This window comes from Plectropomus leopardus, chromosome 18, assembly GCF_026936395.1.
Source record: "Plectropomus leopardus strain MGB_pleo_1.0 chromosome 18, ASM2693639v1, whole genome shotgun sequence".
Classification (NCBI taxonomy): domain Eukaryota; kingdom Metazoa; phylum Chordata; class Actinopteri; order Perciformes; family Serranidae; genus Plectropomus; species Plectropomus leopardus.
In genome coordinates this window covers 3,224,707-3,368,885 of record NC_142193.1, presented here as the reverse complement: position 1 = coordinate 3,368,885, position 144,179 = coordinate 3,224,707, and the positions used below count along the sequence as shown (strand labels likewise).

The 144,179-nt window shown below is 39.6% G+C and overlaps 3 protein-coding genes across 3 annotated transcripts in view; all 3 read right to left on the bottom strand.

Annotated features, from left to right (window-relative positions):
• The window catches only part of LOC148186414 (secretory phospholipase A2 receptor-like), a 6,159-nt gene extending 2,160 nt beyond the window's left edge, over positions 1 to 3,999 (bottom strand). The window contains exons 1-5 of the mRNA XM_088069045.1: positions 3,969 to 3,999; positions 2,575 to 2,750; positions 849 to 1,074; positions 342 to 667; positions 141 to 242 (exon numbers count right to left, since the gene is read on the bottom strand). Of these exons, the coding sequence (XP_087925171.1) occupies positions 141 to 242; positions 342 to 667; positions 849 to 1,074; positions 2,575 to 2,750; positions 3,969 to 3,999 (861 nt within the window). The remainder of the gene's footprint in view (positions 1 to 140; positions 243 to 341; positions 668 to 848; positions 1,075 to 2,574; positions 2,751 to 3,968) is intronic.
• A 45,367-nt stretch (positions 4,000 to 49,366) lies between these two features.
• Positions 49,367 to 59,510, bottom strand: hao1 (hydroxyacid oxidase (glycolate oxidase) 1). The gene is made up of 8 exons (XM_042505561.2): positions 59,212 to 59,510; positions 55,687 to 55,838; positions 54,963 to 55,227; positions 54,632 to 54,804; positions 54,269 to 54,360; positions 50,238 to 50,396; positions 49,739 to 49,808; positions 49,367 to 49,600 (listed from the first exon to the last, which is right to left on the bottom strand). Exons 1-8 carry the CDS (start codon positions 59,346 to 59,348, stop codon positions 49,539 to 49,541), a joined length of 1,110 nt encoding a protein of 369 aa, XP_042361495.2. The 5' UTR covers positions 59,349 to 59,510; the 3' UTR covers positions 49,367 to 49,538.
• Positions 59,511 to 62,025: 2,515 nt separating this feature from the next.
• Positions 62,026 to 126,819, bottom strand: smg1 (SMG1 nonsense mediated mRNA decay associated PI3K related kinase). Its single transcript, XM_042505560.2, has 64 exons — positions 126,570 to 126,819; positions 121,270 to 121,418; positions 120,418 to 120,570; positions 119,629 to 119,765; positions 118,490 to 118,548; positions 117,209 to 117,422; positions 116,950 to 117,075; positions 116,795 to 116,867; positions 114,913 to 115,010; positions 113,826 to 113,999; positions 111,609 to 111,830; positions 110,966 to 111,067; positions 110,243 to 110,533; positions 109,870 to 110,000; positions 107,938 to 108,096; positions 106,237 to 106,355; positions 106,028 to 106,115; positions 105,825 to 105,926; positions 104,700 to 104,840; positions 104,300 to 104,526; positions 103,465 to 103,664; positions 103,152 to 103,313; positions 101,463 to 101,617; positions 101,158 to 101,291; positions 99,980 to 100,291; positions 99,615 to 99,753; positions 98,409 to 98,559; positions 97,900 to 98,020; positions 97,343 to 97,588; positions 96,838 to 96,989; positions 95,328 to 95,463; positions 94,669 to 94,813; positions 94,328 to 94,466; positions 93,455 to 93,673; positions 92,088 to 92,268; positions 90,744 to 90,905; positions 89,558 to 89,775; positions 88,454 to 88,608; positions 87,614 to 87,836; positions 86,287 to 86,533; positions 84,904 to 85,133; positions 84,535 to 84,780; positions 84,229 to 84,367; positions 83,963 to 84,072; positions 83,024 to 83,242; positions 81,664 to 81,857; positions 80,371 to 80,543; positions 78,977 to 79,256; positions 78,472 to 78,744; positions 78,063 to 78,297; positions 76,059 to 76,270; positions 75,766 to 75,922; positions 74,884 to 75,073; positions 73,362 to 73,642; positions 72,268 to 72,477; positions 71,316 to 71,453; positions 70,829 to 70,981; positions 70,545 to 70,724; positions 69,402 to 69,629; positions 67,581 to 67,792; positions 67,399 to 67,499; positions 66,255 to 66,431; positions 64,837 to 64,943; positions 62,026 to 63,296 (listed from the first exon to the last, which is right to left on the bottom strand). The coding sequence occupies exons 1-64, from the start codon at positions 126,644 to 126,646 to the stop codon at positions 63,219 to 63,221; spliced, it is 10,962 nt and encodes a 3,653-aa protein (XP_042361494.1). The 5' UTR covers positions 126,647 to 126,819; the 3' UTR covers positions 62,026 to 63,218.
• Between the last annotated feature and the right edge of the window lie 17,360 nt (positions 126,820 to 144,179).

Here is a 144,179-nt window from a genome sequence, read left to right as displayed (position 1 = left end):
TATATAAGTCAAGTCAATTTTGTTTATTCAGCCCATTATTAAATTACAGTAGATGACAAAGGGTCTTATCTTATTTTAATTTGCTTTAACGAGTCATTTGGTTGTTTTGTTCTTGCATAAAATTAGAAAAAAAGATTTACCTGCTTCAAGATGCTCTCAGTTACAGCAGGGTCATTCAGATCCAGAGAGTGGTCCTTTTTCTCAAGCCTCACTCTGAACACTTGCTTTGTCGTGATTTGTTGTTTTAGCTGCCAAAAAAAAAAAAAAAAAAAAACGAAAATATATTTAATTTAATATATGTATGTAAATATAATACAAAATATGTAGCACTCACATGGACCGTAGCAAATGAAAGCTTTCTTCAGGTAACAGTCCCGGTTTGTCCATCTCCCAGAGTATTTAAAGTCTGCCATCACACAAGCCTGAGTCCCACGAGGTTTCCCTGATCGCCAGTACCTAAATGAGGAGTTACTTCCATCTGACCACTTCCACGACTCTCTGAAGAGGCCGATCCAGGCTCGTTCTCCTGCAGGTATCAGCTCCTGTACCCTCTGGTTCTCTGTCATGTTTCTCACACTGGCTAGGTCCGTGTGGTGTTCTCTGCAATAGCTCTGGGCCTCAGTCCAGGTCATGGGGAAGTTGATGAGGACAAATGTCACGTTAGACCCTGAAAATGGAACACAGTGTAGAGAGCTGTCTTAGTGTTTATGTCTTATTTTCATCATGCCAGTCATCTTTAAATTCCTTTGAATTGCACTTATCACAGCTGTTACAAATATTGACTGATACATAGGCCCAAATAATTAAAACAAAAAGGCGAAGAGTTGCAAAGAAGGAAAACGTATCACCTCTGACGTCCGAGCAGATAGGCTTGTAGGGGTTCTGGCATCCATCTTCGTACCACAGGCTTGTGTTCCACATCCGTGTGCAGTGTTCTCCGCTTCTTTTGCTGTCCACTCCTCCGTGCCACCATCGTCTGAACTCCATCTCCCCGGGTTTGTAGAAACTTGTGTCTGACAGTGACCACCTCCATTTGTCAAGGGCCTGGTCATCATACAGCCCGATCCAGGCTTGCTGGAAATAAGATTTGATTTACATATAAAAAAATTCTCTAGCTTTTTATCAAGGCAACATTTTTACACAAACATACAGTCTAGTCCGTCAGTCTGATCCTCTATGACTTAATGATAGCATTTTACAATTGAGAGTTTCATTGGTTCACATTTTTTCAAGTCTGTTAGTGGTGGAATGTAATCAAGTTTGGTTTTTTTTTGTTTTTTTTATGTAAGTACAGTACTTAAGTGCAAATTTTTGGTACTTTTTGTGTACTAGAGTATTTCCATTTTCTGCCACTCGCTACTTCTACTCCACTACATCTCCAAGGCAAATATTTATTGATCTGCTAAGTTAATTTTCAGATTGAGATTTTTGTTTGTTTGTTCTGGTTTCAAATACTCAGTTTGGTTGTGAGAAATGTGGTTGTTGCATCTCCTCTTGCAATGTTATGCAACTTCTCCTCTGGCGATAACATTCCAAGAAGCATGGCGATGGAGGTTCAAAACATTAGCAGGCTTATATCTGTTGCAGCCTCCGCACTAGACGTCATTATTTCCATCTGAAGGCAAGGAATTTCTGGGAGGTGATAGTCCACAATTTCACAGAGGAATTGTGGATTCAAAATTTCCCAATGATCCGTAACCGAAGGGTTATGTGATGCAATAACACCACTTGTAGCGCCTGCTGCATCATGATATCATAGCTATTAATAAACTGTCTACCTGTGCAGAGTGACTCTATGACCATAATCATGCGACCTGTAAAAGCAAAAACTGTGTTTCCATTGCAGTTTTGCAAATGTGGCGTCTTCAAATCTCCTAACATAGCACCTCATGCCAGCTTATAAACATTTTTTTGTGATAAATGGCAGTTTTTTGTTGTTTTTTTTTCGAACTGGACGTGTATCCATTAGGTCTATTTTATATTCACAATCTGCACATTTTTTTTCTAGGGAATTATTACGTTAATTTCTTTAGGACATACACAAACAGGTTTTTTTTTCAGTTTTCATCACAAAAAAGTAATATACACAAACCCAAAACCCAAGTAACAAAACCCACAAATACAAAAAAAATCCAACAACACACATTATTCTATTAAATTATGAAAAATGAAAAAAAATGTGTAACAAAACTTGGTGTCACGCAACAGAGACTTCATTAATCAGTGGAAACTGATATGCGTTATTATTTAAATTGTTGGTACCTTGTACTCTCAAATCTCAAAAATCCCAGTTAGCTGTTACATATTCCTTCTAGGTGTTCCCCTGAGACTAATTCCCTTAACCACCTAGATATAAGCCATCAATGTGTACAATCTGAGGGTTACACCGACTAAACCCACCTAAAGAAACATTAAATGCTGACACACAATGATATACGTTTAGAATATTAGTACATTTTAGGGGGTAATTTGTAGTATAGTTACTGTGTAGAGTCAAATTTAAAACTTTTAAACCACCACCCGTCGCTGACAATATCACAATGACCTTGAAATGAAAGAGGCGGGTGAACTCACATAGTGTATGTTCCTAGACGCTGCCATGTTTTTCAGGGTCTCCGCGTACTCCGTGTTGCTGATAGTGGCCAGATCTGTGTGTTCCTCTCTGCAGTAACTCTGTGCGTCAGTCATGTTCTTCAGGTAATTAACAAAATGGTACTCATGCTCAGCATATGATGAGAAGGCACACAGCCCTGCGGCATCAGATATGATCAGATTTAGGGTCCAAATTGATTTTATATCTCTTCACATTGTAACATTACATTTAATTTCAGGCATGTCTTTGTCTTTATATTGAACTTAGAGCCCCCCTCCAGTAAATGTTGGCTTTTTAAAAATAATTTATTTTGGTTGTTACAGTTTTTGTGTGTGTTGATATGTCATATAAAATGTCAGAAAAGGGTCACGGATTTAAATTTATAATTTTCTTTTAATTTATTCTTCTATTCTGTCTTGATCATGTTTGATTATATTTTTAGAACTATTATTTCTGGGTTTACTGGTACTTATATTCTTTAAATTGTATTTACTGGTATGGGTTGTTATTTTTGTTTTGTAATTGTTTCTCTCTTGTTTAATTCTGCTTTAAATTTTGTCTGGCCTCAGTTTGGCCTTATTGTTTGGCTCCTATTGTTATGTTGCCTCTGCAAGAAATCCACCTTGCTTCTGCTTTGCCTTATTTGTCAAAGCAACTTTGTAAACTCTGTGTTTAAGATTTTTTTGAACCGGTACGTTCTGCATCGTGGCAGATTGTATCTGCACCTGGATGAGAGCGGCATGAATTCAGACGACAAGAGATGGCTTGGATCTGCCAAGAATGTTCTTTTTTTTTCAAGGACATGACCTTGTGCAGGTCATGGAGGTTGTATTGCCAGCAATTTTGCTGCACACCTTCATTAAACTGTGCAGGCAGTTCTTCAGTTTGACAGAAAGTGATCCATGCCAGCAGATAAAAGATTAGATACGGACAGATTCAGATAAACAGGAATAAAACATTCTCATAAAAGTGCTGTCAAAATTATTCTGCAAAGCTTTCGATTAAAGTGCATACGCTGATATGCTTTTTTAACACAGCATCAACCTCAAAATACAGTTTGTCATCGATCACATCACCGAGATGTTTGCGCTGTTGCACCAGCTCAACAGCCTGATCGTCCATCAAAATAGGCGTTTTATTTCAAAATGCTATCTGTTAAGTTTGTAAAAAATTCTAATAAAAAACAACTTTTTACTCAGTATATTTACTCCATATTTGGTGATTTTAAATGTTTGTGATATAAACCGAAGAATTAAGTTTTCATTATGTATCATATAACTGAAGTGCATCGTGTAAGTGTTCTGATGAGAGTTCTGCAGCCACAACAAGATATCAGTAAAGTAATAAAAGAATATAAAGCATTCAAAACACTTGCCTGCCACAATGAGCAGAAGAACTGTGTCCATCTTTGTCTGCTGCTCTTTGTTTATTTGAATGTGTGACTTCAGACTTGAGCTTGTTAAAATAGTTTTTGACACATCTGAACAGCACCTCAGGATCATTTGACTTCACGCAAAGTAGTACCAGGCAAACATTTGAATATAATGTAAATATTATATTAATGGGATTATGTATAGGCTAACAGGCTTTTCCTTGTTCAGGAGACACAAATATAGTGATTTAAATATATCTTTCACAGAGGACTCTGACTTCTGTGTCAGAAAACAGCCCTGCTAAGACTCAAGGATGAACAATAGACCGCTGAGTGCTAATGAACCCGCCACTTTATCAAGTCTGACTTTTTCTTGACTTGACATTTGGACAAAATAAAACATGTCTGATATTATTGTAAGTTTTTAGTCTTTGCTCATACGAATGATGAAGTTCAATGACCTGGACATGGTCAACAACTAATAGCTGGACTATCTCCAGCACCAAACAGTAATCAGTATACCAAGTAGACAGTTAATATGGTGAGGAGAAACCAGCAGGGTTGTGTTGTGTACATGTGAATGTCAGATCCACCAACCTGCACTTGTTTCAGAGATTCTCACAACCTTCTCCCACAGTAGTGCAGCTAACTAATGGAGGCTAACAAATTGAGGCTACAAAATCCAAGTTTATGCACATATTCCGTTTCTTTATGGATTGTACTGATGCTGAATACTGTCGACATATGTTACCACATGTTTGCAGATGACACAAAAATGTACATAACCATATCACCAGGGGACTATGGTCCAATACAAGCTCCATGTGATAGCATTGTACAAATCAAGGATTGGATACGCCTGTAATGGTTTGTGTTAGGACCCAATTGCAGCACACAGGGAACCAAGGACTGATGTTGCGGAAGCATGTCTTGAGGTTGAGGACAGTTAGGGTAGTGCATTTAATAGGAATCAGACAAAGCAGAAAGGTCTTGCAGGAGTGGTGAAGAACAATTTAGCAACAAGTGGCTGTGAGACTGGGATATATATGCTGGCTGAGAGTAATGAGGAACAGATGAACTACGTTTTCTTACTGAGGTAGGCATGGCTAGTGCTGACAAGCTTGAAAACCAGGGTTAATGAAAAATTGCTGACTGAGAGACGGTTGACTGGGCATGCAGAAAAGAGCAAGTGAACAAGGAGGCAGAAATGTTACAACTTTAGCTGTTAGTGCCAATTTATGCCTGGAGTAAACTGGAAAACTTTGAAAAGGCTTTAAAAAAAGAGAGCCTCTCAGCCTCTTAGTCCTAAAATTTTTGAGAATTCCTGCTTGTGGATGTGATGTCATCTCTCCAAGTCCCTTCTAGCCTCTGAGAGCACACAGAGACACACATAGTGTTAAAACTACTAAACCACTGAGACCTTTTTGTACCAACACACACAGACTCAGAGGTGCACTTGCACAAACAAATATACACAAAGACAGAATCACATCGTCTCTTGCAGCTAATCAGTGGCCTTTTCTGTGGTTTAAGCCACAGACAATGACACAAATGTAGCTTCTACACATCCAAATTATAATCAATTGCAGTATCTTCACAGACAGGAATAGACAGACACCAGTCTGCACTGATAAATGTGCAATAAGAAAAGCTTAGCTCCAGGCAGTGGCACTGAAGAAGATTTCGAGCTTGTATTTTCGTGGAAAGTTCATTTTTCTGTGCAGGAACATGAGAGAGAAGGAGGGGGGGATTGTAATAGTGAGGAGAGCAAGATGCCAAGAATAGCTATTACAGCAATTAGGAAGAGGAAACAACAAGACAGGGAGGAGGCGAGAGGGAAAGCAGGGAGAGAGAGAAGAGAGAGCTGGGAAGAGGGAGGGGAAGAGAGAAATAAACAGCAGATAGAATGATAAAAAGAGAGAGGATGCCGTGGGGAAGGAGAAATCAAACACAGAGAGCGAAGGAAAGTAAACAGTGAAGGCAAAGGGGAGAGAGAGAAGGATAGATGAGAGGAGAGAGAAGAGTTAGAAGTACTGAAGGAAAGAGACAGATATGGAGGGAAGTGAGAGACGGACTATTTTTGGAAGTGATAAAAGCAGGGGAAGAGGATCTCTGACATGACCTGAGCTCATGGGACAAATCTCCCTGGCTGAGTTCCCATGGTTATGAAGAACCTCGAAAAGGTCATGGAATTTCACAATCACAATTTCGCAGCCTGGAAAAGTCATGGAATTAGTAAAAAAAATATTGAAAGGTTTGGAGAAGCCAGGGAATTTTGTTGTGTGTAATGAATTAGTTACAGTAATCTTCTGTAGATAATCTTCCACGTGATGTAATATGATGGCAAGTTTATTTAATGCAGCTGTTGATGTAACGTGTATCGATGTGTAACATTTCATTTACATATGTTTCGTTATCTTTTTTCCAGCCCATTCTCATTCTGATGTCATTAAATACCAAAAAAAATGTTCAAAATTAATTTAAGCTCAGTAGTGAGGCTGCTCTGTAAAGAGTTTTCTAATAAATGGTAAACACAACAATTTCATATCACTGCAAATTGATTTCAGGCTTAAAAGAACTTCTGGTTATGTTCCACCAACTTTGCATTTAAACTAAACCCATTCCGAGTAGGCCCAGGGATCCTTACAATTCAACATGTTCTCATCCAAAGTCATCACATGTCCCTGGTTTGTCAGTGGACTTCTGCATCTACATTTTACACTCTCAGTATCCTTTTTTGTCTCAAATTGATATTCTGGGATGCTGCAACCTATATCAACTAAAGCACATGGTTACATTTAGGCAACAAAAGCACATGGCAACCAATGTTGGGATGTCCACTTAAGCACATTGTTAGGTTTAGGAAAAGACATCTTGGTCTGGTCTGGCTCTACATTCATATGAGAAGGGAACACAAAACTCCCAGGTGAAAGTCCAGCATTTGTTGGACCCATCCACAACCCCTCCCATCCGTCCTTCAGGGACCTTGCTCCTCCTTATATCACATCATTACCATGGGGGTGAAGGCAAAAGGTGGCTTTTGCCATCACCATCTTACACTGACATCACTGACAAAGTGGTGGGATTTCATAATTTAGTTGATTGAACAGATACAGATATTGTTGTACTCATTGTAAACATGACCATCAACCCAGCTAAAGACCTGTCATTTCCCAGCAGTGTTTAGACTGAGCAGGGAAGTCACCCTCATCACCCTGTGATTAGACTACATTACTGTATCTTGCTCCACTGCTACAAGATAATGGCTGGGTGTGATCACAGTGTTTATTTGTGCAAGTTTATGTGTCACCGTACATCGTTTAGTCCCCTGCTGACACACACACTGGGAGAACGGACAACACATCAAAGTGGATCTGTTACAGGTTTGAAGCAGGATTTAGACTAACATATGTTTAACCCTTTGAAAAATAAACAAATAGGCTTTATTTCATTTAATAAAAGGCAATGAGCAACCAAAGAGAAAATAGCACCCAAGTGAGCAAGAAAAAGGTAAAATTTACAAGAAAATTATCTGGAAAAAAAGAAAACGAAAGTAAACAAATAAAAAAAAAAAAACAAGGCAAACAATGCTTAAAATTACAGCAATTATAAAACATGATTTTAATGTAATTATGGTTATTATAAATGTAGTTTTTCCTACCCATTTTCTTTTTTTTGCTTGGTATTTTCTCTAGTTTTTTATTATTTTTAAACAAATATTTTACTACTAATCTACCTTTTTTTGTAATTTGTGGAACATTTCTTATCAAGTTGCACATTGCCATTTTCCCCATGTTTTTTTTAATGTTTTTGAGGAGGTTTGAGGGGGTTTTTTTGTTTTTTTGTTTGTTTTTTTTATAATTTCTTCATTTTGTCAATTTTCTGTTAGTTTTATTATGTAAATCTCTGTCTAATGTCATTTCAGGCCCCCACGTCCTGTCCAGTCTCTCTCCTGTGATGTGATGAGCCGCCCCGCCCCTTATGTGTTTCACCTGTGCCTGATTGTCACACCTGTGTCTTGTTAAGTTCCCCTCCCTGTATGTATATAAACTGGCTGTTCCCTTTCCTCTGAGCCAGTGTCTCTAGTAGTGAATGTTCCAGCATGATTTTCCTTGTGTTATTACTTGTCATGCCTGCAAATTTTGGACTGTTCTTTGGTTCTTTCTTTGTCTAGTCCTTTTTGGCCGTGTTTGCCTCGCTGACTATTGTTTGTATCGGACCTGTTTTTGTGATTTAACACTTTGATTGTTCCTTACCTGATCTGCCTCAGAGTCATGTGTGTGGGTCTATTGCCTGTGAGCCTGATAAGGACGTGATGACAGAAGCCGTAAGACGTGTAAAACTACTTGAGCATAATTATGCAGCAGTCCAGTTGTAGTATAGTGACAACACTTTTACTACCACTTCATGCTTTGAAACGTCCTTTCACGAGGCGTGATTTGTTTTAAAAAAAAAACACAGTCAATGAACATCTTGATAAGAAATGTCCCACAAATTGCAAGAAATTAGTGATTTAGAAAATTATATTTTAACTTGGCAAAATTGGCCTTGATTTCTTTCAGACAACCACATAAAAAAGGGAATGGCCTGAAAAAATGCATTTTTTCCTAGCTTTTTGATTTAATGTCTTGCCAAGTTGTTCATTGCCTTTTCCCTAACAAACCAATTTGCTCAGAGATTAAAATACTTGTGATTATGAATTCGATTATGAATGAATGCAGCACAAGAAAAGTGATGTTGCTCCAGATCTCAAAGGATTAAAAAAGAAAGGAAAAAAAATCCAGGGAAAAAAACAAACTAAATCCATAATCATTATTAAAAAAAATAGTACCTTTTAAGCATTTTTTAAACTTTGTTTTTCTGTTTTGTTTGTTTTGTTTTGTTGTTGATTTATTTATTTATATTTTACTTATTGTCAGATAATTTTCTTGTACTTTTTATTTATTTACTGCTATTTTTTGGTTCATTTCTTCTTCCCTCGCTCATTTCCTTCTGCCCATGTTTTTGAAAGAAATCAAGGCACATTGCTCAAGTTTCAAAGGGTTAAAAGGTAAAAACAAATTGTGGTCTCATGCTGTTAATCTCTCTAATGGCATTCTCTTCCTTTATCTCTCCATTTTCAAAAATGAAGCTATGCCGCTGTGGGTGCTGAGTACCACTTAGCAGGAAGTTGAGTCATATGATGACATGTTTACATGTTTACAGAAAATGTCGAGGAGTGACTAATTATAGCCGAGTTTTATGGTCCATGAAGGCTGAAGTATGAAGGATAAAGGATAAAACTCCAGTGCCTGTTCTTCCCCCCATCTTCCTCTAACACAATCAGTTCCTTTTCATTCTGCATTCCTCTGAGCATGTTGTGGGTAGAGTTCCTGCTGTGGCTTGCTTATTTTTCTTCAGTATATGAATACTGAATGTCAAAACATCTCCCATACTAAAGTTTTAGTGTGCATATTATTCTTCACACAAACTGCTCTCAGTGGAAGATTTATAGTTTCAAATGGCCTATCAGAATTTACTCTAAACACATAATCTATGCGTGACTGTTAGTCAACCATTCGCTTCACTTTTCTCCACCGAGTAAAGCAGTCCAAATAAACTCCAGCAGAAAGGAGTCTCAAGAAAACAGAGGCACATTTCCCACAGTTACAGCGTATCATTTTGAGCAGTCTCCAAGGTAAATCTCTGCACTATAGTTAGTTGAGGCAGAGGCAGGAAAGAAAACACTCATTGGAAAGTGCTACCAACTGTAACTGTATCATAATGTCATAGATATACCTGATTTTTTAAATTTTTCTCTCCAGTCCTTCATGGTCCTTCATGAAGGACAGGCAGGAACAACATTTGGCAGTTTGGACACTTAAGTTGGATTTAAACTTGTGTGTTAAGGGGTTGCTGTGAAGCTGCAGAAGTTACAAATGTGGCCATCAAAGCTATACGTGGCTACAGAGGTAACAATAGCCTTGTTCCAACTGCACAAAGAAAACGGCAAAATCGGCATTCACACTTGGGTCAAATGACTCTCAGGTGAATGTGGTAATTTCAGCTCCTCCAGCATGATGCAACGTAACCTTGTCACCAATAACCCTCCATCTCTTCCTAAGCAGCGCTAAAACACCGATCCATATACATAAGGGAGACTGAATAAGTAAGAGATATATAACAAGAAAAAAACACTAACAAATGTCCAAAGACCTGCGTTCCTGCTGGTGTCTACAGTTTACCTGTCCTCCTGCCTGTCCATGAAGTTGCACGGACACACCAACAAGGCAAAGCACACACACACATACAACAACTGACAAAAAGGCAGACTTGCTCTCCAGCTGTAATGTCAGAGGCAGTAGGAATACAGCCAACGGTCAAGTTGGTAGAGACTATTGAGAAGCTGATATAAAGCAAGCTGAAACAAAACTAAGAGTCTCTGCTGGCAGCTCTGTAAAGCTGCGTTTCCAGCAAGCAGTCCGTTCAGTTCAGTTCAGTACACATTTTTTTGGTGTTTTGATTGTGAAAAGTTGTGAATGGTGTAGTCAACCCCAGGCCAGACAATGGTCTAGCATAACTGATGGTATTATAAGGATTTTTATTTTCTTTAGCCGCCACCATTTTCTTTAACACTGTATCCAAAACACACCATAAGAGCTGAAAGCACACACAAATAAATAAAATCAGCCCTTACACAAGAAAAACATCATGACCATAAACCAAAAAATATATACGCAAGCATATATTCTATTACCATATACAGTGATTTACTGAGTTACTGATGTCCATTATGTTAGCAGCTATTTTTAGCATGAATGCTGCGGCAATACAAATCAATTTAGATGTATTCCCCACATGTGCACTAAAAACACAAACCCTAAACCAAAGAAAACATATTCAACAACACTGTACCTTGTTCCCATTCCAGCCGGGCACTTAATTTCACAAGAAACAGTTCAACATTAGAGTTCAAACGTTTGTTGTTGTTTTTTTTTTTTGAAGTTTTTCCTCCAGTGTCCTCAAATATTTGTGCCGTTATATTCTGTTTATGCCAAAAAGGCTATAAAATAAAGGTCCTGCAAGATCAAAACAAAAATGGGTTTACCAAAATAAGAGGTTACATACAGTATGTGACTTAACTTTGGCTTTATTTACAGAAATGATTTTACCTCAAATAAAAATACTTGGCAGAGCATCGTGTCTGTGCACTAACCTAAACTGCCTGACAAAGATTCAATGCACAAAGCTGCTATTTTTATTATCTCATCAAGATGGACTCTGACTCCAGCCTGCTCTTTTTTTGCTCTGAAACTCGGCGTGCAGCCCTGTTCTGTGGACAATAAACAGGGTACAGACTTCACTCTGTCTCACTGGTGAACAAAGAAACACAGCGAGTGCTGCTCAGTGCTGCTAGACACATGTAAAATACACAGATCTTTGTATATGTTTAAAGGGGTTACTTTCGGTTCTAAGGGTACTATACCAAAAGTTTTTTAGTTACACTGAAGTTAGCACTGTTAGGGATACCAAAAAGGTCTAGACATAAGGTCTTAAAGGGCTCTGTGTTGGTGGACCCAGCTCAGCCTGAATGCTAAGCAATATTGTCTCTGTCACTAATAATGAGTGACAGAGACGCAGGGGGTTAAAGGGTACATCAACATATGCTACCCCCTCCACACACACACACACACACACACACACACACACACACACACACACACACAGAGAGAGAGAATTTCCATTCATTGGCTCAAGGTTACAGTCTATCCTTTGTTGTTTTTAGGAGGCTCATTAATGCATGATGCCATTTGACTCCTCTTACACTCTCACACACACACACACACACACACACACACACACACACACACACACGCACGCACGCACACACAAACACACACACACACCCACACCTATCTCATCTCACACCCTCCAGTAACCTCACCTTCTGTTCATCCTCTCTGCAATGCACTGCTTGTATGGCCTCTGACCTCTGCCACACACACACACACACACACACACACTAACTAAGCCCTCCGTCACTCTGCCCTTTCCTTTCAGACGTCCCCTTGGATTTCCATTTCACATGTCCTCTCCCAGTGTGTGCTGGCTGCACTAACCCTTTATTAAGTTCTCCTTGTAAAACTTGCCTTTGTGTGATTATGCTGTTTAAAGGAAGAGGAAGTCCTTTTAAATCCAGTCAAGTCTGCAGATGATTGGTTTGATGTTACGCTGCAGGTGCCTCATTACAGTATAATGTTGGAACTGCTTTACCACCTCAACTTCAATTTCAAAAATAGAAAACATGCTGCCAATCAGTTATAGAATCAATTCCGAAAGTCATGCTTTTTCTATCTCAGACCACCTATCTTATCTTAAGTATTCTGTTTTTGCAGAGTACAAACAAATTCACGTAATATTGGTTAATTCAACATTTGTCTGTAAAATATTTGAATGCACAGTTTAAGCAATGATTTTGCATGTGCGCACCGTTTGTGAGCGAAGCCCACTGATCCTTGAGGCTAAGTGATTTAGCGGATCAAATATTTGGTGACCACAGTGTCAGTCTCAGTCCAAATTATGAGAAAATGTCTCATTTTGATCTTCAAGTGAGCCAGCAGGCCATGCTCTCAGACTGCTAATGCCCGTCAGATCATGGAAACTTGGAAATATATGTGTAATCTGAAAAGGGCAGGCACATATGTTCCTTCCTCCATTTACGTGCACCAAATACTCTGGATACATCTGCTTTAGGGTTTATTCAGGATCAGATGATTTTATGAGTCTTCATAATCACTCCTTGGACACTGAAAAAGTCTGCCTTGCCTTGGTTGCTGTATAAGCTCAGGACACCAGCGCCTTAAAGGAGAACTCCCCATATTTTACGCATCAGCATGTTGGAGGCACTACAGCATATAAAAAATGTAGCTTGAAGCCTTTTTTGCAGGAGTGTCTGACTCACATATTGATATTTGAGGATAACAGTAACGCCCACACACTACCTCCATGCAAAAAAGGTTAATGAAGACAATGTTTCAATCCTACCTGGATCTTCAGTACAAAATGTTTATACATAATGCACAACAATAGGCTGACAGGTTCTGTGGTGGCAGGTGTGGTTAACCATCTGATCCACTCAGGGTGGTAAAACAACTGGCAATCAACAATTCAATAACTAACAGAAAATACATAGAAGAGGTACACTGGGAAAGAAATATTGTAAGCAGGTTATCTGTTACAGATTTGTGCAAAACTTTTTTTTGAAATGTCAATAGAACACAACTGGGAGATTACTGCGTTTCCACTGAGAGATGTTATGCAACTTCTCCTCTTGTGATAACATTGCAAGAAGATGGATTTTCAAAACATAAGCAGATTATAAACTTTAGTTTGAAAATTAAAAAAAATAAACTGCGAGGAAAACTCACAGGTGCTTGCAAAGATTGGATGAGGTCAATACCCAAAGGTCAAGACCATTGGTGAGGGTTGAAAAGCTGAGATCTTCACCTTCACATTAAGTTCTTTCTTGATCATGAATCCAGTCCAGCATTAGTGCTGACGCTGCACTGATTACTGAAGATCTCACACTCTGTCATGAACCTCAAGACCTCAAGATGCTTTCTTGCAACTCAAACGTCAAAATGTTGGTTTAGAATAGAATATGCCGTCAGAGTGCGGGAACAGGAAACTGAAACCAACACTTCTAGATTTAGATTCTCTGTTGCCACATCTTCATGAACAGCAGAGGGACAAAACAAACATTATACTGTATGTCTGTCTACAAAACAGCAGTAAGCAGCGATAAACACTGAGCTCTAAGTTTAGCTCAGTGGGTCAGTGTTTGTAAAACTGATGTCCATCCAAACCACACAAACACGTTTTACTCACTAAGGCTAAAAATAGCAACTTCCAAAACAATAGGAACACACTGAACACACAAAATACACACCAGCGTACACGTGTACAGATGCAGCCACAAACACTCACCCTAGACAATAAGAGCACCCTGAATGCACACACACTTCCTTAAACATGTCCATCCTTGTTTAGATCCTTGCTTTGTGTGTGCGGTGCATTGTTTGGATTTTTGGAGACAGAATTCTTTATTGTCCATTGTGTTTTTTTTTCTGTGCGCACTTTCATGTGTGTGAGTAAATACATGCGCTTGTTTTTGTGCTTTCCTTTACCCATAATTCACCTCCTGACCACAACTCCTCTCCATCCTGTCTGCAACAACAGTGCTAATAACTGCTATTTGCCAGTGTAAGTAGTACACATTTGACTGTGGTGGAGACACAGTCACATTCCTTTGACTGACAATAACAAAGCTCATGCTGTTCGGGCATCACCCAGATGCTGCCTATTATAAGCCAATAATAGAGTGCAAGGAAAACGCGTTCATGGGTCAAATGTTTTGGACATGATCCTCAATAAACCTGTGGAAGATCTGCCTGAAAAACAAATCATCCAACTTGAAAGTCACCCAAGGACAACAGAAACTGATGCAGACCTGAGACCTGAGATCTAAGTTTCAGGCGGACCCTTTTACACATGCACTGCAAACCTGAAATCATACAAACATTACCTTGATACGCTGTATGTGAGAATGCAAACGTCTCAATCAGCTGGATTGGACATTAAACAGCGACACAGTCTGACTCTGTACTCGTCACGTGGTGATGATCAGTCGGTGACCATCCACGTCAACCTATGACATTGTAGTTATCCTTGCCGCATCAATCTATGATGTTCTGGGATGCTGCTACAGTGATTTAAAAAAATGCACGTGGTGGGATGAAGTCATGATGGAGTGACTCTCTTTAGTGTGATGTCAATAAATGCCCGTGTGGTGGGATGATGCGGCATGGTGTCTATGTTCACACAACAGCGTGGACAATCACAATGGATGGGATTAGGCACCAAAGTCACGGATAGTTAAGTTTAGGCAAAAGAGGCATATGGTAAAGTGTAGGAAACACACACACACACGCACACATCCATGTGGGACTCTGGACTCCCACACAAAAGTTGGTAGTTTGTGGGACCCACCCTATTAGCGCATTCACACTCTTTATATTATGTGGTTACCCAACCCGTTCTCAATCTGAACTCAAAATGTCGTACGTTGGTGCCAACGTAGGCAAGGATACCTAAAACATCATAGGTCGATGTGGCAGGTGATTGACTTCAGAGTGAGACTGGGCAATAGACATTAACCGCCAGTCCTCTTGTACAAAGTCCATTTAATGTCCAATTGAGTCCATATGTGAATAGAGCAGATAATTGTTCAGCGAGTTCGCAGCAAGCATGTTGGCATGTTGATGATGCTTCTCTTGGGGCATTTCCACCAGCAGGTCAGTTCGGTTCAATTCATTTTGCATTTTTTGTGTTTCTATTGTGAAAAGTTGTAGATGGTACCATTAGTACCTTTGGAACCACCCCTATTTTTCATCAACTCTCTGCTTGGGGTACCTATCACACTGATATAGTACTAAAAGGCGGAGCTAGAAACACTGTAGTCCATTGATTGGTCAGTAGAGAATCAACACTCTGTGTTCTGAGCAGTGGCTGCTTTAACTGTTCATACCGTGACAAGTCTTTCATACATTAGTAAACTATAAAATGAAAGGATCTTTTGCAGCCTCTAGCAGCAGCTGTGGACTGAGAAAACAATTAATTCAATTCACTGGGCCGACTGCTGGCAACTTTTCTGGTGAAACAATTAATAATGACATGTTTAATTAAGTCAGTCTTTTTCAGTTTTAGTCACTTCAGTAAACCAAATTTACTTTTCATATTTATATATATTTTTTTAACATGTTAACAAAACAGAAATTGCAGATCTCCTTCAGCATCGGCAATACCCTCTTTGTCATGATCAAGTTCAGTCAGACTAAAGTGGTTTACTGAAGTTGCTAACACTTGGAAAGAACAAGGTCATTTCATTTGACATTTTAAAGTTGCAACAATTTCTCAAAACTAGGTAAATACAGCAACATTCTGACTAAACTTGACAATTAAATATAAAGTCAACTGAAATTTTTTTCCAAGGCAATTGGTGTCCAAGATCATTTTAAGTAGAATCACTTTGTCAGATTTTAGTTGGTTTGGTCTTTTCAAGGAATTTTCTGACATTTTGTGCAAGATTTAACTGCCTTGAATGTTTGAAAAAAAATTCAGTTAAAAAGCTTTTAACATTGCAGCATTGAATTTAAATGTGTTTACTACCAGTCACTCCAAAGGGACAAAGGTGAAGTGGTTTCTTGTGGGAAACATGAGGTGAGACATCTCAACAAACAAGCTGTAATACTGATCACACAGCAGACATCTCTGCTACCGTCTCATCATGTGTCTGCTAAATTTTTCACCATGGTGCAAGAAGTTTGTGATGACTTGTCTCAATGCATTGGGATTTGTGAGCACAAACACACAATCTCAAACATACACACAAACACACAAAAACAAACTGGAGCACAGCACCACAAGCTTCACCACCCACAGCCTCTCTGCCACGTCCCATCTTGTCTTGTTTTGTTGAGTCACGTGTTCCTGCTAAACTCTTTAACTGGTGTATGGCATCCCACCTGTACACACACACATACATACACACACACACACACACACACACACACACACACACACTAGAATTTTATGCATCACCTTTATCTCTAATCTGTATCTTCCATAACAACAGGAGCAGGTTCTGTCCTGCCCTCAGAGCACGGCAGATACATATCACTACATGGACTATACTGAGAGTGAAAAGAAAAGAAAAAGAAAGCAGGTAGAAGTGTATCTGGGTGATTGCACAGATAAAAATGTTTTCCCCAGAATTTAAGTTGAACTTTCCCCTCAAAGTTAAAGTCAAGTCATGTCAGATTTATTCATAGAGCACATTTAGAAATGCTGACCAAAGTGCCTCACAAAGAATAACAATAAAACTGAGAAATGATCAAATAAAAACATAAATAGGAGAATTGCAGTGAAATTAATAAGAGCATGCAATGTCTTGACAATACAATTAAACAAAAATAGTCTTGCATTTTCTTAAATTCCTTCCTCAACTTTTCCTTAAGATTTTTGATGTTACACTTGAGAAATTGCATAAGTATAAACCTATCACAACATGATACCAAAAATATAAAAAATATGCTTATGGACAAGGGATGGTCATAATACATCAGAAAAAAAAGTTCACAGTTAACCCTTTATGGGCCAAAGTGTCCAAAGTTGGTATCGAGAGGGCCTCTCTTTTGAGAAGTAAAGCATTAATGTCACCTCCATGTCGCGGATGTTTTATATGTTCAATTCCAAGATATGTGAGTGAAGAGACAGTGTGAGAGGCTGCGGTGAAATGCACTGCCACAGAGCTTCTAATGTCCTTATTTCTGATGTTCGATCTGTGCTCAGAGATTCTTGTTTTAAGAGGTCTTGTAGTAGTGACATCACCTCTATTTACGTATTAGGAGGTCATTCTTTTTGGTAATTTCACATTATATTTACGACAGTGTTACCTGATGTATTGATAATGTAATTTTGTGTGTATACATATTTGTATAGTTGTATATATTTACAGGTATATGTGCACAAGTATGCATAAAAAAACTTTAACTGTTTATTTGTTACCATGAGATATCATTATGGGCATCATCTAAAAAGATTTTTTTTCTTTTATTTATTTATTTTTCTTCTGCTACTTCTTTTTCTTCTTCTTCTTCTTCTTGTTATAATTATTATTAGTATTACTTTTATCATTATTCTTATTATTATTCATTATTTTGTATTTTTATATATATACATTTATTTATTTATTTATTTATTTTTGTTTAATCTTTCTTTGATTAGTGTTTGAGCCTTTAAAGTTTTTGTTGTGTCTTATGACATTTAAGTTGTATTGCAGAGTTGTAAACTTCTTGGTGTCACATGACCTGTCTGGTGATCCATTTATGCTACTTATGGGGTGTGTCTCTGTACTGTGTCGTGTCTGAGGAAGGGCTAATGCCTGAAACGTAACACGCGTGGAGGTAATCAAATACATTTTTATGGGAGCATGCACTCGTGTGTGGACTTTATTTGTTCTTTCACATCTGTTTTTACTTGGTCCTGCACCTAGTTTTTATCACTTTTGGATGTGTGCGCTGTTTGAACTTTTCTACATTTAAAAAAAAAATATATATATATATATGAAATTAAATTTTTTTGAAAGACATCCAGCTATTCTCTACATAGTGTTTCAGCCATGGCCACAGTAGATATTTACCTTCTGACTTTACAGCTATAGAATCTTTTGCATTCTCGTTGCTTATGTTATATTGTAGTATTTAGTGTGTCCTCCCTTACTTTTAAGTGCTGGACAGACTCTTCTTTGCATTACTGTAAATGAACAAGTTCAGGACATACTGTCCTGTCTGTCCTGTTCCACTCCTGGAGGACGAGCTCTCTGAGTGGCAGTATGTTTGAGTGCTGCACAACTTAAATTCTCCACAGTTGCTCAGTAGGGTTGAGGTCAGCGGATGTACCCAGCCACTGCATCACTTTCACCTTGTTCTTCCTGAAGAATGAAGCAGTGGAGTTGGAGGAATGTTTTGGGTCACTGTCATTTGATCCAGGTCTTCTATCAAGATTTTGCAGCACATCTGCAATTCATGATGCCGTCAGTAAAGCCTCTTTCTTACACGGATTGATGCGCTGTCTAAACTCTTGAGATTGCTAAAATCTTAATCTGTTTGAGGCTTTATTCTAAAGATGAAACAGGAAGTTGCTGCATTTGAAATCACAGACTATGTGCTACATACCTAATATGTATACCATTATTCAACATACTTTTGTGTACATAAATGATAGTAGATGATCTTTTTCGGCCAGATGAAGCTGTAACTACTGCACCATTTTACTGAGAGCCTCCTTGCTGGTTGGTGATATGTAAGCATGGTAACCCATGGCAACCTCAGCTCTGCAAGCAATTTAAAAATTACTTTGAAAATATTTTACAAATAAAATGTTACACTCACACTAAAATCCCAGCAGTATTGATGTTACAGAACTTTCCTGGTTGCTGTCAATCATAAATTTTTAAGCATCGAGTTGCACTGTGGGATATGCAATTCACGTACTGCACTTTTCACACATATTTCAAAAAATCACACATAGTCTTTAGGCCTACTAACTTTCATACTGAATATTATACACAACAATAATCTTTTTGGACAGAGCTTTTCCCCCCCGATTTCAGTCTTTGTGCTAAGATAATTAACTAGTTGCATGCCGGGCTTCAAATTTTGTGCACAAACATAAGATGGCATATATCATCTTTTTTTTCTGAGTAGCATAAGCACAAAATGCATTATATTGTCCAACACTTCGTTGTGGAATGACATTAAATGAACCCTGTAACCTCTCAACAAGAAGTCAACAAGCCTATTTCCTCAAAATGTTTGGGGATACCTTGTGTTCCTTGTGTTGTTTGTCAGTAACCCTGGCAGCTTTCACTATATAAAATCATTCAAAACACATAACATAAAGTGGCTTCTTATTGTTACTCTGTAAGAATTATTCGTTTGAGATACTGACAACAATTACACACTGATGACCAGCCGTTACTGCAGCTTCTGGCAAACCCTTCACACCATCTGAGTATCTGTGTGTGTGTGTGTGTGTGTGTGTGTGTGTGTGTGTGTGTGTGTGTGTGCGCGTGTGTGTGTGCATGTGCACGTGTCAGTAGGAGTGAAACAGTCCTCCTTGGCATCTCTAATGGCTGTGATCCACAGCACTCTGTGGTGATTCATGCCAGCCTGATCCATCTATGTCTTCTTCTAAATGTGCAGCTAGCAGGGACACAGCAGTGGTCATTGTTGGCACCAGGTCACATCAGATAAGAGCCTAAATTTTACCTGAACTCAAATGTCTACAATGTGTCTTGTTCTCCATTGGGTAAAATGAAAAGAATGGTAACAAACAGCGAGACATCACCACTTATGGACATAAATGTAAAGAGTCACACAGCTGCAGGCGGTGGAAAGGAACTGGTCCGTGTAGTCATTAGCAACAGCTTTGCATTTCACACCTTACAGCCAGCATTGTTTCACACATGCAAATAGCCTGTGCACCTGATTCCATGAAGAGGAATCAATAAGAAGCACAGGAATAGCACAGTGGAGGTGTGAAACTGCTCATCTTTTTTTTTTCTTCCAAATGGATACATCACCCAATCCATGTGATGTTATCCTTCCATTACACTACACAATTACTCTATTACTCTGTGACACAATGATCTCTTTCCATGTGTATCAAAATGTGCCCTCTCTCTCTCTCTTTCTTTCTGTGTGTGAGTGTGTGTGTGTGTGTGTGTGTGTGTGTGTATTAATGTTTGTAGTAATCGGTTTCCTACATAGGAAAGTTACCCATATGAACATGATGACTTTCTAAACCTGTCTCATTCATATTATGCACATTGTTTATTCAATGTTTTGTTTTTTTTCCATCAGCAACATGATTTATATGTAGGATTTACTTTCTAAAAACGTGTTTTAAATTTTTTTTTAAATATATATTTATACGTGTGTGTGTGTGTGTGTGTGTGTGTGTTTGATCATATTCAGACATTCATTTACGTCTGTATAATTCTTTATAAATTGTTGTTTGATTAATGTTCAATTCAATTTCCCCATCTTTTTCAGCAAATATGAATTAAATATACACACACAGACTCACACACACTCCTCTTCAGTGTTTGTCCTCTGTAATCGCTCCCTAGTTTTTGCATGTCTGTGTGTGTGTGTGTCTGTGTGTGTGTGTGTGTGTGTTTGGGACATGCATGCATATCATGAAAGTCCTACAACCCAAGTCGATCGTGCCCTCCGTGCACCTGCCCAGCTGCTCTGTCACAGAAAGTACATTATTGATTCAACAGGTAAACAGTGAAGAAGTCCATCAGCTTCATTCAGTTCAGTTTGACACAACTTGCAGACGTGGAGCAAAACATTAAGAAGTCTCCATATTTTATTGTGCTGAAACATTGTTGAGCGTACAGTCCAGCTCTGAAAATGATAGAACCTCATCAATATATTTTTTTTACTTTCATGATATCAGATCAAATTCTTTTCTTAGATTTTATAGTTCCAGACACGTTAAATGGCCAAAAGTATGCAGACATCCCTGCTCACATTCAGTTTTTCATGTGTTTTTCAGTTTTTGTTCTACGGAGAGGCCTCTGACTGTGATGCAGTAAAGACATTTTTAAAAAAAATAATATATCACATGAGTATCCTGTGATGAGGTCATTTCCTATTCAGATCATCATGCTAATTAAGACAGGAAGCATCAAGAAGTAAGCTGACAGAAATAATTATCACGAGACCATCTGAGTGGTAGAAATCATGACCGGCCACTGTTTGCCACTGTGTGTTTCTGTCTGTGTAGACGGAGTCTGAGCACAGTTACAGTCACACTATTTATAGTAAGCATGTTTATTATGCTATGCATTTAAGCTGTTTAATGTTATGTAATTACCTCACTGTATAGTAGTCTTTAGTCTTAGTGGTAGAGTCTGTTATACCCACTCTGGATTTAGATTGCCTTCACACACACTAAGTCACAGGAGCGTGATCAGTTGAGCCCTATTACTGTTGCTTTGGTGTATAAAGGCATTTATTTATTTATTCATGTATTTATTTATTTATGTTTTTATTTTTTATTTGTGTATTTATTTATCTATTTATTTTTTTTCGTGTATTTGTTTGTGTATTTATTTATTTCATAATTTGTTTTTTACTAACTAATGATTTTCTGAATCATAAATTTATTTATTTATATCACTTATTTATCTGCTTGATTATTAGTCTATTTATTCATTTATCAATTTAATAATGAATAAGCAAGGCTAGTGTTGCCAGCAATAAGAAGAAAGCTTTGTGAAAGTCCCCTTGTTCACTTAGGATGAAATATCCAAATGGAACATTTAAGATAATAATAATAATAATGGTAATAATAATAAGTAGGACAAAAAAAAAAGAGTTCACGAAAGTGCTTTGACTAACGAGGCAAAGCAGAAACGAATTCCAAAAAGAGAAACAATTACAAAACAAGAATAACAACAACTCATGTCAATATGAATAAATGCAGCTCGAACAATATTAGCCAGAAATAATAATACAAATAGAAGAAATACACACAACTGGGACAGAATGAAAGGATAAATAAAACGATAAGATAAAATACAGACTAAAATAGATTAATTAAAACAGACAAATTAGAATTAAACAAAAAAAATCCCTTGTTAATTGTATGGCATAGTGTATAGCATAGTTTTGCCACGTCTTGGATTGGCTCAGTTTGTTTCAAAACTTGACCGAGATGGTACGAAAATAAGAACAAAGTACTATCCACAACTTTTTCTAAAAGAATACCAAAAATAGAGCGAGTGGAGTTCAGTAGAGCCATGTTGTACCATGCAGCAGAAATTCAGCATCAATCCACCCACTGATTGTGTTGCCATTGTTGCTCAGTGAAGACGTGGGCAGAAGCAGAGACATTCAGTGTATCACAGCAGCTCCTAAACATACACACATAGCACAGTGAGATTGTTACTCACACAGTGTATCATGATACTGAACTTTATGCTCTGTCCTCTGGGTCTCTAACAGCCTGACTCACAGCTTTGACTATCACGATCACCGTCTTTCTCTCTGTGTCTGTCTCTCTCTCGCTCACTCTGTTGTTCCAATTCTGCTTCTCTGTCAGTCGTGTCTATCTCTCTCTCCCAGTGAGTCACCTGACCGCCTGTCAACCGCTCAAACCAATCTGATAAAAGTCTAGATGAGAATTTCTCACTGACAATAATGTAACAAAAATATCCCTATTCAGTCTCTCTTTATTCCTCCATGCTACACCGCACTGCTAACTAATATATATATATATATATATATATATATATATATATATATATATATATATATATATATATATATATATATATATATATATAGATCTTTTAAATTAAAATCTTGCTTGAGTAGGCTACAGATTAACTGAGCATAGTGGTAGGCCTATCTCTAACATAATTTAACCACCTAAACATAAAAGAAAGACCCATAGCTTCATTAGATTCTGCTTCATTTATCTCCTCATCTCCTTCTTGGCTTAGCTACTCTGCCTAATGTTGCTTTTACACCTCTCAAATGATGGCGGAGCATTTGGCATTACTGGCCTCTGCCATCTTGTGCTGTTAACTTCATTTGAAGCAAGAGTCTGTGCCGTAGCAATCCTACTCAGTATCAAGTTCTTGCCCCAACACCCATCTGACCAATCATGAGCAGCACCATTAAACATAGGTGCACTGACTGGCACACACAACTGTCAATTAAACCATTAAATGACAAAAAAAAAACATCCTTGGGAAAAATTATTTGCCAAGTACTTTGCGTTTTTAGATTGGCTAACGTCCCATTCACTAATATGTAGGGAGCGGGCTTTATGACCTATGCTACAGTCAGCCACCAGGGGGTGATACAGATGTTTTGACTTTGAGCTGTCATGTCATCCCATCCTGTTCTCAATCTAAAATCATCAAATATTGTTGCTTTGTTAGTGATTTCATCTTCAGCCCTCTATGGTTATTGTGTTACCTAAAAGCCATCTTTGGCTTTTGCACTCAGTAAATCCTCAGCAATGTTACAATCCTTTAAAAAAAGAGCCAGGGCTCAAAAGAGACCAATAGCATGGTTTATATTGTAACATGACTTTCTGGAGGTCAGCCCAAGTCTTCCTAGCACAGTTCAACCCCAACTCTTCACAAAAATGGTCTGAAAATGTATTTTTCAGTTATTTTACAAACTGAAAAACAAAACAAAAAAAAAAATCACAATTGAAGCAACACCGTATGTTAAGAGAAACCCACCTTGACTTTGTTTTTTTGTTGTTGTTTTGTCATTTGTCATCTTTTGTTATCCTATTTAATTTGGCATGTTTGAAAAAAAAAAGATCTCACTAACTTAATCAATTTATGGGTAATTTGGCATATTTTAACAAATGCTGGGACTACACTAAAAGACACTAAAATGTGGTTCAGTTAGTTTGTAAGAAATAAATTTTGAATTTATGGCATTGATTGGGAAATTGTCAATAATAATGTAAAGTAAGAATACACAATGTAGTTATATCCTGAACATCCCAAACTACTGGTGTGGGCTAAGAGTTTGTACCTGCTTACTGAGTAGCGGGCCTGTGTTGTTTCTTCCTGTAAACCCCAAAGTCAGACTTCATTTATTCATCTACAAATCCACAGTTGAACCCAGAGCTCATTAAACAGTTTTAATGACCTATTTTTGGTGCTGAACCTGAGGCTGTGCAGTACTGAATTCCCCTAAAACAGAGGTCCTCGCAAAAACAAGGAAGCACCTTTTTCTTTAGGCCCAGACTCCATCACTTGGGGACTCAGCAGAATTAGGCCAACAACATTAATGGCCCCCAAGGCATAGTTGAAAAACCCAGGCCCTGAAGTCTATACTCTCACTTTTCATTTTTCCAGCACTGGAGGATAGTTTTGTCTCATCTTCAGTCTGCAGGCAGTGAGCTCCGTTTGTATAATGAGATTCCAGTGTCTTGTGATATTGTGTCTCAAAGAAATCCACATTAAGAAGAACAGAGCTGATCCCCATTAATATGTAATTGACTCCTGCAAAAAGGGGGTGTCTTGTTTTTTAAAAGTGCATGTGCTCAGCATCATTCTCTATTGGTGGATGGATGTGTGTTCATGTGCAGAGAAGAGGTTGATAAAAAAAAAAATGATTAAATGGAGTGCCCCTCTACACACACACACACACACACACACACACACACACACACACAGCTCAGAAACGGATTTCAGTGAATAATAAATGAAATGAAATTAGAATAATTTGTATGAAATTAAACTAATTCATCTAAATCATTTTTTTGGTATTAATATTCATTTATAGTCATCATATGTTTTTTTTTCTACCAACACACAATAGACTGACAGGAAACAAAGTAGAATTTAATCTGTACAGTCCAATCACAACTGTTAAATTACTGCTAATGCTAACCCAGCTAGTAATTTTTGGTTCTAAAAACGTTCTAATTTTTTTTTTATATGTTTGTCAACTTATGGGGTTTGTTTAGTGGTCATTTGAGCTGATGTCCTCGGGAGTGAAATGCAAATCTTCATAACACCTAAAGCAGCCAACACACAAAAACAAATGTACCCAGTTTCATAGTATTAAGACACCAGAAATCAAATATAGAGATAACTGAGATGGTATAACCACTATTTATTGGTGGAGAACAAGCAAATAACATCATGCATCACAATAAGTACGTCAATAATTTATACGGTCTATAGTGCACGGCCAATACCAACAATGAATGTATCTACTATTATTGCATTGTTTGTATATCTACAGCCTGATATATGTTCTGCCTCTGTGCCATAGAGCTCTACTTGAATGAGTCACACTGTTACACTGGCTGACAAGTTCCTTCATGACCATAAACACACACACACACTGTAGTTAATTTAAGTCCCACATACATACTTGCTAGAGCACCAAATGTGGGTTAATCCACGCCTGAAAATGGTTCCTGAAAAAAATACACTAATTTGGGGAAATTTACAAAAAAAAAAGATAAACTAAACATTTGTAAGCTCATTTTAAAGGTTTGCATCTTTGGCAGGAACCAATAGGCTTGAGATGGGAGTGTTTGTTAACAGTAAGAAAAATATGAAATAACACCATCTTTATTGTTGAATTCTGATGTGCTGTTGCAGTCAAATTGCTTCAACCTGCCCAGAGATTCAGCTGAATGTCAGCCAATTAAATGGAAGAGAGAGAGAGAGAATATATGTATCTGAAAACCTGAAGAGAAACTGTGTCAAGGATGTTGACACAGTGGAGAACTCCTTTTTCAGCACGTACGTCACCTTATGTTGTCTGAGAGATGAAAGATTGCTCCTCTCTCTCTTCATCTCCCTCTCTCTCATCCTCTTTTACACTTTGTTTCTGCCTACATTCCTCTCACATAGCGCTAAATTATTAGCGTTGTAAGCACACACACAGTAACACACAGATGGCGGCCTCAACCATTTTTGTGTTGTCTGCAGGACTCGCTGAAGCAGATCAAGCAATTGCTTGTCAAGGTCCACTAAATATTAATGAGAATGAAAGGAGAGAGAGTGTGTGTGTGTGTGTGTGTGTGTGTGTGTGTGTGTGTGTGTGTGTTTGAGAGAAAGCGCACGCTGAGTTTGCCTTTCCCTCCACCCTCCCACATGTCCTTTTTCAAAACTGATTAAAATCTTCCACTGACTGTTTTTTTGTTTTTTTTGTTCCTCAAAAGCTCGAGTCTTTGCAAATCCAAATGCTCATACATGATGTGAATGAACAAGCATTTAAGTTTGTTGTAAATATTTTGTATCTTTGCAAGGTGGTTTTGAAAAGGTGTGTTTAAACAATTGCACATAAAGTCAAGACAAAGACATCAGTGCACACCAAAAGATATGAAATATAAATTATATAAAATATAAACTTCATATGAAATTTCCAACATGTTTTCATCCCTAGGCATTACATATTGGTGCTTTGTCAGTGGACTTTTGCATCCACATATTACACACATATTATTTGTTGCTTAACCATTTGCATTTGTTGATTAGGCAACAAATGCACACAAAAACATCATGGTTTGGCTCAACATTCATTTGGGAAGCAAACACCTTATGAAAGTGAGTGAAAATCCGAGTTTTGTTAGACCCATCCACTGCCCCTCCTGCCCACTCTACAGGTACCTTCCAGCTCCTTATATCACGTTGTTACTGGCAGCATTTCAACCTGATGCTGTCCAACAGTATAACATACAGCCACCACAGGTTTCTTCCAGCCATGGGCACAAACACTACCCATCAATATTGTCGCATCAGGCGCTGACTGGCCCGTTCATGGCATATCATAGTATTGCAAAACTTTTGTTCAGCCGCATAACAATATGACACTACCTGGTGGCGTATCATACTGCCGCAAAGGGTGGCTTTTGGCTTATCTCACACCAGAATCATTGACAAAGTGGCAGAATTTGACAATTTTGGAATAGGAAAGGGCTGGATTGTCTAGTCCCTCTGGATATAATTCAGTTAAATTTCTACTTAGATGGAATCAACTGGTCTTTTGGCATTATGCCATGGTAACGTTACCTAATAAATGCTGTGTCATGATTGCGGGTATTCTGTTATACCGCAGACTTTGTTTGTTTTTTGTTTTTTTTACATATGTTTTCCTTGTTTTGTGTTCATGCTCTGTCTTCTGTTTTATTTTGTGGTATTACATAGTGGCCAAAAGTGGGATTACAATGTTTGGATTGAACATGTGATGCCCACTGGCCCAGAAAGACTTTTTTTCCCATTGACTTACATCTGAAAAGAGACATCTGTAAATTAGTAAATAATTTTTTGTGAGCATCAAAACCCCCACGAAATGACTCATTTCACCATCTAGATTCAAACCATCCAGTTCAATAACATTTAGAAATTCTAAAGGAGCCGCAAGATTATATTTTTTAAAGTGCCATTAGAGCTAGTGAGGTGCCAAACCAACAAAATTGCTGGTGGAAGTTACCCATTCGGCTGCAGTCTCTAGTAGCATGTTCTATGGGCCAGTAGATCCTGGTATTTTATACCCAGAAAAAGAGCTTTTTTTTTTTGCTCCATGCGCCAATGAGCATCTCTCATAGGAATGAACAGGGCACCACCTGCATCCAGACTTTCTATAATATATCCATGGTTGTCCCACCTCAGTGTTTCCCTGAGTTGTTTCACATGGCCCTGTGTCTTTAGTTCTCTATCCACAACGGATTTATTTGTTAACATAATTACTGTGATTGGATGTAAAACTTTCTTCTTCAAATTCAGCCAATCCCGTAAGTCATTTGTAGTTCGATCTTTTTAGTTGGACATATATATATATATATACATATATATATATATATATATATATATATTAGGTCTTGACTCTGTCTTGACCTATTTAACCACTCAGGCACTCCTTCAATTATCTCCCTTGACTGTCTTGACTGTCTTGACTCTGTCTCGGCCCCTGAGAGTCTTAGTCTTGTCTTCATGTCTGCACACTTTGGTATAGGTCAAGTCTTGGTCTTGGTTAGTGTGGTCTTGACTACAACACTACATGATTGAAGAAATTAGCCATGGAGACCTAAACCAGTTTTTGCACCAGGGTTTAAACATATTTTTCGGCTCTGAAGTTGGGCATTTTAATTTTCTTTGGGGGGACTGACTCACTCTTGGACCCAGCCTCAAGTGGCCATTCAATGAACTGATTTTGGCACTTCTGCGTTGGCTTCATTATTCAGCCACTTGTATAAACTGCATGTATACAAACAGGAGGAAGTCCCTCAAAAATGTGACCATCAATGTTTTTCTTTGTCTTTGTACTCCCACTCTCTCGTCTTCCCTCTGTTGCTGTGTACCCTCTCTGGTTTTGCCATCATTATCTCCGTCCTACACCCTCTGTCATTTCGGGCTTCTCTGTTTTGCTCACATTCACTCTCACAGTCAGCCACATCACTCTCAAACCTATTTAACTACTCAGGCACTCCTTCAATTATCTCCCTCGAACTTTCCATCTGTTTCTGTTTCCGTCTCTGTTCTCATCCTTTCTCCCTCTGATGTCATCGTTATAACAAACAGGGATAGATGGATGATCTGGTTAAGTCATTCTCCCATGAGGAAAGCTGTCGTTCTTCATCTCCATCAGTCACTCACACCCTGTCCCTCCTTTCTTGATCACTTCTTTTCTTTTTATGCATACAAATCCTACAACATCTGTAAATCCCTGAAAAATGATAAAGCAAGCCTTAACCCTTTGAATCCTGGACTGATATCATTGCATTTAGACGTATTTAAACCTTTTAAATTAAATCTGAGCAAATTGGTGTGGAAAAAAAAGAAAAAAAAGGAAATGAGCAACTTGGTAATAAATGTTGAAAAAAGAAAAAAAAGCAATCGATTTAGAAAATTATTTTGCAAAAGCTAGGGAAAAAATGTCTAGGGAAAAAGAAATTCTATTTATAGTTATCAACATCAACAGTAATTACATGTTCAACATTATGTTACAAAATTATTATATTTTTTTAACTATTTTTTTCCCCCAGGTCATTTCAGTGTTTGTTTGATACTTTCTTTAAAAGAAAAAACAAAAAAACTTTTTTCCAATACTATTTGCTCATGTCATACTAATTTTGGGGTCATTTCTTCTTTCATTGCTCATTGCTTTTTCTCCCACATGAAAGAAATCAAAAAGAAATCAAGCTAATTTGCTCAAGTTTCACAGGGTTAAAGGGATTGCTTCACCCCAATTACTTAGAGACTTTCTTTAATACCTCTAGTGGTATGTAACTATGTACACCTTTCTTGTTTTATTTGGTCAGGTGTGAGATGTCCATTTCTGAGAGTTCTGCTTAATATTGTTTATATAAACGTTTTTTTACACTAAACGAACAGACCCTCTTAAACCGTCCATTCTGTGATAAAATCCAGATATGATGTCTGCGTTTGCTGTTTGCCATAACTGATGACTTTGTTGACTTGGACTAATGAAGCAGCGTTACTGGGGGCGGCATGAACACCCACGGAAGACGCCCCCAAGGGGAGCAGAGTGTGTCATGCCTGGACTGCCTCATCCTGCCACATCACTGCACGTGGACAGCCTGGGATGTATCACCGGCATGGTTTCCCAGGCAATTTTGTTGAGGTTTTGCTAAACCAACAGGCTGGGCTGTGGCAGGCTCTATGGTAGGATCGCACCCCTTACACAGTGGATGTTGTGAGTTGATTTTGGTGCTGTGGCATCGTTGGCAAAACAAGAAAAATGATAAAAATCACTGTACAAAGCCATGTAAGTATTCTATAAAGACATGCTTAAGAATGAGTGAAATTATCATTGAATGCAGTCATAAACAAGGCCTTTTGCCAATGCTGGGTGGGGAGCTGCTGCCACAATAGGGGGCAATGTCGTGTTACACTGAGGACTCAGGGCTGATCTGTGGTGCCAGTGGGCTGCAGATTTCACAGGACTGTAAGGCATCATTTTTCCTTTTTTATTCTATTTTAACTGTCTAAAGCACAGTATAAACTGTGTGATTTTGGGCTGTCCCAGACCAAAGATGACCATCGTGACATAAAAGTGCCAATATCTTTTGGTCGTGGCTGTAAAACAGTGGTCCTACATCGCACAGTGAGAGAGGTTCAAGGGCGGCTGTTGTCAAGGCTGTGCGAAAAAAAGCTCAAGCTTATCAAATGTATAAATAAATGGGCTTAATGATAATGGCGCCAGCGGCCCGGTGTTTACGAAAACAAACAACAGCAGTGCGTGCTTGACGAAAATGACTCAAGTGTCACAAGTCGTCACGTTCATGTCATGGTGGCCCAAACCAAACCCGATTGGCTGTCAGGAGATCATGTGAGAAGTGATGCGTAAACACGGTTGTAGGAGCCAGGAAATTAGATCAAATGAGACGTGTAAACTAATTATCATACATTGCGGAAATTGTGGAATTATTGATCGTACATCGTACAGAGGGCCAAATTATCGTAAAAACAAGCTGATTATCGTACAACTGGCAACACTGAACCAGAGTGGCATGAATACTTCATTAACTTTTTTCTCAATGGCACACCATGATGCTAGTAACTTCTACATACTCAAGAGTAGTAAAATTAACCCATAGACTGATGTGCATAACTGCTCAAACATTTTGTCAGCAATTAACCTATCAGCAGTTAATTGTTAACATACCTTGTCAGTACATAGGCCTACTGTCTCACACAGTTTTAACCTGTGTATCTGTAATTACTGTGCCTTTGATATGTGGAAAGCAATTTTAGTTCAAGAGCAAGCTGAGGTCACAGTCACAGTGTGGGGGAGCGAGAGATCAATATGAATGACTTTCCTTTGAGACCCCAGACAGAGAAGAGAGAGAGGGAGAGAATGAGAGAGTGTGAAGGAAAACGATGAGATCAGAAAGTGAGCTTCTCTCATGGGACACTGACCCACTTTACTGGATCGGGAAATCGTCCCTCCATCCATCCATCCATCCATCCATCCATCCATTCATCCGTCCGCCTGACAGTGATGACATCAGAAAGCGAAAGACAAGAGAATTTAAAAATAGAGGTCATCGCAGAGAGACAGAACAACCAGGAAAAACAAAGAGTTTGTGTGTGTGTGTGTGAGAGAGAGCGAGAGAGAGAATGAGAGAGCTGACATCAGACTGTCACTATTAACCCTTTGAAAGCTGAGAAAATTGTCTTGATGTCTTTCCAAAAAATGGGATCAAGGAAATGAGCATTGAAAGAAGAAATTACTATTATAATTATCAAGATTAAGATTTAGATATTGAAAAAGGAAAAGTGACTTGAAGCACAGGTTTTCCTTGTTAACATTTACACTACCCTACGTATACCCACCATCCACCCCAATCACTACTGAACACTAATTCCATTTCGCTTTAAAGGTATTTGAAAATCCAAATGTGAAAATATTATTTTTAGGAGACACAGTTGCAACAAAAGGATAGCATTTTCCTCTCAATGAGCACTACACTGCTGCTGACCTGCTGATGTGATCACGTCACATCTCAGATTTATGCCAGTGGAACAACTCGCTAAAGTCCCTCAAAGATCAAAGCCCAGTTCCTAAAGGCTCCATAAAACCAATTTTCTCCATCAGCATTTCACTCTGAGCAATGAGGTGTTGCCATGGACGTATAGCGGGACCCCATTCACTCCTATTAAAGTTGTTCAGTGGCACATGAAGCCAAAAAACGTTTAACTGCCACCTATAAAATTACCCGATCAGCACTGCTTCCCCATCATTGGACCCACAGAGAAGGCACACTAGAGACTTCCATCTGCCGAGCCGCCTGCTTCAGGTTTAGCATTTTGCTAACTTAAATGGGGATCAAATGATTCATTTGTAAGGCTTCTCTTGACTTTTCATTTGTCATTATCAGACCAAATAAATGTGAAATGAGTCATTCTGTGGGCATTGTTCTTCCAATGTAGGTCTTCAGGGGAAAAAGTCTTTTTTGGCCCAATGGCATCACATGATGGACCCAGAAGTTTTAATTCCACCATCCACTAAGTAAAATTGGCTTCATAGCCCGGCGCACCTCTTAGGGGCCTGAGTTTTACACAGACTGTATAAATAATGGATGTAGCTAATGTGACATCATTCATTGGCTTGTTGACTGCCGTTCTGCACTTCACCATCTTGATTTTTTTCAGAAGCGACCATATTCGGACAAGAGGGTGGAGCTGTGGAGGAGCGAGAGGTGGATCTGACCACTGGTTCGCAGCCTGTCACTCAAGTGGCCCCGCCTTTTAATAGCTATGTGAAACTTTGGGCCTAGATAAAATGTAAACAAGTGAATTATATAAAAATTCACCACTGTACAGTTTTCACGAATGTAGAAACTAGCTATAAAGACCAAAGCTATTTTTTCTACCAGACTGTCCGCATGTTGATATCTGATGTAAAGTTGAGCATTTTAACATGGGGGTCTATGGGGATGACTCACTTTTGTAGTCAGCCTCAAGTGGCCATCAGAGGAACTGCAGTTTTTGGCACTGTTGCTGAGGTTGCTGCTTGGTGTACCGCAAAAAATAAAAAATAAAAAAGCAGTCAGCAGTTTGGACACTATTTTTGAATTCTTTTATACATATATATATATAAAATACATAAATAAATAAAACCACAAGAAACCAACACATCAGCTAGCCTAATGTAAGTCTTCTTCAATTTATACAAGCAAGTCATTATAATTAGAATATAAGCATAAACGGATACATTTACATATGTACAATATTTTTTACTGTACTGTATATTCCACTCTCTGTACTGAAACACTAAAAGATTTGACTTGACATGAAGATTGAATTTTAAACTGTTTGAAGCCTAGTCTTAGTCCTAAATGTCCCCTCCTCTTCCTGCTCTCTGGACATTAAAGCAGATCATTAGCTTAATCCAAAGGAATAGAGCCCTGCTTCTGGAAAACAGGATTAAATATACATCAAGCTCATCAGCATCCTCATCCATATGGCCCTCCACACAGGAAGCTAAAAGGATTATTCATTTTCTCAGGAATGTCTAATGAGCTTTGTTTTATGGGCTGTGAGATGAACTGATGTCCTTTGGGACGGCTGTGGACACAGAAGTGTCCCGCTGCGTGTGTGTGTGTGTGTGTGTGTGTGTGTGTGTGTGTGTGTTAGAGTGAGAGAGAAAAAGCGAGAGAGAAAGAGAGAGAGAGGGAACAATGGGAGATAGAAGTCTAAAATCTGCTCAGACAACAACACTTTAATTGCAATGTTTCTTTTAAATATGATAAAATGAACAAAAAAATGATTTAAAAAAGTTATTTATTCCAACTCATCCTAATTATGTAAAGGTTTTTTTTTCTTGGCGTATTACTGAAAATATAACCAGTGCCTTTTTTTCACTAAAAACAGCTCAGCTTAATATTTATTTGTCTGATGTTTTCTTTTTGTAGTGGCTCTAAAGCTCTGTTGCTAAAAAAACAACAACTAAAACCCCATGGGATGGTCCATGCATTGTCATGAAATATTCATAATTATTCATCAAAATGATCAATATTTGATAATTACCTCTAGTAAATGGACTGCATGTGTATAGCGCTTTTCTCGTCTTTTGAACACTCAAAGCGCTTTTATACAACATGTCACATTCACCCATTCACACACATATTCACACACTGGTGGCAGAGGTTACCATACATGGTGCTACCTGCTAATTTCAATATAGAAATCCATCACAAAAAGGGGCGTGGCAGTAGGTGGGGTTCCATAATAGATTTTTGCAAAACTTAAGCGATCATTTCTAAATTTAGATAAAACACAATTGTGAGATGACTGTGTTTTCTTTGAGCGATAGACTTCTCTCGCAATGTTACATGACTTTCCTCTTGCAATAACATTCCAGTAACCATGGCGATGGATGTCCAAAACATTGGCAGGTTTATTTCTATTGCAGACACTCATTAAAGCCAGTCTAAAATAGGTGTAATTTCTTTGTCTCGCATGAGCGTTAAGAAGATCTCAGTCTCTTCCTCTGTCCACACATACCGAGTCATGTTTTGTAGTTTGTCATGTGAATTTATTGTACTTTTTCTTCTTCTTTGGGTTTAATGGTGGCTGGCATCCATAAAGTTGCATTACCACCACCTGGTGTTACATCATATGAGCTATAAAAGCGAACAAAAGTGTTTCCATTGCAGTTTTGCAGAATATGCCTTTTTCAAATCACCTGAAATGCCACTTCATGTGAGCACAGGAGTTTTTTCGAGTATCGAGTTTCCATTAGTCATATTTTGTATTAGGCATATTTGCAATTTCAATTTGCACAATGTGTGGGTTAATGGAAATCTGCCTACTGTTGTGGCTGATGCCCTCTGACGTGCAGGATGATGCCAGTATGGCTGTCATATGGGAAGCAGTGTTACATGTTATTGTGTGTATTGTGTTTTCTGTCAAGCTTCACGTGTGTGAACGTTTGGTTTTTTTTTTGTGAATTAATGTTCTTTTTTTTTTTCCTGGTGTTGTGTCCTCTCATTTTGCAGCTTCCGAGCCAGTGGTACAGTTCACTTACATATCTTCTTAAATCAGACCACCCACCTACTATTATATTCACATAAACCTTTACACCCCCTGACACACACATACATACACACACACACACACGCACACATACACACACACACACACACACACACACACACACATACACACACACTCTGTCCCTGCCAGCAGCTTAAACACACAGCAGCAGCTTGAACTCATATGAAGTAGAAGAGAATCTACCATGCTCTAACCTCAAGATGCTTCAGCTCCTCATTTTCAGGGGCGTACGTGCAGTTTGGAGTTGGACCGCTGCCTTGAGGTTTGGTGGTGGCCTTGTAGTCCAGCAGCCACTTAAACAGCGCTCTGTAATCCAACATCCTCTGACTGAAAATATCCTCAAGTTCACTATAAACACCACCGCAGGGAAATTCAAGCACATGCACAAAAGATATAGACTATAATTGAAATATATTCCATGAAGTTTGCCTCCAGAGAATGATTTAATTTGTCAAAGAGAGCCCATACCACAACGTATCAGCATTTCCATTATTAAGACTGAACATATTTATACTTGCAGTACACTAGTACACAGACAGTAGGCAGGTCTCCATTACAGATTTGCGCAATTAAGCGATATTTTCGAAATGTCGATAAAACACTATTGCAAGATGTAGCTGTGTTTCCATTAAGTGAAGTTCGGTGACCAAGAAAGATGGTGATGGATGTTCAAAACATTAGCAGCTTTATTTATATTGCAGCCACAGCACTGGCTGTCATTATTTTCTATCAAAGGCCACATAGCGATTTTATGCGAGCGATAATGGAAAGGCATGTTGGGACTTAGCCATAACTTCTTCTTAAAAAAAAAAAAGATGACAACGTTGTCACATTTTGCAACCCTCTACTTAATATCTGAGCGATTAAACAATAAAAAAAGGTGACATTTTTGTGTCTCATTTAAAACCGTCATACAAACAGTCCTGTCTAACTCATCTGACCCAGGTGTGAATGCAGATTATAACCTTTCCCGTCACATTAAAAAGCCAGGTGTTAGCAGGTGTCAGTGAGCTTTATGTGCAGTGGAAAAAGGGGCTTAAGCCACCCTGTGTTGGATGTTACAGCAAGGCTCTTTGATATTATGTGCAGGTACTGTACTTGCCTAATTTTACATGCATTTTTGGCCTGACAGCCTGACGTTAGGGGATGAAATCGTTTGCTTTGACACCCATTCAAAGGAAGTCTTCTGTGAGAGAAAAGTCCTGCCTTTCAAACCACTGCACATGTCTGGTAGACAACAATTAATATTATATGACATTTAGGATGATAAAAAAAGAAACATAATACACCTAAAAGCACTCATTTTTCAACTGAGCATGATCATCAGAGATACTTAAAGATTTCTGAGAAAGGAGAAGGGAGGCAGATCCATAATGCAGTGCTCTACCTTCAGGCTCTCAAGCAACTTTAATCTGCTCTTTCATGTTCACACTAAGATAACAACACATCATACATCAAGTTAAACACAAGAGAAAATGAAGATCTAATCCCGCGGGCGAAAACATTTATGCAAATGGATTTCTAATTCTGGTACTTTGGTACCACCGAGGATCAGACCCTCCCACACAGATTAAGAAGTCTGATCTTTGGTATGTGACCTGATACTGAAGGTCAACTTAAGCAATGAAAAGAAACATATTATATGTGTAATAAAGTACAGTGCTAGGTGCTAGGAGAGGAGAAATGGAGGGGAAGAATTTTACAAACAGCCTCATGAAAACATCTAATTTCTAAATGATTAATAACAGGATTACATTAGACTGCCACCCCCTCTCTTTCAGGATCTAACTTTGTCTCTGCACTCGACACACAGAGTGTACACAGAAGCACACATACATTATTGATAACGCACTTGGAGTAAAATGATTAATGCAGTAATTAATGGAGCTCAGAGCTGATTAAGAATTCCATTTTCAATGAGTGCAGGGCTAAAGCGGACAGTTTAATTACCCTCAAAGAGAAAAATTCTCAACAGTCAACTGAATTGCAGTGGAGTATGGGAAAATCATTAAGTTCACACTCATTGACTTTTATTGTTTCGTAAGGGATTCATCGCTGTTTGTGCCTCAAAGCAAAATACAAAAAAAAAAACATTTTCCTTTTCCAACTGATACTATGTAAGTGACAAGTTACTTAAAGGGACAGTTCACCCCCAAATCAATAAATATTTTTACCACGTGCCTCCTTCCCCTAATCCTAACCATCTATGCCAGCATGTGTGTTTGTTGACGTCCTGGCATTGGTTGTTATGTGCTGTTGTTGCTTAAACATATTAACGTGCAGCATCATCCCACTGTGTGCTTTTGCTTACATCATGGCAGCAGCATCTCGGATCATAAAGAGCAGGTGCAGAAGGATGCCCAAAAAGTAATATTTAGACATGGACATCCAATGCAAAGCTGCAATATGTGACTTGAGAACACGCTGGTAGATGTACACTTCCATCTGCATGGTTGATGGATGTCATTCTGTAGAAATAAACGGTCCTTCATAAAACTGTTTACAACAAGGTCTTGAGTAAACAGATCTGGATTTCTAGAAAAAAGACATCGTTATTGAGTTTTTCAAATGTATTTTTTGGGGGGCACCACGGATCAAGTGCCATCTAGGAGTAAATGAGTAAGAGGTCGCGAGCAGTCGTGTAAGGAGGCAGGTTGAGATGCTAGATGGATAACAAAAATCTAGACTTTTGCCTGTGATTTTCCCCTGGAGATGCCTGCTCAGAACCATCTGAACTCTGGGTCACTTTTAAGGTACCTTTTCACTATTCTACTGTCCTAAACCTAAACACAGTCACTTTACTTGCCTAATGACACCCCAACATGTTTCTTTTCCTAAATCCAACCATAGCAACTTTTATTGATTCAACCTAACTTCCATAAGTGAATGAAATTATGTTAATTACGTTACGTCTTTCGTGGGGCACTAATTTGTACAATATCATACAAACTGTTGTGCTTTCATTCTCGTAGGATATCATACAGCCTGTTCTATGATCATATGTTGATTGGAGGGAAGGCAGACATCTCTGTGGACAATATCTCCAACACTCGGCAACTCACACCAAAACTAGATTGATAGAGAGCACTACAGGTAAAAGGAAAATGATGTATTTTTGATTTTCAGGGTGAACTGTCCCTTTAAACCCTGATGATTTAAAGTTTAACTGAAATTAAATTGTATGATTTTTCTCTATTCTGTTGCAGCATATGTTTCTGCTCTGTAAATTACAAGTCCTGTGTTCTCTGTTGAGATGAAAATCAGTACCCATGAGAAACAAATTTAGATGTAATTTTTTTGGTTTTGTGATGGTGCCAACTGTGGCTAGGTATGGACAGCCCAAGACCATATATTATTATAGAGAGCTGAATATTGAATAGAATCTGTTGTGGCTCAAAGCCTTCTTCCATAAACCACATATATGAGCCTGTGCAGTGGGCCTCACAACTCAGATGCAAACCACAAAGAGAAAAACCTTGTTGGCAAATGTGTTAGGTGATCAATTTTCATTCTAGTCCAGCATCCAGCTCTCATAATACATCCATGCCTCAGACAAAACACAAAAAGAGTCTGAACCACAGCATACTAGCTACTTGTAGTCACTTGTAGGCAATATGAGCTTGTTGTGAGCTGCCAAACAAGCATCCATCCCATTTTCCCTACCAACGCACCACCCAAATAAATTAAGACACACAACTAAACTGACAAAAGAACACAATTCAGATGAGGAGAATAATAACATGAACTGACAAAAACGACAAAAAAGTGCACTTCAAAATCAACAAAAACAAGCGCAGACAGAACAAAACCTGGAGCAACTTCACTTTTCTTGAACTGATTTCAGGTGCTTTTCACAAGTATTTAAACCTTTGAATACAACAACATGGAAACTGCAAATTGAAAAGCTAGGTAAAAACTATATTAATAACTTTTTTTTGACTTTTTTAAAACTATGTATTTATTTATTTATTGTTTTACTAATTTTCAAGAAAATTTCTTTTTTCTTTTTTTTCTTGCTAATTTTAATTTCTTTTGTTGCTCATTGTCTTCTCACCGTGTTTTTTGAAAGAAATCAGGACAATATGCTCAGATTTTTATGTAAGCATAAATGTGCACACAAAATTTTAAGCTGATTCGTAGTTTGTTAATCAGCTGCGGGCAGACAGATACACACACTCACACATTCACACAACCAAACCAGAACCCCCCTAGGTTTATGCCTGGCAATAAGTCTCACAGTTACAGCTGCTTGGAAGAAGACACCAACTGAAGAAGATGTTTCTAAAGTCTTCTTCAGTTCAAGATCAAGCAGGCTGCTCCAGCCCACCACACTTCCATGCCTAGCATCAAATCCTACATGTTTGTTCACATATTCACGAGAACTGACAGTGAATTTGAGCAACTTTCAAAGCAACCACAACAGGCACTATCTGCTCTGTGAGTTTTAAAAAGGCAACATAAAAGAGCAGTCATTAGGGCTGCTGTAAAATGAACAAATTACTTTCTACAACATTGATGTGGTCATGGCCCGAGGCCTCAAACATTTGCAGTCTGGGAGCAAACTGTGTACATTCAGTACTGACTTTGGGCCCTGGCTCATTAAAACATATCAGGATGGGGCGTTCTGGGGGCTGTAATGGATTTCTAGCATCGTGGGCTCTAGTGGTAAGATTTATGGCACATGGTAATAGAACAGAAAGCGTTGGGTTAATCACGATACATTTAATCAGGGCGCCCCCTTGGCTTCAGGGTTGAGACGCTCACAGTGATTTCCAAATATCACTGTTCAAATCCAGGAAGGCTGCATGGCAGCCAGTCATGACAGATAGCTGCTTGTTCTTGCACATGCACAACAAACTCTTGAGGGATATTGGGGCTAGCTGTGTCAACGTAGTGGTCTCACTGAAATGAAAAAGTAATCTTTGTTTTTGTAGTGTGTACACATGGCTTTAACAGAATGTGCCAGAGCTTCAAATTATTCCTGCTGTATCTGATGTTGATGGCTTTGCTGGAATGATGGACTGCAGCTTCCCAGAGGAGCAAAAGAACCGTTTGAACCATTCCTTAAAGAAGCCACAAATAAGTCACCCGACAATGTGACTTTTCATGCAGTGAAGAGTATGCCAGAGGAGAGTGCTGACTGTTGCCACTTTGTTTCTTTGCCTGCGGCACATGTTCACTCAGCCCTGAAAATAAGCCGCTTTGGTTTTTGGACATGAAGGCCTTGAAGAGAGTTTACCACAACTTTGAACCTGGTCAGCCTCCATAGCAGCTCGCCTTGAAGTTTCACTTAAAAGACGAATTTAGATTTTAAGAACGCACTCCAACTGTGTTTTACTTCAACCTCCAACCCACATACACACCAACAAACACCCTTTCCACATACACACATACACTCAAACTTCAACTGTCTTCTTCCTGTACACAATCGGCACATGCACCGTGTGCCCACACAGGGGTCCTCTTACACTCAGACTGATGGAGATGTGGGTTTAGGCCGAGGGAACTGTGTCAGTGAGTGGGTTTGTGCGTGGGCTTCACGTTGGTGCTCTAAATGAGCTGCAGCTCTGAAAAGACCCCTCACATCCGATGGTACTCTGTTCAAGTTTCTATCAGAATATGCCGAGTGTGTTCATCTAAGCTGAGCCATGTATCTCCCACTTGTTGGCACAGAATCTGTCAGCACTCGGCTCTAAAGGTGAAAATTCACCTTTCAAGACAATTCCAACAAACACACTGATATTGAGATTTTTAAAAAAAATTTTTTTAGACATAGTGATCGCAGAAATAAGAGATTCCAGCAAAAGAAAAATGGAGGTCCTGAAAAGGTCACAGTGGACTACTAAATTACTTAAAAATTATGATTTGTGACTGGTGGTAGAGCACTTAAAATCCATACTTGAGAAAATTACCATTGCACACCAAAGGTTTTGTGCAAATCTGCCAAGTCGTTCTCATTTCGAACTTGTCAAATAGCGCCGCTCTGTCATTGTTTACAGTGTATGAGTGTGACGGCAAAAGCCACCTTCCTCGTCCACATGTAACGTGCACGGATGCATCAGATGGTACACCTTTCTACCTTCCCATGTGCCCCTTTTGTGTAAACCTAACCATCTGTGACTTTGGTGCCTAATCCCAACCATCGTGAGTCCACACTGTAGTGTGAACATAGGGACCGCGCTACCTCATCCCACCACATGTGCATGTGTTGACATCACCATAACAGCATCCCAGGGCATAAACAGCTGACTCATAAGGATACTTAAAACGTCATAGGTTAACTTGGAAGGTCCTGACAGAGCGGCACCATGTGATGAGTTCTGAGTGAGTGAGTCAGCAAAATTCATCCTCTGCGGACCATGAATATCTGTTGAATATTTCATTGCTATGCATCCAATAGATGACATATTTCAGTGTGGACCGGTCGGACTAAAAGACGTAGAATGAAAGAAAGAGCGAGAGAGAGAGAACAGGGAGAGGACAATAAAGAGATGTATAAATAGACAGCTCATGGCACTTTGCTTACATAATCTCAATGAGCACATCTGAATGAATGGCAGACCTGTGTGCATGCCCATGAGCCGGGACACTCATGTCTTTTTTGAATAGACTCACTGAAGGGCAGAAAACGAAGAGGAAGAGATGTGGGGGTAAATGTGCGAGAGAGAGAGAGATAAAGGGCTCCTAAGATGAATGGAGCACAGAGAAAAGAAACTGTCCCCTCTTCCTTTAAATGTCTTTTATCGTTGTCAGGGAACTGGTCATCTGACGCTTTCGATTCTTTTATCGGTTGAACTTGCACGCCTTCATCCATCTCCCCGTCTAACTCGCTCATCTACCTAAGTGATGGTAACAAGGGATGGCGGGGCAGGGACAAATGCACAGTGACGGAGGAGAAAAGTGTGGCTGAAAGAACAGGGAGAGGTGGAAAGAGAGATACAGAAGCAGACAGAGAGAAAGACAAGCCATGGGCCAATGAGCACAGCTGAAACTCTTTGGATTCTAAATGATGAATGGCCTGAGATGACACACACACACACACACACACACACACACAGTAATGAGCCTGAGGTCTTACAGACTTATATAACTTGCTAAAACCAATGTGTCATCTTGTATTGGAGATCATGGGATCTTTAAGAGCTCAGATTTCACCTTCAGAATGTTTATTTCCAATAACTTCAGGGTAAAAAGCCTGCATCATGTACATAAAATGAAAAATGTTGAGCAAATGCTGCTTCAGTTGGTTAGATTTTAGCCATCTAAAAAAGGCCCACCTATAAAAAATGAATATCAGCTTAAGTGTATGTATATTTAGAATATTTCAAGTGTTTCATTTTGTTATCAGACAGCCCTTTGCAGCAGGACATTAAAGCCGTTAACTCAAAGCAACCAGACTCCACTGACAAAAACAGTAATTTTACTTTGCAAAACATTGGAGTTGCTGGTTTATTGCAACTTTGGCTGTTTAGTGCAGACAGTTAAGCAAAGAAATATCAAGATATAATATAGAAATATTGGTAGTGATTATTTTGGGTAGCTTATATACACTTTGGTTTGATTTTTTGTTATTGCTGGGTTTTGTTTTGTTTTTTAAGGCCCAGTCCACAGCAATATATCCTTTAGTTATTGCTGGTTTGGTTTAACAAAGACACTGGCAAGGCAATACAGTACATGAAATATGCACAGCAGAAACTGTGAAGAAACAGGTCGGACCACCAGATTTACCTATTTATCTTTAAATGTTATCGTTCAAGCTGTTCTCATGCAGTGTTTGTACATATATCTTAGAAGAGTAATGCATCACAATTTGTACAAATCCAAGCAATCCATGTCATCAGGAAGGCTGCGATCATGTGACCAATGTGCTGGTGGGAGTAAAGAAGGAAGAAGTTTGTGCAAGGAGGTGGGTTTACATCATAGAACACAGGGCTTTCCACCAGGAGACTAGTGTTTGGAACCGTCTGAAACCAGGTGAGCTTTTAGTCATTTTAGGGAACATCATGACCATGTTTTCTTTCTTAAACCTAATTTATGTAATGCAACAATAAATATGGAATGCAATCCCTGGGTCATCAATTTGTTAGATATTATTTGCACTGTTGCATTAGGATACGTACAGTTATGGCTAAAAACCACAACAGAGATGAATCAGTTTGCTGATTTTAATAATCTCCACAATTGAAATCAATTGCCAACTGTCTACCTGGAAGGGATCGTTGTTAGTGTGGCAACAGAGTGATTCGGTTTATAATCAAATTGATAATGAATTTTACTGCAGCAGACCACTTAAGGTCCTGACACAAATGGAACAACGCTTTCGAGCTAGTTCAGGCAGACAACTTAAGCTGCACCAATATACACGTGACACGCCTCATGCTCTGCGATCATTTACCAAATGCACCCTGTCAATATGGCGGTCTATTTAAACTACAGAAATCTCCCATGTCTTCCCCTGCCTGTCATCCCACCGCTGCCCTGCATAGTACTGCTGATCTACAACTACTGATCTTTTTAGCCCCGCTGCCACACCAGCATCCACCTGGTGGCTCCGACAGGGGGTTCAAGATGTTTCGCCCATCACTCCCCAGTATCTCTATGTAAACATATCTGCAGGGAGTGATGAGGTTGAAGCCTAGATGCCAAACTCTAACCATGTAGAGAATTCATTTGCTGTTTATCGATGACTTAGCTGATCTTACTTTGTTTAGGAACATTTGTATCTCAGGAACTTAATTCATCCAGCTTGGACACAATTCAATAGTATCCATAAGAAAAGAATTTAAGATAAGGATGCTGAAATTTATATTGCTTTTGGTTTTACACAGGACACAGACAGCAGTCTCCTGGATAAAAGTCTGGTGTTTGTTTGACCTGTCCACCTTGCCACCCACCCATTTTAAGCAGAATTTACTACCATTTTAGAGCCACGACCAAAGATATCACCATATTTCTGTCATGATTGGTTATCTTTCATCTGGGGCATCCCAAAATCACAGTGTATATCGAGCTTTACACTTCTGACTTCCTCCTTTGGTCATGTCAGAATTGCTGCAGCCACTAGAGGTCACTGCCTAGCAAAAACTTATCAGTCTTATTAATAAAGACAGAATCAGTAAGAAGATCCTCTGAGTCTGGAGGACAGAATCATATTTTATATTCTCTGGAGAGAGGAAATGTAGGTGAGGGCATTAAAGGGGATTCCCCTGTCCCCATACTTATGATGACTCAGCATTGTCACAAGTTTAGAAAGATAAAGAAAATAAGCTAAACAGGGACCGTTCAATGTTCATTATTTACATGGATTTTTAGCTGCAACACGCTGCTAGGCCAGGTCACTTGGACAGAGGGTCAACAAAAAAATGTAGCGGTACAATTTTACTGTAGGTCACAAAAACTCAATAAGTCTAACAACTCAGTTAATTTGCCATTTCAAAGTGCTGTCAGGGATTAGAGGAGCATAGTTTTATCTAATGTTTATGCATCACTGATTCTGTAAACGACTCATAAATTAAAGTTCTGGTATAAAAGTATAACGGTGACCCGAAGCGTCACACATGTATATAAGCCAGCTGGTTCGCCAACAAGTTGAATTTATCTGTGTAACTTAATTTGGAAAGCTAGTGCTATACTGCCCTGATAAATTTGACTTGCAGGACTCCACATCTTCCAGACTTCTAGAACACAGGTGACAAATGAGAATTTAGCATGACCCAATACCAAATACTGTATAAAAGAAGGATGTAGCTATTGTGACATCATCCATTGGTTTAAGGCTTTTTTGTTTTTTCAGCGCGAGAAGTGGCCATCTTTGGACAAGACGGTGGATCTGACACACAGACTGTTGAGACGCACTGCAGACAGCCTCTCTCTCAAAGAAGCCCCAACCTTAAATATCGTAACTTTGGTCATTAATAAAATGTAAAACAGTGTTAAATATATTTTATAAAAATAAAAAAGAAATCTCCCCTTGTTCGTCCCATGTTGAAAATAGCTATAGAAACCCAAACCTTTTTTTGCCCCAGGCTGTAAACATGTTTATTTCTGTTAGGCGTTTTAAAAAGGGGGTCTGTTGGGATTGACTTAATACACATGTATTAAGTATGACAATCAGACCTTGGTTGAAAGAAAAAAAGAATTTCCATTTAAATGTGCCATGTTTGTATGACTTTATCCTGATAAGATTCAGAATTTTTTTTCAAATCACTGTATTATAGCAGAACAAAAACTCCAGCACACTGTACGCCTCACTTACGATCAAGAGCGAATTTTAATAACAAACCTTTCAGTAGAAAGACCTTCATTATTATATTTAGAAGACAATAAGCGAGATTATCTTAAATAGGTTGGTTGACCCATGTAGACCAATAAGGTTACACTACAAGCTGACATCATCTCATCCATATTACCATCAAAAACACATGGACCAACTGAATCAGCTACTGACTGAAAGAAACAGACAGTTATATATATTTCATCCACAGTTTGCCCGTGTGCATGTGCTCCAAGTTTCAGTCCCCAATTTTCCACTGACTCCAATGACTTTCTCTGACTGTGCTCATTTGTCAGTTATGTAAGCACATACATAACATCTCTCTCCCTCTCCCAAACACACACAAACGAACAAGAACACAGTGCTTTAGTGGACTCAGTGATGCGTACCAAGGTCACAGCAGGGACCAGCTCCCTGTCTGGGAGGGCTGCTGATATCGCCCCCTGCAGGAAGAAAAGGAAACAGCTTCTCTGTCTGCGCTCCAGGGGGAGGAGCAGGAAGGAGTCAGTGAATGAAAAGTTAAGGATGGTAAAGTGCGCCCCCTTTTTAGTCCTATTGTTTAGGCCAGTTGAATCTTTTTTTTCAACTTTTTAGTAAAATACATGGATAATAGGATATTTGCCATTTGTAGAAAATGTATGCTTTGGGAGTAGATGTGCCATATTCAGACAACTATATTTATATTTATAATAACTTAATTTTCAAAATTATGTTACAGATTTTTTCCCTTGTTACAGATTTTTTTCCCTTTTTTAGCACCACCTCTTTACTGTCCTTATTTGTTTTCTCATTTTTCTTTTTGCCAATTTTCCATTATTTTTGTTGTTACTTTTTACTTATTTCTTGCATTTCTTGAATTGTTCTTGTTGCCTATTACTTCCTCACCATATTTTGATAGAAATTAGGTCAATTTGCTCTGGTTTCAAAGGGCTAATACATTGACTGTTTTCTTTTTACCACATAAATCTGTGGATTACTGGTGCAATAAATGTACTATGTGTCATCCCGGTTAAATAAACAATACAATAAATAAATCATATAATTAAGGTACTGAAAGAGACAAAGACACAAACAGGATCAGACTGCAATCTACAACAGAATAGTTATGAGGCACGTGTGCATTATCAGAATGTGCCTGATTTCATCTGATGTCAAATTAACAAAGTCTTCAATCTAGAATATTAACCCCCCCGCCACCAAAAAAACCCAAAAAAATCCTTAAAATTATAATTATGTAAAAGGATTTTGAATATATAATTTCTATAATTCAGATATCATCATAATAATAATAATAATAATAATAATAATAATAATAATAATAATAATAATAATAATAATAATAATAATAATAAAAACTAGAAAAACAGTTCTCTGGAAATTTTCCCCTAGCTTTTAAAAATATATTCTGAACAAACAATTTTTTTGCAACTTTTCCCCATGTTTTCTTTTTTAGCTGTCTTTTTTAAGAAATTGGTTTGGGGTTCAGTTGAAAGGTTCAAAAAATGAAAAACACTTTTGCCAACTACCTGGCTCAGTTATTACTGCACTAACACAGCACAGCTTGCAGTGAGGATGGTAACTTAAATATTTATTATTGGAGTCAACACACACAAAATCTTCTCATCATTTCCTTGACGACATCAGTCAGTTACAGTAGTAGAACAATCATGATATTCAGGCATGCACGAACAAGGACGCATAGATGTAGAGTGGCATTTTTTAATGTGAAAAAATATATAAGGCATATTTAAGCTCGTATATGAACTATTTTGATTTACATGACAGAGCTGTTATTACATAATTCACACATTGTGCACTGTAGGTTGGTGTGGATGTCTCAGCCTCTGAGGAAAGCTTAACACGAGCAGTCAGTAACACAGATTTATCTCCCTTAATAAAGTCATGTCACTTTGACTCATCAGTGGAGTCTAGTCTCTTCCGTGACTCAGTCTGCAGCCTTTACGCCACATTATCATCACACATGAGCCAGCTTCAGGAAAAAGCAGAGTGGATTTTTTTATTTTTTACATTTGAGTGGCTGTGAGACGAACAGCACATCTGACACCGGTGGAAAGCACGGGGGGATAAATCCATCCATAATGAATGGAGCACAGGCACATCCTCACAGCTCCCATCACCATCTCTCAGGAGATAGTGACGGTCTCGCAGGCAGGGTGCAGGGATGGTGATGATAATGGTGTATGTGTTATCAGATTATTATATATATATAGTATATATATAATCTATATAAATCGTATCATCTTTTTTCTCTCTCTGTCCTGTTTTCCATCATTACGCCAGGTCTCCTGATGGCCTCACAGTGTTAATGGGAGGTGGTGGGGAATTTTCTCTGTTTATATACACATTCATCTTAAGGGTAATAAAATTAGTTCCCTCCCACATGGTATTAGTGTGAATAGATGGATATGTTGTGTCACAAAGGAGAATGTGCATGGTTTGTTTTATGCCATGTACTGTGTCACTGTAGCCCATTTTATGCTGCATGTTTGAGGCGGGAATATCGGGCTGTTATGCCACCTCACTGTTCTGTATAAAAGGTACGATTGAGTGATGGGGAGATGGCATGTCATCCAAAAAAATTATAAAAACATCATAGTAGAGTATGCTGTCAAAAAACCCCCCAAAAAACAAAACATTAATATATCATGGTATAGTATGTTTTTTTTTTTTTAAAAAAAATGACAAAAACATCATAGTTTGTATGGCTTCCTAAAAATGATAAAACTAGTATAGCATGTAGTCTGAAACATGATGAAAACCAAAGAAAATAGTATGTTGTCTGGAAAATGATAAAAACATCAGAGAATGTGTCAATCATAAAATGACAACAGCATCATAGTTTTTATGCTATTCAAAAACATCATAAAATCAATCTGCTACACTGTCCAAAAAGTGAATAAAAGTCATAGAATGTATGTAGTTTAAAAAAAAAAAGATGTCATTCAAAAACTGATGCAAAAAAAAGCTTAAAATGTCATAGTAAAGTATGTCTTCAAAAAATAATAATAAAGGCATAGTATAATATGTTGTCCAAAACATAATGAAAATGTCACAGTATAGTATGTCATTTACAAAAATGATTAAAACTTCATAGTAAGGTATGTGTTAAAAAACTGGAAAAAAGTTCATAGTTAAGTATGTTGCTCAAAAAATGTTAAAAACATCATAGTATAGTATGTTGTCCTTGTTAGTATGTTGCCCATAGTATAGTATGTTGATTAAAAAAGTCACATTAAAATATATTTGACAGATTATGGAGGGAGCTTGTGGTCCAAATAAGAGGTGAAAATGTCACAGGCAATGATGAAGGGCAAAAAGTGACCAATGAGTGTCTGCTGGTGATGTGGACGGGGACACTGAGAGGTTGGACAACAGTGTTATCACTCCACAAGGTGGAGCTGGTGGGACATTCCAGAATTGGAGGACAAATTAAGCATCAAAACATGTGAAAAATGTCCCTGTTTTGTAATTTTCTGTCATGTTTTGTGAGACAATGGGTTATGAGGTATCGACAATTTGTTTAGTCCAGCTCAGGCATAAATGGTGCACTTTTTTATGATTTTCTTTTGTTATGGATTATGCTTGATGCAACCCTGTTACCAATACACAGGAATCTGAAAAAGTGCATTCTGTGACCTTGTTTCAAATGTATTCTTTACCACAACTGAAAAAGTCACATTCATGTTGAATCCTCACTATTAACCCTTTGAAACCAGAGCAAATTGGTTTTATTTCTTTCAAAAACATGAGAAGGCAACAAGCAACTTAACAAGACATAGTCCAAAAATAAGCAAGAAATTAGTAAAAAAGTTTTTAAAAAATTAAAATCCCTGAAAATATGTAAAAAAAAAAACAACAAAAAAAACCCAAATAAATATTTTTTAAAGAATACCCAGAAAAAAAAATTACAATTGGTTCAAATAAAAAAAAGTATTTATTGCTGCTGAAGCACACTATTTGCTGGTCAGTTTCATGTCTTCCTATGGATACACAGATAAACCAGTCATAGAAAACCGTAGAGGCTTGGCTCTCTTTCCCCTGCCCCTTTATTTCACAAGTGGGAAGACATGGATGAAAATGAAAACACAAGTTTGTTCCCCCCCAAAAAATTCAACATCGATATTATTTTACCTGACAAAAGATATGGTTGACACAGATTAAAATCTGTTCAAAAAGGTACTTTGGCCTAAATGTTCTGTAATCCTTTTTTTTTTTATTTTAGGGCTATATTGTTAGATTGGGAAATTAGCTTGGTTGTACTGTTCAGTACAAAAAATCATGGTGATTTTTTTGCCTCTGCCCGGGACACAGACCTGAAGGAAGCTGGAGAGGACTCACTGTAGCAGTGACAAACTGCTGGTGGTAAAATTTTGGAGTCATGAAGGACATAAAGAGGAGGCAGACAGACAGACAAGATGACTGAAAAACATTTTTAATTTTCTTTTATCTTCAGTCATTTAAAACATTCCAGTCTTACATCAGATTTGATGATATTTAACAAACAAAGCCTAAATACAAAAAAGAAATGAAATGAATTTGGCAAATGAATGAGCAGTGAGCCAGCCTGAATGTATGACTGATTCTTCTCTCACATCCTGGAGAACTCTCTCCTGACCAGAGCCCTGCTCACCTCCGACACAGAACGACAACCTGCACACGCACGCACGCACACACGCACATGCACACACACACACACACACACACACACACACACACACACACACACAGAAAAATAGTTGATAAGTGGGTATTTACACAAAGTAAATGCCATGTGTGTGTGTGTCTTACCTGACAGGGCCATAGCCAGTCGCAGCTCCTCCTTTAGCAGTTCCAGAACCTCAGTAACTCCCTGCTCCCCCTGTGAATAAGAACACACACACACACACACATACACACAAACACGTTTGCTAAGCCGTCTGCCATGTTAGAGAGTACTTTGTAAATCACACTTACAGAATCTGAACTGAAATCTGACTACCAAAATTTGATGTCCAAAAACACACATAAAAAAACAAAAAACAAAAAAACCCCATAATAATAATAAATAATGTCCATTTGAAGTTTGTTTTTTTTAAAGAAAATGCATAATGTTATTCTTTTTATTATTGTCATTGTTATTATTATTTTAAATCAGAATTAATTTTCACTCTTGCATGCAAAAAATTGAAATAATAATTCTAGAGCTTGTGGCGGCACACAGATTGTAACACTTCATGACATCAGAGTGGTTGGGGGTTGGGCTCTGTGATTACGACCAATGAGACTGCAGATGAGTGCAGAACTTCACCTGGCAGGCGAGGCCCCACAGCACCGGTCGACCAATGAACACAGCCTTGGCTCCCAGAGCTAAGGCCTTCAGGACGTCTGTCCCTCGCCGCACTCCTCCGTCCATGTAGACATCACAGCGTCCCTGCACAGCTTTCACCACCTCCTCCAACACATCCAGCTACACACACAAACACACACACACACACATTTACTTTACTGCGTATATATATTGTCAAATTAAGTAAAAGTTACTATGTTCAAAAATAAAATCACTTATAATCAGCATCTCTGTATCCATGGCCTTCTGTTTCATATTCCTGTGTGTCCAAAAACTGCGAGAAAATAGATTTTTTAAATTTTTTTATTTAACCTTTATTTAACCAGATAAGAAGCCCACTGAGATCAAGATCTCTTTTATAAGGGTGACCTGGCCAAGAGGTCAGCAGCACATGCTATGATAAACAAATATAAACAGACAAAAAAAAAAAAAAAAGTTAAGACACACACCTATTTTAAAAGTGCAAACTAGCTCACAATTTCAAGTGCAGGAGTTTTAGACACAAACGGCAGTTTAAAAACACAGGCACTGTTCAATAGTCTTGCATTGTCTATTTTTTAGGACAGAACAAAAGGCTCCAAATGAAACAAGTTTTGACAGTTTCAGTTCAGTGTGGAGAGTATTCCACACAGAGGGGACCGCATAAGTGAACGCTCCAATTCAGTTCTCACACGAGGAACAGACAGATGAAAAACGTTACAAGAACGCAAGGCATAGTGGGTTTTAGTTCTTTGAAGAAAAGCACATAAATACGTAGGAACTAAGCCAAGAAGAGCCTTGTATATCAGAGTCCGTCAGTGTGTAGACCTGCATACAGTCAGATTTAACGTACAGGTCACAATGATGAGTGAGGCGACTATAACAAAGTGACAAACCTCAAGGCACAGAATCAGAATCAGAAATACTTTATTGATCCCAGAGGGGAAACTGCCTACAATGACAGTATTCAAGGACTGTAGGCAGTTGGAGGAAGAATTCATATACAGCACATCACCATTATCCAGTAAAGGAAGAAAAGTTGCAGTTACAAGAAGTTTCCTTGCACTGAGGGAGAAGCAGGATTTATTTCTGTAATAAAAACCAAACTTCACCCTGAACTTGGTTACCAGGTGTGTGCTATGCACTTTGAATGAAAGCTCACGATCAATGAGAAAACCCAAGTACTTACAATTTGAAACAATTTCTATAGGTTTACCTTGGGATGTTAAAAAAGATGGGGTATTCCCAGGTCACTGACTTGAGTTAGCGAAAACCATCAGTTTGGTTTTTATCTGCATTTAAAACCAACGTAAGTGTTTGCAGACGATACTGAACCACATTAAAAGCAGATTGTAAAAACTCCTGAGTAATCGATGTTGAACAGCAATAAATAATAGTATCGTCTGCATAAAAGTGATACATGACATTTGACAAATTATCACACAGGTTGTTAATATAAATGGAGAGATAAGATGGGTCCTAAGACTGATCCTTAGGGAACACCTTTAGAAACCTCCAAAAAAGAAGAGGTGGATCCAGCCACCTGAACACACTGTGTTCTGTTCAATAGATAAATGGCAAACCGGGTAGCTGCTTGTTTAGATATGCCAGTCTGATGCAGGACATTTATTAACAAACTGTGATCTACAGTGTCAAATGCCATTTACAGTCCAGAGTCTCAATAGCTGTAACTGTGCTGTGCTGCTTTCTAAAACCAGACTGTAATGCAGGTTGTCAAGTTATTTGAATCTAAAAAATCTTTCAATTGATCGCTAACTATCCTTTCAAAAACTTTTGCTAAAATACACAATTTTGAAATTGGTCTGTAGTTATTTACATCAGAGCGTTCACCCCCTTTTAACAGGGGGAGAACTAAAGCAGATTTCCAGACTTTTGGAATTTTATTGCTGGTGAGACTTAGATTAAAAATGTAAGATAGAGGCTCAGCAATAAAATCAGCAGCTATTTTAAGACAGGTGGGAATTTTATCACGACCAGCTGATTTGCTGGTGCAGTTTCTCCAAAACACTCTGAATGTCGGAGGCAGACAGGTTTAAAAGGAAAAGTGCAATCGAAGGGTCTGCTCACAGTCAGTGGGGCTAAAGGAGCATTTTCACTCGTTGAGTCAGACTTAAAATCAGGGTGTAAGGAATCAAATAAAAAGCCTGCAGAAATAAAATGTCCGTTAAAATTCAGCATAACTGTTTTGTCAGTCAGGGTGTGAGAATCTTTAATTAAAAAGTTTGGAAGATCACTTGCTAACACCTGGCCAGAGGAAGATTTTATGACATTCCAAAATTTCTTTGGGTCATTAAGCTTCTTGGAAGACTCAGAGAGAAAAAATTCAGATTTGGTTCTCTTAATTAAAGATGTACATTTTTTTACGAAGTTGTCGAAAATGAAGCGAGTCTGACTCCGTCTCAGTTTTTCTCTCCCTTGCCCATGAAACATCTCTTTGTCTAAGGAGATTACCAATCTCTGGAGAAAACCAGGGATTGTTTCACCCCTTTACTCTAAATTTACGAAGTGGAGCATGTTTGTTTATCAAAAACAGGAATTCATCATAAAAGTATTTCCATGCCAGCTCCACATCATCAAAGGGAGAGTCTGCTCCACTCAAAGGAGGCCAAGTCGTGAAGAAAACCTTGATCATTAAAATTATTAAAATCTCTTTTTATCTAGTAGTCGAGGCTTAGACTTAGGCAGTTTGGTGTTTCTAAAAGCTGCACTGACACAACGATCACTCAAATCATTAGCAAAAACCCCTACATCGGTGTACTTGTAAGGAACATTTGTTAGGTCAAGCAACGACGACCTTGTGGGATTTTTAGAGTATCAATTAGTTGTGTAAGGTTTAAGGAGTCACAGATAGATTTAAGATTATCTGATGAGCCTATGAGAGTGATGTTATGCCCCTGAGTGAATTCAAGCTTCAAGGTAAGAAGTTCGTATTGCTTACAGATGGACATGGAGGACAGGGGGATAACATGGAATTTATTTTTTATATAAATAGCCACGCCTCTACCTTCCCTACAGCGATCACAACAGAAGACATTATAACCTTTGAGATATCCTTGTCAGAGACTGCTTTGTAAAGCCATGTTTCAGACAAAATAAGAATGTCCGTGTCGCTTGACTGGATCCATATTTTAACGAAATCCAGTTTTGGGAGGAGGTTCCGAACAATCACATGAATTATGCCGAGGCCTGATCTGGCTCTAAAATCATCAGGAGTACCAATATTATTTAGAGCAGGGCCTGGATTGGGCTGAACATTGCCTGATAGTAAAAGTAAAAGCAAGATAAAACATTTTCGCTTTATATTAAAAGATGACACAGTGTTTTCATTATTGGGCTTGACAAGTTCAATAAGTGTGGTTTCTGTGGGAGTAAAAAAGTTTTTTAAAAACATGAGTGCACAAAGATACCTTTGTCTGATGTGGTTTTAAATGGACTCTGGTGGGTTTGGTGATAGTGATTGCTTGGCTGTTTCTGGTGAAACAAAAGGATCTAAGACCTGGTTCAGAGGTGAGTCTCTGGTGATATGATCACAACTGGTTAGCTCTAAATACAGATCTGAGCCAAGACGCATTTCCAGTCCAACCACACACTGTGTATTTGGCATGTTGTGATGTGGCATTACTTTTTTAACATATTATACTATACATATTGCCATATTATAACTTTTTTTTTTAGTTATTTCAACAAACTATACTATGACTTTTTTCGACATATTCTACTGTAAAACTTTATTCAGTTTTTTTTAGTTTGTAAAAAAGTCATAATTTGCAAAAAAAATATGTATATATATATATATATATATATATCATAGCATGTTTTAAAAACTAAAAAATACAAAAAACATCATACCATAGTATGTCTTAAAAAGCAAAAAATGTCATAAAATAGTATATTACAAAAACTTGGAAAAAAAAAAGTTGTGGTATGCTAATGCTTGTATAGTATGTGATAAATACTTCAAGAACAACAAACACGCACACACACATACGAACCGTGGCAGGAACTCCATCCAGTTGTCGAGCTCCGTGATTGGACACCAGGATGCCGTCAACACCGTAGTTTAGAGCTTGGACAGCATCCTCACCTGAACACACACACACACAAACACACACACACACACACACACACACACACGCAAAGAAACAAATAAAGAGTTGTTGGTTGATTGTGATTTTGGTTTTAATATTTTACATTAGACATTAGATATGTCGGCATAGCTGATAATTGGCAAGCTAGAAGTGAGGCCCTGGTGACATAACTGAGCTTTTACCAACAACTATACAACACTGACTTTAATCAGTGGGGTAAACAAAAGGTGTGTGTGTGTGTGTGTGTTTGTGTGCGCACGCACATACCATTAAGTACTCCTTTCACAATCACAGGAAGGCGCGTGTGTTTTTTCAGCCATGTGATGTCATCCCAGCACAGAGTGGGGTCTATTGCTTTTGCAACATAAACCGCCAGACCACTGTCGTTGCCATAGTTTCCCTCAGAGAACGCCAGGGAGGCTGATGAGAAGTTAGACATGCTGGACACACACACACACACACACACACACACACAAACACACACACACACACACACACACACACACACACAGAGGTGATTTAGCATGGGGCACACTCTGTGGTTTCCATGGTGGAATTTGGGAATTTGTTATTTCCCCGTGTTGTTTCTGGTTCCTACCTGAGGTGCGAGGGCAGTTTAAAGCGGTTGCGCATGTCGTCCCATCTCCTCCCCAGGTATGGCGTGTCCACGGTAACAAAGATGGCCTTGTAGCCCGCCTCCTCTGCCCGGCGGACCAATGACAGTGTGAGCTCTCGGTCTTTGTAGATGTAGAGCTGCAGCCACAGGACGCCGCCTGCCGAGGTGGTCATTGCTGACATCACTTCCTCTATGGTGGAGGTGGCCCAGGAGCTCAGCATCATCCCTGTCCCCACTGCTCGGCATGCTGGGTAGACACATAATATTTCTGGTGTTAATGGTGCTTTCTGGAGTAGTTAAAAAAAGGAGCTGCAAGGAGCTAACTTAAGATAGATTCTATCTAGAATCTTATCAAATCTTGAACATGAATCCTTCCACAGATCTAGATGACTCAGATAACTTCCACTGTAAAATCTGAATTATTCTCTCAATTATTTTCATATTCTAGTCACTGTTATGTCTGTGCAAGTTCAATTCTATATTATGTTGCGTGCATGACGCTAATTCGACATTATTCAATACTGTCTTGTCTTTCTATTTAATGATATAATCAAAAGATGCTGTTATGCTATTAAAATTAGTTTCGTTCTGTCTTCTCAAGTTACACTCTGTGTTCACAGTGTTTGTGTCTGACAGAAAACTATTTTGATAATTGTCATAAGTATATATTTTCTATATTGTTTTACAGAATTGTGTGTGTGTGTACCTCTCGCTGTAGCTGTCTCTCCATCAGGATGAGCCATCCTCTGCATGGCTGTAGCTGCAACACAGAGCGGCATGCTAAGCTTCTGTCCCAGCACGGAGACAGAGAGATCCACTGAGGACACATTCCTCAACACCCGCGGGACAAGATACCACCTGCACACACACACACACACACACACACACACACACACACACACACACACACACACACACACACACACACACACACACACACACACACACACACACACACACACACACACACACACACACACACACACAGTGGAACAACAATAAACCAAACTTGGCATGAGGGTTAGGAGATACTGACTGAATTTTGGGTGAACTATCTCTTTAAGTTTCACGGGGTTGATTGTGTTGAATGGAGCAGAAATCATCCTAACTTTCTGTGTTATTAACTAAAGTCTGCAGTGTGGAGAGAAGCTGTATTCTATTTGCTTTATCATATTTTCGTGTATTCATGCTGTACGAGTGGTTCCTGCTGCATCTGTTCAGTGTTTTACATCTGCAGTGACACTGTGGGAACACCGTGAGTATTTAACAGCTGGGGACCAAACCGTCTTGTGTGGAAAAAGTTGGTTTTAATCCTTTGAAACCTGGATCAGCATCAGTTTTCTAGTGCCGCGTTCAGACAACTTCCCCAAGGTCTTTAACCCTTTGAAAACTGAGCAAATTGGATCAATCTCTTAAAAAAAGAGAGGAAGGCAAAAGGCAATGACCAATTTCCCACAAAATGTAAGAAATTAGTAAAAAAAAAAAAAAAAGTTTAAAAGTAACTTGTTGGGAAAAAAATAAATGGGAAAGATGTCCAGACAACTTTAGTTTTTAGAATCATATATTTAAAATGCTGTTTTAGAACAAAAAAAAGTTTATTTTAACCTTTTGGGTTTACTTTTTTAAATTAAATTTAAAAGTATTTTTTATTTATTTATTTTGAACAAATTTCTTGCGATTTGTCTTGTTACATTTTTTTAATAAATCAAACCAATTTGCACAGATTTTAAATGGTTAACCCCCATCAGTGTTGAGGTGGGTTGTGAGCTGGGTTTGTAAATGGTTTGCCTTTTATTCTCATCAAACAAGAAGTCGTGATTTACATCAGTGATGTGTGATATGTTTGCTGAACCAATGGAATTGTAATCATAAAGCTCAACGCACGCACGCACGCACGCACGCACGCACGCACGCACGCGCACGCACGCAAGACGCACGCACGCACGCACGCACGCACGCACGCACGCACGCACACACACACACACACACACACACACACACACACACACACACACACACACACACACACACACTCTGCAGTTTGCCATGAGCCATAAAAGTTATCAAAACTGTAATCAAAGCTTTGATCTCACAGCAGAGTCATTAAAACAGTTTGTTTTGTCTGTGTAGGAGACGGTCAGGCTCGGACACTGTGGGACTCTGGACTTGCTGCACAGTTGATGAGTGAAAATCCTGAGCAGAGATCTGTAATCATTAACCTGCAGGACGATTCATCTGCCCTGACCTTTTTTTATTAACTCTTTGAAACCTGGATTGACATCACTTTTCTTGTTGCTGCACTCAGATGCTGTTTACAGATATTTACACCTCTGAACCCCAAGCACAATGGTGCGATTTCTCTCAACAAAAAGGCCACTTGGAAAGAAATGTCCTGCAAATTGAACAGAATTAGTTCATTTAGAAATATATTATTTATTATTGTACTTTTATTTTAGGAAAAAAATGTCCAGAGAACTACATTGATAAACATGATAGTTTTACATTATAAATTATCATACAGAATTGTCTTAATATTGAAGCAGTTTTTACGTCATTTCCTTGTTTGGCTGAAATGGCCTTGAAAAAAGTGCTAAAATTGTACGTTTTAAGTTTAAACGTAGTTTGTTTTAAACATAGTTTAAACGCCTTTCTAAACATAGCTTAAAACAAAATAATAATTTAAACATAGTTTAACACAAAAGACAAATACCTTTTCAGAATTATTTTTCAAATAGTTTTCTGTCTTTTTTTTCTTTTACTAATTTTCAGTTCATTTTCTTGTCACCTTTTCCCAATTTCTTGCAATTTGCAGGACATTTCTTGCCAAATTGCTTATTGCCATTTTAGCCGTGTTTTTAAATAAAATCAAACTCATTTTAAAAGGATTAAACTCTTGTGAAAGGCGTCCAAACGTAACACAAGAAACTGATCTCCATACAGGTTTTGAAGGGTTAATCGGGACTCGGGGGTGGGGTGGGGGGGGGGCTCAGCTCAGCTGACATGGCTAAAGACGGGTTATGAAGGCCGGAGCAAAGCCAGAGGATTGTGGGTAATGTGGTCACACACATTTATATACACATGCAAACACTCTTAGAAACAAAGGTTCCAATAGAGTTCTTCCTGGAGGACTGAAGATCTACCCAGAACCATTTGTTTCTGAAGAACCTTTGTCTGAAGAAAGGGTTCTTTAAGGATTTTTTTTAGGACTAAAGGCCTTTGCACACCGAGTCTGTTTTCTTTCGGATTTATTTTTTTTAATCATCCAAAATAAAACCTTGACACGCGGAAGCACACTGAGTGCGCTGCATTTTATTGTTCTGTTTGTTGTGAAAATTTGCAACATAAGACAAAATAAAAATACCTATTTTTTCCCTAGCTCCTCTCCACTGGAGATCTGTCTGTCTCCACCCTGTCCCTGTGTCTCGTATTCGGCTGTCCTCTCTCTGTCTCATCACTAGATGGGTTTCCATTAACCCTCAAATTGTGAAAAATGAAATTGAAAATATACAATACGTCAATTTCGGGAAAAAAAAAAATGCAATGGAAACACTCTTTTTGTCTTTTCTAGGTCACATGATGCTATGGCTCTGAGCTTGTCAGTAGGAACTGGCTCCCTCATGATGCAGCAGGAGCTACAAGAGCTGTTATTGCATTGTAATAATTCTGTAACATCATTATAAATATGCAATAATTATAATCGGAAAATTGTTTATTTCGCTAGCTTCTCTTTTTTTCCCCAATAATATTTCCCATAGCTTAAAAAAATAAATAAATCTAAATCTTCTTATATCTGGCAATTTATGGAACAATTACCTCATTTCCTTCTTTCTCGTGCTTTTGAAAGACACTGCACCAATGTGCTCAGAGTTCAAAGTTGAAATACTCGTGAAAAGCATTAAAGAAGAAAAGTGATGTCACTGCAGGTTTCTAAGGGTTAAGACCTGCGCACACTCTGCTTACACCATATCCCAAATAAATCCCAACATTATCTGATTGCTTTTTTTGTACTTTTTTGGGTCTTTTTATGCATCAGGTCTGAGGCTCAGTGCTGTTTGGTGGAACCTTGTGCTAAAACAGTATGTCCTACAGAACTTCTTAATGTGTGTGTGTGTGTGTGTGTGTGTGTGTGTGTGTGTGTGTGTGTGTGTGTGTGTGTGTGTGTGTGTGTGTGTGTGTGTGGGTGTGTGTGTGTGGGTGTGTGTGTGTGTGTGTGTGTGTGTGTGTGTAGTACCTTTTAAACGCAGCCACATTGTCAGCCAGTGTGTGTTGCTCATCAGCTCCTGAGCGGTAGTAATCATACACAGCTTTGGGAAGAACTTTCTTGGCTTCCCTCTCAAAGTCCTCGACACACACACGCTGCCCCGACATGTCCGTCCACTCTGGTGTGTCTCAGCGTCTGTCCCTGGGACACACTGTGACACACTGTGAGACACAGACAGTGTGACAGGCAGCGCAGGACGAGCTGGGATCAGCAGAGCTGCTGGAATCATTAACCTGCGGGAGCGTCTGCCTCTGATCAGGACTCCTGAGGGGTTTCTGCTCTCACCTGTTTACACAAGATAAAGTGCAGTTATGAACAAACCCAGAGGATTGTGGGTATTGTGGACCTTTGCATAAAGCATGTGGTCAGATCTTACCTGTTTATGAGACAGAATCCTCGTTGCTCATGTATTCATTTCACATGCAGTACAAAGTGCTGTGTAATGTTTCAGCAGAAATAAAAGCTGTGTCAGAGTCCGAGTTAACCCTTTGAAACCTGAGCAAATAGGTTTGATTTTGTCCAAAAATACTGGAAGGTGGCAATGAGCAACTCAAGAAGAAATGGCCCAAAAATTAGCAACAAAACTGTAAAAAGATAAAGAAAGGTATCTAAAAAACAAAAAAAGAAAAATAAAACATGAAAAAAGTGGGCGGGGAGTTAAACAACAAAACAAAAAAACTATAGCAAAACAAGGAAATGACAAAAAAAACTGCTTAGACATTATGACAATTCTGTAAAACTATTTAAAATATATAATTAAAACTTCACAAGAACTTCATAGTGCTAGAAAACAACCTGAAAATCAGCAAAAACAAATAACCAAAACACAAACACACACACAAAAAACAGGAAAGTAAAACAACAAAAACAACAGCAACAGAACAATTATCAATATAGTTCTCTTGACATTTTTCCATAACCTTTAAAAAATATTTTTTTTAATGTAAGGATTCTGTGCAATTTGCTAATTGTCTTTTTTCCACTGTTTTTGTACATATAACTTTTCTTAGTTTTGTGTGTTTTTACTAATTTTCATGTAATTTTCTGGTGCTTTTTAAAACTCTTGCTATTTTTTGGTTCATTTTTTCTCAGATGGCTCTATGCCTTTCTTTTTTAAAGAAATCAAGCCACTTTGCTCAGGTTGCAATGAGCTGAGATGCAGAAGAATAGTCCCATCAGGAGGTTCCAGCTTGCAGCAGCTGTCTCACTGTATGTCTCCATGTTGCAGCTTCTCCCTGTGGCACCTCTGAATGATATTTGTACAGAAACTGGTTATATAACTGCAGCCTGGAAACTGTGCATACATCAGTTAATGCCTACATTTACCAGACCTGATGTTTGCCCTCAATGACAGTGTTTGTCAGTACAATGATTTCCTCTGCAGCCGTCGCTCCCAACCTTTGGCTCAGGTCCAAGGGCTCACAACAATAATATGAGGGCTTCTTTTCTTATTATTTTGGAAAATATGACTATTTTTCCACTTTGGGTTCTTTAAAAATCCTACATTCTGAGAGGGCAAGCCAACAATAACCAGCTTTTCTAACTTCTAACCTCTTTAACCCTTTTAAACCTGAAAATGGCTTCTACCAAAAACATGGGGAGAAAGCAAAGAACATAGTTATTATAGATTTAATTAAAACTTGTCCCTTAATCGTGCTACATTTTTTGGAGTTGAAGGAGTAGTAGTAGTAGTAGTTTAGGATTCTAACAGCCTGGAGAAAGATAAAAGTTATGGTAATTTTAATTGTAAATATCATTTTCTGGGAAATTTTCCCTAGAGTTTTTTGTACAACTTACAACATTTTTTAGCAAAGTTGCTCCTTTCCCCCATGTTTTTGAAAGAAATCAACAGCTCAGGGTTCAAAGGTTTAAATACTGTAAATGCAGATCAAGAAAATGCATGATGATGCAGGTTGAAAGAACTCAACATGCAACAGTTTTCCCTCTCATGTTTAACCCCTTTAAAACTGACAAGAACAAGAATTTTGTAAAAAAAAACAAAAAAAAAAACAAAAAAAAAACAAAGGAAAGGACCAGAAGAAAGGGGCTTAAAAGTAGTAATTCTGCAACACAATTATAAATATGTGAATATGATAATTATAAATACTGGATGTAGTGGATGTTTTTTTTTCAAGATTTACTAATTTCTTCCAACTTACAGAACATTTCTTGCAAAGCTTCTCATTTCCTTTTCCCCACGCAAATCAAATTTGCTCTGGGCTCAAAGGGTTAACTACACCTGAAAGGCTCCTGAAAGCAGCACAAGAAAAACAATGCTGATCCAGAAAGGGTTAATTAGTCGGTCTGAAAAGCGGTGATTTATGTAAAATACCATGTAAAAGTGTTATTCTGACCAGTTTAAAGCTTAGTTCAAGGTATTGTAAAACAGTTAATATGTTACAAGTATATTTTTAGATTTTAGCTTAGAATTCTAACGAAAAAAACAAGGAAATAAAAAGTATGAGATAATTAAAAACTATTTTAAAAAATTATAAAAAATATTTTTTGATAGCTTCAGTTGCTATAAAATACTGATTAAATGTTAAAAAGGGATTACTGTGACTGTTCACAACTCATGTTTACGCCACAGCCAGATTCTGTGACGAGCACAAATTGAGGATGCTTTATTTTGATCTAGAACAATGTTACCAAATGTCATCTTTAATTCCCTCTATAAAAGCTGTAGAGATGTATAATAACTGCAGATTCATACTTGTGAGTTTTCTGATTTACATGCGGTTGATGTCATCAGGTCGATCTAAAGATGTTTGAGAAAACACTAACTACGTCTCAGTTCCACGTTTATTTGGCATCCAACAAAATCCAATAAAAGCTTTAAGAATTAACATTTTTCACCATCACCAAAAACAGAATTTCTCCCACTAAAAATGTAAAACTAGAAGGTCAAGGTTAATAAAATGCAAGCATTAGGGCTGGGGAGTGACTATGTATGAGGCGAGAAACAGCTCCTGACAGGCAAAGTCAAAAAAGGCAGAAATCTACTTTCCTACAGTTCCGTCTGAAGGACTGAACAGAGTTACAAACACAGACTAAAGATGCACGCCGAAGAAAAAGAATCAGACGGAGGTCCTTCCTCGTCCAAGAGACTCCACCTTTATGTGTCCGCTCCGCGCTCGCCGTCCAAAACTGTTTTCACAAGACGCGACGCTTAAGTTTTATCCACAAAAGCACAAAGAACCTTCCTGAGAAAACCACTTTATCTAAATCTTCAGACACGTGTCAAAGTCTTTACTGTTTATCAACCAAAGTACAGTTTGATTCCCACCATGATCTCTTTTTGTTTCAGGTGGGTGTCCGTGTAGCCGCGAGAGTCCCGTTGAACCTTCGTTCTCGTCATTGCTGCCCAACCGTGGAACCCCCTGGCCAATCAGAGCCACGACGCCATCCAGGAAAAGATAAGAGAAAAACAAGTGTGGCCATGGTGACGGCCCATCCGTCTGAACCCCGGTGAAGTCCCATCCACAGCGTGTGGGCCGTGTGCTTCAGAGGGAGACGGCTCACTTCCTGCTTCCTCCTGCCCTCGGTGGACTGTGATTGGCTCAACAGGATGCAGTGATGTTTATGGGTACAACTTGACAGTGAGCTATGCAGGTGAGGGGGGAAGGTATTTCTAAGTTGAGGGTGAGGAGGCCTTTTGCCCTCCTCCCCCCCCTCCCCCATTCGGCGCTGCTTAGCCTGGTCAAACCCCAGAAAGGAATGCGGGGGGGGGCTGCAGGCCCACTAAGCGTTGTGTTAGCCCGATCGCCGGTGGTTGGGGGAGTGTGGTTGCAGCGGTGCTACGAGGACGCTGCCCCAGTTTGGGTGCCCAGGAGTTTGGGAGGGCGGACTAAGCCATCCGCCTCCCGTTTCCTCCCCCCAGTGTGGCCCGGTGCTGCTGTTCCGACACCCCAGACCCGCTGGACTCTGGTGGATCTCCAAGCCTTTCGCTGGACCAAAGACATGAAGCGGCATGGCGTTCACACCCAGGCGGTCCAGCCCTCATACAGCTGGGCCAGGTTGTCCATGTTGGTAGCCTCCTTGATGACAATGTCCACCTGCAACCAAACAGCAGGACAGCTCAGGAGACATGTCTCACAACTTTAAGGTCTTTTTACACAGTGATTGCGCCGAAGAGCCGCTATGAAGTCCGATCTTCAGAACATGACCTGACATACAACTTCTTAAAGAATTTATTTAAAAAGATTTAGGGCCACGTAACTGTCAGTCAAGTTGCACTTACAATTTACACCCATGTCTTTAAAGACATGGATGCACCCAAGGTTCTTCAGTTATGGCCCAAAATATGTTTTATGAGGTCACCGTAACCTTGAATTTTGACCTTCAACCAAGAGATTGTAATCAGTTCATTCTTGAGTCCAAGTGGCTGTTTGTGCCAAAATTGAGGAAACTCCCTCAAGGCCATCTTCAGATTTTGCATTCATGAAAATGAGACAAATGTAAGGTCACAGAGGCCTTGACCTTTGAACACCAATTTCTAATCAGCTCAACGTTAATTCCAAGAGAATGTTTGAGCCAAATCTGAATAAATTCCCTCATGGTACTCTGAGATATCGCTTTCTCAAGAATGAGACGAATGTAAGGTCACTGTGACCTCGTCTCTCTCATTCTTCTGAGCGTGATATCTCAAGAAAACCTTGAGGGATTTTTTTTTTTAAATTTGGCACAAACATTTGAGTAGGCTCAAGGATGAACTGATTAGATTTTGTAGGTCAAAGGTCAAGGTCACAGTGACCTTACATTCGTCTCATTCTTGAGAAAGCGTTATCTCAGAGTACCATAAGGGAATTTATTCAGATTTGGCTCAAACATTCTCTTGGAATAGCTCATCGTTGAGCATAAGTGAATGTTTGCGTCAAATTTGAAGAAATTCATTGAAGGGGTTAATAGGAATGTCCCAAATGTACGACAGACAAAAACATAATGCCTCCGACCACGGCTATCGTTGCCGCAGAGGCACAAAAACAATTATTTAAGAACAGTAAATATCAGATACTTTTAGACTTTTCCTTAAGTAATATTCTAATAGGTTACTTTAACTTCTACCAAGGTCATTTCCTGGTCAGAAATCTGTACTTTTATTCAAGTAAAAGTACAGATAAGAACACTTTCCCGTCGTTTTGGTCCTGTTACTACCTCCACTGCGTGCTTAAAGGCGCGTCAACTCCACCCCCAACTTCACGATTATCCCTTTTACATAGAAAGGCAAGGATGCATAATGGCTTAACATTTCTGCCTTGAAGAGGGAGTGTAAATGGAGCTTGTGTCTCATTTTCAGAGGTCATTGAGTACATCAGAAAGGCAACGCAACATGTTTGGGAATTTGCGAGCATATGACCGGATAAATGACACTTGGATTCCACTGAGAAAGTTAATTGTGAGTTTGTTAACAGATCTTCTGATCAAGTTTTTTCTAGTATTAAACCTGGTCCCCATTTACTTCAATTAATCAACAATGTTTGCTGTTTTTGGACTCTTCGTTCACCATAGATATGACATAATTTGAGTTAACGTGCTATAAATAACTTAAGTACTCCCTTAAATCCGTCATAAGAGCCAGTGTGTCTCCAGGGTTACCTGCTCTGTGACGCTCATCCTCCTGTTGGGATCGATGTCTCTGCCCTCCAGCTTGGCTTTCACTCTCTTCCACACGCTGACAGCATACGAGTTCCTCTCCTGGACAGCTGCAACACAGCAAGCAGAAGTTCAGAGCCACGCATTTCACCACAATCACTTCACTCACAGGTCTGAAATCCAGGTTCAAATAGATCCAAACCAAGTCTCCCTCAACCATCTTTAACTTAACATTTCTGCTAAAGATTCATGTAAAAAATGTTAAGTCTATGAGCCAGGTGAAAACTTGCAGGTGGGGCCAACTGGAGAAACACTACAGAATCAGTTTATTTAGTGGGCTGCATGCTCTGGAATAAAACCCAGAAGCTAGGGGTAGGGTATGTGCAATTTCCTTATTCTTCATTGTAATTGTTAAATTGTTGTCTTTCCCTTTATCTGTCGAAGTGTATATTGTTTGTCTTGCGGGTTTATTTGTTATCATGTATTCCGTAGCTGCACTCAGCATTTTTGCCCTACACAAATTTCCTTTGGAGGAGTTTGTCTTATCTAATCTTATTAAAAAATCCATGATTAGGATACACCATTGTGACTCAAATACATGCATGACTTGACTATGTATTACAAAAAAACCCAAAAACAAAACATGGAGCATGGCTTCATTCTCTGCTCAGGACGCCATTACTTAACTGAATGCATAGAAACTAGTGGTTTACTGCTATAATAATGCTGTAAATCCAGTATAGAATGAGCGCCACAGTGGAGCAATGGTTAGCATTGTCACCTCACAGCAAGAGGGTCCCCGGTTTGAACTCGGGGTGAGGAGACCCTTCTTTGTGGAATTTGCATGTTCCCGCTTTGCCAGCGTAGGTTTTCTGCGGGTTCTCCTGCTTCCTCCCACAGTCTGAAGAAATGCAGGTTTATTGGTGAATCTAAATTGACTGTAGGTTTGAATGTGAGCGTGAGTGATTGTCCGTTTCCTTGCGGTGTAATGGTTGACCTGTCCAGGGTGTCTCAGCTGGGATGGACTCCAGCTACCCCGCGACAGAATAAGCCATAGTTGAAAATAAATGAATGAATGAATGAATGCAGTTTGTCACTCCTTTAACTAATGACTTATGCTGGCCTGTTCATTTGTCGAAAATATCAGGAAAGATCAGGTGCCACATCACTATCAAACTATTTATCTCTGTCTCTCTGTTTATCATCTTGCTCTACAGAGGGTTTTTTTTTAACAACCTAATTTCAAGGTCATGTGATGCTGGAAGTCAAACGTGATAAATCCTGCGGGTGATACACACGTAACAGGTACTGCTTTGTAGTGTTTGCTACACTACATGTATTGCACTGCATTTAATTTGTGAAAAAAAAGATTCCCAGCTGCAGAGCAGTGAGCAGTGACTGAAGATGGTGAAGAAGAGTACCTCGTCCTGTTTTGGGGTCTCGTACAGCCCTCTTGGGGCTGGGGTTGAGGCCTTTGTTGTTCATCAGCAGGGTGCTGGGTGGGGTATCAGTGGGGGTTCCCAGGTTCCGAGGCAGAGCTTTGCGTGCGTTCTGGGACATTGAGTCTGGCTGAGTCTTTATCCCACTGCATTTCACAGCTGCAGTCAAACCACATATGAGAAAAACAGTTAATTGACACACTTTGATCAGCAACAGATTAAACGCATCTAATCTATCTACATTTTATGTACAGGGTTTATACACATTTTTACTAATACATTTCCATGACTTTTAGGTTAATTTTTGAAACCATACATTCTCTGAAATGACCATTACTATATGATAGTCTTTTAAAATATATATATATATAATAAAAGAATGAATTCAGAGCAGGGTTAGAACTCATTATTTAAATATAACTTATGGAATATTTGGTATTTATTCGTTATAACTTTTTAAAGAAAACATGCCCTGCAGACCTGTGGTTGCCATTTTTAAGGGGAAACAACAACAACAACAACAACAACAACAACAACAACAACAACAACAAAAGTGGGTTTGGAAGGCAAAATTTTCTCCATTATATTTTTTTCAATTTTTTAAAGAATAAAGAAAATCATGATATATATATATATATATATATATATATATATATATATATATATATATATATATATATATATATATATATATATATATATATATATATATATATACACACACATATATATATCTTCCAAACCTATAGGCCCACAGGTTTGGAAGGCATGGTGTCTTAAAAAAATATTGGTCATTTTTTCCTTCTTTAAAAAACTTTTTAAAAAAAATTATACTGTACAAATTTTTTTTGTGATTTTAAGGATGACGTGCATTTCAAACCCTGGGGCTTGTGGATTCGGTGGATTTCCAATGGTCCTTGAACACCTTATGTGTTATTATACATGTCTGTGAAACAAAATTCCATGACTTTTTCTAAACTTTTACAGTATATTTAGATGTCTATACCTTTTCCAGGCCTGGAAATTGCTATTAGCCAATTCCATGACTGAGTTTTTCATGACCGTACGCACCCTGTCTTATTTTAGGCATGCCCTGTGCACTTGGCAGGTGGCTGCAGTGTCTTACCTGCTGCAAAGCTCGTCTGTGCTGCAGAAACAGGACTGGCACACTCACTGTCTCTGTCCGTCACCAGTGGGGAGGCAAAGCTAACCAGGCCGTTATATACACTGAGGTGAAGCACACACACAATATTAATACAGGGAAATTAAATGTGTGTATGAGAATACAGTATATGTGTGTGTGAGTACCTCTGGCTCTGGGAGTGCAGCTCCTTCAGAGTAGCAGGAATCTCCTCCAGCAGTTCCAGCTGCTCCTGGCTGCGCGGCTGCCCGCTGGCCTGCACCACCGTGAATAAGACCAGCTGGATGTTGTCCTGCCACGCTTTGTACTCCAACAGGAAGTGACGCACGCTGCCCTCATATGCCACCTCTTCGCCATCCGCCAACGCCGCCTCTTCATCCTTTATGACAGAGTAAACACAGACGATGACTGAAACAGACTCCATCCATGATGGGTCACCATCAAACTAAACTGCATGAAAAAGACAGCAGGTATTGCAACACGTGTCTGACACAGACTGACGCACTTTATTGTGTAATTTAATTTCAGATTGATTACATTTATTTTTTACCCCTTTTCTGCACTTTTTCCACACACACACACACACACACACACACACACACACACACACACACACATATATAAAGAATTAAAGCACGTTTTTGCAGAATTATGAAAAATCATGTGCATGTGTTAAAAGGTAACTTTTGAAGTAAGTTCATGTGAGGCATTCATCCATAGACAGTGTATTATAAACAGCAGAAGTCAGTCAGCATGCCCCCAGTTTGAAGAAGACAGGAGACTGAGTTGACTAATGTGCTGCTGTGGACGGATTCAGCAATAAAACTTATTTCAGCTGAGAATCGCTATTTTAACACTTATGGTTGAATAGGGATGGTAAATGAATTTAGAGGAAGAAATGAGGATTTGTTATTTGGCTGATATTGAAAGTAATTTAATTAAATTTGTTTTTTACTGCCCTTTTTATGTAGCCTGTGCATTTTTTTGTTTAATAACAAAAACAGATATTTTTTTAGTACATATGGATGATGCACAAAGATTAAATTGGTTAACATACGAAATATTTAGATTAGCTCATTATCTGGAGAAAGCATGGGAAAGGAAAAAACAAGCTCTTTTTTGCAAGAATGTTGGTCAAATATTATTTTGTAACTTTATTTTATGTATCTTTTTTTTGCTGATATCTGTAAAACCAGAAGATGACAAGTGCTTAGTACTATGATGGTGTCTTGTAATCCCATGGGGTGGGCCAGATTGGTATGACACAAAAATACAAACAAATAAACAAACTGACTAACTATTTCAGCCACCTAAAAAAAAAAAAAAAATCAGTATCAGTTTAAGAAAATGCTATATTTGGAATATTTTCACCAATATTGGAATATTTTTACCTTTCTGTCAGAGATATGAAGTTGTGTTAACGCTCTCTTCAAAGCCTCCATTGAGAAAAACAGTGATTTAACATCACTGAAAACAGGAGCTGCTGGTCTACTGCTGCCTCCATCAGATAGTTAGTTGGTGTTATTGTGTGGCTTTGGCATTTAAAAAGGGTTAGTAGATTCAACAAAGTCACGGGATAACACAAACTAGCTTACTGATTGAAGCAGTAGACCAGCAGCTCCAGTGTTCAGCAAGCTAAAATTTCTGATTTTCTCAATGGATTCTGCCTTTGAAGAGAGCTCAGATGGGGAAATGCAGCTGCGGCTTTGGTGGGACAGGGCTGTCTGACGCTAAGATAAAGCAGCAAGAATCCTCTCAATGTAGTGCACATCTAAACTGACATTTTAGAATTCTGTTTTAGGGTGGTTACGTTTTGCTGCTACCCCAGTCCACAGCAGCACATTGCTTTAGCTTCTGAGTCAGCACTCCTGCTGCTTCTCAATGCAATTATCTACTGAATGTAACACTCTGACTATTGATAAGCTTGCACACATCCCCACTTCCATAAATCCAAACTCTTCCTTTATGTTACTGGGTCCTGAGTGTACCTTGGACATGGCTCTGAGCAGGTGCTTGACGTCGGCCAGTTGGCGGTTGTGGTTGGACAGGATGGTCTTGATGGAGTCGACCAGGAGCTGCAGTGTCTCTCCACAGGACTCCAGCTGCTGCTCCCGTTCCTCCTGGGTCCTTCGCTCAACGCTCAGCTCATCCTCCAGCTGCCTCTGGGCACAGCTCAGCCAATCAGGACTGCCAATGGGCAGGTCCAGCACTGGACTCTGTGGTACAAAACAGCGAGAATAAGGTACCGTGTGGAGTTTCTGACCTGCAGTTGAACTGCTGAGTGAGACACCATTTTTGTGTGTGTGTGTGTTGGTTGAATCTCAAAAACACACAATGTTTTGAAGAGAATATGCTGATGCTTTTACTGCAAAGAGGACTCCAAGCAAGAAAGATGACTTTTAAAACTTGAGCAAATCAGCTTGATTTCTTTAAAAAAAAAAAAAAGGGCAGAAGGCAATAAGCAACAAAAGAAAAATGACCCCAAGATGAGCAAGAAATTAGTAACAAAAAATACAAGAAACGTACCTGAAAATGAGTAAAAATTAATATAAATAAATAATAACAAGAAAGAAAGTAAAACAAAACAAAAAAGGATATGGGACCTGGAAAAGGCACTGAAAAGTCTAATAATTTTGTGACAAAATTTTAATATATACTTAGGATCTTTGGAAATACAATTTTTCCTAAGCTTTCTTCTTTTTCCCTAGATATTTTTTCCTGGCTTTTTTTACAACTTTTTTAATCTACTCATTTCTTGCAATTTGTGAAACTTTGCTCATTGCCTTTTTTTCATGTTTTTGAAAGAAATTTGCTCAGGGTTCAAAGGTTTAAAAACTTGTGAAAGGCATCTGAGAGCATTGAAAAAAAACTGAAGTCGCTCCAGATTTCAAAAGGTTAAGAGAGGTTCTGTTTTCATTTTAGAACATTTTAGGAGAAAGCAGAGCAGGAACTATTGAAATTGATCTTCCAGTGACAAATAACTTTTACAAAGACCAAAATGAATCATCTAATTAAAATGAAAATGTTGCTGATCTCTAAACTTGATGCCTCTGATGCAGTTGCTGTTAAGTTACAGCGTCATTGTGTTTTTTACAGGACTATAGTGTGTAGAGGTCAGAGGTCAAACCCACCAGTCTGTGCAGTAGCTGGAGCTCCAGTGGAGACACGGTGCTGCTAAACTGTGCAGCGTAGGAGCAGGTTTGCTGGCAGCGTTTCAGTAGCTCAAACAGCGCAGCGTCCATGTTGAGGGCCTCGGGGGATCGGGTCCGAAGGCCTTCGAAGTTCAAGATGGTGGAGCACAAGAAGGTGACCTGGAAGAGGAGGCTTTTCTTCACCACTGGTCATCCATCAAATGTTAGGGCTGGTAAGAAAGAGCCCACTCAAGTAAGATTTAGTAATGGGCCCTTAATTTTACCTGGCTGGTGCGCTGGTTCTCTCTGGCCACCATGGCACGTCTCTCTCTGATGGTCATCTCAAAGTCCTGCAGGACGGGGGCCAGTGCCGGGTTGGCTCCACCGGCCCACTTCAGGCGCTGCTCGATGCTAGCCTCCAGCGACGCCAGCTTCTCCTGAGGACACCAACAGGCAAATAACATAGAATATTAAAATCTTATTTTACAGTCAAATTACAGCTACCTTATACATAAATAAATAAATAAATAAAAGATTCCATTTTCCCACATAATGACTTCTGGAGGAGATGAAGATGTGTAAAACGTTAGCTGCAGTGTTGTTGTTCACCCATGTAGGCAACTTTTTAACAATAACAAATATCCATATAAAGAACACAATCAAAAGTGGCATTTTTCTGAACTGTTGAAAAAACCTCAAGACATCTAACTGATTAATTGATTGGTTCCTGTCGATTAAACACAAGGGGCTGTATGAGGGTGCGACACAGACCTGAATGGCGACAATGGATCCCTCATCTTGACTCAGCTTGTACAGCTTCTTCTTCATGTTGCTGAGGATGACGGAGCGAGGAGGGATGCTGACACTAAGAGGCTGATTATTGGGACCCAGAACATCCTCATGCTGCCACTGGAAGAGGAGACACACTGAGTTAGACCTGGAAGAACTTGTGCTGACATTATTATTATTAACTTTTTTTAATCAAATTTTTTTGACATTGAAACATACAGCAATAACGAGTGACACACAAATAGTGCAATTCAAGTGACGACATGAAAAAAAAACAGCATAGGACAAGAAAAGCAGGGCAACAATTTGAAACACTAGACAGTTAGATTGTGTGTGTGTGTGTGTGTGTTTCTGTGTGTTTTTCTGTGTGTGCGTGTGCGTGCATGGATGGGGAAAAAGGGGAGTCAATAGTAACTATAGAAATTACTAACTAAAGGAAGAAAACATGAGAAATACTATATGAGCAAAGAAGGACGAGACGGTCTTGGGGGAGGGCTGAGAAAAATAAATGAACTAATAATAATAATATTAAAAAAGGAAAATTAAAAAAAGAAAAAAAGGGCATGTTCTTTGGGAGCATCTCCGACAGGATGTCAAGTTTGGAGAACGGGGAGGGGGGATCTGCGGCTGGTCAGGACAGCCATGGCAGGGAATTCTGTCGTGTTGTGTTTAAGCAAGCAAACAGCATTCATTCCCTTTATTACAGGTCCATCCTAACTTGCACGTGTAGCTCACAGCTATGCTATGTTGTAAATGCTGTCAATCAGCTGCTAACACACAAATGTTAACAAATAAATAAAAATCTCCAGCCTTAAGGTGGTACTTATATGCATAAAAGGTGTTTTTTGTGGCTGCTGGTTATCTAGGCTACCACTGGAATCAATAGGTTTGAAGTCAGGTTATTGGAGGCATCAGCACACTCTTGTGTCCGTACCTGAAACATGGCGATGTGCAGCTGGCTCCTCTGCAGGCTGGCCTTGGCGGCCTCCAGGTTGGCGTCCAGCCTCCGCAGCAGGTCCACTTTCTTCCAGGCCGTGTCGTAGGAGGAGGCCAGCACCGTGGCTCTGTTGAGCAGCAGCTGGGAGACCCGGCCCGACGCCAGGCCCTGCTCCACCGCCTTCTTACACAGCTCGTCCAGAGACACCTTCAGAGCCAGAACACACCGTGGGTTAGCTCATCATCAGGTCATGGTCAGATATGTGGTACACATTAGGTACACAAGCAATAAAAGGGTCTATTTGTAAGATTTTCCTAATTCTTACAGGACCACAAGTGACTTGCGACCATGACAAGTTTGTTAAAAACTGTCTTTTTGTGGACCCTTTTTTATGTGTTAAAAGCAATTTAAATTTTAATGTTTCTGGCTGTGTTAAATGGTGTCATTTAGGCAATTCTTATTTCAATGGGCCTGCGTTCTGGAAGGCATGTTTTCTTTAAAAACTGCCAAAAATGTTCAGAGAAAAAACAAACTGCCCAAAAATTTTTAGAGAAAAAGAATATCATCAAAACATTTTAAAGTCCCTAAAATATTTATAAAGGGAAATTAAAAAAAAAAAATTAAAATGTGGCTTTTTATGCCCTTTAAAAAAGCCCCAGTGTCCTCAAATATTGGTTTTAACTAACTGCACCTAATTCTTGCAATGTGTTTCGTTTTATTGTATGTTAGACCTACGTGTTATTTACATATTGTCAAATAAAACTGATTACGTGGTAATTTGTCTTATGTGCAGACCTTGAACTAATGACTAAGGAGAAATCTGGACCCAATGGCTGGAGCACTTAAGAACCATTGGGTTAGTTTATCATATTTCCAGTACAGTAGTGAAAAAGTGACCCAGAATGTTATCTAATGATTTACAGTATAAAAATAAAAAACACACCATCTTTTCCTCACTCACTCACATACTCACAAACACACACTCTCTCACTCTCTCTCTCACACACACACACACACAAAAACACACACACACACACACACACACACACACACACACACACACAGAGACAGACACACACTCTCTCTGGTACCTTGCTCTCTGCTCCAAAATCTTTGGCCTCCACCTGGGCCACTACATCCAGGCCCAGAGCAGACAGGGTGCTGCAGAGGGCCACACCCAGCGCCTGGCTGGGCAGACCCATGAGCATCTGCCGAACAAACTCCGCCGTAAAGGCCTTGATGGGGCGGGTCATCTGCTCCTCACTGACCACCGCCACGCCTGACCCCGTGGCACTGGGACGCCGGTACAGAGGCTTCCCCAAACCAACTGGTCCATTTGTAGGCAACAGGTCCTCAGCTGGGGGACACGTACCTGAACACAAGATGTGGCACACACTCGTCAGACAGCAGCAAGTAAAAAGCTGGCCAGTGAAGCTCTAACACTGATGGTTTTTGATCATGGATATCACTGAAATTTTCATTCTCAAACAGCCAAGCCCAGATATTAAAATTTCTCTGCCTCAGAAACACTCCTGTACAGTTTGATTCGGTCTCAGCAAGCAGATATTTAAACTGGGTATCCCCTGGGGTTCTCAAAGTAAAATTTAAGACTTTTTAAGACCTTTTTAAAAAATACCTGAAGTGAAATTTAATGCCAACTTCAAGGCTATACTGGCAAACGTTTAAAGGATATAATACTAAAATCTGTTTTGGTTTTTTAGCCCTAAAAATAATTATTTACCAAATAATCAAATTTAATAAAACATCTTATTACTACTCACATTCATATGTGATTTATGTGGCTTTGTGAGGTGTGGGTGTGTCTGTACTCTAAAAACATTAAATGAAATAAAAGATTGTTACATGAATAAACCAAACCCTTCTCAATGACCTAACTTAGCACCTTCCAGTCACAAAAGCTCCAAAGTGGACTGAAGCTGACTCAGTTAAAAGTAACAGACATAGCCTGAAGTAGATTCGGATCAGAAAGTGCAGCAATCCACTCCTGCTGTGAGGTGAAAGTGTTTCAGTGGGCGTCACCAAATACAAGAGACTACAGTTTTTGGAACTCTGCTCTCTATATATGTGTCTTTATTTACAGTCTATGTACCAAACATAGAAACGTCACATCTGAAGTTGAGCATAATGAGCACCAAAGCAATCTAGCAGCATCAAGTCAGCCTAAATAGAGTGTGATATGATTTTATGTGAAATCCATGAATATTTTGATTTGCAACTGTATAAATTTAGTAGTTTAATATTTTGTGAAATAAATAGTCATCGGGTCATCATCAAGATGCATGAATGTCAAGAACCCCGTAAGGAGCTGTCAACGTCGCCGCATCACCCCACTGAGCAGAGAGCCGGTGTGACTGCGGGCAGACGGGAGTCAGATGTGTGCAGAGCGCCTGCGTGAAAACACTGACCGTCACCAACATTCTGATAACATCCAAAACACAGCAGGACGCGTAATGAGCAACATTACCGTGAAAGGACAGAAACATTTTTTAAGACCTTTATAAATTAAATTTGAGACTTTTAAATTCAAGGCTTTTTCAAGCTTCCAGGAAGCTGTGGGTACCTTGTTAAAGTGTGGCAGTGAAGAGCTCTTACCTGACAGAGTCTGAGCGAAGGAGGCGCACAGCCTGAAGAAGTCCCTGATGGTCTGCAGTCTCTTGAGGAAGAACACCTCCTCCATGAGCTGCCGCTGATTCAGGCTGTCGAAGAAGTGGAGCTGTGTGGCTCGAGCTTCCCTCAGAACATCCACCTTCCTCCAGGCCAGAGGCACCTCCAGAGAACTCAGCTGAGGAGAACAAGGAGAAGAGGATGTTTGTATATGGGTAACCATAACCTTTATTCAACCAGGAACTGTCACTGACAGAAATAATTCGGACTATTGGATAGGGTAAAAGCAAATTGATATCACTCAGGTATATTTTTGACCACACCTCCACTGTATCAAGTTCAGTTACAGGCCAGTATCCTTTAGTAAAAACTTCATTTCACAGAGAAAACTCTTTTCCTTCTTCTTTTCCATGACGAAAAAGAGAGTTTCTTCTTTCATTTGAGCTATTCTGTGTTTTCAGAGTCTTTGTACAAAATATTCTGTGGGTCTTGAAAGAAGACTCAAAATGGCCAAAAAAGCTGGCACAAGCCACTTTCCATTATATAATAGGGGTGGCACTCAATGAGTTAAATGATGCGGTTACTGAAAAGTGAGACTTATAATTTCAAATGGCTCAAACACATGTCTACTTGTTTTGGTCAATGGTTTACCTTTTGGATTACATTGTGCTCAATTTTGACTCTTTTTTGAATATTGCCCTGCTTTACGATGAGTCGACTGATCCAAGTTTAAACTTCTGTTTAAATGTTAGGGATATTAGTCGTTAGAACACAGAACATTAACAGGCTTGATGCAGGATAGAATATATTGTATGTCATTTGCAGCCTATGATTACGTGTATGAAATCTGAAGGCAAGCTTGGGTGCTACCTTCTCTGTGAGCTGTCCAAAGGCAGTCTCCAGCTGGGTGAACATGCCGTCAAAGGCCACCAACAACATTTGACCCGCAGACATCTTTGGTGTGTCCTGGCTGGGTCCGTCCATGCTGCGGGGCTGGATCAGCTCAGAGTATTGAGCACGCAGCATCCTGGGCAAAAAAAAGACACTGATTTTAGACATCACACACACTTTGGATTTTAAACATTTGCAGGTTGCTATCAGTTAAGCCGATGCTGCGTCTGATCAGATTCATGACAAGAAGAATTCAGTGCGCAGCTGCGTACCTGGTGATGTGGAGGCAGTGGCTGTGCCCGTCGTGGTCCAGGCCTGTGGTGGCCTGCAGACTGTCAACCAAACCCTGCAGGCCGAGCCCATCAGAGCTCTGCTCCACCAGCTGCTCCAGCTCTGCCAGCATGGACTCCAGGGTGGGTTCTCCTTTCACCATACAGCGTAGAGCCTCCGGGAAGATGATCTGACGGAAGTTGGTGTTCAGCTCCTGCAGTGAACGAGGAGACGCAGCAGTGTCAGGAATTCCTTTAACCTCTTTTTCCCCAGTGGAACATCCGACTTACATAACATGACATAAAACTGTATGTAGATCCTGTCTGATACTGGATTTAAGAGGCCGATACTAATATTGGGGATTAAAAAAAAAAATTAAATCTGATATTTTGAGCTGTATCATATATATATATATGTATATGCAATTATAATAATGCAATTATACAATGCAATCATCACTCAGAATGATCATCAAATACCTGTGACAAAGGCAGGATATTTTACAGTTTAACAATAAACTTCAGTGTCAAAAAATGGCATCAGTGCACTGAAACAATACATTTATTTACATTAAGCATCTTTTTTCTGCCTTAGTAGGGCTGTGCTACATGAGGAAATAGATTGTCTGACGATAAAAAACTTGTACTGTTTCATATTATGCCATATTCTTAATTTTATTTACGTCATCTGAACGCTTGGCATCCGTCTGCGTGGCCGAGGGGGTGTCTACACAATGCACAGCACCAAAACAAGCAAACATGGAGGAGCTGGAAACCCATACTGAATGTGGGGATTTAGCACGAGACACTGACATCGACCGGCCAGCTAAAAACCAGGAGGAGCTCGTACCTAAACAACGCAATCTCTCTGTTGTTTGGACGTGGTATGAGTATGCAAAGTCAGACATAGCACCAGGTGTAGGTGAATATACAAATGCACTCAATGTATTGCAGCTTGTTTCACGTGTGATGTATAAAATGACTTGATCTCCAACACTGAGTATAAACTGCCTCGTTCATCAGCATGAGACTCGCTTCGCCGCTTTGTTTTTCCCTCTCTCTCCTACGACTCTCTGCCTCTCACAAGGCGGGTTTCCATTAACCCCCAAATTGTGCAAATATAAAATATGCTAATGGAAACAGATCTATTTAAAAAAAAACCAAAAACAACTCCCATTTATTGCAAAAAAGTTTTTGCGCTCTCAAGAGGTGGTATTTCATCCGATTTGAAAAGGTCATATTTCACAAAAGTGCCATGGAAACACTTATTACTTTAACAGGTCACATGATGTACAACAAAAAGTCAATCTGCACAGTTAGCCAGTTTATCAATAGCTATGGCTATGTGCTTGTCAGTATGAACTGGCTCCCTCAGACATGAGTGTGGTGGCTGCGATAGGAATAAAACTGCTAATGTTTTGAAAATCCATCATCATGCTTCTTGGAATGTTACGAGAGGAGAAGTCGCAGAATATCACTCGGTGGAAACGCAGTCATCTCAGTGTTTTACTGACAATTCAAAATATTGCTGTAAGTTTTGCACAAGTCTGTCATGGAAACCTGCCTGCACACAAAAGAGCAGTGCTTTTGCAGAGCTCCAGTCTGTGACTTTTTAGTTGCATATTGCTACCATGGAGCACCACTATGACCTGCAAATATCATTATTTAAAATTCTAACAATATTTTATTCAGTTTATTATAAAGGTAGGTTATGTAACTTTATTTTTTAAAATATTGGGATAAATACTGTGCATTGTGATTTAACCGAAAAAATACTATTTAAAAGCCATATCGCCAAGCCATTTACATTACCTTATTCAAAATAAACTTTTCATGTCGTGCATATCGGACAACATATTTGCTGATGCCCATGCTGGTTGATAAATTCCACTGACATATATATCAGCCACACTCTTGTAAGAAGCTTCTTTTTTCCACAGAGAACAAACAGGTTGTTTCTAGTTACAGATACGGCCTGATATTTCTCTGTTTTGAGGGAGCACCTACCTGCAAGCAGGTGTACACAGCGTTGGCCAAGTATACAGCCTGGGTGGTGGCTGAGGGTGCAGGCAGATCCAGGTCATGAGGCAGGAGAGGGCAGCGCTGGAGCAGAGTTGCCAGGGCGCTGACGTTTCCAATCATACTGCAGAGCTCCTCCAGAAACCACGCCCCGTCCCGAGATACCAGGTCCACCAGCTGCTCTCCTGCACTGGCTGCTGCTCCCTCCATCACCAGGTTACGCCTGGAAACAAACAAAGAACACTCAGTGACTTCCTCCTGTTCACCTTCAACTTTCATCTTTCAGTTCCACTTTCCAGAAGCACCACATTTCTTGAAATAATTGGGCAAAACAGCTACTTAGGAGTCGCAGTTGAGAAATAGTACAGTGAAAGATGGAGTGAAAGCTGTGTTTGACCTGCAGAGTGTGCACAGAGCTGAGGTGATGATTCCAGCCAGGCTGAGGGAGCCCAGCTCTCCATTCTCCCGGAGGAAGACTGTGATGCAGTGCTCGATCTCCTGCAGCTGCTCCTCGCAGGCTGCAGCAGTCGTGCCCTCGGCCTTCAGTCGCTCCGCTTGGTGCATCACGCGCTCGTTGGTGTCGGCCACTTGGTGCTGCAGAGCCAACTCCACACTGGACAGGAACTGGCAGGAGGCAGCAGGAGGCTGGGGGGCAAACAGCACCTCATATCTGTGGAGGGAGGGGGAAACAAAGCTTAGCTGTGAGCTGGATAAATCACAAGAGAGTTTAACAGCATAATGTTACTGATAGAAATGTTGTGGTCTGGTCAATGAATTATCCAGAGCAGTCACTGTGGTCAGAACTGTATTGTATTGTATGTACCAACTGGCAATGGAAATGGTGTAAGGGATCCTCATAGTTTGTATGATACCGTAAAGAAAAGCCTGCTGCAGCTGCTTACTGTCTGTAAATGTGCTGGCAGTGCTCCACTGTCATGTCTCTCAGCAGCTCCTCCAACCAGGCCTTCCACTGGTGGGCCCGGTGGAGCAGCAGGGTGGTCCTCGGGTACAGCAAAGCCACTGTAGCGTAGCTGTGCAGCTGTTCCAGGCAGCCGCGAAGCGCCCCACGGCGCTGCTGCAGCAAGGAGCTCACCTCTGCCTCCAGGCTCTCGCACTGGCTGATAAGGTGGGCCTGGCCCGCATTCTGCAGGAAGGCTGTAGCTGGCACATAGCTGGGAGGACCTGAGAGATGGACAACCAAGGACATCATGTAAGGAAACTAAAATACAACAGTCAATGTGGCATTTTCACAATACATTTTTTACCACACCCATTCAGAGACATCAAATTTAAGTTAGCCTGAAAAACAGCAGCCTTTACATCACATCTTGCAAGGAATGTGATGGTTTTTTTTACAGGAAGAGGGCAGTGTTGTTTCAGCAAAAACACGGTTAAAAGGAGACACTATGAGTGAAAAGTCCCAAAAATTGAAACTAACAGATTTCACCATGAAACGTTCCCAGTTGATAACTTAAATGAAGACAAATATTTTTTGTTACAAGTTTTCTGACATGTTATGATTTTTATGCAAATGATTTATTAATTATACACTGATTTGGATACATTTTCAGAATACAAATCTGAATAGTGGATAAAATTAGATTCAAAATTTCTGCTTCATTTTGATTTCATATCAGAAACAATGATTTTTACAGAGGGAGTATTTTATTCATAAAATGTATATATAACACAGTATATAATTATAATTATAATTATAATTATAATTAGTTTTTTTACATGCTGATTTCTGGCTCAGAGTATGAGGAAAAACTAATTTTTTGTCTTAAAAGAGGAAAAAAACCAAACACAATACACAAGCGGGTAACAGGGTAAAAATAATTACAACTTAGTTGATTACTTACATTGACATTTTTTGTGTTACAGGTTTTCTAAACTTGTTTGCTTAAATATGCATATAAAGAATTATCTAATTAAATATGTTCTTTTGGCAACCATTTCCAAACAGGAATCTGAACTAAAATAAACCTAAATATGTATTTTGGAAATGTTTTTCCACTAGTCTGAAAGAAGAAAAAAAACAACCAGTGTTGTAAAACCTGTTTTCACCTGTAGTGTCTCCCCTAAATGAATAACTGTCAAATGTTGTCAGTCCTTCTTTAGACTTAAAATGTCTCTGTAAGCCTAAATAAACCCAATAAACACCTAATGGTAACTTACTAATTAAACACACCATATAAGAAACTTGACGTGATAAAAAGGAGTGTTTCTTTGAAATTGCTTGTTTTTAACCTGTTCATCTACTGATCCTGCTTGCATCGTTTGCAGTGGGACCCACCGAGATCTATGGGGCTGCTGATGTCCTTCAGTAAGCTGGCCAGCTGCGTGGCCTCCAGGTTAGAGAATGCTGCCTGGTACTGGGAGATCCACTGGTCCAGGTCAGCCAGTTTGCTCTGAATGGCCTCCTGCACGGTCCGCTGCCGCGACTGCAGCTGGGTGTGTTCAGAGTACCTGAGACCAGGAGAGACATACTTTCTCAGTGTGGTGCTTACTGGGCCTCATGCAAGAAACAATACAACAACTATTTTCTCTTATTTCCGTTTGTATCCAGGATTTGTAATTATTTTCTTAGTACCCAGTGATTTTCTGGACTCACCAATCTTTTCTTATTTTTGCTATTCTGTTGCGTAAGAAAAAAATGTTACGAGTGGTCGAGAGCCCTCGCACCAAGAAAAGAATAAAAACATCTCATCTTCACAGTCCACAAGTTGTTGCCCAGCCCAAGGAAAATAACATTTTTATTTTGAGGAACATTTAAAAAACGCACAAATATTTCAACAAATTTGGATTATGTTTTGTAGTAACTAAAATGACTAGTTTATTAAACTTTAGGGCTATAGAACCATTACTATACTTTGTTCATTGAGGCCCACTGCTGTAATTTCAGTTACTGTGCATCCCTCTGCTGACCAGAGCTGGAATGTAACTAAGTACATTTATTTTGGTACTGCACAAATCTTAGGAACTTTTACTTTACTTGAGTATTTTAATGTCATGCCACTTTCTATTTTATATTGTGCTTTTTACTCCACTTCTATTATTAGATAAATATTTTAAAAATCAATTTCCAATATAAACTAAATGAAAGTGTGCAAGTGCCACTAAAACAATTAGTAGATTAATTATAAAATAAATTGGAAGCTATTTTTATAATCCTGTTAGTCATTTTTAAGGCTTATCATATTTACTGTGTATGAGGACTTGCTGCTTTTCCTTTTGATATTTTAATTATTCTGATTTCTTAAATTAATTTTAAACCTTTTTGCATGCATACCTTTACTTTTCAATACATTTCCCTGAAATCACATTTACTTTAAGTTTATTTAACAGAAAATCAGTAAATCTTACTCCTGCTGAAATTCTTCTTACAGCCTTTTTTAGTGTCATATCTCCAGTCTTTGTGCTAGACCACGGCCTAAATCCTGCCCATATACAGTGTTTGGGGCCAGTTGTTTTATACTGTATCGTTGTAATGCTCCCTGCAGTTAAAGAAGGGAAACTGGATACACAAAAACCTACAAATAGTTGCTTCCTAAAATGTGAATGGAAAATGACTTGTTCTGTGTCAGACCTCTGCTCCAGAGTGAGGATCAGATGGTCCGGATGGTTCTCTGCCCCCTCCAGGAAGGCCATCTCCTCTTGAAGTTTGGTTTGTAGTTTCTCTCCCTGACAGAGCAGCTCCTGCAGGACCAAGTACTCCTCCACAGCCTCCTCCACTTGTGGCAGCACTGCCAGCATCTCGTCACGATTCTTAAACCAGTTCACCTGCACACAGACCATCGATCACAATCAAAATCCTTAGAAATGCTTTGGATCTGGATCACTTGTGTGCAGTACTTTAATAAATCCTGGCTTTCCTTGCTGTCAAAGAAGCTGGACATTAAACCCTTAGGCACTGTTTGTTTTTGATAATTCTAGCTGTGTTCATGCGAATGGCATACATTTTGGGAAGATTGTGTACTTTTGTTTGATCTTGTCATTTCCAGCTCAGCTCTGACAGTAAGTCTTAAAAAATGTGTAAACAAAATTGTCACATTTGTACTGGTAAGTGAAAAAATGCGCCATTTGAAGGGCTGGGATTTTTAATTGAAATGGTCATTTTGACTATTTTTTACCTGATGATGTCATTTTGACAATATTTGGCATATTAAGAAAATACATGCTATTTCCACTAGGTGCACTGTCTCAATCAGTGTTTCTGCTAATCACTGACATATACACTGAATCTACTTTGCACATAGAATATTCAAAACAATTCTGTGTGTGTGTGTGTGTGTGTTTGTGTTTGTTTTTTTTAAATCAAAAAACATAGTGGCATTATGACAAAAACCTGGCATTTAAAGGGTTAACATTCTGAAAATTAATGAATACTTGATATTTATTATTAGGGCTGATGTTGATTAATTTATTTATTCTGATTTATTACATATATTTAAACCTTTTTGCATGCATACTTTTACTAATTCAATACATTTCCCTGAAATCACATTGACTGATTCAGACTGATGTTGGGTAAAAAAATAATCTCAATGAAAGTAGAAAATCATATTAATGTATTATATTTTTTATAGCTAGTGCATTTTGTGTGCAGAGCTGTATAAGTGTGAGTATTTGACACTGCACAACAAATTTTAACATTATATGTGTGTGTGTGTGTGTGTGTGTGTGTGTGTGTGTGTGTGTGTGTGTGTGTGTACTTGTTTTTGCTGTTTTTCATCTAAAAACCTAGTGGCATCATGACATTTGAAGGGTTTAAGTTCTGAAAATGAATGGATATTTTAGATTTATAATCAGGACTGACTTTGGGTAAAATATTGACTCAATGAAAGTATAAAGATAATATTAATGCTTTTTGTTGTTTTTTTTTAATTCTGCATGTAATAACACACTGAGTGTGTGAGTGTGTGTGTGTGCTCCTGTCATGCCCTCACCTTGATCTCAGCCACCCTGGAGGAGAAGAGAGAGCGTGTGATGTCTCTCTCCATCTCCCTCTTGCTCTGCTTGCTGTCAGCCTGTTGGCCTCCTCCTCCGTACACAGCACCTGCGAAGCCCACCTCCCCCCCAGCGGTCCAGTCCACCAGGGGATCATAGACGAAGGCTTCCAGCAGGGTCAGCAGGGTCTCTCTGCCCCGACGCATCATCTGAACCACCTGAAATGACACATCTGACTTCAGCACTTATTCAGCAGAGCAGCAACTGCCTGCAGGACACAGCAAACGCCTTTCTTAGAGATCGAGACCAGATTTGAGCACCAGTATGAGATTGGACTGGCCATGTGCACGAGCGGAGAGGGAGAGCGCTGTGCTGCCATCAGCAGTTATCCGCTATTCATTTTTCACTGCGCAAAAATGCACTCATGGCGTGAATGTGTGTGTAAAAAGTCAACTGCATGTGTCTCATGGTCACTGCGAGAGTTGGCAGCCCTGTCAAGTTACTATATTCAGAATTATTGGGCATGTCACACAGGTGCTCCGTGTAAACACCAGATCGTATAAGAGGACATCCCATGTAAACAGTTGGCCCCAAAATCTTCACTCACATTGATTTCAGTCAGATTGAGAAAAAGTGTGCACGTAAACACAGCTACTGTTTCTTCTGGAGAGAAAGAGACCTCTGTGGTTAATTTAGCTCCTGTAAAAACCTCCTGAACACTTACGGAATTCTAACCAGGAGAGGTTTCAGCTGGTTGCAATCAGCAATTCATTTCTAGATGCCTCCAAATCCCCCTAAATCCCCCATACTTCATCTTTAAGGTCATGCCTTGAAGATATGTAAATGTAGACAATGAAGTCCTAAATTCTATGTATATACACAATGGGGTCCAGTACAGTGAGACTGGGACCCAGTTTCATGTGAAATAAGACAGTAACCTGTTCACAGGACAGCCTGAAGATGCCCTCCACCCCAGTGACTCCCAGAGCCGTCTCAATGTTGTGGGTCATCCTGAATGGGACCTTCTCTGGCACCCGCAAACTCTTCCCTGGTGACACACACACAACAAGAACACCAGAGCAGCTCAATAGACGTATGGTAAATGAATATAGCTTTCTGCAATAAATGAGACAGAAGTTCATTTTCTCAATGCTTTTCTCATTAAACTGACACAACACAGAGAAGCTAAGCAGTTAGGACCGACCTTTCTCAAAGCATACGTTGTAGTCGATGTGCACCACCTCTCCAGTGGTCATGTCAATCAACACATTGTCGAGGTGACGGTCACCGAGGCCGATGATGTATCCCACCATCGACATGACAGCAGTGGATCTGGCGTAGGACTGAAGCACAAAATAAAAAAAAAACAGTTGGAGCTAAACAGAACACTGATAGTGGATGGTGACAATTAAAAAAAACGATAGATGAAATGAAAAGATATTGTCATAGTAATAAAACATTTTTTTTAATCAATACTGGTTATTTTCAAAATGCTAATAGTTGTGGTTACCTGAGTGACCCTCCACCACTCGCTGGGTGTGGTGCAGGAACACCACAGCTCCTTGGCCAGCAGGTTGGAGGGCGTAGCTTCCATTAACTCCTTCAGCACCTCCTTCATGACACTGAGAGGCCAGTCTCGTCGAGTCACATCCAGACTAAGCCCAACTGCCTTCAGAGCCGGCCCGATGCGGCTGTAGTAGAGCTCACTGGGGCGGGGTACCGGAGGCACTGGCTGCTGCTGGAACGAGTCCTGGGCCTGTCAGGACAAATAAAAAACACTTTGGTTTAGCTCGGACTAAAAACTGTGTGGTTATAACAGGCCTGTGAGGTAGTATGTTTACTCACTACTTTACAGTGAAGCATAGTAAAGGGATGTTACCTTCTGAGCCTGCAGCACAGCCTCTCTCTGCTGCCAGCGCTTGTAGAGGCCAAAGAGCGGCGTGGCTCCGTCCACCCACTGGATGAGTCCTGATCGGGTCCCGAGTGGGGTGACAGAGTAGTGGCGGGCGTGGAAGTGCGGCTGCTCCTGCTGGTTGATCTTAGTGAACATGGTGTTGACAATTGACAGGAACTGCATGATGCGCTCATCCAAATGCAAATCCTCAAGACCTGAAAGAGACAACTTTTTAATCACTGCTTCACGACTACTGACATTCTACAACTATTAAATCAGATACAGCGTCAAGCATTCAGAAGGAAAATGGCAGCATAGAAGAACGACAACATGTGGAAGACAACCACGTGTGCAGCTGCAGCTACAGCTCCGCCTCACTCCTTTTCTCATCGAAAAGAAAAATGTTTTTTTCCTGAGGCCAATGTATTTTGTTCATTCTGTGCCAATGATGGAAGAACTATGTGGTTCCTTTACTGAAATAAAAGTACTAATACCACACTTTGAAAACACCCTCTTTGAAGCAAATGTCCCGCAATAAAAAAACAGGGATGCATGATATTGGATTTTTTGCCAATATCCTATGTGCAACAACTAATCTGGCCGATCACCGATACAAATATCAAAATATATCCACTTTTTTTCCCATCTAATTGTACTGATCATCAAGTCTCCTCTTTAGTGGCATTAGCATCATATTATGCAAACCCTTATTGTGAAAATTGATTAATCATTTTAGCTTTACTTGTAAAAACTGGTTGGTAATTTAATTTAGAACAAAGAAAAAATGTACTTAAAAGTATTAAAAGTAAAAGAATACAATGCAGAAAAATAAATAATAATAATAAATAATAAAGCAACCGATATGTTCATCAAAATAGTTTGCAATTAATATTCTATCAATTGGCTAAATGGTTTATCAACTATTCATTTCAGTTTTACCTGTATAAACTTTTTGCTAATATAAACTATAACAAAACATCACATTTTATAAGTTTTTCTGTCTTTATGCAAAAACGTTTATTTGTATAGTAACTTAAGCTTTCAGATAAATGTAGTCAATTAAAATATTTCCCTCTGAAATGTAGTGGAGTAAACGTATAAAGTAGCATAAAGTTGTAGTAGTACAGTGCTTGAGTAAATGTACTTATTTACATTCCACCACTGTTAATTGCAATGAAAGCGCCGTGTATTTACACTTGGCTACAAATGCCAGCAGCATGACGAGGCCGCGAGTGTCTTTACCTGCTAAAATAACTGCTATTCCTGGAAGAACATTCTTTTTTTGTGAATATACAGTATTTTGTTTCAGTGTGACACAGAGTTGAAATATTTCCCAGCGATACTTGCTGCTGTGAGCTGCTCTCCTACCTTTAAAGAGGTACGGATAGTTGCGTCCGTCTGAGCCCAGGAACAGAAGCTTCTTGGGTTTGGTCTTGGTGGGCAGGATGGTGATGGTGTTGCCTACGCTCTGTATGGTCACGGCGTCTGATGCCGACACCTCGCCTGGCAGGGCCATCTCTGTCGTGGTCATAGACACCAGGCGGGGACTGATCTCGTCCAGATGGAGCAGATAGCTGGCTCGTTTCTGAGCACGCTGCTGCAGGCTCATCATGATCTGACCAACACACATGTATTTGGAAAATAAAATTTACAGCGTAAACTGTGTTTAATATAATGTTGTCAGTGTCTCTGTATCTGAAGGCAGCACACAGGACAGAAAAGGCAACATGTAGTCTACTCCATAGATACAGAAACATAGATACTGCATTCCCGGTTTGTGGTGCGTCTGCACTGCGTGAACTGAGTGATGCAGATTTCACTACAAAACTGACTAACTCGCTTATTTCTGAGCAGGTTTTCTTGAAATGCATTTTGTTATAAACATCAGAAAGTGAACATGATAGTGGTCACTTGTTTGAATGAATTTCAGTTACTGGAGGCGATCTAATCAGCTCTATGACAAAACTTCAATCTTCTGAACAGCTACAACACATGCAGGGACATGCAGACTCCGACTTCTGAATAAGCAACATCCAATGATGGAGTGTCACAAAGTACATTTATTCAAGAACAGTACTGAAGTACAATTTTGAGATACTGGCACTTTACTCAAGTACTTGCATTTTCTGATACTTTAAATTTCGTGCAATTTGATGTGACTTAATTTCATACTTTTACTACAATATATTTCATGAACATTACACTTTTTTTTTTACTTTCGATTTGCTACAGTTAAACCTGTCAGCTTTATTATTACACGTGTGTGTAATGTTTCTGCTACGCTAAGCAACACTATTACCAGACTAGAAATACGGGATCCTCTAATAATGTTCAGGTCTGGCGTTTGCAGCCACTTTGGCTTCACTGTGAATTATGAGGACGATGGCGAGAGAGTGGTGGATAAAAAAACTACTGTATAAACTGAGCTAATGAGCCGCCGCCAGCTACAGACTGTCCATGGCAGCTGAGTCGGTATAACAGTAACATATACGACACCCCGAGCTGAAGCTGCAGTGACAGACTCTCTGGCAGCTGACTCACTCCTTGGCATTTTTGTTTTGCTGTACTGAACACTGAACTGAACTGTGACACCACTGCACTGTACTGAACTGTTAATGAGACTAGATCCATGCAGATGCATCTTTGTGAAACCCTGAGTGAATTATAGGCAATGCAGGTGCATACAAACACACACCTGTTTGAAGGGCAGCCAGCTGCTGGCGGGGTTGGCGGGGTTTGTGGGGTTTCTCAGCCGCTCCAGGGCCGAGGTAATGGCATCACCGTATGTCTGCTGGAACCAGGTCTCGTGTGGCGTTTCGGCTGGAGCGGCTGTGATGCTGCATACGTGATCCAGGGCGAAAACCACGGGACGCATGAGAGCAGAGTGCTTCTCACGCATAATAGCAATCTTCTCATCTCTGCAGCACAACAAAAACTGTAAGCAGACTTGCAAGCAATTATTACAGAGTCCAAGCACCCCAACACATTTTGAACTTGCAGGCTCACTGACCTGAGGCAACTGAGAAGCCAAGATCTTAACACAGATCTGCATGTACAGACAATCCTCCAGTGACACCCACCTGCACTGTAGTTTAGTCAATTTTTCCACTTCTATACATCAGTGAAGGATAGGATAACATTTTAAATAGGGATCTTTCAATCACATTTTTTTTGGCTCCCAAACCCGATCTGAGTCATTTAATATCTGCTGAAACTGAGTCCAGATCTGATACTAGGAGTATCAAATCTGGACATCCTGCATCATGAGCAGCATTGAAGCCCTAAATAAATAAAAACCACTTGCAGGGTTGACTTGTTGTTTTACATCATGGGTTTAATGATGCGAACAAACTGAGTCAGAATAAGGGAACATATACAGTCATAAGAGAAGGCAGTGCTCACGATCTCACCTTTTCAGTTTTATCCAGATCCTCATGATTTATGAATCAGACCATAGACTCAAAGGCTACATGCAGACATTAGTGAAAAGTCGACTTAAAGATCTGGAAAGGGGTTCAACTCCTGAGTGACTCACCTGCGCAGTGTGTTGTTGTTCTGCACTCTCTTGACCTCATCCTCCAGCTGTTGGATCCTCCGCAGGACATGCATGTGTTGCTGCTGTAACACTCCCAGCCACAGTTCGTCCCACAGCAAGGTCACTCTCCTCAGCTCGCCCACCAGCTGCTGGACCTGAGCATCACACAAAACCAGTTAGCAGCTTCTTAAGACTTTTTTTTTTTTTTTTAAATTTAAAGGCACAACATCGTCCACCAATAGTTCTGTTATTTATTCTGATTTAAATTCCTCTCACACTGTTCTTGATTGACAGCTCCCAATGGTGGACAGTGACAAAGTATATTTACATAAGTGCTGTACTTAAGTGCAGTTTTTGATGGTCAGAAAATGCTGTTGTCTATCGTGACAGAAAATCGTCCTAGATGTGGCTCAACATACGACATACAGTAAAAAACAAACTCAGATGATAAACACACAGCATGTGTTCCTAAAAACAGAATAAATACCTAATACAAATAACTTTATATATAAAGTATATATATATATATATATATAGTAGATATATATATATATATAGTAAAAATTACAATATACTACTATGTGCAAAGTAGCATAGTGTTTATGTAGATGTGTGGATCATTACAATTTATTTAAGATTTTTATGGTAGTGAGAATGAGTTTTTATAAACATATTCAACTAAACTGGCAATGTGTGGATCCTGTCAGAACGGTGATGTCAGGGTTGCACTTTGCACGTGTGCATTATCTTCTTCTATGGTGTGTCATTACAAAGTTACACCGCCAACTACTGGCCTGGCATTCATACTGCAGTGTTTTTCGGTTGTTTTAGCGGATCCATGTACACAAGGATCATTCTCACGATGTTATCATGTGAACATGACATTAAAAAGGCAAAGGAAAGACTTTTCTGCTTTTAGTCGGGCCATTCTCGTCTCAACGTGGCCTAAGTAACATGAACACATAATGTAATGTTGTTACTTTGCTCTCTGATATTACAGGTCATTTTTGACAGGGAAGAGTTTTGACACAATCCCTTCCAAAGTCAGCTAGAGTGAGAATGTAGAAAGTCTGTGAGTAAACAGTGCAGAAGTTAACTTCTTACCTGGAGCACCATGGTCGGGTTGGCTAAGGACAGCTTCTCCACGATCTTACTGTAGCAGTCCTGCATCATGGCCTGGTCCTGACTGGAGCAGAAGGTTGCCAGCTCCTCTGAAGCTCCTCCTTGCCCGTCACTCTCCGGCTGCTCCTCCTCCTCCCCGCCCAGGCTCTCTGCCTGCATGCTGCCCAGGAAAGTGGGCAGTGCTGACGGCAGTTTACTCCCTGCCAACACGTCATCATCAATTAACACATCTACAGTATTTACATTACTACACAGTCATTTGCACTGTTGTTAAAACTACTGAATTTTTATTTTAATTTCTATACTATTTTGTATCTAGTTTTGAGCAGTGGTGGTCAACTTCCACTGTCCACTGTTCCACAGTTTCACAGTTTCACTGTTAACAAGAGCCAAACTTGACAGACAGAGAAGGTGCAGATATCCATATTAGCTCTGAGTCCCAAGCCATTTTTGATCATTTTTGGTCCACCTGGATTTATTGTCTAATAAAACTTGTATAACAGTTAAGCTATAAAAATCATTGTTTGGAGGACATCCTGGGCTATAAGAATATTCGATAGTGATATCACGTTAATATAAAATAGTGATGGGACCATAAACTCAGAAAGAAAAACTCAGAAAAAAGGAAAGTATACGCTGTGTAGTTTACAAACTATTAACATTTCTTCCAATAAAGTTCAAATGGTTTTTTTTTACTTTTCGTGTGTGGCATTACTTTCTGACCTTCCTGCAATCCGCACAGGAACCTCTGATTGGTCAAAAGACTCTTGTATGCAAAAACAAATATGGCTGTTAGCATCAAAGCTAGTCATGATAAATGATCAATTATGGATAAAATGTGGACAAAAATACAATCAATATTGGATCTGTTAGTATGGATTTATTATGCAAAGTCCACGAAAAGACACACGAGTTCTGGGCTGAATAGGAAAGCTTCTGTAAGGGCTACAATCGCACTACGAGTAGCATTGTAATGGCATAGTTGCAAGCTTCCAGCAGAAAAAAAAGTAAGGAGCTAGGATTTATGGTTAAAACTTTCTGAAATTATTTATAAACTATAATACTTTTATATTTATAAACTATTATTTATAAACTATAATACTATTTATGTATTTTTTTAATCGCATGCCACAAGCTCGGATCCAGAGTTAACAGAATTGAAGAATACCTGCATTCTGAGCCTCTCCTCCCAAGGAGAGGGAACCCACGATGGCTGGGTACAGGATGAGATGTGGGGAGTCCTGGGCCACTCGACACAGCAGGCTGCATATGCTCTGTCGGATGTACGCTTCAGGATGGTTGAGGCGGGAAAAGAGCTGGGGGATGATACCTGAGGAGGACACAAAATTGCAGTAGAGTTTAGAAAAGGCAGCAGTGAGGGCTGGCTGATGCTGGAATGGAGCCCGTGTACAACTCTGAGTTTCTGACCATATCAGAAGTGTTAACTACTGAGCGGGGCAACCTGGGCAAATTGGCTTTATTTCTTCTATTAACATGGGAAGACGGCAATTATTAACTTAAGGAAACATCACCTAGACATTAGAAATATATATATTTTTTTTTTAAAAAAAAGCACCAATAAAACAAAAAAAAGAAAAAAAAATCTCAAACAAATAAAAGTAAAAGAAAAATGTAAAACAATAAAATGCTCTGAAAAAATATTTTTCCTGTAAGAACAATTTTAAATATGTATATATAAAAATGTTAACTATATTTCTAATTATCATAATATGTATATATAATGATAATTAGAAATATAGTCAACATTTTCTCCTAGCTTTTTAATTTGTTTTTTCTTTTCTTAATCTACTAAATTCTTGCATTTTGCAGAACCTTGCCAAGGTGTTCTTTGCCTTTCTCCCTATGTTTTTGTAAGAAAACAAACCAATTAGCTCAGGGTTTAAAGGTTTAAAGACTTGTAAAAGGGGTCTGAATGCAGCACAAGAGAAGTGCTGTCAATCTAGGTTTCAAAGGGTTAAATATGCTGCCCCTTCTTCTTGAAATAATTTATAGAAGGATCTGAAATTTGTTTGAGCTGATTACCATGGGGGGATTTAAGTAACTAAGACTGTTTTAATTCTTGACTGATACTTACGAAATAAGGGAATATAAATAATTATAGAATGGACGCATATTCAGACTTCATGACTGCTTCAAAGGTAATCAGTCACAAATGTTTTTTGTATACTAAAATTAATTGATTGATTGAATTGTGAATCTAATCCAGTGACGAATCTCACTATGGACATGGATTATCTCCATAGTTACAAAACTTCAAACGTTAATATCTGTAAGCAGCACAGAACAAGCTCAAGCGGGTTGCCGTGGTCATTAGTAAACATCATTGTGTGCAGGAATTTCACGCATTTTAAGTGCTAGATTTGCAGGAATAAATTAAAATTATATGAAGTACTCGCAATCCTTGAGTCCCTGACACAACACGCACACACACACACACACACACAGGACCAGAACCCTGATATATGGCTACTTATCCTGCAGGATGACCTACCCCTCCATGGTGCTGTAGGGGTGGAGGCTAAGCCCAGCTCCAGCCCCTCCCTCAGTTCCCCAGCATGCTTCACCAGCAGACGGAGGAGACGTAGGGTTGCCATGACAATCACATCATCATTGCTCTGTTTGTTGTTTTGACAGGACAGCAGGAGTTTAGGGTCATCCTCGTCTATAGGGACCTAAAACGCACAAGAGACACTCCTGATAAGTCATTAGGCAGCTTTCCATTACAGATTTGACTTAAGTGATATTTTCGAAATGTTGCTAAAATACAATTATGAGATGACTGCGTTTCCACTCTGCGGCTTCTTCTCTGGCGATAACTTTCCGGGAAACACGGTAATGTTTGATCATACATAGCAGGTTTATTTTTGTTGCAGCCACCGCACTAGCTGTCATTATTTCCAATCCAAGGCCACGTAGGCCTGTTATGTGAGCAATAATGAAAAGGAAAGCCCCTTATATGTGGGAGCGGCCACATATAAGGGATTTCTGGGAGGTCCACGATTTCACAGAGGAATTGTGGATTAGAAACTTCTGGATGCAGTAACATCTCTAGCCACTCCTGCTGCATCATGAGGGAGGCAGTTCCTACTGACAAGCACACAGATAGCTTCATGTGACCTGTAAAAGTCAAAAAAGTGTTTCCATTGCAGTTTTGCGAAATATGGCTTTTTCGAATTGCATGAAGTACAACCTCATGCAATAAATCTGAGTTTTTTCGAAATTGTGTTTGTGTGTAGTGTTATGTGTGTTTTCCCTTTGGCATATTTTGTATTGGCAGTTTCAATTTGCACAGCTTGTGCAATTTTAAATTCAAACAACAACGGTGTTTAGGGGGGCCTGAAATCAAAAAAATCTGAAACTGGACTCCAGAGTGTAAAAGTTTCTGAAAATGCCATTCCTTTTGTCGTGGTGTAAGCTGGCAATGTGCAGATCCTGTGACAACAGTGACAGGCTGCACCTTGTCCATGTGCATTACGTTTCAGATGATAGCCATGCGTGAGTAGAGCGGCAACAATAACAACAATGGCGGACTACTGAGTCAGGGTGATAGTGCTGCAGACTCTACTGAGGTTATTAATGCAGTCGGCTCTCGTGCATGTGTTTCCCCATGTTCTTCTTCTTTGTTACCGCTTTGTAGTAGAACGCCTTTATGCAGAGGCGCGTGGTGTTCTTCTATGGTGTGTCATTACAAAGTTACACCACCAACTACTGGCCTGGTAAGCATACTACAGTGTTTTCAGTTGTTTTTGTGGATTCGTGTACACACTAAGATTCTCACAATGTTATCATAAAACACAACAGAAAGACTTTTCCGTTTCTTGAAGGGGCAGCCTCGTCTAAACGTGGCCTGAGTCTCACCTGTCCAGCGTTGAGCTTAAGGAAGGTAAAATAGGCCTGGCAGGAGACCCGGTAGAGGCCAAAGATGCGGTCCACCACCCGTCTCCAAACCCGAATCAGACCATCTGTGACAGGCTGTCCCGCCTCCGCCAGCCAGGGGCACGAGGCAGTGAGCTGCCGCCAGATCACGTCCACCATGTCGTCCTCGTCGTCTTCCTGCTGTAGAGCCATGTCCTCATCCTGGCACAAAACACAACAGCAGGATCAGAACAATCTGCACCGTTCAGCAATGAGCTGTTAATAGAAGCCCCGATAAAGATGGAACGAGGTGAACAGCTATGATTTTCATTTCGGAAGACTCTCAGGAAATTAAAGGATCAGACCCACTGAGGTGTGTACGAGACATTCCGAAACCTGAGAAACATGTTTAATTCTTTTCAAAAACATAGGAAATAGGCAAAAAAAGGGAGAGGGGACATCCAGAGACTATATTTATGATCATTCAAATTATATATTGAAATTACGTTACAGAATAAGTATGCTTTTTAAAAAAATATTTTTTTTTTGGGGGGGGGGGGTGTCAATTCCTTGTTCTTTTTTTTTTTTTGCTCATTCTCAAGAAATTTTCTTGCAACGTTGCACACATTTCTTGATTTTTTGCTCACTGCCGTCTTCTCATGTTTTTGAAACAAATTAAGCAGATTTGCTCAGGTTTCAAAGGGTTGAAAGATGGAGTGCACTGCCCCTGTCCTTGACAGGGCAGATCATCAAGATGAGCATTTTGCCAACATTTCTTCTTCTGTCTGGGTGTGAGCCAGTTCCAATTAGAGAAGGGAATTTTTATATCCCAGGATAAATCTTTGACATTTTTATTATCTGTTCCTGCGACTCTACCTGTATGCCAGTAGGTCGACACATGGCCTGTCCGAGAATGCTGAAGATGGTGTCCTTGTCTTCTTCACTGGTGGTTGCTGGCAGCAGCTCCTGGATCTCCTTCTTCTCTCCTGGAAGGAGAGGCAACCCCTCCCCTTGGCTGGAGAGAAAAAAGAAGAAACATTCCTTCAGTGTGCCGTTTCTAGAGCTGATGGACGATTGACTGAGTGACTGAATTCAATCAACCTCTCTCACAACAAAAGAACAATATCAAGTTCTCAATGGCTGACTTAATTACAATACATAATACAGGCGAGGCTCCGAATTGCTACTAACACATGCAGTACACGCAGTACACTGACCTGGCATTATCCACCACTTTCCTGCCCCAGCGGTAAGCCCAGCTGGCCAGGGCTGCCCAGGACTTGGCCATCTCCGGAGCCAGGCTGGTGGAGAGCTGGTAGAGTTGGCCCAACACGAAGTCTGGCTCCCCGACGCCCACGCTCACTGCACAGGGACCAACGTTAAGATGGAGCCAGAATCAAACAACACTGCTACACTATTTGACTGAAAAATCCTCTGTATCACAGCAAGCGTACCAGACACTGATAGTTTAGATGTTAATGAATTCATTCGGACATATCCGGTAAGTGCATGTCTCAGGGTATGAGGACTTAAACGTGTGCTGACTGTGGACACACTGGCATAATTGTGTCTTAAGGACCGATCACACTAAGATGCATCGCTAGAAGAGCATCACCAGCACAACCATTGTTTCCCTATGATACAGCTGCTGTGTGACGCGTTTTTCTGGCAGTTTTGGGGCACGCATAAATTTAAAGTCGCACCACTCGTCAATGTCATTTTTGGTCACGCACACAAGCCCCGCTCCACAGGCAATTCCAGCTGTTTTTCCAGATGTGCTTCTAACGTGTTTTTTGGAATGGTGGCGCCTGGCATGTTGCGTCTTGGTGTGATCATCCCCTTTTAAATCGAGATGAGCACATGCTGTGGATGTTACCTGATGTCTCAGCGACAATGTGGGGGATCCCCTGGTCCTCAAGGGGCATCTCCAGCAGAGCAGCGATGTTCCGGCTCAGAGGTGACATGTTGCCCACAGTGTTGGATGAGTTTACTGCTCCTGACCTCTTTACAACCTAAATCAAAACATCACTGGTCATTAAATCGTGTTATGTATTTCCTTCATAATCCCACCGTCCAGTACACACTGAGTGTGCAAGGAAACCACAAGAGACGCACAGATTTATCGGCTGATATTCGCCTTGTTGACGGCTCTCTGCCTATGGACAAATAAGATGACATTCACTGATGGCAGTGGCCAATGTTTTTCTGTTGCATCACATCAGTTTGGCGCAAACTAAAACACAGGGCTCCTGACTAACAGTGTCCCGTCATCACGGGAACAATAGTAACTGTTATGGGGCGACCACAGTGAAAGGAAGCAGTAAACTCACTATCAACCAGTCTTTTGTTTTTTTCTTATAGAGCTATGTTGGACAACAAATTAGCACGAGGAGAGCTAGTTAAATTTGGCTTATAGCAGCTGGTGGCCGGAGATACAGTAACTGCTAACAGCGGTCACACTGAGTTACATTATGATGTGTTGAATCTCTTTTCAGTAAAAAGAAAAAAAAAGTACTGGGTGATGTATCGTGATATGAGACTAGCTATAATCTTAGATTTTGGATGTTGTAATATCATAACTATTGTCTTTTTCTGGTTTTAAAGGCTGCATTACAGTAAAGTGCTTTAATTGTTGGAATTTACCAGACTTGTATTATTTGTCTTCATGTAATTCGTCATTATATCCACATTACTGATGATTATTTGGTATTTGATAAAAAATATTGTGATTTTTTTCCATGTCTCTTGCACTATGTTATCATGATTAGTTCAAATGCAATCATGTACAATTTACATTTTAGAGAGAAACTTGAATAAATACAACAGTTTGAGGGAGAAATTTGTTGTTTTCACAGCAACAAAAAGGTAAGATATTAGAGTGGGAATTATGACTTATAATACTGTCAATAGTAAGTGTTTGTTTAAGATGTTTTTATATGAAATGTCATATTAAAGGTCGTTCCATGTATTTGACTGAATCTGTGCCTATTTAAAGGTAGTACAATGAGTGTCTGGATGACCTTAAAACAGTTGTTTTCTTTTTTTGTGATGATTCTTTTCTTTTTTCCCCAGCACAAAAGGAGAAATAAATAAAAAATAGAATAAACAAACAAAAAAAAGGTAAATTTGTTTTTGTTTAAACATTGATATCTTGATATCATTAAAATCTTTGCATCATAGGAACTAAATTACAACAAGCAAAGCAATTTTAAAGTTTGGCAGCTAAATATCATAAATTAGTTGTTTTTTTTTTTTACTTTTACAAGAAAAGTAGAGGTTACTTTTTTACCAATAAATATCTAAGTAATTTCATGTAAATGTCTCCCATTTAAAAAACACTGAAATTTGAAAACGTAAACGTAGCACTTTACTGATAGGGAGCATGCCTGTTTAAGCTGAGGTGTCATGTCCTTCCAGTCAGCCAGCAACCATTTGCAGAGTGTCAGCAGCGAGCGGCACGCGGCGCCTTCGTTCTTCCCCACGTGGCAGTAGGACAGGGCGGCTCTGCTCAGCATCTCCATGGCTGCCATGGACTGGCCTGTGGACAGAGACACTGCTTAGAGGAGACTGAAGACAGTCTTAGCAACATCATGAAAAAAACTGCAGAGAAACTGAGGACACCTGGCAGTCAGCTTGGATCAGCTTTAATTTCTGTATCAGCACACATTTTGTGAGCCGTGTGCCACTTTATAAGTTCACAAGAGTTTTCTTTGTCACTGATCTGCATCATGATGCTGTGTGTGTGCTGGATGATGCAGGCTCGATCTCTGTCAATAATCTGCTGTGTGTCGAAGTTGCTCCACACAGATGTGATGGAAACTCTCCTTGTTAAAATCACTACTCTACCCCTACAATAAAAGTGTGCAGCTTTTGATGTGTCCTGTTCCTCACCTGCAGTTCTCAGGACTTTGGCCTTTTCGATCTGCAGCTCTGGTCCCCACTTCTCCCCCAGAGTGCCCTCCAGGGTGAGACGCCTGAATGCCTGGCACAGCTCGTCCTGCTGCTCCTCTTCTTGTGTCCCGTCAATGCACTGGCTGAGCAGGCGGGACGCCAGGGCGATGTTGCCTTTCTTACGAGCAAATTTGACAGCAGTCAGACAGAGCTCCGTGAGGTGGCCGTCGATGGAAGAAGAGTAGCCTGGACAAGAACGGAGATGGCAAAATCTCAGAGCCTCATGTGGATGAATACAGGGTGTTTTCATGGGCCTCTATCGCCCACAGAACATATCAACCTTGTTTTACTGTTTGCTCATTGCCTGCAGTGAGATCAGACCTGTGTTAAGTCAGTGTTTCCCATTAATAACCAAGACTATGGTGGGCCGATGTAGTCTAATTTGTACCGCCATAGACTCAATGAATGGAGCTGGACTGTTTATTAGGAGCGGTATTAAAATATTTACACTGTCGGGTTAATTATAGTGCAGCAGAGGCAGAGACAACTATGATTACCTTTGAGTTTTTGGAGGAGCTGCCTCTGGAACATGGTGTATCTGAGGGCCTGAAGGAAAGGCTGCACATCCTGCTGCTTACAGGAGCTCAGAGCCTCACTGCTCAGAGGAATCACACAGTCCTGCAAAGAGCAAAAACACAGGGTGGAATTCAACTTCAGCTTCTTCACTTCGCTCAAAATAATGGTGAAGTTTACTTTGTTGCCCTTTTTTTGGATCTTTTAATAATAGGTTAACACTGAATTTGTACAAGCCAAACAGGGCATTTGAGGCAATGCACTACATGAGTTTGCAAGCAGCGCCATAATTCAACAGTGCTGTTATTTTGTGTTTGGAAAAGCATCAAGGATCTTTAGCTGTGCTCTTTTTCTCTCGCCAAAAATTTACGTTCTCTGGTGTCCAAACCAGTAAACACTTTGGAAATACATTAAGCAAGTCGTACAAACTTTCCTAGTGTAAATGTATTCCATTTATATCACACAGAGTCAAATGCAAAGTGTGTGTAAATACCTCTTGTCCGGTGAGTGTGTTCTCAAGGGCGGCGGTGCAGTGGAGCTGCAGGGTGGGCAGGGTGGGCAGGGCATCAGACAGAGTCAGTGTGGACAGGCGAAGAGGCCCCAAGCAGATCCGGCCAGTCTGTTTCAGACAGCGCACCAACGTACTGCAACGTCACATCACATGATTCATTAAGAGACTGCAAAACTGTGAAAAACAAGCTGTGCTCACATTGATATTAAAAAAGCAAGTCCAACAAGGCTGTTTTCTTTAATTTACAGAAGAAGGCTTCTGAATATTGACTGATTTTTCTTTAAAAAAAAAACTGATAGCCCGTCACACCAAATAGTTGTATTCAATCATATCTGACCATAAGGGTAACCTGAATGATTCCTGAGTCCTTCAGGATCTGATACTGGTTTCTGTTTTCAGTGCACCTCAATATCTATGACAGGAAGTTAAAAACAGGGCTCGCACCATTAGCGTGCGCCTGGGGTGCGTCAAGTAGGCTGAGCCTGCTCAACATTTCACGGGTATCCCAGCCGGTAGATACAGTAGATCCGCCGCTAAATTTCAGCGGCAAGAGTGGTGTTTGTGTTGCCACGGACCACATAACCCAAACAAACACAAACCAAGTCAAGTGAGATTAATAAGTGAAGAGAACTGATCAATGTCCCTGTAGCAGGATTTAGGATCAACTTCAATTTCATTTCTTCTTAAACCACATTTAAGAAAAATGACAATAAATCTATCTTGTACCTTGTCATTCTATAATCCTTTACCAGCTCTCAGATCTTCTGCTGCTGGGTTTTTAAATACACAAAATTATACGCAACAGAAAATAGGCAGTGTAGCTTTTACGACACTCCAAAATGATAGAATACCCTTCCAAAAGCTAGAAGAGAAGCAGGCTCTGAAAACATTTTTAAACGACAGCTGGAAACCTATTCATTTAGTCTGGCTTTTGATTCATGCATTTCTTGTAATTGTTATTTTAAATCAACTCTTTTTTAATATCCTTCCCAGTCTCTGTGCTTTGACTTTTATATCTTGTTCATCACCACTTGTCTTTTAATCATCTAATCTTGTTGGTTGTTTTATTTTAAGTGTGTTGCATTTTTATTGTGAAGCACTTTGAGCCGCGTCCCTTGAATGAATGTAGTAATCTATAAAAACAGTTTATCATTAATATTATGAGCGAGTCTCCGTGTGAATACTCACTCTGGATTGGCTGTGGTCCTCTGCTCCTGTTGAACTGCTTTGGTCATGGCGCTAACGGCACTGCGGAGGAGCTGCACCTCGATGGCTCTCTGCAGCTCGGTTGGATCTGGGCTCATGGACGGCAGGAGCCTCTTCAGATCTGACAAACACACAACGTGTTTCAGGCCAGCCAGCAACTTTCTTACTGTTTCAAGACACCTTACTGTCACTTTTCAGATCCCGGTCATTTCTTTTTCTTTTAACTAGATTTCTGATTTCAGTGCCCCCCAAACCTTGCTTTCAACCACAGAATGTCAGGAAGATACTGATTCTTACCATAAAACTGCTTTATTTAGCGTTTTAACAGGTTCCTGTCCCATACTCACCCAGCTTGTCCTTGCTGCTGGACAGTGAGCTGCAGTCCTCTCCTGGCAGCAGCTCTAGCTGAGTCCCACACTCTGCCAGGTCTCCGTCCTCGAAGCGGCTCAGGGCCTGGATGTAGTTGAAATCTGTCCTCAGGTTGATGCTGACTGGGTTGGTGGAGTTCTGTTTGAGGGAGTGGACAGTGGCCTGCCACTCCTTCACAGAGGCCCAATCACAGAGCGCCACGTAACACTGACACGCTCTGTTGGCCAGGAAGTTAATCACCTCAGGAGAGCACTCGCTGGACTTCAGCAGCACCGTCTTCCTGTTGTCACCTTTTCAGAGGAAACAGCCCCAAAAAAACACTCTAAGCAGCAGACCTATGTTAAAGCTACAAAACTATCAAAAACGATTCATAAAGAATACTTTCTTGCCATGTCAAACCAATAAAGACACACTGAGCCAAGGGTTCTCAAACTTAATAAACAAAGGTCCAAATCTGATTTGTATTCAAGGTCACAGGTCCAGAATGATTGGTGATAAGGTAACAAGTTTTTGCTCAGCAGCCAGGCCACTGGCTTAAGTAGCTCTCTCTGCTGTCACTGATTTCACAATCAACTTGTTTGTTGATTCATTGGAAGATTTTACCTGTCTGAGTTTTGTTGTCCTCACCTCTATATTCTGAATATATTGCTTTTTGAAATGGCTGTGCTTTTTGTCATAGTGGCATCTAACATTTCCACTCATCCACTCGTCCACACAACTCCAACTGAGTTTTGAATGGACTCCTGTTTGCTGACCCTTGAACTATGACACATGATGACTTAAATGTGATGATGTCAGACAGGAAAACAATCATGTTTAAGGCTTAATCTTGTGCCAGGAGCGCTGTAACAATCTCCAAATAGACTATAATCTACAAAACTAACAATTTATAGATGAGTATAAAACTTTTTTCCCCCCAAAAAAAGAATTTTACACTTCATTACATTGTATTATTGCATTCCTTATACAAAGTGTGGGCTGGGTCTGGATTGACTTGCCGTACGGTCCAGATCTGGTCCAGATCCAGACCAGAGTCCAGACTTTGAGCTGATATGTTGATACAATATAATGACTAGTGGTGGTGAACCTAATGACCTGAGAAACCTGTTGTTATACTGCAGCTGGACTGCATTAAAGGTGGATATCAGCTGCTTACCGTTGCTGGTGTGTTTGGGGCTGCTCGTGTTGCTGGAGAGTTTGAGCAGACAACACTCAGAGCTTTTGATGCTGCAGTCCATCCCTGTGACCGCAGACAGCTGATCCTGATACTCCAGAGCTGCCTTCTCAAACCTACACACACACACACACACACACACACACACACACACACACACACACACACACTTGCTACTTAGTAGAGGGCAACCACAAATGAACTACAGACACATGGCTATAGATGGTTTCGTTTGAGTGTCTGGCTGAGCAGTGAGAATGTCTGGGTAAGGTGGCGGCGTTGCTTACCGTCCCTCAGCCTGCAGGGCGACTGACGACAGCCAGCCCAGACTCCTCCCTGTGGTGAGGAGGCTCCAGGCTGCCAGGCCCTGGATGGCCTCAGGACAGCGCAGCTCACACAGAGCCTCCACCAGCAACGTCAGAGGAACCTCCAGCTCTGGACCCTGAGGAGCGCATCAAAACATGCTTTTCATTAGAGCTGGGTAGATATCCAGTTTGCTGGTCAGGTCTAGTGAACCAGCTTAAACCGGTTAGATTTTACGCAATCCTACTGATAGGTATATGTTACTATGTCACATTCTGACAAATAAACTTGAAATTTCTACCACACTGTTATATGCCTTCGCACAGTCAAGCTAAACTCACAGTTAACATCCCTGTCTGTGAAAACATGGATGCTTTACACACAGGTGGTTCTTAAGTTATGGATAAAACATGTTGTATGAGGTCACAATGACCTTAACCTTTATCCTTCCCCAACCAGATTCTAATCAGTTTATTCTTGATGGATGCCACTGATTCCATAGGCCTTTTAGTTTCATATGATACCAGTATCATGACTCTCACTTCAAAATTCACCCGCTTACAGCCTCTGTCTGTAAACATGGCTTGAAATGGTAAGAATTCACATATTATATCAAAGTTGAGTGTCTCATGAAGTATCTACAAAAATGTGAGTAAAAATAAGTGTTTCCAACTATTTTGAGAATAACAGCATTTCTGCAGACTGTGTGGGCGTGGCACATCAGGTTTTGATTAAAACCTTCTTTGATCCCACCTGTCAAGTGTTTTCCATCTCCATGGCGACAGCCATGGAGCAAAGCATAGTTTGCGTGGTACAGCTCAGTCTGTTTCAGCCCTCTGACTCTGGCTGAGTTCCTAAATCCCAATCTGGCGCTGTACACTAAAATTAATGCGTTAATGCTGACAGTCCTAATACAAAATCTTAAAGTTTGAACGGGTTCAGTGGAACATTCACTGTGACAGCTGGAGTCACATAATATAGTAAAGAAGCTACTTGCACTAATGACAGATCAGAAATGTGCAAACAAAAGCCAGAGACAGCATCATTTTAAGCTGCTCTGAGTTGTACATTCAATTCTAAGCAGAGGAGACAAGATAATGCTGGTTTGGAATTGGGGTCGACAGATTATTGGTCTGGTGAATTATTATTTTTATTTGAATTTCCACTAGACTTTATTTAAAAAAAAAAAAAAAACTTGCTGTATTTGATATTGAACGATTTTGATTAAACATTTACTAAAGGCATATATACAAAGCTTTGTGTTGGAGTTTGTTGTATTTCAAATTATAAATATTGACAAAAAGTATATTTTTAATGTAAATGCATATCGGTTCTGAATATTGGTTATCAGTCTCATTAACTACTAATAATTGGTATCGGCCCTGAAAAAAAACAATATCTGTCAACCCCCTAGTTTGGAGTCCTACGGCGCACAGTCTCTCTTCCTCTGTGCCGCTGCATTTTGTTCACAGATGACTGTACCAAAGAGTAGTGTGAAAGTCAGGAGCACTCACTCAGCAACAAATCTGGGGACCAAAACATTCCCAGGAGTACACTGCATAGCACACTGACCAGCAAAAAAACACAAAAACAACTGCTCAACTTGACACTCTTTGAGTTGACTGAGTGGTCTCTGGGGGCAGCCCAACATGTAACAGTATATTTATACTGACCTGTGTGCTGCTGTTCTTTATCTCTGTGAGCAGGTCAAAGCCGTGGCGAATGGTTACTGCTGGTTGGCCGGACAGAAGACCGACTCTCATCAGCGCCAGGCGGATCCTTGTCAGCCAGTCCTGGCACGTCTGACGGTTGGTGTAGAAAAACGTCCTGATACCCTGAGACACAGAGGAGGAGGGAGGATTCATCACATTATTGATAAACAGGCTAATGATTATTTAAGGTAAGTGGTTGCCAGTCTGATGCCCATTTTAATAATAATTTTAAACACTTATATCTTTAACCAGGGTGGGGTGTGAGACTGCACACCTTTGGCGGGGCAGTGAGAGCATTGGCGCAGCCCTCATAGGCGTTGTACATAAGCTTCTCCAGGTTCTCCACATACTGAAGCAGCAGAGCGAGACGGAGCTGATTGGAGTGGTGGCCATCCCCGTCGCCTCCAGCACCGGCCCACGCTCCAACATCCTGCTCTGGGTTCAGACTGTGGGCAGCCAGGCTCCGAATCATACCTGACACACAGGGACACACAAGAATAAGAATACCAGAAGGCTGCAGTGCACTGGGGGCAGCAACATGTTGGTTCATGTCCAACAGTGTTTCCCCATCTCTTTTTCTTTGTTTTCAGTCACCTCTCTACTGTCTATCGAACATTTTCAGAATAACAAAGTTTTTTTAAGTTAATAAATTAGCCTTTTTTTCATTTTTTTTATTATTTTGTTTTTTCAAAGTTAACATACAACTAAAAATGGCATTGGAGTGAAAATACAGTTTCTGCTAGTAATGCATAGAGAACATTGTTTGACAAAATAAAAAAATACCCTAAGTATAAGTTGTCATACATGTTTAGCATCTCAAACAAGTTTACACATATATTTTTCACAAATAAACTTATATTATTGAAAAAAAGAAAAATAGGAAATCAAAATAAAAAAAGGGTGAGAGGAAGAGGAGAATAAATTATATAAAGAGAAGAGAGGAAAAGAGAAACAATAGTGTATGGACGGGTTTAGAGGGACCTTGAGGAGAAAACCATGGGCTTTGCACAAGGCATGCCCCATGTCTACTATGTCCTTTCTTTCCTCTACAAAAGCCTGCCAAAGCAGTCTGAGGTGAAACTCAAACAAACATGATCTCATCTCGTTACCTTCAATGGTCTGGAAGGTGTCCTGAGCTCGGCCCAGCGGTGTTCGGAGTTTGGACAAGACAGTGAACTGTGCGGCCTCCCACACCGCCCACTGCCACAGCACCGCCTCCGTTTTCAGCAGCACCCGTGGAACCACACCTGGCCTGCTGCCGTCTGCCCCTCCTCGGCCGTCCCGTTTCTCCAGCCGCTGGCAGCTGTAGTACAGACGCTCAAGCCAGGGATCCTTGCTGTGGATGGAGAAATATGGATTCCAGCATGAATAACATTACTTATAGCGTTACAATTTGGCAAACAGTATGATGTTACAGGCTGAGTAGCCATAAAAGTTGTTTTTTGCCAGTACTGTTTTTTAATTATTCCCAGTGAGGAGAGAGTGCATGTGGCAGTCTGTGACACATACCCTCCGCGGTGCAGGATTCCATACAAGATGAAGCTGATGAGGTCGCTGAAATCCTGGGGGTGGAAGGTGCTGCTCGGTGCTCGGCTCATGTGGTGGCGGATGGCCAGTGAGATCTCCCTCATCTCAGGGTGACTGTGGTTACTGTGGATAAACATAATCACACACACACACACACACACGATTAATAAGTCACAAGGTCTGTCTGTGCATGTGAGTGTGTGTATCTATCTAGATCTAATTTTTGCAAACTACTGGACCAATCAGCTTATTATTTTGTGAGTACTATTATTTTGTGGTGATACACAATTGAAAAACCTTTTTAATTGTCTGTTTGATATCGTCATTGACAGCTGAGTCCTCAATCCTCTTAACTCACCACACTGCTGCAGGCCTTTAGTAAATCATCTTCTACATGCCAAAGTCAGGGTCTATCTTAGCTGGTCTTATAACTGTCTTGTTTTTATGGTTTACTTACAGCATATATTGGCATACTTTTTTAGTTCTTTCTTATGGTATTCCAGCTGATGCAACAGGAGTGTTCCCAAAGGAGTGAATTTTTCTTCATTTATTTCATACACGCATACATGCAGATTTTCTGTGGTGTCACTCGAATATCAGACGTTTTTTGCAGGTCCGTGAATGCGAGGCAAGGTAGCTTTAAGACTTTTAAGATGTTTTTAATAAAAATTTTATACCAATGGTTATTGTAACATTAAGAATGACCCGTTTGGTCAATTTAAAAAGTCAGTTCATCTACTTAAAACGTTAAAAAAAAAAAAAAAAAAAGAATTCTTCTATTCTGATCTGCATGATGTCAATGTAAGAGGCATTCAGTAAGTAAGTATTCAAAAATAGGCATTACCAATTATTTTGAGATTTTACAATATAACATCAGAAAAAAGATGAATAATATCCTTCTGGCATTTTTTTTAGACCTTTGAAAAACTGATTTAAGACAGTTTATGCTAATGAAAGCCTTTTTTGATAAATCAATTTAATGTCTTTGAAGACTTTTTAGGGATCAGCGGGAACCCTGCATACAATATGTCAAACAGATTTGTTGCTGCATGTAGAGAAGAGATCCATTTTACTATAGATACCCTCAAGACATATTATAAATCTTACCTCAGAGCCACATCAAGGGGGATTGTCCTGAGCAGCTTGCCATAGGCCTGCCTCACCCTCACTGCTGAGTGGACCAGCTGGACTCTGGACACATCCACACACCTAATGGACAGAACAAAGCGGTAAGAGAGCAGTCTGCTTTACAGATCACATTTTAAACAGTGCCTGAGAGCAGTGTGTTAGTGTGTGTGCATGATGTTCACCTCTGCAGCAGCTCAGTGGATAGAGATGAAGACAGGACCTGCAGACTGTGGCATGTCTGAAGGCAGATACTCTGATCTTCATTCAGACCTGTCCAGAGAGACATGGAGGGAAAACACTTAATAACAGATGATAATAACACAGCCTGTCAGCCTGTGGAAGCAGAAGGTTACAAAGGCCTTGCTGGAAGCACTGGACAGACTGGGCTCACCGTTAGCCAGCAGGCCCCTGCAGAACTTGTTGAAGGAGGGGAGGGAGAAGAGAGGACTGTAGGTGTCGGACTTCTTCATCAGCACAGAAACCTCCTGAGCCCAGGTCAGCAGCAGCCTCCTGTCAAACCAACACAAACGCATCACAAAAACGCATCCAGGAATGTTTGGGTGTTTGTTTGTTTTTTTTGGGGGGTTTTTTTGTTTGTTTTTTTTGGGGGGGTCCTTATCAGCTGTGAGAGTCCAAGAACAGAGGGATGGCTGTAAAGCCTTCTGAGGCAAATTAGGATTTTTGATAATGAGCTTTCCAAATAAAAGCATTTGTTGAAATATGGGTTCACTTTGCATCGTTACATAGCTACTAGTCACATAAACAGTTGCTTCTATGGGGCTTGTTAGCACACTGACTGTCTTTTTGGCTCAAATTAAAGGGTAACCTCAATGTTTACCAACCTGGACCCTGTTTTCCCATGTTTTTCTGTCTAAGTGACTTACGGGAACGACAGTTTTTGAAATTACATACTAAGCAAGCCAGTGAAACACGCTGCGGATAACTGAACATCATTAATTTATGTCCACTAAAAGTGCTTGTTTTTGTCACTGACAGGCAGATTGTTGTAAAGGTGTCTGACCAAATTAATGAAAGGATCCCTACTAAGGTCTATTTTTTTTGTTAAACCAGGAACAGCCCCAAAATTGCAATTGTCAAACCCACCAGACTTCATTTAAATAAATAAATATTTTATCATTGTAAAACACACTTCAAAGTCGATAGAGGCAAAATAAAACTCACAGGAAAATCTTGGTTCATCTCTTTTCTATTTCAACAAACACCACAAACACACTTGTTTGTGCTGGAATAAACTTAGTTTGCCCAGTCAGATGTGAAATTATGCTGACTCTATACACACTTAAATTCCTTTTTATTTACAAGAAGGCCGGTGTGTTCAACGACGGGAATTTTGGGGCTGTTTCTGGTTAAACAAAAAGGGTCTTACTTTTTTAACAAAGATATCTATCTCTGTAGGTGTTCTTTTTCAAAAATGTTGACAGACACTTAGAATAACAATCGGAGCCTGTTAGTGGCAAAAGCTAATTTTTAGTGGATGTAAACTGACGGTGCTCGATTGCATGCAGCAGTAATATTTGAGCCTCTTTCGTAGCTGCTATCTGCAGCAGTCTCACTCAATACTGGACCAATTTAAAAAAATGTAATCACAAAAACTTGAGAAAATATGGTCCAGGCTGGGTTATACTTTACTATTTAAAACATCTAAAAATGTGCTTGTGTGTCAAACATTCCTTTACTATGTCTTTCACTCAACTTCCATGCCAATTACCAGTTACCTTGATGTTTTAAATACTTTTTCAAGCTCACGAACATGGATTTTTGAGCTTTTTTTGCACAAATGCATTTAAACAAACTATGTAAAGCAACTAGTATATCATTGTCTTAAAATCGTATAACAGGTGTGCAAAAAAAAAAACAAAAGGTGTGTTAATGGTGCCAGGTGTGCATGTGCGAGAGAGGTCAATTAAAAGAACAGCTCTCCATGTGGATCATTTGTTCATGTCTATTTCGTTGTTGTGCGCTAATGAAGCTATGTTAGTAAAGATGATGTAACTCTTAAATATGTGTCCTGTTCAAATATAGTTCAGTGTTGAGATCAGGTTGAATTTGTTAAATTAGCATGATGTAGCACCTGGCCTCGGGGTATAGGTGCTCCTTCACCAGCAGACCTCCCAGTAGGCTTAGCAGCGTGCTGAAATGTTTCTTTGTTGCCGTGGTCACGGTGCTGATGACGGCGCCATCAAACAGGGAGGGAGAAGATGACAGGCTGGATGAGATGAAGTGATCGTGTCTGGACAAACAGAGGAGACGCCAAGGCTGGTTAGGAACAGCTTCAACAGGTGACTGTGGTTCAGAGCATTTACTTAACCCTTCAAAACCTGGGCAAATTGGCTTGATTTCCTTAAAACTAACCTAGCAGAAATGGACAAAAACTTAGCAAGAAATTTGTATAAAGTTTCATGAAAATTCCCTGAAATTAGAACAAAAAAAACATGAATATTTAAAACAAAAACATGAAATAACCTGAGAAAAGTCAAAGATTAAATTAAGTATGTATAGTATGTATATATATTAAGTATATAATAAGTAAAATTATGATCGGGGCATCTAGCTTCTGTACTTCAGCTGGCACACAGAGCTTGTGATGCCACAGTCAGAAAAACAATACATGTGGTTTGTTTTTCTTTGGTCTGCATTTATTTTAACTTGAAAAACAGAAGGCACCTCAATGCTGTAAATCTGTGTAGAGGGATGGGAAAATCCATATAACCTTAGGGCTGCCTGCATTAATACCTTAATCACCCTAATCTCTTTAAGAGGCGGCACCGGGCTGAGTCAGCTACAAACGATGATACTGGTATTATATGAAACAAGCAGACCTGAGGAATACCAACCACATCATGCTGGATTCTCAAGTAAGGGGGCAAAATAATGCTCAGAGAAAGGCTAAAGTTTGGCAATTAAAAAAAACGCATGGCCATCTTTCAGGGTTCAGATATCTGAATGAAAATAGTTCCTGTGTTTCTGTATAGAACTGCCTATTTTATGCCCATCCCATGCAGGTTTTTGCTGACATTTAGACAGTCTGGTCAGAATTGCATCACCATGTCAATATTAACCACTTTGTAATGCAGAAAAAATTAAGTAAACACAAGATCAGTTGTTTTAGGTTGGCTTTTAATTGACCTTTATTTATATATATATTACAGTCTGGGGGACAGTTTTACTACTTTCTTTATCATTTTATAATTTTAACGTATTTATTCGCTTTACTTTCTGTTTTTATCCTTTAATTTACCTCTTATTTACAGCTTGCATATTTTGCCTGATTACTCATCTACTTATGTATTTATTTATTTATTTGTAATGCTACTATCATGTGATTTATTAATCTCTTTATCTGCTTCCTTATTTATTTACTTTTTCATCTTTTGTCTGTTGGTTTTATCCTGCCTCTGGTGTTTCCTCACTTATGGTAGCGTTTCCTCAGGCCGCGGTTTTAAGCACAATTCTGCACTTGTGTGTATTTATTGAGATGCTTGTGTGTGCATGTGCGTGTGTGTGTGCGCGTGCGTGCGTGCGTGCGTGCGTGCGTGCGTGCGTGCGTGTGTGTGCACGCGCACGTGTGTGTGAGTGTGAGTGTGTGCGTGCATATGTATGTATGTATGTGTGTGTTTTGGATTGCTCTTTAGATTTTGGTTTTATTGTATAAAGCGCTTTGTGTTACAGTTCATTTGTATGAGAAGTGCTATACAAATAAAGTCTGATTGATTGACTGAGTCTGAAAAAAGTTGATTAAAATGTGATTAAAATGCAATGAATATGATTCACTATTTAAATTCTAGGATTAATCGCTATAAAAAAAATCCTAAATTGAAATTCTGTCTGTAACAATGCAAAAAAGGATGTGAGGACTTTGAGTAAATGTATTAATCTAGCAGCTTCTTCTGCAAATACACATATGAAACAAAGTGAGGCCACTTGGTCTAATAGGTGAGTAAGAGTCAGAATGTTGTGGTGGACAGCAGAGCTGCTGCTCACAGTACAGGTGTGCATGTATTACCTTGTGCAGTGGGAGTACAGGGTGTAGAGGACAGCATACTGGATAGCAGGATAGTAGACTGCTAACTCAGAGTGGACCAGCATCAGGTTTTGACTGAGCAGAGCGAAAACCGTCGGAGACAACGCCCACATCTAAACAGATGAAACAAATTTCAAAATGAACATATGACAACATAAAAGAGCAGATTATCAATTTATGCTGCTAAAGCTTTTTATCAGGACAAATTTGTGACCGAGCACCTTTGTGTTAAAGAATATTATGTAGGAAAGGGATACCTTCACTCTGACTGTGGCATTTTTTTTTTTTTTTTTTTTTTTACAGTTTAGTACTATTTAGTGATCACTAGAACAGGGAAAAAAACGCAGAGGCTCACCCCGATGAGAGAGTTCTTGGTGTTGCCGATGGTGGTGAGGGTGCTCAGGTTGAAAATGAGGATGAACTGAGCCTTCTCCTGGGGGAGAGTGAGGGAGGCAAAAGCAGGGTGCTGGATGCTGGGGCAGGGGCTGCCGGGTGTTGGGGCCCTGCCACTGGGCTCCAGGGTTGCCATCAGGCTGGACAAGGCACATGCCATTTCACCCAGGACCATCTTATAAGCTGCCTCTAGTGTTGGAATGTTTTTCAGGCTGAGCAGCGCCTGGTACACACCATGAACAGCTGACATCACCTGTGAGTCCACACACACACACACAAAGAGAGGTTAGCAAACGTTTGAGAACATTATATTGTTTCATTTCATTTGATCAAAACTATCGTCAACCACAAATAGAGCAGCCTTCACCCTGACCAAAAGCCAGTTTTCAATTATCCCTCTCTTTACCACATGACAGTGTCCCTGTGCACAAGCTCCAAAGAAAAATGTTTATCTCAGGCCACGTTCAGACAAGAACAGCCTTACTAAAAAAGGAAAAGTCTTTCCTTTATATTTTTAAAAATTCAGACGGTCTTCTGATTTCCCTTTTTGAATGATAATTACAGATAACAGCCACCTGCTATTTTGGCTGTTGCTTTGGTGTGTTCTCTGATTCCAGTTTGGTGTGTCTGGGCCTTTACATGTAGGAAAATGAGCTTTTCGATTAAGCAACACACGCTCGCATACCTCTTTCTCTCGATGAAAGCGAAGCTTCAGCAGCTGGGAGTCGGGTGCCAACAATTTTTCAACAAAGGACGCAGGCAGCTTCGTGTTGATCTGGTCCACAATCTAAAACCACAAGCATAGTCAAAATGACTGAGGAAATGTAACAGAAAAAGGTCTAACAGAGAAGTAAAGCTCAACTGTTCTCTCTGTGTGGAAAGGCTCTCTTGAAACTGTATGGCAGCAGGAATTCCCAGGCCTGAGAGTTCTGCTTGACAGAGATATCTTCTTCTTAGAAATTAATATTCATACTAGGTGCATTCACACAAACATGACTGAAGCTTCAGGCATACACTTGTCAACCTTATCTCTCATCTAACAAAGCTGTGCAATTGTTTAGTAAAAAGAAAAATAATACTCAAGCCAAAAATGTAAATGGCCCCAGAACAAACTTTCCTCAGAGAATAAACATAACAAAATAAAAATGAAATTAAAAAAACAAGGCTGAAAATTGTAAAGTAAGGTCCATAACAATTGGTCCATCTTGCACAGCGAAACAAAAATAACCAGATTTGTCTGGACCACCAAATGACAGAGACGAACACTGTGGCTGAGATCGACATAAAACTAACTACAGGCGTGATCGAAATCTTAAAGTGGCTGTTACCAGAGTAACGAGGCTGAGCACTGCCAGGTTGTAGTCTGGACCGCAAGCCCGGCAGCAGTCGAGCTGGTCCAGGCCGTAGGCGAGGACGGCCTCCATCAGCTGACCACAGGGCTCCACGCTGGCCAGCAACACACCGACACACTCATTCCCTGCTGTGAGCACCGCCTCAGAGAACTGAACCTGCTTTGCCGTGGTCACACAGGCCAGAACCCGGTTCAGAACCTGAAGAAAACACACAACAGAAAGGAGAAATAATCCTGATACCATAATACAACTGGTATGGCATTTACAGTCACTGATGGAATGTTCTTAACTTCATTTGATATATTTTATATATTTCTACCACTGAAGTAGCAGTAAGGGAGATTTTAACTGATCCTGGCCTCTTATCGTGCCTCTCACGTAATCGTGCTTTCTACATTTGGTTGCAGCAGAAAGAAACAAATGTATTCATGCAAAAAATGTTTTTAAAAAAAAGGTTTTGAAAGACATTTCCATAACCTAACAATATTTGCTATAGGTCTGTTGCTTGGGAGTACAGATAGTACATAGAATACCCAATATTAATCTTACATATCCAAAAATGTGAGAAAGGTTTAGACAAATTAAATGGAAGTATTGTTGAGACCACTTTAAATCGAATTAAAGATATAATTCGCAATGGAAATACACACCAAGTAAACACATTGATGTCAGTTCGAAATGACAAGTAAGGTAAAATGACACTGGTAATACTCTGAACAAAGAACGAAGAAAAAATAAAGTAACGAGCATGCTGGCTACCAAGGCCTCAGTTTAACGGTGCAGACTCATTGTATGATCTAAATGCAAAAAAAAAGGGCATTACTCAAACATTGGTCTTGTGTTGAATTCTGTTCCCCTGTCAAACAGTGTTTTCTTCCTGATGAAATTATGTTTCCAGTAGCACTAACTAAATAACTGACTAAATACAGACTAAATAACATTTAACGCCTGGAACACACTGCATGCGTGAGAGTCGTGGAACCTGTTCATAGAGCAACCGAACTGCCTGCATAAGCAGCGCTGGTCAGGCGCGTCGCAGCTGTGGCACATCTAGAGAAACAGAGGCTTGCTGATTTTTTCTGTGTGCTGTGGTCAGCAGAAACAGACAGTGAAAATGCTGTTTTGGTAATTATACTGACTCGAGAACGCCTTGTACTACAGTTTCAATGTCTTTATCAGTCACAGACATAAGGATATACAAATATACTGTATATCTGTTCTACTCAAACTCTCCTGCTTCCATTTCAAAATAAAAGTCTTCTGACAACATCTCTGCCACAGAATCCCATCAGTTGTTGACACAAGGTATTTTATTGTGAAATATTTGCAGGGCCTTATTATTGACAATGCAAGAGCTGCACAACTTCATAAATGAGCGGAATATGTGCTTATAAATGTTGAAATACAGAACTCATAGCAGCAGGCAGCCGTGCAGATGCATCACAGCAAACACAATGTGAGTGTGGACACCGCAAGCGTGCAACACGCTGCAGTTTGGAGAGGTTACCATCACACACTGCTAACCCATAAAGCATGTTCCAGGTGTAAGACCCATCCAATCTGAATTAAAGATGTCTTGTGTGATGTACTTTTTAAGGTCTTTTTAAAGTAAATGTGCTTTTAAGACATCTGAAGACTTCTTAAGGACCCCTTGCCACCCTGTAATACAACACCAATGTTTACTTGAGTGCCTTCACCATTATGGTTTGCATTGGCATCCCTAGTTTGCAGCTATTCTAAAATGTGATAATTAGCTAAAACTCCATTATGGGAACCAAAACAATAATTTTCTCACATATCGGTCAATATTATATCTATCTAAAAAGAACATTCATGTTTATCTTCCAGTCTTCTGAGTACTAAATTGCCTCTTTGTGTCTCCTGAAACAGTTTTCATGCAGAGCTGCAGAGGGGGTACTGTAACACAAAGAATGTATTTAGGGCTAAACAAGGCTCTAAGTTTGAAGATCACCTCTTTATTTGTCTGACACAGACTGCTGAAGCCCCATATTAGCTTCAGTTGAACTTCAAAGTGACTCTTACACGCAACAAAGAACACTTTTGTATCTAACACTGTCGACATATTAGAAAGGGATCTATATTTCATCTTAAATAAACATCACGTCCCCAAGGAGTTGACTACTGTTCAGTGCTTCTCTTACAACAGTAGGGTGTGTTAGGTGTGGTTCTTACATCGGTGACATAGGCCTCGGTGATTGGTGGTCCTCTGAAGGGGCTGAATCGCTCTCCGATGCTGCGGACCACCGTGCTGAAAACCCTCAGTAGAGCTGCCAGCTTGGGCAGTGACACTGAGGGAGGGGGGATGTCTTCATCCAGCACCTCACCTGACATCACATGGTTCAGATCCTAAACAGACAACACACTCAGTCAAGTCTTTGACAAAGTCCCTCACCACTTCTATGGGACTATATTTATTCTTGAATATCATTTAAACAAGATTTCTTGTTTAGTATTACAGTATTTTGAGTGACAATAACAAAAATGTTTATTGGCTTTGTCTCAGTTCAAATATTGAAAATATTGATATTTAATTTATAATTTTGTCCCACTATATATAATTTGTTGTCCTAGCCTGTAAAATCATTAAAATTTCCAAAACTTGACTTTATGATACTTGATGACTTAACTTGCATTTAAGCGCGGCTCGCTGTGGCTCGGTTTAAAGGTGTGTTCACACCAAATGAGATGTGAGGGATTCGCACTGCGACTTTACATACAAAGTCAATGCAAAGACACGTATTCATGCCAAGCGGTGCAATGGACGCGTTTGACACGGTACACATCAATCATGTCTTCACATCCATCGTGCAAATTGAAATTTCTTAACTTGAGCAAGACTTTGGTGTGACGCTGTGTTGCGAAAGTATATCTGTGTTAGGATCTAGTTGAGATTCTCCTAAAGGACAAACCGTGTCGCTTTCTGTGGACACACTGAGCTACACTCAGCATCAGTACTGTACTGAACAAATAAGGACATGAAGGGCTCAGAGATCAGTGAGCAAAGCTAGAAAGTTACATGGTCAGCTCTGAAAATACACTGTGTGTTTAGATCCGGCTTTCTGTTGTATTTCACAGCTTACCAAGTTAGCCGTTACCTGCCTCTTCTTGCCAACACAAGCACAACTAACAGCTGTGTTTTTTGCGAGTTGCAAAATGCTCCCGATAATACCCCCGTGGACGTATACACATGAGTAACGCGACACAAAAAAATGTATAGCGTTTACTGTAAACACGGCATAAGACTCTGGACCAACTTCACCTCTGCATATGCCTCCATGTCCTCCAAGAACTGTCCCAGCAGGGTGGTGGAGAAGGTCAGGTCTGCCACCCAGAACTGCTCCAGACTCTGCAACCAGACTGAACACAGACAGAGAGAACAGAGAGGCAGACGGTTAGGTGCCTGACTTCAATTACACTTTCACACCTCATCCACACAGGCAGCGTATTATGCTTTCAACATGACAGCAGAGCAGCAGCAGGTTATGTTCAGACACAGTCCACCTATGTTGGTCACCAACATTTTGGTAGCACTTACAACCCAACACTATATTACTAAATGAATGTGTGTGTGTGTGTGTGTGTGTGTGTGTCAATAAAAAGAAAAAAAACTGAATCGCATTGGAAAAACATGCTTCAGGTCACACACATCCTCCCTCCAGGCAGACAAGATCTATACAATCAGCACAGATTCATGGTGGACACCCAAAATTAGTCACCAATTCTTGATATGACCACATATCTCCCCTTCTGTTCCTGAGATATGATGTTGAGTGATGCCCAGAAAAGCATTTTTACAAAACATTATGACTTCAAAGTAAAGTTACCTTTGACCTTGATATGATATAACATTTTGTCACTTTATTATTATATTAGACTTTTGGGTCATAATTAGCATGTATGTGAATGCAACGGCCTGAAAAGATGATTTGTGAGATTATAGTGACCTCTGTCCACTAAATTCTAATCAGTTAATTCTTGAGTCCAAGTGGATGTTTGTGCCAAATTTGAGGAAAGTCCCTCAGGGTGTTCTTGAGATATCACGTTCAGGAGAATGGGATGGATGTAATGCCACAATGACCTTGACCTTTGACCACCAATATCTTATCAGGTTGTCCTTGACTCAAAGTGGACATTTATGCCCCCCCAAAAAAAATCTCTTTAAGGTGTTCACAAGAATGAGGCATACCAGGATCAGTGGTGTTGACCTCTGACCTATGATCAACAAAATTGAAACAGGTCATTGTCGAGTCCAAGTGGACATTTGTGCCAAATCTGAAGAAATTCTCCCAAGGTGTTCTTGAGATGTAACGTTCACAAGACTGGGATGGACAGACAACCCAAAAACATATAATGCTTCCATCCATGGGAACAGCCGGTGAAGAGGCATAAAAAATGGCTGAAACGCCTCCTCTGTAGACAGGCTGTTAAATGCAATTGTTAAATCAACTCAATAAATTCATAAACTGTTACATTCATACTGTTAAGAAAAAAATGCGCCACTGAAACTCATTCAATTGCAATTTTTGATCCCACAGCCATCAAAGCATAAAAACATGCATTCTATTATTTCTGGGTGTCATTCTGGTCTTTTGCCTTGGAATTTGACATTTTTACTATATATGGAGAAAATACATGCTATTTCCACTAGGTGCATTGTCACAACCAATGTTGCTGCAAATCAATGACATATACAACACTGTGATCATCATAAAAAAATCGAGCATGTAGTATATTGAAAATATTTTTTTTCATCTAAAAACAGGGTGGCATCATGACAAGAACCTGGCATTTAAAAGGTTAACATTCTGAAAATTACTTAATATTTGAAATTTATGATTAGGACTAATGTTGGTTGAAAAATGAACTTAATGAAAATCATATTGATGTATGTGTTGTATAATATTTTCTAAAGCCTGATTTTGAAAAGCACATTTTATGCACAGGGCAATACGAGTGTGTGTGTAATATTACAGCGAGCCCAAAGGGTTAGTTAAGCCACAGGCAGGCGGCACAAAAATAGACCAAATTTCAAGGCGGAAAAGAAGCATAGTATGAGGTAGACAGACATATCAATCCAACTTAATTACCAGAATACAGTGCCAAAAAGTTTTCAACCTGAACCAACAAGAAATCCAACTGACCTGAAACCTGCTGAGTGAGTGACTGCTTCTGTGTGTGATCAATGTGCCATCCCACCAAGATGTCCACTGTGTCCTGTGGAAGAACAGCAAACCCCTAAATTGACCCTGTGTGCCACTTACATGAGCAACAACACGAATCACAGCTCAACACTTACCCGAAAGTTAGTGCTGAAGACATGCGGGTAGCAGCGAGCCACCTGAAGAATACACTTTACGCTCTGACAGAGTAGCTCTGGTGTGTCCACGTTCTCCAGGATGGACTGCAGATTGCTCATCACCAGCTGAAACACACAAAACACTCAGTTCATGAAATCATCATGCTCCATCTTTATGAATCTGGCCACAGAGTATTTTAGGAACAAAGCCCAGCCCGGAGCTGTACGGAAATTAACTGGAGCCTCCATGTGCGATTACCTGCATGACGTGAGAGAAGGCCTTCCTCTCTCCTGCAGCCTCCAAAGCGCGCTGTGTTGCCACCAGGTACAACAGCTTCACCTCGTCCCGACTGCTCGAGGTGAACTTGAGGAAGAGCCACTTGAAGATGCGCTCAGCCTCGTAGCTGAGCACTGTGCAGAGGAGACCCAGACAGGCTGCAGCGTCCTGACGCAACTCCCACAGCAGCTTACTGCTACACACGTCAACAACACGGGGGAGGAGACTACATGTTAGAGACTGCAGGACATGTGGGACGAGCAGAGCAATCATTGTTGATAAAACAGGGGCTGCAGTGAAGGTTAAAATGCTGCGTTCACATGAAATCTGGCAGATGGCAGACCAGCAACACCTCAGGGACGGCACGGAAAAAAAGGAAAAAATCTGACGGAATGGCAGGATGGCAAAATACAATACGCATGGCAATATGTTGCTATGGTGATTTTTCAAAAAAATTGACTAAATGTTTTAAGTAAAATGATTTCATGTCTATTATTTCATGTCACTACTGAAGTAATTTACATGGCCATGAAAGGAAACGTTCTCTTCATATTGTATTGCAAACTTACAATGATCGTTAAATTCCCTCCAAAAGTCATTTATTCATTCATTATTCTGCCATTTGTGCACTTGTCTTGTAACATTAAAGTAGGATTTAATTTTTTGATCATACAATTCTGGGTGCTGCTGCACCAAAATTATTAGCTTTTCGTCCAGATTGGCCATGTTTTCTCCTTCAAAATTCAGTTCAGGAGTATGCCAAAAAAAATTTAAAAAATTAACTTTGGACAACAATGCCGTCTGCTGTTGCTGGTTTTCTCTGCCGGCCTCGCCTAATTTACCGACCTGCTGTCGTTCACTCAAATGACATCCGGTTTGCCATCTGCCAGATTCCATGTGAACACAGCAGAAGTCATGGTGCTTTTGAGACAGAGGTGGTGCATATAGTAAGGACTGCACTAACTGAGCACAGTCTGCAGACCATCTTGTCATGGCTTAGACAGATGCATGTCTGTTTTGACTGAGAATTAACCTCTTTTATTCATTGGATATCTACATCCATGTGCAACCGGACAGCACTTTGCTGAAATCATTTTTTCATGCAAATGTTTCAGACAGACACACTTCCTCAGAACAAGTTTGCAAGTTTTGCATTATCAAAACCTAAAAACATACAACAACCTATTCTGACCTCTTTCTACAGTACGTCTGTAATGCAGCAGCCCTGACCCAATCAACCTAAAGCACGCCCCCTTCTCTTACCTCTCGTTCAAAATGTCATTCAGTGTGCTGAGGATGGTGTCCAGCTGTTTGACCAGGGTCTATGTCACAGAAAATACAGAATAACAAGACAGGAATGTGTTAGTCAACATTTTCATTCTATTTCAACACTTTTCATTTAACCCTTTAATACCTGAGCAAATTTTCTTTAACAAAGATGGGAAGAAGAAAATGAGAAAGGAAAAAAGAAATGACCCAAAATGAGCGAGAATCAGTAAAATGTGAAAATTACACCAGAAAATGAGTAACAAGAAAGTGAGTGAGTGTGAAAGAACACTGTTTGGCCGTCAAGGAACTCCCCTCACGGGAGTGTGAGAAAGGGGTGTGTGTGCAAAGAAATTATCTCTATTTAAAAGAAAAATTCTGATATATTTCATCCTGGCACTTTTCCTATAATGTGGCTATAATATACTACCTTTGCACCCACCCTCACCGATAGATTCACGAGAACTCATGCAAAACAATGTACATCAGGACAAGCTCTGCAGGCCTCCTACAGTTCAAATACACAGTTTCAAATATATTGGAATTTTACGAGAATAACTCCAAACACTTGTCTGTGAGTCTGACCAAAGGTTAACATAGAAAGAAGCTGCCTGGATCAGCCATTATTGCTAACTGCATAGGCATCTACCACCAGCTTTTTCTCTAAAACTGTTATGTTGGACCGCAGTGAGTAAGAGATTTTTTATTACAAGGTCGATGGTTTGACTGATGATCAGTCATATATATCTTAATCCCTTATACAAAAATGTATTTTTTGCATTGTAATCAATCTTTTTTCTTGTTTTTTTAATCAAATGGAGAGGTAACTAGTTGTTGTGTCCAGGCTCTGTCTTTGCTCTCAGATGATTTGGGGGGAGGTAAAACACAGTAAGCGGGCTTTCATTACAAATTTGTGGAAAACTTGAGTCTCTAGTCTCAAGACTGGAGTCGAGTCTGACTCCAGTGTATTCAACACAGTCTGAGGCAGCAGGTCAGTCACAGCTGACACCCGAACACTGAAAAATATCTCAAATGTAGATCCCAGGAGATTTTTAACAGTATTTACTAGGTCTGATTTTTATAATGAATTGGTTTTTGGGGAAATGGGAAGATAATCTTGACACAATGTGACTGACCACTTTGCTCTCGCCATGGCTGATGAATTCCTTCAGCTGTTTGAGGGTGGCCAGCCTGCGGTCGCGATCATCCTCCCTGGAGACTCGGCGCAGGAGGTTGGCCAGCCGAGACTCCTCTGAGTGAGCCATCCCTCTGTCTGCAACAAGAACACGGCCTGTCAGTTACTTATTCTCTGTACCATCACATGCTGCCATGTGCAGCTTCAGTCTGCTCATTAGTGCTGAGCATCACATATGCCTTGACATCATGAACATATATCTTAGAATGCTAGACATTATGGAGGACTGAAATTGACAAAAGCTGATCCATGCACCCTGATGTTGATCAACCAATAGGTGAAAAATTGACAACCCCATTGCACACAGGCCAGCCCCCCTCATTTGCACAACTGGGCATTTGGAAATGTTGGTGGAAAAGGAAAAAGACAGGCAAATATCTTTGAAGAGATAAATGGAGGGGGAGGAAAATAGGGAAAATAATACATAAATAAATGCAAAAATAAATGAAATGAAATGAATAAATAAATACATTTAAAAATGAATAAATAAATATGTAAAATGGAAAATAAGATAGGTAATTAAATAAATAGGGCAATTTCTATGCAAAGTGGAAAATAATAATAAATAAATAAATAAGCAACTAAATATGAAAATGAATTAATTGATAAATAAAATGGAAAACTAAATAAATATTGTCATTTTTGGCATTTTCATCTTTTTATTAATCATTTATTGATTTTTGGTTTTGTCAGTTTCAGTCCTCCATAAGACTTTTGTCAGAGAGCTTACCCTGCGATTTCCTCATGTCCTTTGAAGCTAAAGCACGGTTTCCATGCTGAAAAGGAGTCAAATCCGTTGTCACGTCATTGGGCCTCAACTCTTGCCCCACCGACTTCCAACCAAATGTAGTATCACAGACACCTTGTCCAGCTTCGTATCCATCTAAGGGACAAAAAATTGGATGGATTGGATCACACCAATTTATCACACAGAAAGCTAGGACAGACACAACAATGTCTGACTGCACAAAGCAAACAACGATTTTTTTTTTTTTTTTTTATTCATCTTTGAAACTTTAATTAGAGTTGCAAAAAAAAATACAGTTTGTAACAGGTGGGACTGACTCACTAAAGCATGACAGTAATCATACTAGCATTTATCCAGCACTCCTAACAAGGCTAAAGTCTGAAATGAATACCATCAGATTAACCGAGAAGCTGCAGCACAGGGGTTATCATCATCTCTTATTTTATTAAACAAGGAAACACATTGGAATGAGCCACCATGTTACTTTGGATTTTATGAATGATCACCACACAAGCACACTTCATACACCAGATGAGCTGTATGACTTTGTCAGCCTATCTAATAAATCATGAAAATGAGACTTTACAAGTGGATTCACAGGTAAAAGTGGGGGTAAGAAGGTAAGGTAAAAGTTAGTGAGCTAACTACTATGCTATCAGCTGTGCGATAAAAGCTCATTATGAGCAGAAAAGGCTGTTTTTTTACAGACAAAATGTGTGTGCGGTTTTTGTAGTGGCTTTGAGACCTGCAGCTACACTGTACTTTTACTTTTGATCCTGATATCAGAACAAACCAAGAAATTGAGTAGTAAGAAATTGAGCTTAGAGGCCTCACCCTCTTCCTGGTGTGTATCTGCAGCAGCGTAGGCATCGCTGGGCACGGCGGGCTGGTCAGGGCAGCTGGGGGGCAACACGTCGTACAACGCTGCTGAACTGAGCTCTCTGGACTTCACTTCGTCCTGGCTGGATGACACACTGTCAACTCTGAAGACATGGATAGACACGTAATGAAAAAAAAGACAAATCATAAAACTGAAGCGACTGCACCGTTTCACATTGCATTTAGCTTTTAAGTCAGAATTTTACCAATTAGAATATTTCACTCTACAACCAAAAGGGGTGAGAATCTTTGAGATCTTGCAATTCAGTGTTCACTTTTGATTCTTCGTGATTTAACTCAAAATCATCCATGACTCAAAATCAATTCAATAGTTAGTCCACTGCATAGTTATATGACAAAGGCAGTTAAACTGAGAGGTCTCAACGTCTGACCAAGCAAATAAACGCGTTGGATTATGCTCGTATTGATTTCAAAAACGTAACTGCAACAGTTTGCAGGAAGGCTACAATCTCTTGCCTTCACGACAATAATCAAGTGAAATTGATTTTTAGGTTTCGGTTTATCAGGACAGTGTTTCCCCTACGCTTGTACAGACCTGGTGGGCCACCAGGTCAACAGGAACCCCTGCCTGACCAAAAAACACTGCTTTATCAATTATCCATTCAAGTGTTTCCCCTGGATCCATTCTGTAGTGGCACACTATGTGAGCAGCAGCCGTGCATCACAGTGAGTCCATGAACAAGGCAGGTGTCTCTGATTAGTTCATGTGTGCAATAACAGTGAAGGGGAGTAAAACAAACCACAGTCAGTACATTTCCATGCACAGTTTAGTAGAACTATGGTCATAGTTCAGTTAGATCATTTGACTGGTCTACTGTCCTTGTCCAAGTATAAAAGCACCAGAATGGATTTATTGACGGAAGTATGTCCGACTCCACCACGGCAGGTGGACATATGTCCCCTTTTCAGCTGGTTACAATAAACCTCTATCATTTATACAGTCTGTGATGTAGACTGCATCACAGTCATAACTGTTTATTTATAATAACTAAATAACGGGGTATAAAACTGCCTTGTCACATGCATATAATCAAACAGTGCTAAGCAAACTCTGCCTTCACTGATTAGTTTTAAACCACCTAGAAAAAAACAATCAACATCAGTTTAAGTAGAGCCCTTTAGAATATTTTCATGGCTTTACCTTGCTGTAAGACAGCCCTTAACGACAGGGATTTGAAGCCATTATATCAACCCTTGAGAGGATAAGGGGTTATAGACAGTGAATGAATATAAAATGCTACCTTTCAAGTTTTATGTCCCTTACCCAAGCTAAAATTAAAAACACAAGTCCCTCCTCAGTGCTTACTTTTTTTTTTTTTAAATGGCTGACCTGTTTTGCAGCACAACTTAGCCACTCATACGTGACAAGCAGTTCCTATCTGTAAACACAGAGGGAGGAGGAATTTAAGTCCAGTTTCAGTCAGACTAGCAATTATTATTCTTAATAATTGCTTTTTCTAACATCAGTTAAACATATGGTTTATGCGGCAGTGTATGTGACGCTGACCTCTGCCTGTTTTGTTTTTTTTTTATTCTCATCTTATTTTGCTATGTTCGGGACATGGCTGGGCACAAGGTGCAGGTGAAGCCAGAACATGATAAAAAAGGTAGTAACCAGGTGCCAACTGCAAGCAATATACATCCAAGAGGAAGCTATGGAAATAGCTGTCACAGCGCTGAAAAAAGCAAACAAAGCAAGGCAAAACACCATGCAGACAAAACTGGGCTCGGCTTTCACTTTCATTTTCCCTGGCAATCCTATTCACAAACAGCGGCCCACAATTCCTGTCTTATATCTTTAACCCTTTGTGTCTAATCAAGTGTTGATGGTACTGAACATAAACGCAATACATGTGGCCTTAGCGTAAGGCCTGTGCCCACCAAGTAGCCGGTCAAAAATGTAAAAAGTTGACAGGATGTCTGATGAATACTTGGTTAACAAATTTAATATTCTTCTGCTGTCATCTAACTGCAGGCTATTTCATTCAGTGCGTTTACACGCACAGTTAAGTGGAGCTGCGGTTATATTTATATCTATTAGGCCATTTAATTGGACTAGTCGCTATATTGTCAGAGGTATGTCCGACTCTGCAACGGTAGGTAGAGATATGCCCCCTTTCAGCCAGTTGCTACTGGACCTTCTTCCAGTTGATCTATTATGTCACACACCACACAAGTTAGCAAGCACCAAATGAGTCGCATGTCAAATTGTAAAAAATGAAATGCATGATTCTTGCTCTAGCACTCGTCATGTTGATACCTTCATCTAGTTTTGTTATCGTCCCTTCTTCTTTTTCTGTTATTTTTCTCCGCTTCCTTCTATGAAATTGTGCTGTTCAACTTCCGCGTCAAAGCCCCTTGCAGGGACTATGGAGCATGCACAGAACACTTACGCCAGTTCAGGTCCAGTTGAAGCTTATACATTTAAGATTAAATAAACCCCTAACTGCTTTTTCTATAGCCCCATTCCCACTGCACAAAAAACCCCACAAACACTCAGCTTTTTAATGCGAGATGCAATGATGTGCTGTCACTAATTACTGTCCATTTCCTCCTAAGCAGCGCTAAAACACAGATTCAAATACATCTGCACCAAGTTTGAAAGAGAGACTTGCTGGACAAGTAAGAAATAAGTAATGAGAAGAAACCACTGAAAAGTTTTCAAAGACCTCCATTCCTGCTGCTGTCTGCTGTTTACCTGTTCTCCTGCCTGTCCATGACATCGCAGGGATGCACCAACAAGACAACATACGCAATCACACACAGGCCAGCTGACAGAAAGGCTGGCTCGCTCTCCAGTGGTAAATTCAGCAGCAGGAAAGATATGGGCTCATTTAGAGCAACACAATATGATACCATTCAATGACTAAAAATGGATTTAGTAACTTTTTATTAACTTTTTTTTGCCAAAATAGACAAAAGGAAAATGCCTATTTCTATGTAGCGGTAGTGAAGATAAAACAATGGAAAAGCATGATACACTGACCTACACAAACATTTAGTTTATATAATGTGTGCAAGGCTTGACACTGACTTTTTTTTCCCCAAGGAGCACATGTGCTTCTCGGTCAAAAAAAACTAGGAGCGCATAAATAACTTTAGGAGTGCAATGAAAAAACTTTATGCACATTCAAAATGTTTCCCACATATGTCAACAACTGTACCCTTGTAAAAACTGTAGCACTACATGTACAAGACAGAAACATTCACACTTTACACACAAAATTAAGCAATGAAAATATGAAATAAAATATGAAATAATAAACTGTCCAGCACTGAATAAGAATTAAGAGGTCAACTTTGACCAGTTTTAGGTAAATGTAATACATTGTGCTAATAATCCCTCTCGTAGTTTTACAAAAGAAAAATGTTTTTAATACTTCTTCTAACAGCTGCAAACTGCCTACCAACATTCCCTGTTAAAGAAGGAGTGAAACTTAAAGCAGAGCAATGTGTCTGGGACCCCAGGCTCCTTCAACGCTAGAAGGACAATTTGCCGTTAACCTATCAATGTAGTAAATGGTAAATGTAAGTGGACTGCACTTATATAGCACTTTTCTAGTCTTCTGACCACTCAAAGCGCTTTCATACTATTTGTCACATTCACCCATTCGCACACACTCACACTCTGATGGCTGAGGCTACCGCAGATGGTGCCACCTGCTACTTGGTATCCATTTATATGCAGCAACGGGAGCAATTTGGGGTTCAATATCTTGCCCAAGGACATGTTGACTGGAGGAGTGAGTAGGGCTGCAAAGGCTGGTTGGATTTTAATTTGTGCATGTATGATCACAGGAATATAAATTGGTGCATCAATATATTGGATGTATCATTGCACCCCTAGTGTTCAACTGTGACCCTGGAAACAGTGGTATAAGGGGAAGTTATACGCAGGTACACAGGGTATCCCCCCTCTCTTTCTGGCTGTTTACAGTATACCCACCTTTCGGCCAAAAACGTGGAAAATGTTTGGAATATGATTATATGAGCATAACCACTTCCTCCTCCTGTAGTCTATCAATATTCATAGTAATACATCCACCTCATCAACTACAACTACACTATTGTGTATGTTTAGGGCCTTGTTGAAAATGATTTACAAATGGTACCCAGCCGATGTCCAGGGTTGCATGAACCCAGTAGAACCCAAGGGGCTCACACAAAAATGAGCTATGATGCCTGTCTCAAGCTGCCCCACCCTGCGTCCCCAAATTTGTTTGTAATAATATAGGCAAATTTGGTCATATTCAGATCTGTGTAGGAATATTTGCGCAGTCAGCATACAGTCAGCACTAAAGACAAAAAGGTATTGTTGTCCCAGAGCTTCAGGGTCAAGACAGGGTGTCCAGGTTTGCTACAGATGCAGGACCATGACACTCAATATTGCAATCAGTGGTACATTTTACAAAAAAAAAAATTGCAATTCACTAAAATTTTACAAACTCTTGTCACAAACTGAACCTGGGGCCATTTGGGGCAGTGAAATAGAGACTGGGGCCCTTTTGCAGTTGGTACCCCACTAAAAAAGGAATGCTTTAACGGTTAACGTTACACTTGATGTTGCAAATGTCGTGAGGGACGTGAACACATGTGATGCTAACTCGAGAGTCTCATACTTCAATACCACCTGTGTTGACTGCTTCAGTCATTTATCAGCAGTTAAAAAAAGTTCGAAGAGCAATAATACCAGATATTTTTATGTTTTCTATCCGGAAGTTTTCTGGAAAGTTGATAGCGTTACAATAGGGTGGCGTCTTTCTCGGCTAACGTTAACTGGCTAGCGAAACAGTATCGTGGTAATGCTAACTAGCTAAACTAATACAGCTTATTAAGAATTTATATCACCTTCTGATTAATCCAAAACCACTCACTGGGTTCATCACAGCGGCTCGTGGGGCGTCATTATTGTTTTTGCTAACTGGTATCGCTTGCTGTCAATTAACAGTAGCAGCAACGTTTAACGTTAGCTAATCAATGCAGTCTAAACAAAACGAGCTAACGTTAGCGCCGGGCTCAACGCTCAACAGCGTTTCTGCTTAGTGCGCGCGTGACAAGCTAGGGCAAGATTACGATTTAGACGACATTTCCACAACTGAGAACGTTTTGTGTTAAAGTCAAGAGACACAAAACATTTCCCTCCTATGTGGTCATCATTTGATACATCAACACAGCACAGGCCCACAGAGTCACCGCTTTATTTTAAGCAGCTTCCTCGGGAGCAGAGCACCAACCTGGGCTGCCAGTCATTCCAGTGTGGCTGCAGTTTGTGGGCGCCGCTGAGCCGAGACCCCGAGGCTTTACGGCTCATTACCTTTTAGCGAGCTGCATGACCCGCTGGCCGCGGTAACCGTGTCGCTCCTCGGGGTTACTTTTCACTATTATCTTTTGTCAAGTCTTACAAAATCGGTTAGCAACTCGTCGTTGTGGTTAGCTTCTGGTAGTGTTTCTTCTTCTTCTTCGGTGAAGTTTTACGGCAGTTGGCATTCCTTGACGTCGCATCACTGCCATCTTCTGGAGTTAACTCCCATAGCAGCGACACTCAATTTAAGGCCAAATCTTGCTCCCCTTTAGGGTACCGGGTGACCCCCCAGTCATTTTCAATTCAAAATAGAAGTAAAGTCATTCACACTAGGAAATGTTTGTGTACTTTTAGTATACATAAGGTCCCAGAGTGCGTAACATAGCATCAAAAAAAGACCATGGTTATTGAAAATAAAAGCGCCATCGGAGGACCCCCCACACCCCCAGCAGAGGTCCTAGCTGAGATCATATGTTCTATTCTAAAATCCTAAAAACATTCTACAATCCTAGCAATGTATTAAAATCCTAGAAAGTTCCCTTAATTCTAAAAACATCCTAAATCCCTCTGAATATCCTAAAATCCTAAAAACAGCCCAAAATTCTCAAAATGTCCCAACATCCTAGAAACACCCTAAAGTCCTATAGAATGTCCTAGAATCCTAGAAATGTTCTAGAGTCCAAGAAATGTCCTAAAATCCCAGAAAAGTCCAAAAATCCGAAGCATCCCAAAGTCCCAGAAATGTTCTAAAATCCTAGAAACATCCTAAAGTCGTAGAAATGTCCAAAAATTCTAGAAACAACCAAAATCCTAGAAATATCCTAAAATCCTAGAAAGATCCAAAAGTCCTAGAAGCATCCTTAATGTCCTTGACATGTTCTAAAACTTTAGAAACATCCTAAAATCTAGAGACATCCTTACAACCTGTAGTGTCCTAAAATCCTCGAAACACTCCACAGTCCTAGAAACCTCTTTAAATCCTAGAAACATCTTCAAGAAGAATTGTCCTAACAGCATTAATCATAGAAATGTCCTGAACTCCTAAAAACATTTATTGGGTTGTTGCGATTGGCCCCTGGCCTCCTGTCATTTTGCAAAAGTGGCCCCCAAGCAAAGCAAGTTGAGTATCCCTAACCGACAGTGACCACTTGGTTTGTCGTCCTTTTCCAATCAGTGCTGTCCTCTTTTGGAAACTATCCAACTTCTCTGCCTTGTCCACTTTCACCATAATACTGGAGGTTTTTTTTCTGCACCTGTTAGCCCTAATCTTGTTGTTTCCTCCATCATGTCCTTTCTCTGTGATTTATCGGTTATTTCCTGCAACTGACAAACACGTACGCTTAAACTGGTAGGCGAAAATGTCCACAGACACCAATTTTCTATGTAATGTTTACCATTGAGTTTAATGTGTTTTTAGGAAATCTAGTCATAAACTTCTTCTTGTCTACAACTGCAGTTTCAAAGAAGTTTGGACAATGGGGAAAAACATGAATAAAAACAGAATGCAATGATTAGCAAATCCTTTTTTGACATATATTCAATTAAATACAATAAAATGACAAGATATTTGACATTCAAACTGATAACCTTTTCTCTTTTGTAAAATATACACTTATTCTAACTTTAATGCCTGCAGCACATGCCTTTATTTTAATTTTTATTTTGTAAAATTTTGTAATGCCCAACAATCCAGTCTCCCAACTGTTATATTTTTATAATGTGCCACACATTTTCAACAGGAGACGGGTCTGGACTGAAGGTAGGCCAGTCTGGTACCTGCTCCCCTTTACCACAAAGCCACGCTGTTGGAACGTGTTTAGAATGTGTCTCATTGTCTGGCTGGAATAAGCAGGGATGTCTCTGAAAAAGATGTGGTGTGGATGGCAGCATGTGGTGCTCCAAAACCTGTATGTGCATTTCAGCTTTCATGATGCCTTCACAGATGAGTTACCCATGATACCATGGACACTAACACCCCCTGTAACATCACAGATGCTTTGAAGTTGGTGGCTGGTAATAATCTGGATGGTCCTTTCAAGAATCTAGTTTATTGCCGTGTTTCAACATAAGAGGAATTTGCTTTGGTGTTTTGGTGTATAGACAAGAAACATAAATATAGAACAGAAAATAAATAAATAAATAAATACAAAAAAAAACTGCATTCATGTTATGTTACAACAATCAGTATGATGTCTTCCTCACTGTGAAAATTCACATAAACTGCCTCTCGTGTCAGAAAAAGAACTCATTTTATAAAACAAGTTGCTTACTTGACATCATAAATGCATCAACATGGTGGGCAAAAGTCAACGTTTGGTCTATGGTATAATTTTTTGATCATATATAAAGTGCTATGTTTCAATAAAAAAAGATTTTTCTTTTAATTTTTGATAATTTCATGGTTGATTTTTTGTGATGATTGGGTTTGATGTTTTTTTCTAATTTGATTTTTTTGGGATGTTTTTCATTCTACTTTTTTAAAACCATTTTGAGATTTGGGGTGTATTTTTTCCCTACTTTTTTTATAATATTGAGTTTTTTTTTTAGATAATTTTTAGGGTGTTTTGGATGTTTTTTTCACTATTTTAATTTTTTTTCAGTTTTCTTCTTTTTTAAAAATTTGAGTTTGGGTGGTTTATTTTCTTTTTTATTTATAATTTTGCTGTTTGGGGTGTTTTTTTTTAAAATAATTTTGAGTTTTTTGGGTGTGTTCTTTCTTTCTTTCTTTCTTTCTTTCTTTCTTTCTTTCTTTCCTTTTTCTTCTTTTGTTTTCTGCATCAGGAACTTTTACTCTTTATACTTAGTAAATTTTCCTGATTGAACATACTTTTACATAAGTGACATTTTCAATGCAGGACTTTTACATGTAGAAGTGAATTTTTGCATGGTATAGTGCATGGTGGTATTAGTACTTTTACTTAAGTAGATGGTCTGAATACTTCTTCCACCACTGTTAATTTGTCTTTTTGTCTGTTTGTCTGTTGTCTGTAAACAGAAGATACAGTGACGAAACTACAGGTGTGTAGCTGAGATCACAATGAAGGTTGAGTTTGAAGATGGGTATAGTCCAAGTCATGGTGCTTGAAGTAGAGGGTAGGAAGTAGGGAAGGGGCCATTGCCCCTCCACTTCATGCCTCTGGCCCCCATTCATTTTAAGCTGCAGATCTCTGTATCAAGGCTGGATTGATCCCAACGCAAGAGTTTAGCTTAGTGGCCTCATTAGCTGCTTATGTCGCCTATTGAGAGATCTGCCACCGCTTTTATCCTTTCACATGTGAAGGAGTGAAAGGGGAAGTCATATGGCTCCCCGAGTCTGTAAAACATTTCACTCACACATAGAAAACAACGACACAATCCTCCGCTGCTTTCTCTGTATCACGGCCCTGCAGCACTGAAAGGACTTTGATTATACTAGCGATTCTTGTCATCCCATGTTAGAGAGGCAAATTATTCTGTATTGGCTCTTACTTATTTATACGTAACATAAAGAGTCATTTACTTAATAATGCTGTTGCAATGCCTTTTTTTCTTGTTATATTTAATCAGGATGTTGTCAGTAATCCTTATTCTGAGTTCTCAATGTATGCAAGTATGCACATCCTCTCAATGCCCTTTAACAGTGAAAGACACTTTCACCTCAAAGTCATGACTGACTGGTAAGCAGCACTAAAAGGATCTAGGCTGCATCTCTGCCTGTCACCAGCAGAGGGAATCAGACCTCAGATAAACTCCACTCCAGGCCACATCAGTGGAGATCTCTTCCACCTGCTACTCAATGATTCAATCAGTGCAGGGCCCTTTCTGACATTTTGGTGCCCTGGGTGAGATATCAACCGGTGCCCCGGAGGGCATTAGCTTTTAATATAATAATTAATAATAATAGTGGCATGGTGACGTTGTGGTTAGCACTGTTGCCTCACAGCAAGAGGGTCCCTGGTTCGATCCTGGAATGGGGTTCGGTCCATGGGCTGGGGCCCTTCTGTGCGGTGTTTACATGTTCTCCCCGTGTCTGTGCGGTTTCTCTCTGGGGTCTCCGGCTTCCTCCCACATTCCAAAGACATGCAGGTCAGGTTGATTAATGACTCTAAATTTCCCTGTGAGGTGTGACTGTGAGTGGGAAAGGTTATCTGTCTATATGTGTTGGCCCTGCGATAATCTGGCGACCTACCCAGGGTGTACTCTTCCACTCGATTGACAACTGGGATTGGCTCCAGCCCCCCGCGACCCTTGAAAGGACAAGCGATTATGGAAAATGAATGAATGAATGAATTAATTAATTAAAAAAAAGTTTAAACGAGCAAAAAAACCAAACAAGGACATGACTTTAAAAGTATTTAAATAATTAGAATAAATAAATAATAAGATATTTTTGCAACATAATTTTACATATATAAGAATTTTCCCATTTTTATAAATATATTCTTTTAATTACAATGTTTTTAACAGAAATCCAACCACTTCACTCATGTTACAAATTTTTGAAGTGCTTGTGAAAGGTGTCTTTCACAAGCACTGAGTATGTGTCACTGAGTATGTCCATAGAAAGATGATGTGATATGGTCAAAAGCTCCAGAGCAGCTAGGCTACTAAAGAGACAATGAGGTCAGCGTGTCTAAGTTTGAAGGTGCTATCAATGTAAAGTCCAAATTGCAGGAAGCTCCACTTTGACTTCCAGTATGCATGTCATCTTTTGAATTTTTTATCTGTGTAAAAATGTCACTTAAGAAAACATAAAGTACCTGCATCCTCTGCATCATCCTCTATCTCAAGTTAGCTCTTATTACCTTGTGAGTGCCACAGAGCAAACAGTGACAGCGTGTTATTCTGCTGTTCACTCCACAGCCCCCCCATAGTCCCTCCATCCCTCCCCTCTCCTCCCATTCTCTCTGTTTATCTCTCCCCCTGCTGGCTAATAATACCTCTGTTCAAGCCCAAGCATACAGGCCTTTGATGGAGCCGGCCACTCCAGGCTGCCGTGCGTCAGCCGTGACGTCAATGCATACAAACACACAGGGCTCTGTGTGGAGGAGAAGCCTGCTGTGGGTGGCTTAGCTGGGCCTGCTAGCTGCTGCCTGTAGCCTCGCTCAGTGGCAGTGTAAGAGTGAATGGCAGAGAAAAGACAACAAGTCATGAATGCTGGGAAGGAGGAGGGGTGCAAAGAGGAAGGAGCATGAGTGAGAGGGCTGATCAGGGTTGTAATGAAGTGTCTGCCATTTTCATACTGCAAAAATCTGACACTGTGTTTCTGTTATTGTGATGAAAGGTCCAGTGATTTGGGTTTAGGGGGATGTATGGGCAGAAATGCAACATAATGTAAAATATTTTTGTTACCTTAGAATGAGACATTAATATCTACATAGCAAGTGGGTTCTCGTATATGAAAATCGTCTGTTGCACCGTCATGTTTCTTCAGTAGCCCAGAACGGACAAACCAAACAGTGGCTTTATATAGGCCATTCATGTTTTCGCATTTTCATGTCGCCCACCAATATGATGCGTGGGACACACGGCAGCACTGAGCACTGAGCAGCGCTGCTCAGGTGCATCTTAGCTGCTTGTCAGTCGCAGCATATCTAGAGAAACAACTGGCTCCCCAATGATTATTATATGGACTCTATGCCACCTTTTACAACAGTTTAAATATCTATATCTGTCACATAAATGAGGAAGTACAAATATATTTGATTTACTCAAACTTTCCTGCTTCTGTTTCAAAATAAAAGCCCTCTGACAACGACTCTGTTGACAGAATCCCATTAGTTGATGACACAAGGCATTTATTGTGAAGTATTTGCGTTGTTGTTGACATTGCAGGAGCTGCAGGACATCATAAATGGGAGGAATATTTGCTTTTTTATTGTGGAAATACAGTACTCATAGCAGCAGGCAGCTCTGCAGAAGTGTCACAGCAACAATGTTGCCAGCCTGGACATAAGTGTGCAACATGCAGCAGTTCAGCAATGCTGCTGTCACACACTGCTCACTCATGCAGTGTGTTCCAGGCATAAGAAGCCCATCTGCAGTTAGCAACATTGGAAAAACCATCTGTTGCTTTTACACAGAGATGGCGCTACAGAGCCACGAGGAATTCCCCTCTTTGTACCATACCTGCACTTTTACACAGAACTAAAGGGTGGCAGCACAATGGCATCCCGATAACAAAAGAGGCATGACGAGCATGATGTTTGACAAGAGCGTCCGTCCCTTGAGTGACATATAACATACGCATCAGCAGCACTTCCTAAGCAATAACAAAGGCATTAACCCTTTGAAACCTTAGAAAAGTGACCTGACTCCTTTCAAGAACATAAGAAGAAGGCAAAAAGAAATGACCCAACATATTGCCAACAAATTACCTAGAAATTAACTGAAAACTTGCAAAAGAAAAGAAAAAAAAACAACAAAAAAGAAATTACCTGACCCCTAAAGAAGCACAAAAAAGATTTTTTTTTAAATCTATAACATAATTTTAAATACATAATTCTAAAAAAAAAGTGTGAATACTGTTTTCAGTCATTTTTTTCCTGTTCTTTTTATATTTTCCAATTATTTTCTCTTTCTCTGACTTACTTCTGTTACATGCCATTTTTCTAGTTGCCTTTTATTAATTTCTTGTATTTTTGCAGGACATTTCTTGTCAAATTGTTCATTGCCTTTTTGCCATGTTTTCAAAATACATCAAACCAATCTCATTGGTTTCAAAAGGTTTAAATGCTTTTGAAAGGTGTCTGAGTGCAACACAAGAAAAGTGATTATGATCCAAGTTTCAAAGGGTTAATGTGTAAATCACAATAATTTACCGTCTCTGTTATATGGCGGCTGATTTTTTCTACTGCTAGGAGGGTAACGAGCTCCCGAATCTCACTGTTATCCCAGTTTGTGGGCATTTCGAACCACAGTTCTTCCTTGAATCAGCCGCTTCGCTAACATCTGCTTTTAAATTCTCCCACGCATAAGTTATGCTTGTGGACCTCGATGCAAGCCCCTCGGTCCTAATTGCACACCCTCTTGTGTAATATTGCTTAATTGCGGACTGGTAGACGCGTGTGCGATTTTAGAAATCAGAATATGTTTTGACACATGCCATGTTAACAGCTTTTGTCAGCTCATACACTTTTAGTATGAATCCTACATGCTGTTTTATTAATGAGACGCCTAGTCAGGTAGTTTATGAGAGGAAGGGACCTCTGTGGCTCCCCATGAAAACCTCCTGAACATTAAACACTGAAGGAATCCTCACCAGGATAAGCTTCAGCTGGCTGCAATCTGCAGTCCTCACTGCTGTACCACTAAAGTCCTTAATATTGCACACAGTTCCTTTAATACATTTTGTTTTCATTCAGAGTTTCAATTCATTTAGAGTTGATGACTCTTTCGTTGTCCTTTGCAGTGTTTCATTAAATGTTCGGTTATTAATAATCACCAACACTATCTACGTATTTATTCATAGATGCCTCTAAGAACAGTAGCTTGGTTTCCCACGTGACAGCCGCAGGATGTTGAGTCATGGTTTGTGATTCATTCTTCCTTTGGTCAGTTGTGCTACATGATATCATAGCGGTCAGGTCAAATTTAAAAGATGAGAGCATTTCAGTAAATGTATTCAGACCTCGTCATTTTTTCACATTTTGTTACTTCGCAGCCTTGTACTAAAATAATTGAAATTTAACAATAAAACAAAATAGAGATTTTAAATTATTGCAAACATCTTAAAAAGAAAAAAGAAAAACATGAAAAAACTTGACATTGACTTAAGTATTCAGTATAGTATTTTATTTGACACTCACAGTGGTCTCTGAGCCACTCCTGTGTTGTCTCAGCTGTGTCCTTAGGGTTGTTGTCCTGTTGGAAGGTAAACCTTTAACCCATGAGTTCCTGAGTGCTCTGGAGGAGGTTTTTTCATATAGTATATCTCTTTGCTTTGTTCCATTCAGCTTTTGCTCAGCCCTGACCAGACCCTCTGTCCCTGCCTCTAGAAACCAGTTACAGTGGCCTCTGGGCCTCTGCTCTGGGAACCTTTTTTTTTATTGGTGCAAATGGACCGCACTCAATGCAGACAGAAAGCGGGTTTCCATTTCAGAATTGTGAAAAACAATTGCAAGATGACTGTGTTTCCATTGAGTGATCTTCGACTTCTCCTCTGGTGATAACATTCCAAGAAGCATGGTGATGGATGTTCAAAACATTAGCAATGTTATTTCTTTTGCAGCCACCGCACTAGCTATCATTATTTCCAATCCAAGACCATGTAGGCGTGTTATGGAGCCATAATGGAAAGGTAAGCCCCTTATATGTGGGAACGGCCATGTATGAGAGATTTTTGGGAGGTGATAGTCCACGATTTCACAGAGGAATTGTGGATTCAAAACTTCCAGATGAACCACTCAACTTTTCAAGAGTTATGTGATGCAATATCACCTCTTGTAGCTCCCGCTGCATCATGAGGGAGCCAGTTCCTACTGGCAATCACATAGATAGCATCATGTGACCTAGAAAAGCTAAAAAAAAGTGTTTCCATTGCAATTTTTTCGAAATATGGTTTTATTGAAATGGCATGAAATATCACTTCATGTGAGCGTCAAAACTTTTCTGCGATAAATTGTTGTTTTTTTCAAAATTGGCATGTTTCCATTAGACTTATTTTATATTTGCTATTTCATTTTTCGCAATTTGAGGATTAATGGAAACCTGCCTGGTGAGATACACAATACATAGAAAGAAACAGAGGTTTACAACATATATCATGATGTGCACATTCAGTCAGAGATCAGGGGACAGACGAAATGATAAAACTAAGCAAGACAAAAAAGACAATAATAAATAATACCAATCCAGTTATTGTTGCAAAATTAGTTATTCAATGAAAACCTGTCTGTGTTTGTGTGTGTGTGTGTGTGTGTGTGTGTGTGTGTATGTCTGTAAAACCTCGGAAACCTAGGAAAAAGACATAGAGAAGAGTGAGGTGTTGAGTGTACATTTTGTACATTTTCTGCTGTGTTGTGTGGGCCTCCTCTGTGTAGGATGCGTTATTACATGAGTTGTATTTTAGTGTTTGAGGACATTGAGAAATATTGTTGCAGATTGTTTCTAGTAGTTAATACTGGTGGTAACACTAGTCATGGATTGAAAGAGAGATAATGTCTCCTTTTTATTACAGAAGCTTGTAGATTTTTTTAAAAAGGACTATTTTGAATGAATAATTGTTTGATAGAATCAATTTGTGGTAAAAGCATGTTTTTTGATCACTGGCTTTACTCGTAACTGTATAAAATATGTAGCTATTGTGACGTCACCTATTGGTTTATGAACTCCCATTTTGAAGCATTGAGTTTGGCATTGGTTTTCACCATCTTGTTTTTTTTTTTGTAACCAAAATTGATTGTTTTTGGACGAGAAATTGAAGATGTGGAGCAAGGGCTAGATCTGACTGGTTTTTTTTGTACCAAGCTGTAATCATTTTTATTTCTGCTGTAAAGTTTGACATTTTAACATCGGGGTTTTTTAGGGATTTACTCACTCCTGGACTTAGCCTCTCTGATGGTGGTGGCTAGCGATGTCTGCGTTGTGTTTGGATGATAAGGCAAACCAGACAAGGATACCTTTGGAGGATATCGTCTCTGTTTATTCTGCCAACTGACAACAGGCAGGACAATTTCCCTTGGTAAATATGCCCACAAACTTCACCTCCTACACAACTTAAATAACACAGCAGTATTTCAGCATGTCCACGATGTTTAAGCTATCAGCCAAACTTTCAAAATATGTCTTAAACATGGAAATGTGGGACAGCAATGCAGCGTACCTCTCCCATGACGCACATCAGCAAAAAGGGGAGAGGCCAATGTGAGACACGCAATATACATGGGGACCCACAAAACTGAATGGAGGGGTACAGGAACTAAACCTCAAACGTTCCACATATTGACTTTGGATGCCTAACACATCAGGTAATAAATATTTATACAAAGATTTTGTGTAATTATGATAAAATAAATTACAAAAAAAGTCACTCTGTTACGCTTTAATCCTGTTACACTTGGAGGAGACATAGTCCAAGTTCAAAAGCAGAGCACCTATATTTTCTTCTCATTTCTTGGTGGTTTTCTTGTGCTTTTTCATGTGTGTGTGGTTTTAGCTCTGCAAAGAGATAACAAATACAAATATAACTTTAAAAAATCTCAACAGAGATAGTGTGCATCATTAGGCAAACGACTCCCAAATGTGGAATTCAGCTTAAGCATTGCACACAGCATGGCTGAGGTAAAAAAGAGAACAAAAGGGAGGAAGATAGTATTTAATGCCTCTGATTAAGCTGAAGTGATTCCACCTGAGGGGGGCGTGTCCCTTCCAGCCAGGAGCGCTTAATCTGTTTTACCACTTCTCAGGTGAAGTCTTGTGATCCCTATATATGGTTTTCTGACAAAGAAAGCGCAGTTTTTGGCATTTATGCACTGACTGCATTTTTCAGCCTCGGAGGTTGCCGCCTCTCGCCCAATGACAGCTGGGATGCCCCCCCACCCCCCAGCGATCCTGAACAGGATATGCAGTTATGCATAATGAATGACTATTTTTTTAAGCATCATGGTTGCATATGGCTTTTTTATGTTTCATCACTTATTTTATGTCTCAATGCAGTCACTACATGTGATGCAAGGTTTTTGTTTGTTTTTGTTTTTAATCTCAACTCAACATATTCTTACCCAACATGTTTTAATGTAATAAAGTATTGAACAGCCATGCAATAGGCTGGCGACCTGTCCAGGGCATACCCAGCCTCGTGCCCAATGACAGCTGGGATAGGCTCCAGCCCCCCCATGACCCTTATGAGGAAAACTGGTGACAGACAATGTATGAATGAATGACTGAATGTTACGTATTATATTGTATTGTATCTTAATGTATTGTAATGTATCGTATTGTATGGCATGGCATGGCATGGCATTGTATCGTATCACATCGCATCGCATCGCATCGCATCGCATTATATCGCATCACATGGCACCGTATCGCACCATATCACATCATATCACATGGTATCACACTGCATATCATATGATATCATATGGTATTGTGTCATATCGTATCATGTCGTTATCATATTTTAGGATTCCTGAATGTAAGTATTTTGGGGGCCCAATCATATTAATGCTTTGCAACTTGGTAGAACATATTCCATGTTCTTATAAGAGAAGGTAGGATAAGTGGACGGTTGGTATTCACTTACATTATTATAATCCTTCAGATTTTTTTTTTTTTGTTTGTTTTTTCACAGGATCAGAGCCCCCTCTCTGACACACTATTCAAGCTTAGTCACATCACACCAGTGTGCGAGGTATGAGTAGAGTCATCACAGAATATAATTATCATAGAGTTTACACAATAACATTGAAGCAGATTCATCTGAGAAAAGCAGCTACAGAGCTGCTGACCCCTGCTGTGATGTGATAAAGATGATATGATGCTACAGTGTATGAAGGGACAGCTCCCTGCACTGACTCCAAGTCGTGTTGGATGACGGTATGTCTGTCAAAAAACTGAACTGTTGAATCAGGAAAAGTCTCTGGTAGGTTTTACCTCTCCTCAAAGTTCCTTCCTCTAAGTATTTTCTAATAAATTTAAAGACAACTGATAAATTTTTGGATCTTGATGCATTTGAAAAGTTATCTGTTCATAATTGCTCTAATTTTCATATCCACTCAATGAACTACCCATTTGCATCAATTGCTGAGTGTCATTACACACACACACACACACACACACGCACACACACACACACACACACACACACACACACACACACACACACACTCAGGTTCCTGCCTAAGTAACCGCACAGTTACTAAGAGACTGATTGCAAAGAGGCAGTGTTTCCATGGTAACGCTAGTGGCTGAGTCATCTCCACCGCAGTGCGTGCTCTCATACGAGCACACATGTGTTGGTCTGTTTGTATATAAGTGTTCATTCATTCACCTTCACATCGTTTTGAATAGGATTATAGAATTGTTGAAACCCAAATAATTGCATGTTTTCATAAACAATGTCAGTGAGGGGACAAAGCCAGTGGCTGATGCTGTGAAGCAGTGTTTCACTCGTCTCTATACGTCCAATAGTTTCCAGGGGTAAGATGAGCTTGAATTTCTTTTATTTATTTCTTTTACATTTTTTCCCAATTAGAACTGACAGTTACCTACATCATAAAATAAACATTTTTTTAAATTTATTTAACCTTTATTTAACCAGTAAGGTCCCATTACGAATCTGTTTTTCAAGGAAGACCTGGTCAAGACAGTTAGCAGTGAAAACACAAAGCTGGAGACGGAGACGCATAGGAAGACAAAATACAGTTCACAAGCACTAAAATTTGTATCAGATGAGTACATTCCATGAGTCAAAAGAACTTTTATGGGAGTCATTTGATCAAAAAGTCATACTAAAAACATTGACATTCCACTTCCAATCTGCTTCTAAGTCTTTTTGTTCTTCAGTCTTTTTCATTTTAGATTTAAAAACATTTAACAACAACAACTCCTACAGTTTCGAGTCATTCTGTAACAATTCCAGACTGAATGTGTAGAAGACCCAAAAGCCCTTTTCCCAATTTCTGTCCAGGTATTTGGGACAGAGAGCAGGGTAAAATTGAGCATGTGATGTTTGGCGCAGCGTCTGCAGTGATGCAGGTGTTGCGCTGGACCATCCTTGTAAAGAGGGAGCTTAGCCTGAAGGTAATACTATCAATATACCGGTCCATCTACGTCCCAACCCTCACCTATGGTCATGAGCGCTGGGTAGTGACCGAAAGAATGAGATCGCAGATACAATCAGCCAAAATGAGTGTCCTTTTAAGGTTGGCTGGGCTCAGCCTTAGAGCTAGGGTGAGGAGCTCAGACATCCAGGAGGAGCTCGCTGCTCCTTCACATCAAAGGGGGCCGATTCCGGGCATGTCCAACTGGTAGGAGGCCCCAGGGCAGACCCAGAACACACTGAAGGGATTATATATCCCATCTGACCTGAAAAATGCCTCGGGGTCCCCCAGGAGGAGCCGAAAAGTGTTGCTGGGGAGAGGAATGTCTGGAGTGCTTTGCTCAGCCTGCTGTCCCCATGACCTGGCCCCGGATAAGAAGATGATGGAGCTCTGATTGTTCAAAGGAAACGCCACAGGGTTCCTAAAATAGACTAAAACATCCCAAACACTGTCATTCTTCATTAGACCACAACTTGCAGAATACTGGGAAAGTGGACCCTATCAGCTGATTTAACTTGTGTACTGTGGGCTAGTCCTTTTTGTCCTTTTTGCACTGTGAGGGCATTTATGGGTGCAGCATCTGAGTCCAAGACAAATTTTGCCATGGGGACAAAAAAGTATATTGTATCGTATTGCATCGTATCATATTGTATCATATTGTATCCTATGAATCTTGAATATTGTTGTCATATTGTTGCTTTGCTACGTAATAAAACACATTCTATGTTCTGATAAGATAAGGTAAGATAAGATAAGATAAGATAAGATAAGATAAGATAAGATAAGATAAGATAAGATAAGATAAGATAAGATAAGACAAGATAAAATCAGACAAAACTGTATTAATCCTGAGGGAAATAGCTGTGCAGCAGTTGCAATACCAAATCAGATGAGTGCAAATACAAAGCATGCAAAAGGTTTACATGGACTAAAAGAAAGAAAGCAAATTTGTAGAAAATATAAAATACGAAATATGATAAATTTAGACCAAAAAACTAGATAACAAGAAAGTACCTAATATAAGAACTATAGCTGACAGTAAAGTGCAAACAGTAAGTTACAGATAGGTGCAACCAGCATGTGGTTTTGCATCTTCTTACATCTTTGCCTGATGCTTTATAATTGGCTATCTGCACTATGACATGCAGGTACAAGCAGCTGTCCTTCACATATTGACATGATGGACAAGAGCAGATGAGACTGCACCTTGTTGCCATCACAACAAGGTGCTGCTTTTAGTGTTTGTGCAGCAGGTGCATCTGAGAGTAATAGGCTAAATGGATGAGGGACACATTATTATAACTATTACCACATACACACACACACACAGAGGGCATAAAGAACAATATAGAAATAGATGGGTAATCATAATGCTACACTGTAGAAGCTGCAAAGGAGTGAAAGCCCCCTCCCCCTCTATCCATAACAAGGAGTGTTCCTCTTTCTCCACTAGGAATCCCTGCATTATTAATACTATAGTATGTACACTATGGTGGGTATTTCTCTGCTTTTTTAAGCTTTGCTTTTCACTTGACATTTTTACGCCTGCATTTATTCATGCATGCACACAGGGTTTCATTCTTTCATTATCTACAAGGTAAATGCATGAATATAGCTTAATTATATGTGTGTGTGTGTGTGTGTGTGTGTGTGTGTGTGCGTGCGCGTGCTTGGTACATTATCGTGCAACGCCCTGTGCGTTGTGCTTGCATGCGTGCTGTCCGCGGATGCTCTTTGTGTGTCTGTGGGTGTATCTCTTTGTGCCGAAGGGGGTGGGAGGCTGAACAGGCGGGTAGGATTCTATAAATAGAAAGCTCTCCAGCTCCCTACTTCTTTGGACTCAGAGACACACACAAACACACACACACGCACACAAAGAAAGAGAAAGAGAGAGAGAGTCAGAGGCGGCTGCGCTATGCTCGCCTGGAAGATACAGAACAAACAGAGGAGGAGAGGCAGTTGGCCATGCCGTCACTTCCTTATCGAGGTGATGCCCATAACAGGGCAAACCCCCGGAAGGAGCTTTATGGCAGTGATTCCCAAGCTCCCCTTTCAAATGATTCAATGTCTACTTCTGACCTCACAACACAGGTTATGGACTTAGGGTGGACATGCACTAAGCACTTCAACAAACACTATTTGCAGGTCATTTATACTCTGCTGCAATCATCAGCTATTCAGGCTAATGCCATTTCTTAATAACTGTCTTTTGCTTTACATTTTGTAAGGCTGTACTTATATTTTGGTGCCTTCTTCAGATTTTGTCTGTGATTTTGGCACAAACATGAACAACATTTCCTCCTCTGAATAACCTACCTTGCTGCTGTGGTCATTTAGATAATAAACTGCCATTAAACATATCTTCATCTCTGCCAAAATATCCTTTTAATGTCCCCACTAAAAAAATGCAATGGGAAAAAAATATGGTCTATTTTTTTGTATGTCATCAGGGCTATAATAACAGAAATATTTTTAATTTGTTTAATTTTTTTAATCAACAGATCCCATATTCATTTCTTAAATACTGATATAATTTCTTTCATTAAATATACATTGAAATAACATCACATATAACAACAGTGATTATTCATCTTTTTTGTGTCATAAATTTATTATAAAAGCATCCCTACCTTTACCATAAACAGTAAAAAATGAACTTACATACTAAATTATTTAATCATTTATATAATAGATCAAATTAAATGTACCATTTAACAATAATCAATAATTTGAAGCAGCTTAATTATATCTTAGCAAATCACTTTTAATGACATTAGCTTAGCTGCACATTAGTCTGAGGTTCCAAGAATCCTAAATTTAGCTTTTTCAGGAACCTGAGTTAATTTGGTAGAAAAAAAGCCATGTGTTTGTTGCCAAATGCTGCAAGAACCAGACAAAAACTCATAGTTGCCAGTTTATTAATTCATCTTTTTATCTGCAAAACAGACATCTTAATGACTTAATATAATTCTTCAATTCATAGTAAATTTGATCAAATTATCATCTATTAATGATTGTGAAAGTCATTCAAGAATATAGAAAAATAACCCCTTTAAAATCTGTGGCTTCATGTCTTTCAAAAAAAAAAAACACAAAAAGACCCAGATGTTAGCAAGAAATTATTTAAAACTACAAGAAATTAAAATAAACAAAAACAAACAAACAAAGGAAAACAGGAAAGCAATGAGGAGATTATCTGAAAAAACATTACAGATTATATTAATTTTATTAAAATATTATCTCTTTTTGAAAAATAATTTTCTAAATGTAAATCTACTCCTTTTTTTTTTAATTTGCAGAACATTTCCAATTTTTTAGGGGTTTAAAGGTCTCAAATATACTTGTGAGCAGTGTCTGAATTCAGTGCAGAAAAAAAACCTGTAATCCATCCAGGTGTAAAGGGTTAAACTACAGGCTTCAAATATAGCACTGATTTGTGTTTCTGTGTTATATACAATTTTATTCCTCATGTTGATTACTGACTCTGGATCACGGCTGACTCATTTTTTTTATTGCCTAATAGATCTATTGATGGGCCATCAGGACCAGAACTGCAGAACAACTGGATTACAGCAATTCAGTCGTCATAATGCGCTAAAGGATAAGTTAGGATAAGGATGAGAAGGGTAAGATATGATGATTGTACGATGAACATGGCTCTCTCTTTGATTCAGTGTTAACTCTATCAGTCCCAGCATGGAAATGATGGCATTCTGCCCACTGTTTAGATGAAGTTGTTTGGTGTATCTTGGAGTTAGTAGTAGTGTCATTTTGTGCTGTTATATAAACGCAAGCATACGCACATCAGGTTTGTTTGCATCCCACTGGGTGAGGAGGCTGTAAACAGTGTGGTAATGATTTATTTTACGGCCCAGAGTTTCCTGAAAATAACCACTTGAATTTGGTCCAAATATAGGTTAAAATAAAACTTTTCTCAAAAGAAAAGCTTCCAAAGTTTACATATTTCACATACAGTATTTGCATGTTCATGTATTGACATGCCTGACATGAATAAATGTTAAATTTAGACATTTTTATTGCACTTTATCCATTTGTTGCCAGTGTTCTAAAGTGGGTTCCAAAGCTATGGATCTAAATTTTGCATTCAAATAATATATCATAGATTCAATTTGCAATTTATTACGTCAAATGTTTCTTCACTTTTAGTTTCATATCTTGAAAAAACGAAAATGTGCAATATATTCATATTTGGAGAGATGTGTATTTTAATCATCTTGTAGCTTACGTGTTGAAAGCTTAAGTCCATTGAAATTGTACATTAAATATTGGACGTTGACATGTTACTTAAGTCAAAGTTAGTAAAATATACTTAAACACAACGTAAAATAATCCAATGCAGAAAACTTTTTTTAAAAAAAAAAAAACCCTCCCAAACTTGTGGCTAACATTACCCACAGGTTGCAATAATGTTTAAAGAAAACATTTTGATCTAACATTACCCACAGGTTGCAATAATGTTTAAAGAAAACATTTTGATCTAATGTTCAAAGAACGTTTTGATGTTTATCTTTCAAATGATGTCGTTATAAGGTTAAATGCGGACTAACACATAATGTTATAACTGCAGCATTTGAGGATGCTTTGGTGATGGTGTTTTATAAAACATTTAAACAATGTTACATGAGAACAAAGGAAGAACATTTTCAAAGCAAAATTTAGAACATATTATTGAGGCCTGAGATTACAGACTATTTTTTAATGAAAATGTATAATATAATGTAAAATATAATTTGATGTGTTAACTATATACATATATATATATATATATATATATATAT

Bases quoted from the DNA above. Each gene is read 5' to 3' on its own strand.
- hao1 (XM_042505561.2), bottom strand. From the start codon at position 59,348: ATGTCGGGGCAGCGTGTGTGTGTCGAGGACTTTGAGAGGGAAGCCAAG. The intron at 55,228-55,686 runs GTACACACACAC...GTGTCTACCCAG, and splicing joins AGAGACAGCTACAGCGAGAG to CATGCCGAGCAGTGGGGACA. The intron at 54,805-54,962 runs GTAGGAACCAGA...GTGTGTGTCCAG, and splicing joins AAACTGCCCTCGCACCTCAG to CATGTCTAACTTCTCATCAG.
- smg1 (XM_042505560.2), bottom strand. From the start codon at position 126,646: ATGAGCCGTAAAGCCTCGGGGTCTCGGCTCAGCGGCGCCCACAAACTG. The intron at 118,549-119,628 runs GTCAGTCACATT...TCTGTGACATAG, and splicing joins GCCATGGCGAGAGCAAAGTG to ACCCTGGTCAAACAGCTGGA. The intron at 81,858-83,023 runs GTGAGGGCATGA...GTCTGTGTGCAG, and splicing joins CCAGGGTGGCTGAGATCAAG to GTGAACTGGTTTAAGAATCG.